The sequence below is a fragment of the Phoca vitulina genome, unplaced genomic scaffold (assembly GCF_004348235.1).
Source record: "Phoca vitulina isolate PV1807 unplaced genomic scaffold, GSC_HSeal_1.0 scaffold102, whole genome shotgun sequence".
NCBI lineage: Eukaryota > Metazoa > Chordata > Mammalia > Carnivora > Phocidae > Phoca > Phoca vitulina.
The window spans coordinates 479,897-615,348 of NW_022589805.1; the positions used below are offsets into that span (position 1 = coordinate 479,897).

The following is a 135,452-nucleotide window of genomic DNA, read 5'->3' on the forward strand; positions in this document are numbered from 1 at the left end:
GGAGGGAAGGATGCCCGCATCAACCTGTAGTGCCCTCATAAGCACCAGGTTCCAGCAGAGAACCACCTAGAAGCTTGATCCCTGTGAGGTGATGAACAAGGACTGGGGGACCACATCTTCACCTCCCTCTGCTGAGTCTACAAGGGGATCCTGTGCTTTGAAGTTGCTGATAAATACTGTAGTCACCAGGAAAGACTTCGTAGGGGAAAAGGCTCTACACCCCAACAGATCTATGGTTTTGCTTCGAACCTGGAGGTGTTGTGAACCTCTGAGATACGCACAAATGGCATGTATGTGTTTTGGGGAAGAGTGACTGTGACTTTAAATGGATTCTGAGATGGGTCTGTGACTTCCCCTGATGTAGACACCCCCAGGAACAGGCTGTGTGGGTGTGTCTTTTCAGAAAACCTACTTCATTTTCTCAGTCAATTCCTTCTCCTAAGATCTTGCAGGAAAAACAATTTAGAAGGCCTAATAAAATAGGGATATCGTTGCAAGCCAAACTTGTCCTATAACCTTTTATTTTTTTTAATTTCCATATAAAAATATTTTTCAGTCGAAATTAACTGTAGCAAATATGTCCATTAAACAAAAAGAAACCACATACATAAATAGGGTTGTTTTGTTGTTTTTGTTTTTTTAGTTGTCTCGTTTTTAAAGTCATGATGTGAAAGAAAAGCAAATCTTCTTATTTTAGCCACAAATCTCAGTGAATAAGGAGTGCCCTGATTTCTGAAGTGTTAACTGATCTTTTCAACGAGGAAATACCAGGCATCAAATATTTAGATTTTAGAATATTTTAATATCCATTTCTTGAGTGGATGCATTCTGAAATAGAGTTAACAATTTAAAAAGAGCAGAGTGAAGGAAAGATGGAAAATGCAAACAGTTGGTTCTTGTTAATTTAATTTCAGGTTCTAGGCATGATGTGATTTTCTGAAACAACCAGCGAAAAAACGCTTACCTCAAAAATCTAGAAATGCAAACGCAGACAGATCTTTGGAAACTACACATTATTACAGTCCACGTAGCGGGAAGCACGCGGCCCTCTGGCTCTCAGTGTCGTGTGCAAATGTGCAGGTGCTGCCTCCAAGAGCGGAGTCAGGGTTAATGGAGTCGCGTGCAGGTGTTGCATAATCGGTGTGACTCTTCAAGCTACTTAAGGGCTTCATAACTGATGCTCTACATTTGTTTGCACTGGATAAAATTAGGTGTGCTTGTTTATATATATATATACACACACATATACATACTGTGTGTGTGTGTGTATATATATATGTATAATTCGATCTGACTTGGGGCCAAGAAGAAAACGGCAATTGCAACTCAAAGCGACTATTTACACACATTCAATTCTGAAGTATTGCTTCCTGACCTAAGTTCATAAGAGGTATTGCCTCTGTGAAGAGCACATCCGTCGTATTGGTAGCACTTGAACCGCTGCTCAGGGGCCTGTCCTCAGTGATTCTCTGTTCAACGCCATCGGAGCTGGATACATGGCGTTTCTGTTGCAGAGATTCTGTGCTCCTGCGTTGAGGTATGCTTCAGGGCAGGGAACTGGGAAGGACCCAAGTCGCCTGGTGGCCCAGAGAGAACATCTGTACTGGTGATTTAGAAAGGCTCGGGGTGTTTTTTTAAAAGACAATTTGAAACTCTGGGTGAGTTTCAAATCATGCCTCTGGGTGAGCCAACCATCAAAGGCTCCAATGCGCACGCTGCTGGACCAGATCGCCAGATGTTAAGACCCTCTCCCTGCGGTCTGCGGCTTCCCAGGGTCAGGAATCACAAACACCTCTGCAGGAGGGGAAGGGAAAAGAGAATGTGCTGGGGAGGAAGCATGTGCAGAGACGAACCTTGTAGGGCATGTTCTGAGTGGAACAGTGGAGACGCAGGCGACCTGTCGGCAAACACCCAGCCCCTTAGCTGCTGCCAGAGTTACAGAGCCTGAGGACAGAAGGCAAAAGGAGAGGACCACACTCAAATACGTGCCTCAACACTGGTGGGAGGAGTCCCTAACATGCCCACAGTCCCTATGGACAAGGACAGTGTCGGGTAGTGTTTTAAAATAAAAATTAAAATTCTGCAGTATCTTGTAAGAATACATTCTTTAGAAGCAAGAGGTATTGTCACACCATCCTTCCTCCAGCATTGGAAGACCAACAAACTGACAGTAAAACCTGAAGGAAGATCTTAGTTACCGAGAATGCTCTCGACTCCCTGGGACGTCAAGATCCTGGCTATGGCTGCATTGCTGGGAGGCCACCCCACGCGTGTCCCCCCTGGGGAGCTGACCCATCAGAATCAGTATTTCCTGATGCCAGAAATGGCAGATTCTCGATGAATTTTGGGAGGGGGGATTGATAATGGGACTTGATGTAGATGTGATAGTCATACAGAGATTTAGCAGCGAAAAGAAAACGCACAGCGAATGCCGATGAAGACCTTAAACAGAGAAGGAGCTAGTCCTCAAACTATCCTGTGAACCGTACGCTAGAGTCACCTTGAAAGTAACTATGCCGATGACAGGGCAACACGAGCCTCAGTTCAACTCTACATACCCTCCAGACTCAACGTGGCAAAACGTCATCACAGGCAGGATCATCAACAAAGGGCCCAGAAGTGATTTTCCTTAGGTTTTCTCTCCTTGCCCTAGCTCAACACCTCGTGTGCATGCGGATGATTCTGTCTCTACACACAGCGTGAGAACTCCATCTAAAGAAGGCTGGGATTCACCGGGTTCAAGCCTGCCACACACAGGCCCTGCACAAGCCAAGAACGGGAAAGGATGAGAAATTTCTCGGATATGTGCAAGCCAAGCCCACTGGCACTGCCTGCCCACCGCTGTGCTCGGCTCAGGCCTCCTGCCTCACGCGGGGCAGGGCTCTGCAGCGGGAGGGCCCCAAGGGCATGGATCTGCAGCCCTCGGGACAGAAGTGGCAGTGCCCATTAGTGGCTGAGAGCATCTCCATCCCAGGGTGCGCTGGCCGGGCCCGGCCAGGTCTTGCTCAGCCCATGTGGGGAGCCCCTGGGTGGCCCAGAGTGGCCAAAGCACTAATGGACATCTTCTCATCCTTCTGTGTGCCCCCTACAGACCCCCTCCCCCCAACCCAGCCTATGTCCCTTCGCCAGAATGACCTGGCCGCCCCTCCACCAAAACACACATTTCCTGATAAATAAATAAATAAATAAATGCAACCCTCAGACGTTTATTTTGAGTTTCCCTCTCAGAGGATTCAGCTTCAAAGACAAACCCCTTCGCTCCCAGCTGGAAGACCCCTTGGTGTCTGGGGCAGAATGAAACACGGCTTTTAAATACCTGAGGCCTGGGTTCACAAGCTCTGCTACTGGTTAGCATCTGCAATCTTGGCCTGCACAGGGAGGAAGCCCTAATGCCCCACGGCCCCTGAGGGCCCGGGTGCTCTGGAAGGTGCAGGTTGGGAGGGCGCGGGCCACCCTGTCTGGGGGCTGCTCGCAACGCCCCCCCACCTCCCCTCACAGTGAGTTACTGGCACTTGATCTCAGATTCATAAATGAAAGTGTGTGCGTGTATGTGTTTACATAGAAAGGTCAGGTCACTGGAAAACACTAGTATGTATACAGAAAAAAAAAAAACCTGCAAAAACATTGTACGAGCAAAAACAAAACAAAAACAAAACAAAAACCCAAAGTGTCTTGTGAGAAAAAGCAGTAAAAATGATATCTTAACCACAGCTTCGTTTAAAAAGTCCAGCAATACCCAATGCCGCGATCTCCACGGGCGGCCTGTGTCCCCAAACGCGAGGCTGGGCCACCCCTGAAGGCACTTGTTCTCCATGCTGCTGACGCTCACACCCAGGGGACAGGGCTCTGGGGGACAAAAAGCAAAGAGACGGATGTGTGTGGCGCACAAAGACGTCAGAGCAATGACCACGCAGCGCCACATCCAGCGATGGAGGCTGTGGTGCTCGGGACGCACAACAGGCAAGTACAAACATGATTGTGTTTCGAGGAGCAGAGCACCGTGGCAGCGACGGGTGCTGCGTCACACGCTCTTGGAAACGTTGAGCCTGGTGAGCTCACTGGCTTCTTCCATGCCCACTTCTTCACAGTCACTTTTCTCTATGGCTTTGCCAAATCGACACCTTTCTTCAGTTTTGACAGGCTCTTTCCACGGCCTCTTCAAGGACAGGTGAGTGTCCTTGGCCTGCACGCTGTTTTCGGAACCCAGAGATGCCCTGTCCGTGTTCTGTACAGAAGGCACCAGGTTGGCGATCTCGTCCGTGGGAGACCGCCCGATGCTGCCGTCCACCTGGACTCGGATGTCCGGGGAGATGGACAGCTGGTGCTGTGGTACGGCCCCGCTGTCCATGCACTTTGGGTACAGGTAGGTCTTCATCTGGCCCTTGCCCTTCACGTTCACTGTCCCCCGGTAGTCGAAGTCGTAGCCCATCTTGCTCAGGACGCGGTAGCTCTCCTCGCTCACCTGGATGCGGCACTCCACCCCTGTGCTGTCCATCCTGCTGGCGATGTTGACGGTGTCGCCCCAGATGTCATACAGCAGCTTGGTGGTGCCGATGACCCCCGCTGTGAGCGGCCCGTGGTTGAAGCCCACCCTGAGCTTAAAGTTGAACCACAGCATGTTGCTGTTGAAGTCGTCCACCACGCGCATCATCTCCTTGGCGAACTCAAACAGGACCTGCAGGTGCTCCTGCGGGTGGCTGCCGTCCTGGCACTGGACGCCGTTCAGCCCCGACGCAGCCATGTACGTGGCCCCGATGGTCTTGATCTTCTCGATGCTGCTGTAGCCTGGCCTGCTCAGGAGCTCGTCGAAGTCCCCGATGAGCTCGTTGAGGACCCGGTAGCACTCCTTGCCCCCCTCGTAGTTCTCCTCGTAGAACTCACTGAAGTTGACGATGCTGGCAAAAATGACGCCTCCGCTGTCGTGGTTCTTGGAGTAGGTCTGGGAGACCTTCAGCTGCTCAGCCACGTGGTAGGGGATGATGTTTCTCAGCAGCCAGTCGGCTTGGTCCCTCATGCTCTGGATCTTGGTGCGGTGAAGGTCCGCCTCCACGTCCCCGTGGTAGTGCAGGCGGTAGCTGACCTCGAATTCTCGATTCAGGAACCAGACCAACAAGAGCAGGAGGAAGAAGACAAGAATCACTTCCTGGCCAATCAGGCTGGCTGTTCCGCCATCACGTGGCAAGGAACTATTGCACGGATTCCCCTCGGAACTGGAGAGTAAAGAGAAGAGAAAGGACGTACCTTCTTAAGTGCATCTTTTAAGAGAGAGGTTGCTGCTCAGGACTTGCGGGTTCTGAAACAGCCCAGCTAACTAGCACTCTGCACCAAGGTCTGTGGAGTTCAACATGTCAATGACCTGCAGCCGAAAAGCTACCTGACCCTGTTTAGCTGGCTGGCTGAAGGGGTGCTGAGATAAAGACTGATTTTTGTAACTGATTTCTGAGTAACTACTTGGCGACTGCTTTGTTCTTCAGGAGTCTTTAGCTCCTTGATTTTAAAAATCTTTTCATTTCCACAAACTTTCTATTTTGAAAATTCTAAACACTATAGGAAAGTTAAGAGACTAATAATACATCTGTACACCCTTCTTCTGGATTCAACAATTGCTGACGTTCTGTGGCTTTGCTCTTTCCCTCTGTCAACACACACACGCGTGCACACAGCTTTCCCGCTGAACATTATGAAGGTAAGTTGCAGACATCATGACCCTTTGATCATGAATATTTCAGTCCCCATCTCCTAAGAATAAGGACATTTCCCTATGTAACCACACTACCATCATCATCCCCAAGAAATTTAACATTCTCTGACATACTCACTTTTTAGATTCCTAATCCAACTTTAGTTCTGATAGATGTATAATTTTACAAACAATGAGTGTAAGTTCTTTATTGCCTACTTGTATAAAAGTCCGCCAATGTACCATTACCCCCTACTGGGTTAGTTCTGTTTTGTCAAAGTCATTTAAGACCGTTAACATTTTTACAAATAATAGGTATACTTTTCTTTTTTTTTTTTTTGAGTAGACTCCATGCCCAGCATGAAGCCCCACACAGGGTTTGAACTCATGACCCTGAGCTCAAGACCTGAGCTGAGATCAAGAGTCAGATGCTTAACCAACTGAGCCAGGTGCCCCAATATGTATACTTTTAAGAGTAGCACCTTGTGAAAAACTCAAACAGCATAAACAGTGGTATAAAATAAGTGTCTTTCCTATGAGAAAGTTGTGGTTTCCTTGTGGTTGCAAGAAATTCGAATACATGCATGTACTGTAACAATCAGGGTCCAATCCTGGGCATTTGGCCTGTGCCCATCCCTTTCTCCCAGGGAATGCTGCCGCCATGCCATCCCCATGCATAGAAGGGAGTCTACAGAAGGGATAAACTACTGGAGTTGGAAATGCTGAGTCACTTCAACTACTGCACGTTTATGATTCCATTAGAAATTTCCACATCACCCTTCTCATTTCTGTTCCCTCCAATAACAGCCTGCTCTTGGGGGGCGGGGGGCTGTTCTGTAGTTGGATGGTGCTGACGAGCAACAGCTGTGACTGAAGATTAACACACACAGTCTCTTTGAAAGCTTCTTTTTTAGAGGTACTTTTTCCACTTAAAAATACTACATTCTCATCAGAAGAAATTTAGGGGAAAACGCAGAAAGAAGAAAAGATTCATCCATTATTGATCATCCAGAGGCCATCAACTGTTAATGAGGGTTGCATTTCCTTCTTGTCTTTCTTCTGTTTGTTTACAAAACTGTGACTGCTCTGTTCATATAAATTCTGGGCCCTGATGTGCTTCTAAAGCACACAGAGTGGGCTTCTAGATTTTATGTGTCAATGGGTCGAGTCACTGTATAAATATAATTATATATAAAATGGATGGGTCCTCAGTTTCGATAGCTCCATGGCACCAAAAACTCAATTCTGTAATCAGAGCGTTTAATAAGTTTTACTGTTACCTGTGACTTCAGAACATTACAAAACATAATGAACTTGACCAATCTGGCCATAATGGTCCCCTACGAAACACAGTCACAAAAGTCCTGGCCTTGGAATAAGAATCCTGGGACTCTGTCCCAGCTGGACCACTGCAGAGTTCTGGAACCCTGGGCAAGATTTCTAGGTCTCAATTTCCTCCCACGTAAACTGAAGCAGAGTATCGCTAAGCCCCTACTGGCCTCAGATTCTGTGCAGAAAGCAGTTAACATAGCAGGCCTGAGGCTGCCATCCATAGAAAGGCACTGGCAAGAGTGCCCAAGGCTGGCATCAGGATCTTGGATTTGGGGAGGTTCCCACCCCTCCTTGATAAGAGGGGCTCACCGTGCCTAGACTGTGCCTTCCTTCTGAGAGTCTGGAATTTTGGTCCCCACAGCAGAGATGCCTATGTGACCAGCCTCTAATACAAACCCAGGGTACAGAGTCTCTGATGGGCTCCCCTGGTGGACAACATTTCATCTGCACTGTCCAAGCTCACCGCTGGAGGAATTCAGAGCGTCCTGGACTATGCCACGGGGACAGGACTCTTGAAAGCTGGCAACTGGTTTCCTCTGGACTCTATCTCATGTACCTTTTCTCACTGCTAATTTTGCTTTATGTCCTTTCACTGTAATAAATCACAGCCACGAGTACGACTATGTGTGGAGTCTTGAATCCTCCTAGCGAATTCCTGTTCTGGGGTGGTCTTGGGGACCCCTGCCATGAGTTCCATGACTTGGCCCCTGTGAGCTAGGAACCAAAAAATGCCTCTATGGTAAGACACAGCACACTTATTCTTCTGTCATTTAATCAAATGGCAATACATATTGTGAATCTCAAGTACTAAACAGTGAATTATTTTAGATGACTGAAACAGATTTGTGTCCAGCCCTGCAAGCCTTCTAACTCGCTTGAGAGTAGGGAGAGAATCTGCAACAGGAGGCAGTAAGTCTTTTCTTGGGTGAGTCCATCTTGTTGGGTTAGGAGGTAACCTTTCTTTCTGTTTCTCCAAAGTGGTAACATTGAGGAACAGCCCCCTTTATGAGTAGACATCACCAAGGCTTAACATCATCTTAATGGTCCAATCAGACTTTGTAGCCCTGTGGCAGAAATGGGTGATGTGTCTGGCTTTCCTCAAGCAGGCTGCTACTCTTGCTTTCCTCGCTGTAGCGCGGCCTGACTCTGGGGAGGGGCCCAGGCCAGACCCTATGGACAGAGGAGGGGAACTGTGGAACACAGAGAGAAAGGGAAACAGACTGTGATGTTTGCTTTCATCTGTTTAAAAGGGGCGTCCTAATACACAGATTTACACTTAGTGCCCAAGGGGCTGCCGTGCAACAGAGATCTGGAACAAGTAGGAAAGACAATCACTTCCCATCGATAACCTGTATTTCTCATTCCACTACACAAGGAACAAAGATTCCCAAATTCAAATAGCAAAGGTCAGTTCCAGAAAGAGGAATTTTATGGGACTAAATGCAAGAGTCAATTTATGACCTAATAGTTGGACATTAAGTCATAATTGGAAGTTAGAGTAAAATATAGTATAATTCATTATCATGGAGAAGAGGGATTAAAACAGAGAGAAAAACAGAAAACAAAGATCACTCATGGTCCTAACCAGCTTACCATGGAATTTGTTAACATTTTGGTGTATTTCAGTGCCATTTAAAATCTATGCCTATGCCTACAGATGCGAGGCTGGGGGTCACCAAGCTGGGACACAGAGGGTGCTTCTGGGGTACTGGTAATGTCCTATTTCTTGGTCCAAGTGGCAGTGAATGGGGTGTGCTCACTTGTGGAAATTCACTGAGCTGTGTTCTTACAATCTGGACACTTTTCTGTGCAATGTTATATATTCGTCAATAAAAAGTTTGCTTTAAAAAAGCTAAGTGTTTGGGGCACCTGGGTGGCTCAGTCGTTAAGCGTCTGCCTTCGGCTCAGGTCATGATCCCAGGGTCCTGGGATCGAGCCCCGCATCAGGCTCCCTGCTCAGCGGGAAGCCTGCTTCTCCCTCTCCCACTCCCCCTGCTTGTGTTCCTGCTCTCTCTATCAAATAAATCAAATCTTTAAAAAAAAAAAGCTAAGTGTTTTATTTTAAATGCTATAGTCGTGATCATCATAGAAACACATCTGCATCCTACCTTTGTTCCATACTTTAAATCTCCTTCCCACTGTCTATGTGTCCACAGAGATTTTTTTAATTGTAGAAACAAAAAAAATCACTCATTACCAGATCATAACTATGACATATTTTACATTTTTTTCATCTATATAATGAAATACCTGGCTGTAGCTACAGACATGCAATTTCACATGGTAGGTGTTTTTCTTACTGCTGCATCTTAACAGCAGCAATATCTGAGCACATGGTCATAATTTAATTCATTTCTTTTTACTGGCAACTGAAGTTGCTGATGGATTTTCAATGTTATCAGCCATTGTGATCAATATTTTTGGGCAGGTGGCCTTTATCATATGCTGAATTATCCCCTCGGTAGATAAGCAAAAACAGAATTATTAGGTTAAAGGCTATGAACACTTCCGTAGATCATCAAAGTACTTTCTAAAACTATGTACCATTCTGAGGAGTAATGAGGCCTGGCAGAAAGAGCATGGCCTGGTAGTGAGGGAGGCCAGGATTTAAACACTGCCGACGACTAGCTGTATGACCACAGACAGGTTCCTTAACTTCTCTGAACTTCAGCTTCCTCATCTGGAAAATGGAGACAAAGTCACCTACTGTGTCAAGTTATTATGAGAAATAAACCATATGTTATAAGTGCCTGGCAGCTTAACAAAATAAACACCCACCCGGGTATGAATGTGGGTATGAATGTACCAGCCCTTGCTTGGGCTGGGTATGCACAATGTAACATCTTGAAGGTACTATGTAAAAGACCAAAAGGATTTTGTAGTTATTTAAATGTGCAATGACTTCAGTAGTAACATAGTTAGCTTCTCCCTACATTTCCTCTTGTAAATTTTTTTGGTTTTTGTCCTTTATTTAAGCAGGTTTTAACTCTTCATATAACGGCCCAGAGATGCTTTTCTCCACCTGCTCTGATTCCCCCGACCCCATCAATGTGCCAATCAGTCTTTTATTTTTGGGCCTGTGTAGTTCTATTTATTATTTGTAAGACTGGAAAGTTACCTCTGTCTTAGAGGCTTGCAAACTAATTCTATTTTTTCTAGATTTTTATATAGTTTTATATAATTTAATGTTTATTTCTGACTCTTCAGTTGATACAGATTTTAGTTTGATGTTTATAGTAAAGCAAGGGTCTAGCATTTATTATTTCAAATTTCTAGTAGTAACTTCAAAATATTTTAGGGAATTAAAATAAGTACTTTCTTAGACTTGAGAGATTTCCTGCATAACATGCTGACATCTTATGTAAAATTAAGCTAAATCTACTATGTTCTTAACAATCATTCGTTTTCTCAATAAGATACTACAACTATGATCTGATATTTCAACAAGTAGGTATTTTCCACTTATTCTTTTAAGAATTACATACAATTCTTTTTCTTCAAGATACGACTGCTTTTTAGGAAGCTGAGAAAGACACAGTACTCATACAGTTACCCTCGTTTGTTCAGACACAGGCACGACGTTAAAAGCTCACCTGAAATTCCGTCCTGCATCAAGGTGTGAAATTACTATGGAACTGAAATTAAAATGCAGAAAAATATTATTATAAAAAGCAAAGAAGGCGTTATATAAAGTGAAACAGAGAAGAGTTTAAAAAACAATTTCCCTTTTTTTAATATGGAGATGAAGTCAGACAATAAGGATAGTTGATTCTTTATTATAATTTGATATCATGTGTGAACTAAAAATCACAGCAGGCAGAGACAGTGACGCAGCTGACAGGCCTTCACATCAGGTAGGGAGGTACCATCGCCAAAGAGCAAAACCAAACAAGAAGTCTCTAAGGCACTCATGTGACATAAGGACTTTTCCACGTGATCCCACAGGCTAGAAACCAGTCATGATCAACAGCGATGCCCACTGACAAAGGACTGATTTAGAAAGGATCTGCTGGAGACGCTGGCTGACCTGAGAGGCCAGACTTTGCTCCTGGTGTGCCCAAAGCAATCGAATCCCCATCCTGGGGCTTGGAAACCACATACAATAAAGAACGCTCTCTCGGTGTCAGGGCAGGACCTGCAATATGTGGTACCCTTTCCACACCCCTCACAGCTTCTTCTGGGGTCCTGTTGCACCCAGCATCCCCCCAGGTCAGTAAATCAGCCTCGTGCCCCCACACTTCCTGGTCCGCTAGATCTGCCTGCCCACTCACTGCAAAGGGGGACCTTACAAAGCTTCTGCAAGCAGCTCCCCATGGGCAGCAGAGGCCAGGGGATGGCTTAGAGTGGCTTTTACCATCACAGGGGGTGTTAGATGACTTCATGGGGAAGGAAAGAAAGCAAGAGCTACAGCACAGACACGTTCTGAGGCCGTATGTCATCTTCTCTCCCTGCCTAGGCACGACTATGACACTGTCCCTCTTCACATGTGCACAGCCCTTTTTATGTCCGTGTCCCCCTGCGAGGCTGGCATGGTTCTCAGAAATCCCCTCCCCTACACAGGGGGCCTGTCTGTATTTGTGTTCACCACTCCCCATGCTTCCTAAACCCCGTGAGGCTCAGTGGTGATGGCCGGGTGGATGCACTCAAAGTATTCTGCAAGTAGGGAGAAGTACTAGGTGAAGGGGAGATTCAGCTGCAGCCCAAGATCTGCTCTTTGAATTCTGGACAAAGCTGATGGAGTTGGTCCCTCATCACTCTGGTCCCTCCAGATCCAAGTGGAAAAGCCCCACACCAGTGAATGAATGATAATGCGAGTGGCTGGGGGGGCGGTATTTATCATGGTTCTTTTAAAAGGTTAAAAGGCAGACTAATGAATCTCATGCTCTTGGGAAAGAGCTTCATAATGACCCTAATTCCAGATGGCCATACCTTCAAAAAGGGAAATGTACGCTTTGTTCTGCTTAAAGTAATTTAACTATTCATTAAAGTTTCCTTTCAAATGCTGAAAGACAGTTCTGCTTAAAATTCCCTTTTGATCTTAATTTGCAGAATACTTGAGTGCCTTTCATGTCATCATATTTTATAAAATCTAACTGAGGAGAAGGATGCTTACTTTGTCCATTACTGACCACTGCTTTGGTAATACCCAAAGATACACTACGGTGGTTTCATATTTGATATTGCAACAAATTGGATCATCTTCTACTTCTGAACTTATTAAAGCAATGGTTCTCAGCAACAGTAATGCCATTCCTAGGGGGCATTTTGGAAGTGTTGGGGCTCCTTCTGGTTGTCATAATAATTTGAGGAGCCAGGAATGTTAGATGTCCTGCAAGGCACAATGAAGGAATGCCCTGTGTAACTCTGAAATATCTTGCTAGCCTAGACCCACGGTAATTATAAAAGAGCAGTTTTTTAATATACGTTAATAGTAAAATGTTTTTATAAGCAGTTACAAAAAGTCCAATATTTAGGAGAAGTTTGTTACAGAAACAGAAGCTTAATGGTTTTAAGACATTATCCTAAACTTTCTGAACCACTCACTGTGAGCATTCTGCTCTCTTATATATCACTGTATTTCCAACTACATATTTAGTTGAAAAAGGCTGATTGCTGCAAAACCAAATGCAAATGTGCAACAATCAATTTGAGACCTGTTTTTAACAGACTAAGAATCAAACATTATTCAATTAGTAGGGCACATGAAAGGGATCTTACTGGATTTCATGAATATAGGATGTCTGATATATAGCACATATCATTGCCATCCTATATATTTTCATTTTTTGTAGCACGACGGTAAGAACCGCTTCTGTCCCCCCAGGTCTTTCCCACAGATCCTTTCTTTTCCCATGCCATCCTATCTATTCCTTGGCATCTACCAGTGATAAGGTTTTGAAGGCCATTTGAATACCACAGACTAAAAGTGTTCTTCATTATGTGGAAGGACTTCAAGATAAAAGATATATTTCCAGTGACTGGTCATCACTCCGTTTCACGTCATGACACACACGTCACAACAGTGAGTCAGTATTTATAAATAAGGCCCAGGCCATTTGCAAGAACACCTTACCTCTTCACTTCCTTTCCTTCAGCAACCTGCAAACTGGGTATATTACCCTTACTCAAATGAGGTTAGAACCAACTTCCTCTTTGCTTTCTTGTGTCTCCCTATACCTCTACTCCTTCACTTTCTTGATCATCTCGTATGAAACGGCTTCTGGTCCTACTTCTCCATCATAAGTAAGTTCAAGCACGTGTCTACCGCTCTACGTCTTCCAGGCAGGGATCACTCGAGGATGTCTATATGCAAATACAGATTATGTCATGAAGAATTATTTTCTTTTTCTTTCTTTTGCATATTAGCGTTTGGACATTTCATTAGGATGTTGACATTGTGTATGTTGGAAGCTACATCATGTTTTGACAGTATCTGATAGAGCAGAGGGAGAGGGCATAAGCATGGATGTGAGAGAAGCGAGGTCAGGAAAGGTGTCCCAGCCGGCGAGGGCACCAGACGCAGAGCACAGTGGTGGACCTACCTGTCAGGGCACAGGGAGACATAGAGCAGCAACAGGGGCCCAGCCCCAGCGATGGTGGCTAAGGAGGACCTCATCCAGGAGCTGAGCTGGCAAAAGTTACAGTAGTGCACGACGGTGATCAGGACGGCTGAGCCCATGAACATGGTGAACTGCAACAAGGGGCCAGCACAGTTAGTGACCCATCACGCCCTCGCTGTGTGGGCCCCTTGCCTCACTTCCAGCTGAGCATGCTGACATCAAAGGATTCACTCACTTATCTTTCTTTTGATATAAAAATAACACAAATATCGCAAAGTATCTGGCAGTTTCAGGGACAGATCATAAATCGTTGGGTTAATCACCCCAAGCTTTAGGCTGCAAGCTCGCACTGGCACTAAAACTCTCCTCCAGATGTGTGGAAACTGCACACATCATTCTGGAGGAAAGGGAAGGTAAGTGACCCGTCTCCACACCGCCACCATGTAGGTGGTTACCTCTACAAAGCCTTCCTTCAGGCATGCTCCCGCATGCCAACGGAAATGTAATTTGGTGTTAAAGTATCAAATGCAGTCAGCCCGCCTGGCAGCTCATGTTACACTTTCACCAAAAATAGAACTTTCCACAAGGGCATTAATTCAGTCTTCATGCGGTTTAACTTGGAAGCTCCTTCCCTGATCGACAGCAGCCAGCCCAGAGGCCAGTCACCTAACTGTGCCAGTTCAACAGGTGAGCACCATATCTTATCTGGAAACGTGGGACAGATGCTGCTTGGTAATATGCATAGGAAAATAACGGATTTGGAGCTCGGTGAGCAGCAGGTGAGGTTGGAGAGGTCACGTGTGAGCTGGGCAGGGCAGCGTCGTACCCATCTCTCCCTGGCCATGGCCAGTGACAGGCTCGAGCATCTAGACAGGCCGCGTGCTGCCCTCCCTGTCTGTTCCTCTGTCCCAGGCAAGTCTTTTAAGAAGAGAAGCTCAAGGTGGTGACAAAGACTTTGTAACTCTTTAGAGGCCTATATTTAAATTGCTGTCCCAAGTCATCAGGCTTACTAAAACAAACAAAAAAGATAAGGGAGTCCCCAAGAGTCCAGAAACAAAGTCACTGGGCCTTTACTTACGTGTATGTTTGTCTCAAATTCAGAGGTGATGTGTGAATAGACTGCAAGAGCAGGGAGTGACACCAGGATGGCCCCAATGAAATGGCGCGGGAGCCAGCCGGCTATCCACTCCAGCAGGCGCTTTGTACAAGCCATCACGTCCTCCAGGAAAAACACCATCCTGGGATGAGGAGGGGAGAAAGGAGAAATGGTGTGTCTGTGGGCGGGTCAGCCTGCTGGGGAAGATGAGGACGGGAGACCCACTGACTCTCACCTATGTGGCTGCCGTGCACATGGGGGCAGGCGGAGCCCCCGCCCCCCTCACTTGCAGTCGGCAGCAAGTAAATTGGACTTGCTCAGCTCATCATACCTTATTTTAAGGTCATCTGTTGCATACTGATAACACGTGCTTGTACAAAGCCAAGCATGAGCTTCTGCGGGTCTCAAAGTAGATGTAAGAATGGGGCACACAAATGTTAACAGGCCCCCTCAGAGGTCACCACTTGCTGTCACAGGCTGCTAGGGCACTTTGGAGGTGTCTGGGAATTTGGCAGGGCCCAAATTCTGAGGGATGTGGCTGGCATCTGGTGGGCAGGAGCCAGGGATGGGGGGCGCATTGAGACACACAGTGTGGCTCTGCCCTGCATCCCACACGACTGCCACATGCCCCCCCAGACACCCAGAGAGAGAGCCCTGCTGACAATGACCTCAGCCCAGAGCCTCATTGTGTCTCTGTGCTGCTAACACATGCTGATCTTCTAGGAATGAACCACTGTGCGAAGTACCCTTTGCTTTGGGTACTTCCCAGCAAGGCTCACTCAGCATTTCAGAAATCATGTTACAGGCGGCAACCCAGTGTTTGTGCCACCCAAGCCCGCACGCTGCTAGTGGTCCGCATTTGGAGCCGTCACATTTGTGTGATCGTGCGCATGAGGACACAGCTGAGGACTCTGTTATGACTTCTCAGGTGGTGGTGTCCTGGGAAGAACGAGGTGAAGCACTACATATTTTCTTTTAAATGGCTCCCTTGCTCTTTCTTTCATATTTGAGTGACAGCATTTCATCGACTCCTTCTGAAACTGTGTGTATAAGTAGGCTGTGTTTCAGATAAGTGATGTGGACATCACAAAATAATTTTCATAAAGAAGGGGGAGCAAGTGTGTGGGGCTGAGAACCGCTGTTCAGAAGGAAGAACAGTCTGGCTAAGTGAGGGGCCCTGGGGCCAGCAGGGGCCAGCACCCTCATGCCAGCAGCAGGAGATGGAAGAAGGGGCACTGGGATTCAGCTTGGCAGGGAGACCCACGCACACAGACCCTCTCTGAAGCCAGGCTGCCAGGGAGGGGAGAAGGGACAGGCACACTCTCCTCACCTCTGGAAGTGCCAGGAAACCCCACTGAGCTTTAACAGCACAAGATCCCCTCAAGGGTCTTTGCCACACACCCAGATGCCTGCACCTTCTGTCCTGGACACCCACCATGCAGCAACCACTGGCTACAAACACATTATCTCCACGAGAAAACCGTGAATCTCAGCCATTTTCCACATGGAGCCAGGCCCTGTCTGACCCTTTTAGGGCCTGGATGGTTCTGGCCTCCTGACACTTGACGGATAATGGAGTCCTGGGAATATTTCCAAGAATAACCACAAATATGCTCAAAGGCAGAATACATAAGCCCCATGAGGAGACAGAGGAAGCCAAGTTCCAACGGGGAGAAGGCAGGACTGGGAGGCCCCCACGAAGGTCCCCAGGACGGCAGAGCTCTGAGGATGAGACCCACCGTTCTCATGCCTGCCTGCGTTCAGCACAAAATGAGGGGAGTGAAGGGATGGGCTGCAAGTCAAGATGCATGAAGGCCTCTGGAGGAGGTGCCAGGCCTGGGGCTGTACCCCGGAGCAGCCGCAGAACCAGCCTCCCTGGGGCTCCCACATACTCTGAAGCACAGATTCCCATAGACCTGGGATCCTAAATACGCCCTCTGTGTGGTGAGAGGAACTCCATCCCATTCCCAGCCCTGCCTCCCAGGCTTTGATGATTTGGGTAAAGTGAACTTTTATAGTCACACCAGTGGTCAATCAGGAGCAGCGGCCACCTCATTTGGAAGGCACTGGCCGAGCATGTGGGTGTGACAGGCCCAGCACACACCTGGGTGCAGCCAGCCTGGCATCTCTGTGGCCTACAGCCCTCTGCAGTCTCCACACCAGGGACAGCCCAGCTTCTGTAGAAGTGGGTCCAAAGGAACAGGAAACAGGGGCGCCTGGGTGGCTCAGTCGTTAAGCGTCTGCCTTCGGCTCAGGTCATGGTCCCAGGGTCCTGGGATCGAGCCCCGTATCGGGCTCCCTGCTCAGCAGGGAGTCTGCTTCTCCCTCTCCCACTCCCCCTGCTTGTGTTCCCTCTCTAGCTCTCTCTCTCTCTCTGTCAAATAAATAAATAAAATCTTTAAAAAAAAACAAAACAAAACAAAGGAACAGGAAACAATGGTGTAAAGGGCTTTTGAAAAAGGAATGGAGACAATGCTAGCCTCTAAGAGAGCTGGAGCCTTATCCAGCTGGAGGCCCTGTGTCAGACCGAAACCTGGACCCAGGGCAGGGAGCATGGGTGTGAGGGGACTCACTGCACATGGGTGCCAGGTTTTCTTTGAAATGTTCTAAAATTATATGGTGATGTTTGCACAACTCTGTAGGTTTACTAGGAATCGCTGAATTGTACACTTACATGAGTGAATTTCTTATATATGAATTATATCACAATAAACCTGTTTTTAAAAAGGAAAAGACAAACTAGGGGCCCGAGGATACCTTGGTTTGGACTCCCCAGAAGCAGAGCTGATTTGAGAGTGGGTCCCAGGCAGCTCAGCAAGGGGTGCAAAGCCAAGACTCGAGGGGCAGGCCCATAGGGAGGGCTGTGTTACAAGGAGTCCCTTGCTATGCACCACGCAGCTCAACCCTGGTGGGGAATTTGGGTAGACAGTGAGGACGTACCCTGCAGTGATCTCAACCTGGAGGAGGCACAGGGGTCAAGTTTGAAGCCCCTAGCAGCCAGAAAAGACCCTCTGCCAAGAGCCACAGGGGTAGAGGCAGGGATGGGGGGATGAGGAAAGGGGGAGTAGGGGGGGGAGGGCAATGCAGCCCATATACTTCAAAGTGGGGTGGTGGGGGGACTAGCGTTCAGAAGCCACAGGGCAGACCCGGGGCTATTGTTTCCTGTCCTGGGGTGTTGGGGAAGGGGGGCAGAAACTCAAGGTCAGGGCCCTTCTTCCCGTTTCTGTTTCACCTCCAGCTTCTGGAGGCAATCACTAGCAAGACTCCTGTTGAGACAGACAGGGCTGGACAGAGGAGGTGGGCACGGTGCCCAGGAGGCAGATGGGGGGGTGTGCATGTGAATGGAGTACCCTATGCATTCACACTTTATCGGAAGTACTCAGAGCGGCTGTAAGTTTCCCCAGGTGATGGGCTGAACCCTGACATCAGGCTGAGTGGATCTTGAGGGCCTACCTTCCCTCAGGGGTCCCTGCTGCCTATTCAGACCTTCCGTCCATTTCTAAATGGGTTGCTTGTCTTTTCATTACTGAGCTTACATTCTAGGTATCAGACCTCACCACAGATGCAGTCTGCATAGACTCTCCTGTCCTGCAGGCTCCCTCTCACTCTGGCATGAGAAGGGATGGGTGCTCTTCAGAACAGAGAAGTTTTACATTTTGATGAGGTCCAACTTATCTCTTCTTTCTCTGGCTGTTCATGCTTTTCATGTCATATCTAAGAAACCACTGCCTGACCCAAGCTCGTGGAAACAGATACCCACAATCCTTCTAAGGGTTTCGAGTCTCGCTCGCACATATACAAGAGGCACCTGCTGACCCGCAGGCGGCCGCCCATTGTGTGCTCCTATATGCTTCTGTTCTGTTTCTCTTCCCTTTCTCATTCCCTCTCTCCCCACTTGTTCTTTTTAAGTCTCGGAGTGGGGAGCTGGCAGCTGAGGGGCTGCAGAGGACACTGACCCTCTGGTAAAGAAGGTGCCCACCTGTGCCAAGGGCTGGGGTCTGTGAGGGAGGATGCTGAGCAGCAGAGCTGGCGGAGGGAAGGAAAGAGGACCAGTCACCCGAAATGAGCTTGCAGAGGCCTCTGGTGTCAGGAGGTGGGCCAGCGGAGCTGCCACCAGACTGTGCAGCCATTAACTGGTGAGCCAGCAGAGGGAGCTAAAGGCTAAAAGCTGGAGCAGAGTTGGGCAGGTGGGCCTTTACCTGATGGAGACCACGAGGGACAGCACCTCCAGCAGCAGGGCGGCGCCGAAGACTGCCAGGGCGGCAGGCGGGGGAGGCGTGGTGGCAGCCCCGTACTTCAGGAAGCAGGTGATGGAGAGAATCAGAAACACTGTTGTTGACAGAAACACATCCAGGAGGGAGCTGAAGGTGGCACTAGCAAAAGTCTTCACAGGAGAATTCTTTATAACCTGTTTGGGGTAGGAGGGGAGGTGGGAGGCATGAGTGGAAACAGGTGGCCACGGAGTAGGATTTCCATGGAAAACACAGCCAACATTTGTTGAGCACTTGCCCACCCTGGAACAAGTGGTAAGTGCTTCAGGTGGGCCATCTCTCCCATCCCATTTAACAGTGAGGAAACTAAGGCACAGAGCAGTTAGGAAACTTGCACAAGGTCACACAGCAAGCTATTACAAACCAGTGAGTTCTCACAAACACATTACATACTGAGCCTGAAATCTGGGTTATGGGCTTTGCATCTGTAAAGGCCGTTGCACAAAAGCCATTTTGTGAAGCTTCCACTGAATGGCTGGGTCCCAGGTTCAGGCTGTGTGACAGCTGGCTTCATGACAGAAGTATCAGGCAGGGATTGAAGCAACAGCAGATGAAAGCATGGGCGGGTCAACAGATAGTAAGAGATGCTCATGCCTTCACTCAAGAGCATGCTCTGGGCCTGGCTCTGTGCAGGGTGCTGGGGGCAGACATGAAACATCGCCCTCTGGGAGCTCACAGCCTAACGGGGGGGACGGACAGGATCCGAAATGTCAGGGTGGTGTGGTAAACGTAACAAAGAGCCATGCACATAGTGTTAGGGAGTCACCGGGAAGGAGGGAGAAAATGAGGACAAGGCCAGCACGGAGCAAAGGGGCCTGGAAATGACATGCCAGTGACACTAGACAAAGGAGCACAGAAAGATTGGGGGTCTTCTCCCCGTGTGGATAAATTCACATGCAGATGCAGTTTGGGGCTTACAGATTGTCGGGAATCAGTACTAGCCTTCATTTTCCTATCACTCAAGGGGGGAAAGAAAAAGCTGCCAAAGCACAAAGCTGGTAGTGAACTATCCGGGGCAAACAACAAATTTCTTCAGTAGAAGTAGAAGGGGAAACACACCTCTTCTTGATAGCTGGTCCTGTAGGATCGCTCTAGCTCCTGATCCAGGAAGTTCAAGCTGAACTGATTGATAGGTGGCTTGAAAAAATAATCTTTCATCAGGCTAGGAGAAATGAAACATGCAGTTGATCAACACGGCACAGAGGCATTGCACTTACTCTATCGGCAGACTGATATCTATCTGTCTATCTATCTATATCGGCAGCTACCCAAACACCACTCGCAAAGCGTGTCACAAAAACCATGTCCAAGAGTCACTACGTGACAGATAATGCTTGACCTCTCCTTTAGAACATACGTCTGGAAAGTGCTTTGTGTTTTCAAAATACATGTTATGCTTCCGCTCCACTAAGCCATGACCATTTGCCATCATTATAGCACACGTCATGAGCACCCTGCTTCTGGAAACATCTTCCAGTGTCCGGAGAAGAAGGCAGCTCTGCCATGCTAGGAAACCACCACTTCTGGAGGACCAGACATGCCTGTACCGAGAGGACTTAGGCTGATTCCAAGGCTTCCGATGAAAACCTAACTCAGAGCTGGCTGTCCTGTTGTTCAGAGCACTAACAGCAATTACCGCCGTCAGAGCTGACAGGTTGTTATCACAAAACTGTTTAGAGTTAGCATAATTGGAGTGCTATTGTCACATATGCAGACTGTGTGTGAAACCTGAAAAATAACACTCAATGATTTTAATAGCAGAGACATGAAAACTGCTTTCTGTGATTCTTTCATTCTTTTATAGTTGCTAGCAAATAGTAATATCCCTTGTATACTGCAGGAAATTTAAGAGAGTGTTAACATGATTTCAGAAGGCAAATACAGCCATGGAGTGTAGTCTCTCTCCCTCACACGGTAACGTCTGTAATTACATCAGATAAATAGATAAACTCGCTCCCATGTGCCTGACATACAGGGTCCCTGCAGCCCAGTGGACTTTCTCTCTGTGACAAGTGTGCCATACCTCACTATGCTCTCAGACTCGGAAGAGAGAAAACTCCAACCCCGGATGCAGACCCGCTTCTTCCCCTCCACCCAGCAAGTGTGGACAGAGGGAAAACCGGCACAGCAGCCATACGGAAGATGTACAGTGGCCACATGTAGCTAGATGCTGTGCTGCTCCTCTGAAATTAATATTAGCAAGTGCCTTTTCTGGGAACAGAGATTAGCTCCTTTTGGGCCAATCCTCTCTCAGATAACGACAATAAACTCTGGACAAGATATAAAAATGACTCCTGGAAGGTAGTGGAGACTGACCAAAGCAGGTGGGAAATGGAGGAGAGTCACACCTGGAAGAATGGAATAGCACCAGCTTAATTTCCCATACTTTACTGTTTTTCTTTTTTGGCTGAAGACAGCCATTCATCAGCACCATGTGCGGGACAGCTAAAACTCAGATGGAAAAGCCACAATCTTGCTGGCTTGGAAATTCAGAAAATAATGTTTGGGGTGCCCACAGTTGGAAAATGAGGTTGAAAATCCCAGAGAAAGGAAAAAAAAAAAAACAAACAAACAAACAGAGAAGGGGCATCCCCAAATTCATCATATGAGCTCTGCTCAGATCTCTGGCTGACCTTTAAAATCTGCATGTGCACAGCAGACTTGAAGCAGCCTAATTAAGGCTTAAAAAAGAGCAGCAGCCACCTACCCCAGGGGAGACAAAGTTTGCTGTCTGAGTTTAGGTAAGTTAACTGCATGCTAAAACAAAGAAACAAAGAAACAAAATATTGACTCTTCAGAGCAATATAACAGAATCCAGTTTCTAAGCACAACACAATCCAAATTTACACAACATACAAAGGAACAGGAAAATATGATTCAACTCAACAGAAGAGCAATCAATGGAGACCAATCTGAGATTACCAAGAGGGTGGTATTAGAGGTCAAGGTCACAATGTATGCAGATGTAACACATGTGAAAACTATAGCATAAGGGGTGGGAAGAGAGTAATGGATCTACACAGCTACAAGATGTCTACATTTCAAGTGAAATAATACAGGTTCGCTTGGCCAGCTCAGTCAGAAGAGCATGTGAATCTTGACCTAGGGGTCATGAGTTCGGGCCCCACGTTGGGTGTAGAGATTACTTACATAAATAAATAAGTAAACTTTAAAAAAAAAAATAAAGTGAAATGATACAATGTTAACCATAAGAAGACTATAAAAAAAATTCAAGGATGCCTATCTGTAAGTCCTGGATCAAGCACCAATAAATAAATAAATAAATAGATAGATAGACAGATAAAATAATAATAATAATGCAAAGAGGTATGGCTAAAATGCCAGTAAATATATTAAAACGGAATTAAATGTCAGAAACTTTTAGAATGATGAAAAAAGCAAGACTCATAAGAGACACACTTCAAATATAAAGATACAGGTTGAAATTTTTTTTTAATGGAAATTGATATACCAGGCAAAGAGTAAGAATAAGAAGGCTAGAGTTACTATATTAGTATCAGATAAAGTGGCTTTTATGACAGAGTATTACCAGGAATAAAGAGGGACACTTCAAAATGACAAAAGGACCAATTCACCAGGAATTTATAACACTCATAAATGTGTATGTACCTAAAAAAAAAGAGCATGAAAATACTTGAAACAAAAACCGTCAGGACTAAAAAGAAACGCAGACAAACCCACAATTACAATGAAAGATTTTTAAATCCCTCTCTTAACACTGATAGAGCAATAGACAAAAAGTAAAGAGACAGATGATCTAATACTCCCAACCGCCTGGACCTAATTGTGTTTATGGATCGCAACATCCTACAAATGTAGAATATTCTTTCCAAGTGCATGTGGTATGTTCATGAAAACAGACACATGTGAGACCATAAAACAAGTATCAATAAATGTAAAAGGACTGAAATCATTTAGAATATGTCTTTGGCTACATGACATTAAGTCAGACATTAACAACGAACATTTCTAAATACCATTCTTCACTAAAAGGCTCTTTGGACAAATGGCTGATGCCTTACTAGGGTTAGGGAGGATATAAGACGAGCCTGGAATATCCTGTTGTGCTAGAACAGGGTGCCAGAAACTATGAAAAACAATTGATGGAGGGGCTCCTGGGTGGCTCAGTCAGTTAAGCGTCCTACTCTTGGTTTTGGCTCATGTTGTGATCTCACATGGTCGTGAGATCGAGCCCCGCGTCGGGCTCCCTGCCCAGCAGGGAGTCTGCTTGAGATTCTCTCTCTCCCTCAGCCCCTCCCCTGCCCTCTCTAAAATAAATAAATCAAATTTTTAAAAAATGATGGAGCCATGTCAATGTGCTCCAACTGCCAATGTGCAGTTGATGCTCAAGTAGGAGAACTGACATTCTGAACCATCATAGTAAAGGCTGTTTTAAGCAAGAACCACGATGGAGAGGAAATTTAGGGAAGTTTGCTGAGGAATGGAATACATGCATGATCTTAAAAGTATTGCTTACTAGTCACAAGGAGAAAATAACCACAGATTGGAGAGGTCAACAACACTTGCCTGGTTGCTCAAAATTACTATCACTGACGGAAGACAAATGGGCACAATGTGCCTCTGGATGGGATACCTGATGCCATTTCTGTGGCCAAAATTTCTAGCCAAACTGGAATATGAACCGTAGATTAGATCAAATATGCATCCATGTTAGATTTCCTGAATTTGGTAACCATGATTATGTAAAAGAACATCTTTGTAATTTAGGAAATAAAGTGTTTAGGGGCAAAGGGCATGATATATCCAACTTACTATTAAGTGGTCCAGAAAAAAAAAAAAAACACATAAATTTCATAAAGAGAGAGAGAGAGAGAATAAAACAAAATAGTAAAATGTTAAAAGTTGGTAAATCAGGCAAAAAAAATGAGAGTTCTTTGTATTATTCATGCAACTTTTCTTTAAGTTTCAAATTACTTCAAAATAAAGTAAAATACTGACAATGGAGGGGCAAACACATGGGGATAGGGTGACTCAGAAAAAGGGAGAGACTCCTACCTGCAAATCTTTACTTTCGTTGGGAATGGTTGACTCTTACCTGTCTTCTTTGATAACATCAACAAAATGGGCATCTGTTTTCTCCCGGATGTTCTTGAATCTCAGCGGAAGGAGAGCTGACTGGTCCAAGCTCACTCCTGCCCACCTTCCCTTTTCCTGTAAGATCTCACACAGGGAGGTCTGACTGTTGGTGAGCTTCTCCTCTTGGGGAGGGCTCAGAAGTCCGTTCTGAGTTTTGGAATTCGGTGCTCCAGGAGCCTGCCTCAAGACAAGGGTAGTGGGGGGCAGACACAGAGGCTGCAGGGCGAGCATGCAACAGTGCTATTCCAGCCCGACCTCTGCCACGCTGGGGCCCCACTGCACGCTTGACCAGCACCTTCACATCTCTGTTCTGACCTGACGCTCAACCTCTCCACCCATTTGCTTCTCCCTATCCCCCTATTTCGTCAGATTGCACCTCCAGGGGCTGAGGCAGCCTGGAAGGTGACATCGTGGGAAGAGCCAGTAAGGAGGTAGAGAGAAGGTCATGGAAGATTGAGGCTCTTGGAGCTTGCTAACCACAGAATCAGCATTGCAGAGGGCCATGTGGGAAGGTTTGGGGGGCGAGGGCGATGGATGTGGTACGAGGATCCATCCAGGGGAAGGTGGCAGGCGACACAAGGATGGAGGATAACAGACATAGGCCTCCCTGGAGACTCAGCCTTTATAAGCATTCTTGGAAGGGCTCTCAGATTTGGTCTTTGTTCTGCTTTCCACTGCAGCCCTGGCTCTGTCTCCAGGTGAGACTTCTCTGGCAGTCCTTGCTGCTGACCCCAACCCCAAGCCTCTCTTTACAATGCAACTTTGCTCCGGCAGAGCCCCCCTTCTCTCTGCACATCCACACTGTACCGCGTGTTCCAGCCCCAGAGATCTCCCCTAGCTACTGCAGTCCACGTGGCTTTAAGCTCTTACTGCCCATGAAGGGAGTCCCATCCAGCTGGGCATGTGATTATTCTATTTCACAAGGGTTAGACCTGACTCTCCATCCTGATCTTCACTGGTCTATTACTGATCTATTCAAAACCCTCAGGATGAGAAGGTGTGGAATGGTGTCACTTAAGGGGAGTTATTCTTGGAACTGAGAAGCTGACAAGACAGGAATGTCACCTCAGGTGGAGGCACCAGGGGAGAAACCGACAGGAACAACAGCCAAGAGCTTGTTACCTTAGTGCTGTTTTTATGTTCCTCTTGACAGCCATTTTGGACCGCTCCTCCTTCTACACCAGCTTCCGATTTGGGGGCCAACATGATGCCGCATGAAGGACAGGTCTACAAGAAAAACATACACCATAGGAACACACCCAGAAAGCACGGCCACAACCCGTAATTCAAGTCTATCATTGCAACTGGCTGTCACGCTGAATGGTGGAAACCAACTGGTAGGGTTCCTGAGCCCCTTGAACAGGAGTCAAAAACAAACTGATGAAGTGAAAACGGAAACATGTCCACACGAAGACCAGTACATGGATACTCAGAGCAGTGCTGTCTGTAACAGCCAGAAAGTAGAAACAACTCGAATGTCCATCAATGGATGAATGGATCAACTAAATGTGGTCTGTCTGCAGAATGGAATATGATTCAGCCGTCAAAAGGAACAAAACACCGACACCTGCTCCAACATGGATGAACCCTGAAAACATTGTCAGGTGACAGAAGCCAGACACAAAGGACCACATGTTATATGACTCCAACTGTAGAAAATGTCCAGAAAAGGCAAACTCATAGAGATGGTAAGGTGATTAGTGGGTGCCGGGGTTGAGGGGACGAAGGAATGGGGAGGGATCTAATGGGTGTCTGGATGGGTGATGAAAATGTTCCAAAACTGACTGTGGTGATGGATGCACAATCTTGCAAATACACTAAAAACCACCAAAATGTATACTTTAAAAGGGTAAATTTTATGGTAACATGAATTGTATCTCAATAAAGCTGTTATTAAGCCAACCAACCATCCGCTAGGCTACATGAGGTTCTCGAGCTCTGTGTGATGGTGAGCTGTTCGGGTAAAACAGGCTGGAAAGTCAAAGGGACATGCTTACAGACCTAGGAGTTCTCAGAAGCCTGAGCAATTAGCTGACCTGGAAAAGAAAAGTCAAGGCTTAATGCCATCAGGTAGAGCAGAAAGGGCCAGGCTTTGCTTCTCACAACCAGGGTGTGGAGATGCCCTGTTCAAATTACTCACCTCTGTCCTTTCACCTATAAAACGACAGTGGTGCCACAGCTCTTGCAGATGTGTGGTAAGAGCTAAGTGAAGACATGTGTAGACAGTCTAGCCTTGCTCCTGGCACTCAGTGCATCCTTAATCAATTCACTCTTACTATCAATGGGATCCAGTAAACTGGCAGCCACCACCAAGACAGCAACTAAGAGCTTCCAATGGAGAAGACGAACGGCAGCAGGACAGATTTAGAGGGATTCTGACAATTTCTAGCATAATAAGCACTGTTACACACTGGAACACATTATAGGAGGCTAGGCACTATTTTAGAAATTTAACGTAAGTATCACTTAGTACCCACGGGCAAGGATATGAGCTATATTACATCCTAAGTTAGATTTCAGGCCTCTGCTGTATTAAATAAAAGAAAGATTCTAAAGAGTTGTGTCATCTGAGAATCTAATGCAACGCGCAAGTTTGAACATTCATATTCATTTGAAAAATGAAAATACGCCAAAGTGGCAGGCCAAATCATTAACTAACATACCTGAGTAAACAGCAATACCAAGGTAAAACATGCCTATAGCTCTTTAAACACTGACATCATTGACAGGGGCAGAATGTTCTAATTGCCAGTAATATAACATATAAATTTATTTTAATGCACCTTGGTAACGACTGAGTTAAACGTCAAAACATGTTGCTAATGGGGCCACTGATCTTCTCAAAAGAAAAAACAAAATCCAACACCCTCGCAGGGAGCGCCCTCAGGAGTCTTGCTGGGCTTGTCACTGGAGCGCAGTGACTTCACCCCTCTGCGGGGGGCGAGGGCTGCGAGAATGACTCTGATGGCGGCGGTGGTGGCAGGTTGCTCCTCTAGGGCAACACTGGCCTCTGCAAGGGCCAGCTGGCAGCCCAGGGAGAGTGGTGGGCACGGGGACAGTCCGAGAGACTCTAACCTGAGTCATACCCTTAGGGTCTGGGGCTTTCCCCAGTCTTGGGCAGACAGGACAAAGTAGTAAGAGTTATTTCTCTGGCCACTTTTGACACCTGAAGACTAGAGAAGTAGTGTGACAAGACCATTCTTTTTTTTTTTTTTAAAGATTTTATTTATTTGACAGAGAGAAAGACAGCCAGAGAGGGAACACAAGCAGGGGGAGTGGGAGAGGGAGAAGCAGGCTTCCCGCCAAGCAAGGAGCCCGATGCGGGGCTCGATCCCAGGACCCTGGGACCATGACCTGAGCCGAAGGCAGACGCTTAACGACTGAGCCACCCAGGCGCCCCATGACAAGACTATTCTAATTAGTTCCCAGAAGCTACCCCTTACTGGTAGTGTAGCACAGAGATCAGAGGTGCTGGTTTCGAAATCAAACTGTCATGGACCAAATCTTGGTTCGAACACTGACTAGGGTAGGGGGATCTCCAAGCCTCAGTTTCCCCTTTCCACAACAGGACTGTGTCTCCCATAAATGATGTTGTGGAAGAGGGGGCAAGGACGAGGATGCCGCATCCTGGCCCAGTGGGAGGACTGTGGCTGACTGGGGATATCTGGCAGGGGGAAAGCTGCACGAGCAGATGCACACATGCATTCACCACCCTGGGCTCTGCCTGAGGTGCTAGTGGGTACTCAACACATGCTGGTCCTTAACAGTGAAACTTCTGGTTATGAAGACCACGCAGCTGTAATATGATGTCCTTATCACAGACAGGACAGCCATCTTTGGTATCTCTCAGTCTCAGTTTGTTCCTAAGTACTTTTCTCTCCTCAAGTACACATACAAGATGTTTTAGGCACTTAGAGCCATAAATACGCAACAGAGACTAACAAACCTCCTGGACACCAGAGGGCACACACCGTCTACGAAGGATTCCCTGCACACACACTTAAGGCACACAACTTCAGCACGGTGCCCTCTCTCCGGAGGTTGACTGTGAAGGCGCTGGGAAGCCCGTGGAGACTGGGAGTGTCCATGGGGACTGGGCTGATCTCCAGGAGCCTATGACTGTGGTCTTCACAACTGGGCAACCCAAGTCCACATCCCTTTGACACAGAGAGGCTATGCGGCCTGTACCTGCTGTGATAAAATGTTCTAATACAGAGGTAAGGTCTGGTAGACTGTCCACAAAAGAACCTCAGGGAGCAAAGGCACAGACATAATTTTCATAAATGGTCTCTGAGACTCTCCTCGGGGAGGTTCAGGTGCTTGTCAGAGTCACATGGGAAGCAGTAGAGAGCAGGCACTGTGGCTGGGACCCCCCCATGGCCTGAACAGTGCTCACTACTCCCTCTGCACCCCTACAGCAGCTTCATCCAGGGAGGGGGGAGGCCAGGGGGGGGGGGGGGGGGGGGGGAGAACCAGCTGTGGATTCCAGACCCGCCTATAGCAAAGCAGCCCCAGGAACTTACAGCACATGGATCCAGAAGATCATTTCACTGTACTTTGAAAATGTGGCTTTTTTCCTTCTATTTCTTCCTCATCTACTTTGCTTTTTGGGGGAAATTTCATTGATTAAATCTTTAAAACAAATGAAACAAAAAATCCTAGAGAAGTCCATCTGCCCGATGGAGACATACTCACATCTCGACATTCCCTTCCGACGTGTGGCGAGCGTCCCTTCTGCACCAGAAAGGTCCCACAGGCAACAGAGGATGGGTCTGTTTCCCCTCTCCACTACCCACAAAAACTTTAACTATTTTCCAGCTTTATTTTAATCAGGGTTAAAACACCTCACAAACTGGTTTTTGCCAAGCACCCAGATACCTCTGGGAGATGTTTCCCTACCCATTAAACAACTGCCTCTCTTCCTGCTGTGAAACCCTCACTAGGAAGAGCACTTTGGACTTTAGGGAACTATCTGGGGTAGGTTACCATCTTGGGAGACATGCCCGATATGCCAGATAAAATCACTCTTACGACGGCAGCTGCTGTGATGGAGAATCACCTGTGTGCTGAGCACATCCTCATGTGTGCAGGGTCTGTGGTCTCATGCGCCTGGCCTCAGTTAATCCTTGTAACACACCACAAGGCCACTTGGAGGACACAAAGGTTCGTCAGCAGCAGGAGTCAGCCTGCAGGCTCCTGGTCCCTGACCACTGTGCAGCCTCTCTCTGTTCTTTTCCTCACATAGGAAGGACCCAGGAATCATCCTGGCACTATGACCTCCTGGGCCTCGTTCCCCTCAAGTAGCCCAAGCAGTTATGACCACCTCCTGGTGCTTCTAAGTGGTACTACTGGCACACTGGCACCAAGGGAAGCTTTATTAAGACCAGCTAAGGTCCCCAAAACAGAGTACTCTACGGGTCAAGGCGTGTGCTGGCTGTTGCCTGGGAAACCCGAGATCCTTGGAGAACACCCAAGAGCAATCTCTGCATTTTCCCAGATGATCTCTGCTCCTTCCCCAACGCAGACATGGGTTTTGGAGGGGAGATGGTAACTTTCTCTAACACACTTGAACACATTTGCATTTGTTTTTAACACATTTCAATACACACACCCTACATTCTGTTCAGAATATATGGCATAAAGCTATAAAATAGGTTTTTCTTCAAGGCTATTTCTCTTCACAAGATAAATCATTTCTAAGCCAACAGCTGTCCTTTTTCATAACTGTCAAGGAAGAAAGCAGGGAAACCTCTTTTCTGAGAAACGAAGAGGAAACATCAGAAAAGCGCTGGCTTTGCCTGTTTAGTCTGCTGAACGTGACTATTTGGTAAGCTGTCCTAGGACCAAGAGAAGCAACACTGGCTCCCAAGCTCAAAACTCAGGCTGAAAGTGGCAGGCAGAAACGTGCAACAGTAACAACAAACAGACCTACTGAGGCCCACCCGAGGTTCTCAGCTCTCTGCCTGCAGTCCTCATAAGCACCCATGAAGCAGACACTATGATTTGCTCCATTCCACACACAGGAAACTGAGGCAGAGAAGAGAAATGACTTGCCCAGAGTCTCACTGTCAGAGAGTGACAGAGGGGAGCTTAAGCCCATGCAGCTGCAGCCTGGACCCCATCTGTGCATGTGACATCTCCCAGGGAGCAGGAATGGGGGGCAGTGCGACATTGTTTAAGCTAGTGGGTTAGCATGAGCATCAACACTTCCAAGTAGATGATTTCTACAACCAAAATACTAGAGAAAAAGAGAAGCAGGAATTGTTACAGAAAAAGAAAGGCATCCCAGAAGCTTTAAGAATAGAAAGTGCACAGTCTGAGAATACGGGAGGCAAAAAATAAATAAATAAAATAAAACAAAAAACCTGTAAAAATCAGACCCAAGATCTCGGAGTCACAGAGTGTGGAGTCATAAAACCCTGCTCAGACTCCCCAGCCCTAGACAACCACCGAGTGTAATAACTAAGACTGATGAGGTGAGAAGATCATTCCTGTGCTGTGGGAATATTCCATCAGCAAGTCAAATAAGAAAATATTGGGTATTTTGGGAAACTTCATTTACATGTAATACTTCACTACCTGATGATACCAGTTAAATGATGCTGGACTTATCTTCTCATGTCAATTCATATGTAATATATAATAGAAATACAACCAATGTTACACACCTAACATTTATATTATATAGAATGATTAAAATAACATAGAGTAAAATAGTTAATACATATATATTAGACATTTAAACCGTGCAACAGCTTAGACTTATGGGGAGCAGGAAAGACAGTTCAGGGAGCTGCCACGTGTCCTTCTCCGGCATTCCCGAACATCAGTGGCTCACGGCAACCACGGCATGGCCATCGAGACTACAGCGTGAGCGCTGGCACAGTACTAACTACGCTCAGATTTCCCCGCTTTTCCCCGAACCGCCTTTTTCTGTACCAGGATCCCACGCTGCATTCAGCGTCTCCTTGTCTCCTTCAGCCTGTGGCAGGTCCTCGGTCTTTTCTCGTCTTCAATGACTTGTCACTGTTGCAGTGCCCTGGTCAGGCGTCAGGTGTTGTGTGATTTGGCAGAAGGACCCCACAGAGGTGACGTGCCCTGGTCAGCACATCACATGGCGGGGGCACATACACGACACTGCAAGTCTTATTAATTGTGATACCGGCCTTCATCGTTCAGTGAGGCAGGGCCTGCCAGGTTTTCCACTGTGGAGTTATTATTCTTCTCTTTGTCATCAGCAAATATCCGGGGGGCGGGGGGCAGTGCTTGGAGGCTGTAGAAATATCCTGTTTCTCCTTAAACTTCTACCCGCTAATTTTAGAATTCACTGAGGGACCCTGCTGGCAGCAAATACTACGGTGGTGTTCTAGTGTTGGTTCTCTCTCCCTCACTCCTTCTACCTCCATCAGCTGGAACTCTTCTGTAAGGTGTTGATTTCCATGGGACAGGCTTTCTCCTAGCTGAAGGAAACACACATGACTGGAAATATAGATAAAACCTGAACGTCTTTTTTTAAAAAAACTTACTTTATGTTCACCTTTCAGAGCGAGCAATCAGACTACTATTTATTTTATAACAGCTTTATCAAGATAGAATTCACATACCATGCAAATGACCCATCTAGAGAATATATAATTCTGTGGCTTTTAGTGTATTCACAGAATTGTGCAACCATCACCACTACCAATTCGACCGCCATTTATAAGAAATACTTATTTAGTGTCTAAACTATAGATAGATAGATATTTACTACCTTTTCCATTTCTGAAATGAACTAAAAGGCCCACTGCCTCCTCACACTGATCCCACGGAGCCTAGTCATAATTATTTTACATACAAATAACAGGGAGATAAAAGAAGTGACCATTTATTTAGAGTCATTAAAAAAGTCATAGGGACTGCCACAGAAGGATGGTCCCTGGGGCTACTGACCTCAAAGGGAAAGTATTACCCTTTTGAAAACAGAACAGATCCTTCCTAAATTGCCCCCATGTGGGTGAATCTACATCATTCGCCTCATTACTAACTGTAAACATGTAGAATTGCCCTATGAGCGCACAGCCCCAGGGTTCTGAATAATAGATTAAGATTAAATTCACAAAGACTAGCTGAGCAGGTGTCTTTCCAATGAGGCCCGTTAGAGATGAACTAAGATGCTTTCACCACTCACAAAGTTCACTGGTTGGGACTGATGTGATTAAAAAAAAAAAACCACCCACATGTTTGGTTTTCATTTCTTTGTTCTTCACGAAGATGCCTGACCAGCTATGTTCCTTGGCACAGGTAGTCTCAATCCGTCCATCACCCACAGTGTTCATGGAGAAGGAGCAGCAGACATCCCCTGGAGAGCTGAGGTCACACTAAACGGGCCAAGTTGCTCATGCTCTGATGTCCCATGTGTGACGTGGTTACATCCCCTACAGCAAAAACTGAAGAACCTCCCTCATATCAGAACAGAGAAGCCAAGACCTTCCTGAGAGAGTCAGTGACTCCTTGTGGGCAAATCAAAGCCTTACCTGTCTCCTCCTGCCCTTCTTCACTCCTACCACAGTCAGTGTCCATTTCTCCATGCGGAGTGAATACACGCGTGTCCAGTGTTAACAGAGCTTCTACTCCAAACCTAATATTCATGGACATTATTTCAGCTGATCTTCACAGCAAACCTGGGAGATAGTCATTACCATCTCACTGTGGCCAAGAGAAACTAAATGACTTGCTCACAGTCCCAAGACCAAGGCTTTGAGAAGCCCTTTCCACAGTAGTACTCCTCTCCCCCCCCATTACACTATCCAGGGTCTTCCTGATGAGAAACTCTCACTGCCAGTCACTGAAGAAGCCAAGGCTTGGGTGTGGGAAGGGGTCCCTCTGACCTATGACCTCAGGGCCAAACCCTTTGACCTTTGACGTCACTACTAGGTCATCACAGTAGTCATACTATTTAATGAAATATTAGGTAAAAATCCTCCAGCTGTGAACTGGGAGACAACTCACATGGGACATGTACACAAGGAGTGGAAAACAAATGCTTCGCTGACGTTACCTGCTTCTATTCAGTTCTGCCTGGGCTTCTGAACTCGGTCCTTCTTGGCCTAGCTCTGCAGAGCTACAGTTCTCTGTGTATCATTCAAGAAAAAAACTTAAACCAAAAGAAAGTTATAGTTATCTACCCCATGCCGGGCTGTACACTTGGGAAAAACGTAAGTTATTTCACACATGGGTTCTACCCGCATTCAAAGAGCTCACAGGAAGCTGCGTAAGAAACAAGTAAAGGTGTACATTACAGCTGAATGGACCGAGGATGTGAAGATGGGGAGACAGCACTGTTAGCTGGAGGAGTCACTGGAAACTCCAATGACACTGAACAGGGCAAGGAAGAGCAGCTCAGAGGGATAGGGACAGTGAGGTGCACTGCAGGTGACAGGAGCGACAGGTCAAGGCACACATGCATTCACCTGAGGAATATTCACTCAACACCTTTCCCTAATTTCTTGGTTCCTGCATGAAACTCCTTCCACTAGACAATCATTCCCCCAAAAGGTGTGGCCTGAAGAAAGAAGTCTGTGGTCACAGAAGCCCAAGAATGCCGCTGCCACATCCCTCTCTGGAGGCCTAACGTGGACAGTAGCAGGTTCAGGGAGCTGCCACGTGTCCTTCTCCGGCATTCCCGGAGATGTCCTGGAGCACAGAGACCCTTTCTACAGCATGTAGCCCAGAACTGTGCAGGTGTCCTTGACCACAGAATGCTTTTTCCATACTTGCCACCTATTTCCAACCTGAGAAACTTCTGCTCAGAGAATGTACATTGAAGGGAAACACTGCCTGACACAGGCCCCCTCCGCGAGCCAGGGCTCCCGCACTGGGCAAGGAGATGCGGGGTTGGTGACAGAAGTCCACAGAGGAACCACCTCTTGCTGGACGAGGGGGCAGCAGCCACAAAGGAAAGAAGCTCGTTCACAGGGAGAGTCAACAGACCCTGGCAAATGATTAGGAGGAACCACTCAGTGCTTCTAGCTAAACGGAAAAACTAACCGTAGTGCAGACATAAGGCAACAAACTAATGACACATGGGACAAGTGCACAGGATAAATCTACACCAAGAACCTATGAGTGAGCAGCCAGTATTTTTTCTGTTGTGTGAGAACTCTTACCCAAAAGAAAGACTTATACGTCAGATTAGAATGTATGTAATCCTTGAAGCGGACCTCAGTTTTCTTTCAGGCTTGACGATAGCTCCTAAAAACTCACTCAGTTACCCAGCGCATACTATTTGCAAGGCACTCACAGAGGCCTGCTCTTACCTGACCCCATGAACTAGAAGCAAAGGGGCCAGACTGCACATGACTTCCCCAGACTGGCAAAGCCTGAAGACCACGCTGTCTACCTCTCTGTGCTCCTTCCACTCCAACCGCGGGGGCGGTCCTCATCTCAGATGTCCTCACATGAAAATATCCCAGAAATTATACTTCAAGATCCAGCTCGTCCTTCCTCCCTGGAAGGGACACAAAGATCTTTTCCCCCCACTAAAATTCTTTTTGGCAGACACAGTTAACTTAATAGATCACAAGATTTTCAGAAAACTTTCAATGACTATTTAAAAATTTATACATGACAACAGAATACGCTAAATAGTTTTTTATCTATCCAGATTTTTAAAATAAAGATAAATACATTTATATCTTTAACTATAACTATATACATTTAACTAGAACAAGAAATGTTCTCTGGGATAAGAGAAAACCTTTTTAGGTCAATTTAGCATCAAATCGCTGTCACTAAAATTGGAAGTTAGGTGCTATGGCTAGAAACACACATACACATAATCTAACATGGCAGGCAAACACAACACATCATTTATTTTTGAATTTGAGCTCTATTTCTCTACTTAAATACAGCTCAGTTTGAAGCCCGGAGGAAATAATTTCTCTCTAAATAATGAAGCTATATTTGGAAAACCACGTTTTCAACTTCTCCCTCTACAATGGTTCCTGCCCACGCTCAGGGACAGCCTGTGAGCCCGAGAGCGGAGAGCTCCTCTTCCTGATTGCTGCAAAACATCGCCCGGAGCAGAGGCTGTCTTGAAAGTGTGCAGGCAGTAAGGAAATTTCAGAGACATTAGCAGTATGCAGAGGACATGGGAAAGGACCGCGTCTAGTACCCTACCTCATGGGTTCTCAACCAGAGGGGATTTTACCCTCCCTCAACCCTCAGGGGTCACTGGGCAGTGTCTGGAGGCATTCTCCATCACCATAATGGGAAGAGTGGGTGCTCCTGGCATCTGGTGGGTGGGAGCCAGGAATGCTGCTCGATATCCCACACTGCACAGGCCAGCCCCCACCACAAACAGTTACCTGGCCCAAAACGTTCCTAGTGCTGACGGTGAAAAACCCTGCACTAAATTAACAAAGCATATGATAAAAATGATACACAAGTACTATTAATAAACCTGAGCATGAGAATTACACAAAGTAACTGGCTGACAGGGACTACGGATTCTGGTGGAGGGAAATGACCTGGATGCCCACGTTATGATCCTGTTGAACTTAAATACCAGCAGAGCTGGCTTTCAAAGCTGTGAATGAATGTGGATAAACAGGAACATACTGGATTAAAGCTGTAACAACAGGCCATCATTTGGACCAACATATCGTTTGATTATTTGAGAGCACAACACAGTGAAGGGGAACTGTTATCTCTCTTTTTCTTTTTTTTTTTCAAATGGAAACAGCAAATATTTCAACAGTAAAAACAAATAAGAGATACCAGTGGGGGAAATGAAATCACATGTGAAAACTGAGGAGCAGCTCATACACTGGCGTGGTTTCCTATACCCATGGCCCGCCATGTTAATCCTGTGGCAGTTGATGATGACAGAAATAGGTATGTGGAGACAGCCACCAGGAGGTCTCTGCCCCAACAATGAAATGCTGTAATGTTCCCGGCAAGCCCACACTCTTTCAGTGAGCTACACCACAAGATTCACCCACACAAACAAAATTTAAAATAATCGTGAGACATTGTATTTCAAGAGACATAGGAGCACTGGGGAAAATGGTCTCTGAAATAAGATACAAACGAGCTCACTAAGCAAGCTGCGAGAAGAATCACCTTTACTATCACTTATCATTAGCTTTCAGAGATCCCCAAAAGACAGCATAGGTCTCAGGAAAAGAAAACAACAGCTCGAGTGAGAAGCAAATTGATGCAGTGTGGAAAGAAAATGGAGGTGCATAATATGTCAAAAAAGCAAAGATGTTAAAAAATGCAAAATGCTGGTTACTTCATACTAAATTTAAAAATCGCAAAAAACCAAAGTGAAGGGCATTCCAAGTCGTCTGCCACAGACCCAAAGGCTGCTTATTATTTCACATGTTCTACTGCAGAATTAATATAAAATTTTAGAAGTAGAAAAAAAAAAACTAACCTTAAGGTTATCAAAGGTTTTGACAGTCTGCGCCAAGTCACTGACACTCCCTGGCGATGCTGTCCCCTGTCCCCTAGGACCCGAGGACACCCGTGAGCCGTCAATGACCTCAAAGCCAGAAAGCAAGGCCTCTGAACAGCTGCAATGAGACTCCTTCGCTCTCTGACCCGCTATCAGGTATGTCTTCAAACCTATGGATAAAAATTACAATCAGCACAGATGGAAACCACCGTTGGTTGAAATGCAGCTCGATCTTGCTTTCTATGCAGGACATGCTCCTGAAAAGTGGAGAGTAAAGTGAAAATATGAATGTCATATTTTACTACTGATTTCTATGATCTTTTCAGAGATGCGCATATTTCAGGGAGAATGTTTGCTTCCGAGACACACCATTTACTTATATCATGTTGTCTTTGAACTTTGGCTGCACATTTTACCTTGGGGGGCTGAAATGAGCATTAAAAAGCTCCTCTATGCAAGGGTCACATGACTGCTTTGTGCCGGTAGCTCAGCAGACAATGATGGTTGACCCTAGACATTCTTGGGCTTATTTTGTTCAGTCAGTCTATATGCGAGGGTGATCTAGAATATGGACCATGTTACCTATGTCAGGATTGCAAAACTGCCACGAAAAGTGAAACCGTAATGTGCACCACAGGAGTAATTAAAACCTCCCTTGATACAGATGATCAAGTATCAGTTTTCTGTTGGATCTAAACATTCATAGCAAGAACATGCAGCTTTTGTCAAGCTGTAGTCTATGATAATTTTATTCTCTCACAAAATCCTCATTAAAAAAGGTGGGGGGGGAGCACCTGGGTGGCTCAGTCGGTTAAGCATCTGATTCTTGGTTTCAGCTCAGGTCATGATCTCAGGGTCCTGAGATCGAGCCCCAAGTTGGGCTCTGCATTCAGATGGGAGTCTGCCCTCCCTCTTACTCTGCTCCTCCCCCCACTCTCTCTCTCTCATAAATAAAAATAAGATCTTTTGGGGGCGCCTGGGTTGCTCGGTCGGTTAAGCGACTGCCTTCGGCTCAGGTCACGATCCTGGAGTCCCGGGATCAAGTCCTGCATCGGGCTCCCTGCTCAGCGGGAAGTCTGCTTCTTCCTCTGCCTGCCGCTCCCACCACTGCTCATACTCTCTCTCTCTCTCTCTGTCAATAAATGAAATCTTTTTTAAAAAAATAAATAAAAATAAGATCTTTTAAAAAAACAGTTAAATGGACAATTAACCAATATCTTTACAATTCTTATTAAAGGCTGAAATAACACACTAAAGTATGCTACACTGTTAGGCAGCTCTAACAGGCAGGTAGGTCCCTGCTCCAGGTCTTCAGAAGAACTATCTGCTGGGAAAATACTAAGCAGCAGCTTTTCCAGGCAGAACTCAAGCAATTTCTGAAAAGGAAGCAAATCTTATTTAAATGAATCCATTGTTAGTCCTTACTGAAAGTTCACCACGCTGCAAATCTGTTGAGGGGAGTGGCAACGTAATTTGTTCAATAAACATTTGTTTTAGGCCTGGGGTCGGCTATAGCTGGAGAATAGAGTCAAGAACAAAAGAAAGTCCCTCTCTTGGAGAGTTTAAGCTTCAGGAGAAAGTGGCAATGAAAAGGCATCACGGGGGGTGCCTTGGTGGCTCAGTGGGGCGCCTGGGTGGCTCGTCCGTCCTTAAGCGGCTGCCTTTGGCTCAGGTCATGATCCCAGAATCCTGGGATCGAGCCCCACATCGGGCTTTCTGCTTGGTAGGAAGCCTGCTTCTCCCCTCTCCCACTCCCCCTGCTTGTGGTTCCTCTCTGGCTATGTCTCTCTCTGTCAAATAAATAAATAAAATCTTAAAAAAAAAAGAAAGAAAGAAAGAAAGAAAAGAAAAGAAAAGCCATCACGGAAACATCTGAGGTGAGGGGTCTACACTCCTAAACCCACATAGGTGCTTATGTTCAGTATAGTTTAATAAATGCTTTAAAAGTAATTACTTGGGGCACCTGGATGGCTCAGTCTTTAAGCGTCTGCCTTCGGCTCAGGTCATGATCCCGGGGTCCTGGGATCGAGCCCCGCATCGGGCTCCCTGCTCTGCAGGAAGCCTGCTTCTCCTTCTCCCACTCCCCCTGCTTGTGTTCCCTCTCTCACTGTGTCTCTCTCTGTCAAATAAATAAATAAAATCTTTAAAAAAAAAAAAAGTAATTACTTAAAAAAGGGAGGGTGCCTGGCTGGCTTAGTCGGTGGAGCATGTGACTCCTGATCTCAGGATCATGAGCTCAAGCCCCATGCTGGGATTAGAGATTACTTAAAAAAATTAATTAAACAACCTAGGGATTACTTAATTATCCTTCATCATGTTATGGTTACACCCCCATTTCTTCGTTCAATCTCTCCTCATCTCCCTTTCTCCTCATAAAAATACTATATGGTGTGTGTTTTTAAGTCACCTAGAGAGATCCTAGAGGACAGCCAAATCATAGATGGGAATCGAAAGACTTAGATAAGTAACTTTGGACATTAACTCACCCCAAAGAAGACCATGAAATACTCACTCTTAACTAAGGTCCAGAACTTCCATATGTCTTTTTTTCCTCCAACAAAAATACACAGTGTACAGGGTCAATCACAGTCACAACTAAATCCATGTATCAACTTGAAATGGAAGCATGAACTGGAATATGACAGAGGAGTAAAAGCACCTTTGTGTGAATTCCTCAGACTCCGTCACAGAAGACACTAAACTCACTTGCCATTTTGCCTTGGGAGAGTCAAAGAATGCAACCTCTGTGGGCTAACCAGAGAAAAGTGCTATTTCTGACCTAACTTGGAGTCTCCATGCTGGTAGGCTTATTTCTGGCTTTGTCAAAGAAGTGCATGGAAAGGCCCGTTCCCTGGAGCTGCTCGAATGGGCTCTCCCGAGAGCACAACGGACGGCCTGTGAGTCTCCCTGCAGTGAGCGGGGAAGGCCCTGGCTGGCACTCCATGCTGATGCAGAGGGCCGCCCAGGGGAGCGGAAGGAGGAAGGAGGAAGGAGGAAGAATGCAGTGTGGAGGAGCTGCTGCTGCAGGAAGAGGTTTTCATTATGTCTGTAGCCGGTCCTGACCCCAGATCAGCGATCCCTACAAGATGCTGGTGGCTCCCCTGCCTGAGGCTTCTGCTCCCTGTGGGTGAGGACTCCCCAGGGAAGGCAAAGCCAGGGCAGCCAGAGAGGCTCTGCTCTTGGAAGTCCTTGCTCAGATAATTGTTTATCCCCTCTCCCCCCACCATGCAGCTCCACACCTGCCAGAGCAAGTGAAGGAGGCCTTTCCTGGAGGTGTGACAACCAAAGCAGAGAACAGGCTGAGCCAGCAGACCAGAAGAGCACAGACTGAGCCCAACAGATACATGCATGGAGCTGAAGCTAGTACTTCAAAACAGAGGCATGCCCTCCACCAGGGGACGTGAGCGAGTGACAGCGGCCCAGCTCTGTAGTCACAAACTCTGATGCTGCCTCGGGGTGCACATCCCTGAGGCCTGTTGTTGCTACTCTCAACAGTGACGACCCAGTCGCTGCTCATTCATCACTCATCAAGTGCCTCCTATTTACCACACACTGTGAGAGGTGTGGAGAGGACAGGTGTGAACATGTCAGCCATGACCCCCACCTGTATGGGGCAGTCGCCGGAGGAGGGATCTAGACAGCGAGCAGGTATGAGTACAGAATCCTAGGACTAGGAAGTGAGGGTGCCCTGGGAAGCACAGGAGGGTGGCCCCTTACAGATCTGGGGGTTAGGGAAGCCTCCTGGATCAAGTGCCCTCCAAGCTAAGGATTGAAAGATGAAGAGAGATCAGCCCAGTGAAAGCCAACAGGGCCAGGGGCTAGAGCAGCTGCTATCAAGCCGTGGGTGTCGCTATAACAGTTCGTGAACAGGCCCCACAGAAAAAGAGCCTTTGGTAGGCATAGTCAAGGGACGGAAGTGAATTTAGTGCGGCTGGAACAGGGAATGCATGTGGGGCAATGGTCAGAGATGAGCAGGGGCCTGTGCAGGGCACCACGTACACCAGCTCTGGGAGTCTTCATGCTGGGAGCAACAGAGGGTGCGGGGGGAGATGGTAAGGAGCAGGCATGAGACTTAGGAAAGGCCAGGGAGCTGTGGAAATGCCAGTCATAGTGGGTGATAAGGAGTTAGGGGACCTGGGAGTCCAGACGTCACGGTGGGAACAGGAACCTGCTCTCCCCCAAACGTGGTGGCAGAAGCAATGCTTCTACAATGAGCCATGCAGAGATGGGTAAGGGCATGGGTTCTGCAGAGGAGCCCTCAGATTCAGGCCCCGCCACGTCTCCACCGGGTGACCTGGAGTAAGATATGTTATCGTAGGACGAGGCTCAGAACAGGATGTGCCCCATGGGGCTGATGCAAAGATGAAATGAGGAAGACGCATGAAGCCTTTATGACAGTGCCCGGCACAGTGAAAACTTCGTAACGTGAGCTATTATTATCAATGTGGGTGTCTGACTTACTTATCACTGGGAGTCTTCTTCGTATTCCACGTACAAAAACATTTGTGGAACTGTTAAATGAACATTGCTCCAAATGTGCTTCTAATGTGAACTGTTCTTTAGGGAGCCCCAGATGACCAACTGATGATGCACTGAGAACACAATGCTGCTAGTGTTCCAAAAGTCAGATGCATGTAGGCGTCCATAGCAAGCAAAATCGGCCAACAAATTAGGTATCCATGCTTATATGTGGAAAGCTAAACCTAAAGTGAAATCTTTTGCCAAAACTGGAGCCCGGTAAAGTAAGGCAGTATGGTGTGAAATTCCCTAGAAATGTATCCTGGCTGGATGACTGAGTTCTGGCCTCGTCAAAGTCTCAAGTCAAAGGAGTTTATAAGAGATAAGGATTTAATGAGTAACCACGACACACCAAGTTCGTAAGAATGACCCTCTTGGAGCAGAAGGTCAAAATAAGGCAACTAAATTATTTATTTTGTTAAGTATAAACAGGAGATTAATAAGATTTCTTACATTCCTTCCTGGTAATTGATTTTAAACCTCACCAGCATTGATGCCTTTTTTCATCAGCTTCATTTTACAGAGGCTACAGAAGGAGGACACGATTCCTACCACGATCCTACCTGGTGGGGGGGTGGGGGGGGGGCTGGTCTGTGGCTGCATGCACCAAGAAGACTGATGTGGTTAACATTCTTAAGCTTTGAGGATGAAAACTGTGGCTTGCACAAGACTGGTGCTTAGTTTTGGTGAACTAAGTGTAATTTGAGTGTATGCCAAAGTCCATTTTGGAAAAGCCAGACTATTCCGGCCTCTTTCTTTATCATGGTCTTTTGCTGCACGGCGCTTGCTTTGGAGTGAGACAGCCTCCATTACCCAGTATCAAGGACCTGAATGTCAGCTTAGCAGAAAGAGGAGAATACTCAGGAAGGAAAGGATGTTTTGAGACACGACCTTGAGAGTTAGCAGCATAACATAACAAATGCCTAGAAGTCTGCATCGCTGATGATTTGAAACAATAAACATAAGAGAGGCAATCAGTTTGGCCTAGTTCATAAACATTCTAAAAAGTTACTCCACTTTGTACTGTATTTTTCTTCATAACTAGGTCTACAATGGCCAAGAAGCATGAGAATTATTTAAACTACAGTGTAGTCAGTTGGGGCACCTGTGTGGTTCAGTCAGTTAAGCATCTAACTCTTGGTTTCAGCTCAGGCTGTGATCTCATGGATCATGAGATCGAGCCCTGTGTTGAGCCCCATGCTCAGCATGGAGTTTGCTTGAGATTTTCTGTCTCTGCCCCTCCCCCTGCTCATGCTTTCTCTTTCACTCCCTCTCAAATAAATAAATAAAATCTTTAAAAATAAATAAATAAAATAAAATGTAGTCAGTCAATAAGGAAAATAGATACTAAAAGATTCATCTATCAAATAACCAGGTTCTACAAAATTATAGATACGATATTTCATAATTATCTGTTGCTTCTGCTTAAGAAGACCAGAAGTTTTGGTGGGGAAAACAAAATAAAACAAAACATTTTGCAGCTTGTTAACATGAAAACACTCTGGATGGGTCTCTGTCCTTTCTGCTCCTACGTAAAACCACTAATCACAAGGACTGATTCATCCTGGTTGTCACAACACTTGACAATAAATCACAAGTTCCAACGGCAAATGGGTGTTGATGAAACTGAACCTCTTTTCAAAAAATGAAGTCCCAAATAATAAAATATGAAACAGCTACTCAAGCAGGTAAAAGAAACAAAGGGTGGGCACCGTGCCTGTTTAACTTGGTTCTGACTAAACCTTTAGCTAACAAAACAAACTTTAGAACACACATGTACATGCTCTACATCCTGCTCCTGGAACAGATGCTTTTCTGCACCTTGCCTCCCTCTCTCTACCCGTAAGAAGTAAATATGCTGCCATCACAGCCAAAGGCCAGTGACCAGGCCCTTAGTGACCATGTTCCCATGTACCGTCTTCTTCACTTTCGTATTTGGCCTTTACTAAATCCTACCCCATTATGTGCTATGGTGCCAAGTATTAACACAAGAGAGCTCAGTGGTGAAAACTTCAGAGACCCACTCCTCCCACCTCTAAAATACTCTTGAATTATGCTTTTATGCCACAGGCCTTCAAAAAGGCCACAGAAACAAGTTCTTTGAAGGAAAACATTTGACACACCCATAAGGAGCCTGCCAGGTACTATCTTATTCATTCATCTGCTCATTCACTCATTTACTTACCCAACAAATTGACTATTGAGTACTTACTGAGGGTGAGGAACTAACTGGGCAGAATGTTGAAGGGAATGAAGAGGAAAAAAAGCATACTCCAGTTTTAGAGACTGAGTGTAGTTGAAAAGTGTGACATAAACACTCAACTCCAGTTCCCTCATCAATAAAATGGAAACACTAGGAACTCAGCAATAACAGCATTTCACAGAGATGTTGTGGGGATTACATGAGTTAATGCACATAAAAAGGGAGAGATGATGCTCTTTCTTAGAGCGTCCTTAGGGGCACTCAGGAGTAACTCAGTAAACCGAGGAAAGGCATGAAGTAATGTTCACAAAACATTAAATTGGGGCGTGGGGGGATGGCAGTGAGTGTGAGGACAGTAGGTAAGTAAGTAATGACACACATCTACAGGAAGAGAGACTTACACGGATTCAGGTCTCTGTGCTGACGGGATGTTCACAAGGGACAAAGGCTTTCTACAGGGAGTTTTAGAAAACAAACCAAAAAAATGAAGGTCTATGGTAACTGCCTTGCAATACAGTAATATAACAGAGTTTAAATCATCACAGGCTGTGAAACAAGAAGGAGAAAAGGAGAGGTGTCAGGAGCCGAAACAGAGCAGCAGCTCATCGATGGTTATTCGCCAGACCGCCATCAGACAGAGGGAGCTAGCAGACGTCTGAAGCAGGTACAAGAGGAGTCACACACTGAATTCTTTCCCCCAGAGAACTGACAAATGACCATTAAAGATTTTAATAGTTAATATTTAAAATAATAGTTTAAAAGTTAATAATTTCAAAATTGCAGATTTAAGTACAGAACAAAGACAATGGAAAAGAGACTCCAGGAAGAAGATAAATGACTCAATTTATCATCTGAGAATAGGCGGCAACTAAATAGCTGACAAAGAAAACCAAACAAAGGGAAAACGCTGAAAACAGACATAAAGCTATGTGATGCTCAGTGAGAGAAGCCGGTCACCAAAGGCCACAGAGCCTATGACCCTGCATCTGTGAAAGGTCCCAACAGGCAAATCCGTAGAGACGGGAAGGAGATGAGTGGTCACCAGGGGCCTGCGGGTGGAGGAACAGGGAGCAGCCACTGGCGGGCACAAGGCTTCTTTCTGGGGGGTTGAAAATCTTATACAGTTAGTGGTGATGGTTGCACAACTCTGTGAATATACGATAAACCGCTGAATTGTGTACATCAGAGGGCTGCATCGTATAGGGTGTGAATCATACTTCAATGAAGCTGTTTAAAAAAAAAAAAAGAAAAGAAAGCAAGGTATGTGAGCTTCAAGATGCAACTGTTCTGAGATTGAGAGGAGACACAGAGCCAGTCATGAATACACCATCCTTGGGAATTCAAGGTAAAGGAGTGGGTGGTGGCAGGTAGAAGGAAAAAAAGAAAAAAGATAGGCTTGGAAGTAGCTAACTTGCTAGAGTTAGGATAGGAAAATATATAAATAAGAAACAAGGCTGGGGCGCCTGGGTGGCTCAGTTGGTTAAGCGACTGCCTTCGGCTCAGGTCATGATCCTGGAGTCCTGGGATCGAGTCCCGCATCAGGCTCCCTGCTCCGCAGGGAGTCTGCTTCTCCCTCTCACCCTCCTCCCTCTCATGCTCTCTGTCTCTCATTCTCTCTCTCTCGCAAATAAATAAAATCTTAAAAAAAAAAAAAAAAATTAAAAAAAAAAAAAAGAAACAAGGCTGAATAACCTTGAAAAACCAAAAAGTCGACATGGCAAGAGCTCAGAGGTCTGGGAGAGATTAAACAAAACAAAACACCAGTGTGACCTTCACAAGCTACCTCCCAGGATTGTCAGATTTGCACCCCTGACCATGGCAGTGTAATCCCAGAGAGCCAGGCCACACCCAGGCTGTCTTCTCCCAACCAATGACTCTACATGGTGCGACACAGCGTGGCTGCCGAGGCACCTCGTCTGCCACTTGCTCACTTGCTCGGCAACAACAGAGCCGAAGGCTCGGGCTTCCATGGCCGCCTTCAACACTGCTAGACTTCATCCAGGGTAGCCTTATTTGCAGAGGCATTTCCTTCTGCCGCAGGGGCAGACTACCCGCAGTGACACTTCCTGTGAGCATCTTCAGCTGGGAAGAAGGGCAACATAGCCGGCCTCACCCTACCCACCCTGGAAACATCCCACCATGCAAAGGAAAACACGCAATGCTTACAATTCCTGACTAGCCTTCCCTGGAAGGGCCACACTGGTGCCTTCGGCACCTGTTCCTCCATGGAAATGTTGATGCAGGCTTCTGGCATGATCCCAAGTCCCGTTTCCAGTACTTCTGTGAGCTTGCTGTGTTTTCCTCACTTTTCAAGCCAGTTTGCAGCTCACATCAAGGTTGAAGGTTTTCTCTCCTTTTAGGAGTGTTTTTTCCATGCTGGCTGGATCACTGACCAAAAGTTTCCCAAACTGCATTTCCTTGTTCCCACAGAGCACATGGCAGACTTGCTCAAGCCATAATAGCTGAGAAACCCAAAACCTCTATTTTCTGATCAAGAAGCTGTATCATCTTTGACATCTCCAATTTCTCATTTCATTCCAGTACTGGAGGCAGTCTTTCCTTTTTAGACCTTCTCCAGAAGACCCATAGTTGTGTTTGTGAGGTCTGTTTTTAATAACCTTAAAAGTGTGGCCAGGGGCACCTGGGTGGCTCAGTCGTTAAGCGTCTGCCTTCGGCTCAGGTCATGATCCCAGGGTCCTGGGATCGAGCCCCGCATCGGGCTCCCTGCTCAGCAGGAAGCCTGCTTCTCCCTCTCCCATTCCCCCTGCTTGTGTTCCCTCTCTCACTGTGTCTCTCTCTGTCAAATAAATAAATAAAATCTTTAAAAAAAAAAAAAAAAAAAAAGTGTGGCCAGGTGTAGGCTGCGAAGCCAGAGTGGGGCCACTCTGCCACTTGGAAGGCCAGGGGCTGGGTGTTCCGCTCTCCCATACCAGCCTCACGCTGCATGACGTGGGACTGCAATCTACGCCTCCAGAAAATCACAATGGTGTTGTGCACTCTTGAAAAAGCAAAACTGAAAGCGAAACCAAGGCAGTGAGCAATGAGCGCCCATATGAGAGAAGAGCATGCAAAACGGGGCACATGGACACGCACAGCTGGGGTGACAACCAACAGCCCCTCGTTCACAAAAGGGGCTGGAGGAGTCTTCAGAAGTCGCCTGTCTGGGGCTGGAAAGTGGAGGTCTGTACAGAACCTGAAGGAAAGACGGGAAGTGGATTCAGACTCCCCGGGAAGGAAGGTTCCAGACGGTTCAGCAAGCAGCTCGCTGCCCAGCAGAGGTGCTGGCCCCAAACCACACAGCTGAGTGCTTGAAGAAGGAAGACAGGAAAAGCAGCAGCTAACATCACAAGGAAGAAAGAAAGAATTATTCTGAACAATACTAGACTAAAAACACAGAAACACAGCCTGAGGACCTAATGTAAAACGTGGTGACTAGAGTCACAACACTGTACAGTCTAACTGAAATGTGCTAAGAGAGTAGAACTTAAATGTTCTTACACACACATACACGACAGGGAGTCATAATACACACTTCAAATATCTTACATTTTTCTATTTGTCAATTATACCTCAATAAAGCTGAAAAAATTAATTAAAAGAAACATGGGGCACCTGGGTGGCTCAGTCGGTTAAGCATCTGCCTTCAGCTCAGATCATGATCTTGGGGTCCTGGGATCGAGCCCCGTGTTGGGCTCCCTGCTCAGCGGGGAGTCTGCTTCTCCCTCTGCCTTTGCCCCTCCCCCGCTCGTACTCTCTCTCCCTCAAATACATAAAATATTTTAAAAGAAAAGAAAAGAAACACACCAAAATAGGCCAAAATATTAATAGGAAAACAGGATTATGGAAAACATTCATTTTGTATATTAGATATTTTTGTTATCTATCTTTAAAATAAGCACGAATTTTTTAAATTATTACACAGTATTTTAGACACAGAAACATGTAAGGATAAATATGCAGAGCACTCAGGGTCTCACCAGTCAAAGAAATCAAAGGTCACTTGCCCTGTTCAGGTGCCCTGTGGACTTTCATCCATGGCAAGTTCTTCTCCCCCAACAAAGCACATAACTATTCTGAGTGCCAGGCTGCTAATATTGTGGAATGCTAAACAATATGCAGCATTAACAGGGTTTTTTTATTTAAATAAATGACATTTTACAAGTATTCTTCTCAAAGCTCCTTTTTCTGGCTCAGCATTATGTTCGAGATTCATCCATATCAATGTGCATGAACTGCACTCATTTATTGTCAATACTATGAAGTTTCCCACTGAATAAATATACCACAATTTATAAAAGGAGAACTGAAAGTATTAAATTAACACCAATTACAAACTATGTTCTATTAAAAATAAGAAAGAAATATGAAAAATAGGTCAAACTTATTTATAACACAAAAATACCACTGAACTTATGGAGACTAGTTTAAAAAAAAATCAGGGGAGGAGCTCAAGGATGAAAGAAAAGTTGCTGGAAAAAAGTCAACCAAATCAAACTCAGGCAAAGTGGCAGGGCTAGGCTCCACAAAATCACACCGAAGTGGAAAAACACAAAAGAGAGAAATAAAATACAAGGAATACAGAGCTCTTCAAACTGTCGAGTTAGGGCGCCTGGGTGGCTCAGTCGGTTAAGCGTCTGCCTTTGGCTCACGTCATGATCCCAGGGTCCTGGGATCGAGTCCTGCATCGGGCTCCCTGCTCTGTGGGGAGCCTGCTTCCCCCTCTCCTCCCCACTTGTGCTCTCTCTCTCACTATTTCTGTCTCTCTCTCTCAAATAAATAAAATCTAAAAAAAAAAAAATTAAAAAGAAAAAACTGTCGAGTTAACGAGACTAAGAGGTAAAAACTCCATTATCCCTGGTCGGGAAAGTCCTCATGACTGCTGCAGATCCAGACCAGTATGCCTTCCACTTACACCAACTAAGAAGGGACCTAGGGTTCCAGGGAACAAACCAGGACCAGGCTGACTTGTGACCAGGTTAGGGGCAGAGAGCAGCCTAACCGGCAATACGGTTTGGCCTGGTACTTCAGCTGTACACAGCTGGGCTTAGAGAAGTATGAGAGGTGGAACTGGAGGAGAAAGTTCCAGATGGTTCCAGAAAACTGAAGAGGCTTTCAACAAACCCTTGAGGGCAACTGTAGGTGATGGGATAATACAGGATGTGGGCTAATGAAGTGTATATGGCATCTAGACCCAGCTGTCCAAAAGAACCGTCCACCATGATGGGAATGTGTGACAGCTGTCAGTGCAGTGGCCACCAGCCACATGTGGCTCCTGAGCATGTGAAACGTGGCTAGTGTGAGTGAACAGATGGATTTCTAATGGTTTTTTTCATTGTGACTTACATTTTCTTTCTTTTTTTTTAAGATTTATTTATTTATTTACTCGACAGAGAGAGAGAGAGAGAGAGAGCACGAGCAGGGGGAGCGGTAGAGGGAGAGGGAGAAGCAGGCCCCCCGCGGAGCAGGAAGCCTGACACAGGGCTCGATCCCAAGACCCTGGGACCACGATCTGAGCCCAAGGTAGACGCTTAACCGACTGAGCCACCCAGGCACCCATGACTTACATTTTCAAGAGCTCCGTGCGGCCAGCTGCTACTGTACTCAACAGTGAAGATCTAGATCCTTCTTTATTGGAGAAAAGGAATGGACTAGCAACAGAAAGCTCTTTCTTAACTTTATTAAAATAGAAAAGAGGTATAAGAACTATGGAAAGAAGAGTAGGTGGGATAAAGAGGACAACTGCATGTGAAACCAGTAAGTATTAACTTTTATTTATTACAGATGACATTTAGTAGCAAATATAAGAGAGAAACTACCCTGTACACTAATAGCAGGGTAGCAACTGGAAATTGAATAGGAAGGGATACTCCATCAAACAAAACGGTAGGATAATTTCTAATATCTCGGCCATAAAAAGAATAAAATCTTGACATTTGCAATGATGTGGATGGAACCAGAGGGTATTATGCTAAGTGACAAATATCATGTGATTTCACTCATTTGTGGAATTTAAGAAACAAAACAGAGGATCATAGGGGAAGGGAAGGAAAAATAAGACGAAAACAGAGAGGGAGGCAAACTGTAAGAGATGCTGAACTCTAGGAAACAAACTGATGGTTGCTGGAGGTGGGGGGAGGGATAATTGGGTGACGGGCACTTGATATAACAACGAGCACTGGGTGTTATATGCAAATGATGAATCATTAAATTCTAACCCTGAAACTAATAATACAGTATATGTAAACTAAATACAATTTAAATAAAGAATTTAAAAAAAAAACAGAGCTTACAAACACTGAATATATTCCAAAGAAGATGAAAATGGGTTGAAAAATTAGTTCAAAAATCTAATTCAGACGCCATCTTTATATATAGCTCAATTGCTTGTATATATTATTCCTTAAAAATGTTTTTAGTGTGAATATTTGTAGTTATGCCACATTTCTGCGTTTTATACACTTTACATTTTACTACATGATTCCTAAAAGCATTTTGTAAAACAAACGCGGGAGCTCTCTGATCTTTCGTACCCATTAAAAGCAACACATGTAGTAAAACACACCACTGAACAAACTGCTATTTCGTTGGGGTTCTCTCTGACTCCATGGGGCCTGAATATTTAACTAGGCATACGGCCACAGTGCTAATAGGATTTGGCACACACCGTTGAGCGAGGCCAGGAGAATGTTGCAGGAGTTACTTACCCTTCTGCTGAGGCTTCAGCCCCAGGCAAATTTGAAAAGCAGATAAACTCTGGTCACCTTGGCCAACCTCCCCTTTCTTTCTGCCTCTCCAGGATCCCACTGCCTCCAGGGTCCTCTCTGTCCAGTCAACCTACAGTGTGAACACCCGCCAAGCAGCCAGAGGACCTCTGCTTCCATAAGCTACAGCGTCACCAGACTGATTTGCACAGTATGCCCTCCTGAACTGAACTCAGGTGACAACATCTAGTGCCTGGTCGTATCCCAGAAATTCTTGTATCACCAACATGCAAAGTTTCGGCAAGGCACCACACGATGGTGCCTCCCATCAAACTGGCAGTTCCCAGCATAAAGCTCTGCTTCACCTGGGATCATCATGAATCATGACATTCCTGTTGGGTTCTTTGAAATACTTTAAATTCCTTGAGGACCCATAATAGCACCTTCTGGAAACCAGACGATGAACCACATGTTCTCAACCCGATCAGACCCAATGGCTCCTTTTTATTACGTTTTTATTACACACTTAATTTGTAATGTCCTCTTTACCATCCTGAATAAAATTAAACTCATGGACAATCTATAACCCTTCATCACTGAGACCATTAAAAAAACACCTCTAACAATTTCCCAAACACCCCACTGTGGAGCCTTTCCTCAAGCTGCCTTAGGGTACAGCAGTAGTGCCTGGCAAAGGCGGGACACCAGCAGAGCCTCCCGTCCTGTGGCTCTCTTCCCAGGCCTCTCCCTGCCAAGACAGAGCCAGCATGAAGGACATTTGAAGGCTAAAAATTCCACAATCCTGTATGTGTGCATCTATTACATGATTGGATATATAATGCATGAGTGTGTGTGTATCTGCCTTATTTAAAAAGGAAAACATTTAACTTATCCTACTCATTCTTTTAACAAATAAAGTGCTCCAGAGATCTGCAAGAATGAGGTTAGTCCTATTACAAAGGCCAATAATACCTTGCACCTGACTGTGCCTCAGCCCCTCCAGCACCTAGCTGAAGGCCTCACACAGAGGGCATTCAGATATGTGAAGAATCGGGTCACCTCTCTAAAGCAGCAGTCCACTTGCAAACAGTGGGAAAATCAAGGAAGGGCAGAATAAAATACTGCAAATACTGTAACTTCTCTGGAGGCTGAATTATAGAGTAACTTTCCTTACACAATGAGGAACAGGAAGCTACTCGTCTGCTGATTCTAGCCCCTCGCCCACTCTATGCCAGCCAAACACTCATGATACAACTGCAAGCATGGTATATATCGTGCCTACTGCCACGGAACCAGCAGCAGGGAGCGTAAGCAAGGGCCCAAGTCACGAGCTGTGACTAAGGACCCTGAAGAAAGTGAAGGGTTCCTGCCACAGAGAACAGCAAGTGAACAGGAGGGCTGGCTGGGAGACAGGAGGCAGGGAGGGTATCTATGAAGAAATGGCACTGAAGTGGAGACACTGATGATGAGAAGGAGCTGGTCACACTGTGGGCCCGGGACAGATGGCGCTGGACGGGGGACTGGTGTGGAAAGATCATCACCTCTTCTCCTCGTTGAAAGAGGACCACAGTTGCTGAAGCCAAGTGAGGGACAAAGTGCATCGTTCCATGAAGCTGGAGGGGCAGGCAGGGCCCTGGAGCCATCAAGAGCCTTCAGAGTCATGTGTTAGGCCTGTGGAAGGCTTCGGCAGAGTTTTAAGCTCGTGAATGCACAATCTGATTTTCTTTCCTTCTATTCTTGCATTTTAATTTTTTAAAACTTTTAAATTTGAACTAATTTATACATACAGAAAAGTTGCAAATATAGTACAAGGAGTTCCTTTATATTCCTTGCCCAACTTGTCCTAATGTTAACATCTTATTGTAATATGTCAAGGAAATTAATGTCTGTACAATGTTACTAACTAGACTATAGATTTTATTCAAATTTCAACAATTTTTGGTCTGATTTCTGTTCTGGGATCCTATCCAGGAGCCCACATGGCTGGCCTGCTTTTTTAAGAAAACCACTCAGCTATAGGTGATGAATGGCTTCGGCAGTATCAAGAGCAGTAGCAAGAAAAATAAAAATTAAAAAGAGTAGTAGCAGGGACTCATTCCCAGGTTGTTGCTATGGCCCAGGTAAAGGTAAGTGTGGCCCAGCTTAGGTGACAGCAGGGTAGAAGCAGACAGACTGACAATATGATATCCAGGCAGGACAGGTAAGACGTTCCAACAGACTGGATGTGAGGGATGAGGAGAGGAAATGAGGAGGACTCCCTGGGTTCTGCCCATAGTAAGTGGATGATGACAACGTACTTCCTGGGGTAAGACTGAGGCAGGTAAAGGTTTTAGGGACAAGATCAGAGGCTCAGTTTTGGACCCCTTAAGTTTAAGATGCCTACGAGGGGCGCCTGGGTAGCTCAGTTGTTAAGCGTCTGCCTTCGGCTCAGGTCATGATCCTGGGGTCCTGGGATCAAGCCCTGGATAGGGCTCCCTGCTTCGCAGGAAGCCTGCTTCTCCCTCTCCCACTCCCCGTTTGTGTTCCCTCTCTCGCTGTGTCTCTCTGTGTCAAATGAATAAAATCTGAAAAAAAAAAAAGATGCCTATGAAATTGCCAAATGAAGATGTCAAGAGGGCAGCCACATCATCCCAATCAGAGGGAAGATCTAGGCTAGAGGGGGGTGTTTCTACTACCACCCTGGAATGACGACAAGAAAGGAAAGGGCCAGGAAGTAAGTCTGGGGAACTTCAATGTCGATAAATGGTGTGGGGTGGGGGATCCAGCAACAAAGTCTGAAGCGGGACAAGTGGGGTTGGAGGACAGTCAGACAAACAGGATTCTAAGAAAGCTAGGAGGGGACAGTGTCTCAAGGAGGAGGAATGGGCAACTACATCGAGTACAATGTGGCTAGAAAAATGATCCTGGCCTTGGTGGTACGAAGACTATTGATACCATGACAGGTAGAGACACAGGTGAGTGGTGGAGGGCACAGGCCAGGCCTGAGATGGGGGGTGACATGTGAGCGTAAGTGGAGAAGTGGAGAAAGCCCACGTGCTCAATCCTTGAGAGAAGTCTGGCCATGAAGTATGGCAGAGAAGTAGGTGACGTGGCATCCTGGGAGGATGTGTGCAGGGCAGAAGTGCTAGAGACTGGTGTGGGCTGATGGAATGGTCCAGTAGAGGGGACAGATTAAAGATGCAGGAAAAGGAAAGGCAGCTAAAGGAGGAAAGTTGCCGAAAAGGGGAGAGAAGATAGAACCATTACCTCAAGTGAAGGGACTGGGCATTACCAGATGGAAGCAAACTTCTACTGTAAAGAAAAGAAAAAAAAAAAAAAGAGAGAGAGACACCTATTGGTAGACATTTGGGGAGGGTGTTGGTGCATTTGGTTTGGTGGGAATGGGGATAGAAAAGTAAGACTCTGACAGGATGTCGCGTCAGGTGATGTGCGGTTCAGACTGGCACAGATGCTCTCGCGGGTAATTATCTTGAATCTTCAAGATGATAGTGCCACCAGCCAGACAAATGATAGTGGCAGCTAGCTCTTTCAGAACAGCACTGAGAAGGCAAAGAAATAGCAAAGACACAACTAAGGCACTTAAATATCTGTTGAATAAACACAAAATGGATGGATAGATGAATGAGTTGATTCACCAAGAAATCAACTCACAAATGAAAGCCTGTTATGAAAGCAGAACAAGAAGAGACAGGAGAGTAAAGTGGGGTGATGTGCTCCAGACACCCAGAGAAGGAGTGTATAAAGAACTCTTCCAACAACAAAATGACACCCCATTTTTTAAAAAGGCAAAGAATCTAAATAGACATTTCCCCAAAGAAGATATGCAAATGGCCAACAAGCACCTGAAAAGCTGCTCAACATCATTAGCCATCAGGGAAACACAAATCAAAACCACAACGAGATGCCGGTTCATACCTACCATGACAGCCACAATGAAAAAGACAGAAGAAAACAGTTGTTGATGGGGATAAACAGAAATTGTCATCTTCATACACTGCTGGTAGGAATGTAAAATGAAAACACTCTGGCAACTCTTCAAAATGCTAAACACAGAGCTTCCATACGTGTTACCAGCGATTCTCCTCCTAGGTATAAAATGGAAACATACGTCCACACACAAACCTGTATGTGAGTGTTTACAGCGGTGTTATTCATAACTGCCAGAAAGTAAAAACCACCCAAAGTTCTATCAACTGAATGGTGTATACATACAATGAAATAGCATTCAGTGGTAAAAAGGAGTGAGGTTTTGATTCATGCTATAACGTGGGTGAACCTGGAAAACATCACACCCTGCATGATTCCATCATTATGAAAGGTCCTGAAGAAAACCCAGGAGGAGACCTGGTCTGCAGGACTCCAACAGCTCTTACAAAGCTCTAGTGGTTAAGGCAGCGGATATCGACATAAGGGCAGACAAACGGATGAAACAACAAAAAGTTGAGAAACAGATTCTCACACATATGGACATAATTTATGACAAAAGAGACACTACAGAGCATGGGAAAAGGACGGCCTTTTCAAATATAGTGCTTGGTTCAGGGTGGATATCTTTTGCTTCCTTTGCAGCCACCCCAAGACCCTGGGCTGGTAAATACATACATGAAAAAAATATTAACATCACTAGCCATTTAGGAAATGCACATTTAAAATAGGAAATAAACATCACCATATGTCTGTTAGTATGACTAAAATGAAAAGTCCTGAGAATATCAAGTACTGATGAGGACGAGGAACAAGAATGCTCATATACTGCTGGCAGCAATACAAAAAAGTATAGCCACTCTGGAAAAATCTGCAGCAGTTACTTATAAAGCTAAATGTACACTGATAATATGCCCCAGCAACTCCAAACCTAGATATTTTACCCTAGAGAAATTAAACATTATGTTCATACATAATGTTGTGCACAAATTTTTATAGCAACTCTATTCATAATTGCCAAAATCTGGAAACAGCGTAAATGTCCTTTGGCGGGTGCATCCACAGGATGGAATACCATTCAGCATTACAAGGAATGAACAGATACATGCAACAACTAGGATGAAGTTCAATCTTTCAATTACACTAAGCGAAGGAAACGAGTCTTAAAAGTTTATACACTCTAGGGGCATCTGGGTGGCTCAGTCGGTTAAGCGTCAAGACTTGATTTCAGCTCAGATCATGATCTTAGGGTCATGGGATAGAGCCCCGCATTGAGCCCCACATCGGGCTACATGCTCAGCAGGGAGTCTGCTTGAGATTCTCTCTCTCTCTGCCTCTGCTCCTCCCCCCACTTGCACGTGCACACACTCTCTCTCTCTCTCTCAAAATAAATAAATAAAATCTTTAAAAAAAAAATTTATATACTCTATGGTTCTATTTTTTTTTTTAAGATTTTTATTTATTTTTTGACAGAGAGAGAGAGACAGCGAGAGAGGGAACACAAGCAGGGGGAGTGGGAGAGGGAGAAGCAGGCTTCCCTGCTGAGCAAGGAGCCCGATGTGGGGCTCGATCCCAGGACCCTGGGATCATGACCTGAGCCGAAGGCAGACGCTAAACAGCTGAGCCACCCAGGTGCCCCTCTATGGTTCTATTTTAATGACCTGCTCCTAAAGGCAAAATTATAGGGACAGATAACAGATTATTTGTTGCTGAGGGGAGAGAGAGGGTTGGAGGTAGGTCTCTAAAGGGTCCACACAAGAAAAAGACTGGGGGTGGAACTGTTCTGTATCCTGATTATACTGGATGCTACAAAATCTATACATGTGTTAAAATTCATAGAACTGTACACCAAAAGAAGAAAGTCAATGCACAATGATTAAAAAAAAAAATTATACAAAAAGGAATTACCATACAACCTTGCAATTCTAATCCAAGTCTCCACTCATGAGAAATTAAGACATCTATCCACATCAAGACTTGTACACAAATGTCTAGAGAAGCTTTACTTACGACAGGCAAGAGGTAGAAATAACCCAAATGTGCATCAGCTGGTGAATGGACAATGGTATGTCCATACAATGAAATTTGACTCATCAGTAAAAAGGAACTAAATACTGATCCACACTACAATATGGATGAACCTCAAACAATATGCTAAGTGAAAGAAGTCAGATGCAAAAGACCACATAGTGCATAATTTCAATTATGTGAAATGTCTAGAAAAGGCAAGTCTATAAGGACAGAAAGTAGATTCCCAGTTGCTGGGTCTGGAAGCACAGTAGGCCTGTGGGTGATGAAAATGTTCTAAAACCAGATCACGGTGATGCTTATACAATTCTGTAAATTTTTTAAAAGTAAGTGAACTATACACTTTCAAGAGGTTATTTTATGGTGTGTAAATTATACCTTAATAAAACTTTAAAAATAGTGCTCAATTAGATATGCATATTTTTAATGAAAACTTGACCTGACCTCATAGAATACACAAAAAATTTAATTCTATGTGGATCATACACATAAATCTGAAAAGATAAACAATAACATATTTAGGCAACAATATAGAAGAGTAATTTCATGACCTCAAGGTAGAGGAAAATTTCCTAAATAGGACACAAAAAGCATTAAGCTAACAAAGGGAAAGACTAGTAAACGTCATACACGGTAGGTAGAGCCACATGAAATTGCCAATATCTGAACATTCTGATCTACACAAATGGCAATTTCATACTCAAAAGGCAAGACCAGGGTGGGGGAAGTTATTTGCCTCACATCCAACTGGGAGAGGACTGGTAACCTGAAAATAAGGAACACCTGACACTCAACAAGAACACAAAACACAAAAGACCACCCAGTGGAAAAAGAACAAACCCAAACGGCCAACGGAAATAAGAAAAGGCACTCAATCGGGGCAAATGCAAATCAAATAAGGGAATCAAAAATTAAAGCTACCAAAAGAAACCACACCCACCAGAGTGGCTGAAACCAGACAGGCTGAAAGGTAAGAATGCCGAGCAACAAGAGCTGGTCAGAGGAGGAACTGCGAACACAGCCTGCAAAGCAGTTTGCTATTATCTATATAAGAGTGGAAGACATTCATACTCTGGGACCCAACAATTCCATCCTTGGACGTTTATTTACCCAACAGAAACGCACGCAAGTGTGCAACAGGGTACAGGACATCCAGATGTGTCTGAATTCTGTTGAAGCCAAGATGGACAAGCCACACATCCGTCAACGGGAGGATGGATAGACAGACTGAGATACACTAACACAGCAATGAAAATGAACCGACTGCCAACTATGGGCAACAGGGATTAATCTCCCAAGTTTAACAGTGAGTAACAGGAGTAGCCCCCAAAGAATACATATCGCAGATTCCACTTATGTGAAATCCAAGCACTGGAAAAACTGATTAATGGGGCCACGATGTGGTTACGTGCAGGAGCTGGTGGTGGATAGTCCTGAGAGGCACAAAGAAGGGCTTCTGAGACCCTGTCTCAGAAGGATTTTTTCATCTAGATGCTGGTTATGTGGCTGGTTATGTGGCTGGTTATATGGTCATTTTGTAATAATTCTTCAAACGTACACTTATAATTAATGCATTTTTATTTACGCATATTATACTTCAATGCAAAAATTTATTTTAAAAAGCAGACTTCCAAACTCTTCAAAAATGTCAGTATCATTAAAGACAAAAAAGGCTGGGAGTAGTTCTAGATCAAAGGCGACGACACAGATGTGTGATAACTAAATGCAATAAATGATCCCTGATTGGATCCTGGATGAAAAAAAAGAAAAGCTCTAAAGGATACTACTGGACAACTGGGGACCATTTGAATATGAACTGTATATTTGATAAGAGTATTTTGTTAACGTTAAATTTCTTGAGTGTGACCATTTGTTTTGTCTACATAGGAGAACATCTTTGTTCTGAAGAGATATACGTTGAAGAATTTAAGCTTGATGCTTGCAACTTACTCTCTAATGGCTCAGGAAAGAGACAGAAAGCACACACGCACACGCACATACAAAGGACATATATATATGCATACATCTATAAAACATTTATGTGTGTATATATATTTATACACACATACATTGAGAGAGAAAGCAAATTTGGCAAAATGCTAACAATTAGTGAATCTAGGTGAAGGGCATATTAGTGTTCATTATACCACGTAACTTTTCTGCAAGTCTGAAATTCTTCAAAACAAAAAGTTGGGAAAGCAGCAAAAGCAAAAGCAAACCCCAAATCTGGCAAAAGCAAACAACCGAAGTCAAGTGTTTAAGGATGCACACTTGGGTAAGAAAACCATAAAGAGAGGGAAGTGACCCCAAGTAAGGGCAAGACCATGGTTGCCTTTGGCAGGGAGGGGACAGGAAGGGACATCTGGGTGGCTGGCAGTGTTCTCTTTTTCAGTCTGGCTAGTTAAGACACAAGGGTGTTCACTTTAGAATAATCAGGCTGTACATTAGCTTTATGCAGTCTCCTGTATCTTCTCACATTTTACTACTTTTATGAAATTGTGGTTTTACTAAGGACGACACTGAGCAAGGCAGAGCTGCGTGTGCCGTGTGTGAGGGGCAGTCACAGTCAGATGCGGAGGACAAGGGCGGCTCAGCCGCTCAGCTCCGGGCTGCCATGGGTCTCGCCAGCCGTGCGGTGTAGCTTCCGGCGCCGTTACACAATCATAACAGCGCGGCTGCCTCTTAGCTGCCAAATGTTCTCACAATTTGGTTGCTAGGAAAACACACCTAACTTATACTGCAGATTGATTTATGAAAGGTGTGGCAAGATGGTCATTTTTTTGTGAAACAAAGTTGTTTTCTAGGAAGTTATTTTCCCACAGATCACATATAAACACTAAACAAAAAATATTTAAAACTCCCATAGTTTTGGTCCTTAATTCTCTTCTCGTGCTATTGCTACAAAGATAACGGAAACAAAATATTTACTATTTACAGCTGCTTGGAATTTGGTTCCAAATGCTTTGGTGTGTAGACTCACTTATGGCAGAACTAAACACGCAAGACTCCACATTGAGGACAAATTCTCTCCGTTTACAGGATGGAGAAACCCTTGACAGTCTCTTGCTGAGGTCATTCTTGACAAGCTGACAGCAGCGTCTGTGCTGTATGTCAGCTCAAGAACTCCAGAACCACTCTGCCTGCACTCAGACCCCAATTCTGCTACATGGAGCCCATGTGACTCATGCAAATCCCTTCCCCTCTTCGTGGCTCTGGTTCTTAATCTGAAAGGACAGGAAAACGTCACCTACAGTACAGGGTTGTCATGAGGACTTCCTGCTGAGCATTCAGCAGGTGCTTAGAACAGTGACTGGCACAAAGTGTGGTATCAATGCTTCTTCAAAGCCAGGATTGAAGTAAATGAAGGAAACACACAGGCTCAACACCATGAGAACCCCCAGAGAATGTGGTTGAAGGGATCACAGGCAGCTTGCAAAGAAGGGGCTTCAGAGAGCAGCACTGCCCTAGAATTTAAGAGCACGGACTCTGGTCTCAAGCGGTCTGGCTTTCGGCAGCAATTTTACTACCTTGAAACCAGCTACTATTTAACCCTCTCTGTGCCCGTTTACTCGTTTGTAAAGCTGGAGCAATGGAAGGTCCCAGTTCACAGGGTTGTTGGGAGAATTAAATAATGATATGAAAAACGCCTGGAACAGTGCCTGGCACACAGTAAGCACTCAATAAGTGTTTGCTGCTGCTATTACACCAGTGCGTTTGTGTTGTACTGCCCTATAAAATAAACAGTGCCATGTATCTGATTCTGGCCAAAAAACTGTACTGTCGATTGGTCAATAGCTTGGATGAAGACACAGGAAAGCTGTTCATCACACATGCAGATGGGAGGGATAAACAAAGGCTCGTGGGTGCTGGAGGAGCTGCAGGCCTCATAGCAGCCCCAAACCCAGCAGGTAAGCCCGTGGGCTCCAGCTGCCTCTGTGCTGACTTTCTGAGTGTGGACAGATGTGGCTGTTGCCTCACTTCTGCTTTCTAGAGCCTGTGAACACTGCCTCCTGTGGCCCAAGCTACCACAGATTTCCACCACACTGACTCAGTATGAATCCACTGCAGTCCACCCCTTGCCAGCCTGGGATCGAGACACACACCTCTTTAACCATACTTCACTTCCAAATAAAGTCAGTGGTAAAATCAGACTTCCACCTCACATAATGCCCTTATCCCTCTCACAGCCAAAAACATGCTAGCCCTCTCTCCAAAAGAGGATCCCAAGTCCCTTATAGTTCATTTCTCTTCTAGAGGAGTCATTGCTGCTCTGATCAATATCCCCTGGGATGAAGAGTGCGATCCTGTTCTGACCCAGGTGAGAGTGCTGGTGGAACCCCGAGGGATAAGAGTGAAGGAACACGGCCAGCCCTGCCAGGCACAGAAGAAAGACGCTTTCACCAGCATACCACCCGCCAGCAAACAGTGGATCTGTTACAGCAAGAAACCACATCTGGCTCAGCAGCTGCAACCAGAGCCACCACCGGGCTGAGCTTATAGTAGCCCACTGCCATTCTCCAAGACCCACCTGCCTTCTGCGCAGGCCAAGCAGGTGGGCTGGAGATGTGGCAGGAATCACCACCCTTACATCTTTCAAGTCCTGATGGTGGCACTAATCTCTGCCAACCCTGCCAGGAATGTGATACTGCTTCTGGTGCACTATTTTGATGGGTAGAGTAGCTCTAGTGGCTTCCACTTGGCCTTTCACACCATAATAGCTCTCACTCCAGGGAACTGATGTCAGAATTCTGCCAATGTACATGTGTATATTTCAGTTAAACATTATAGAACTGGAGGGGAAAAAAAAAAACACAAAATAGGTTGTTATACCTTAATAATTACTTAACATATAATATGCAGTAATGTGTGGGATTAAGGGCGCCTGGGTGGCTCAGTCGGTTAAGCGTCTGCCTTCAGCTCAGGTCATGATCCCGGGGTCCTGGGATGGAGCCCCATGTCAGGCTCCCTGTTCAGTGGGGAGCCTGCTTCTCCCTCTCCCTCTGCTGCTCTCTGTCAAATAAATAAATAAAATCCTTTAAAAAAATATCTCACAGACATGCCACACTCCCTCGCAAGTCCTATGTGTTGTAACTGTACAACCCTGACAGCATGCAGGCTGCACAGCACCATTTGGGTAGGATGAACAGAACCATTGCATCCTAGCCCCACAAACTCGCTTTTCCCCTCTTTCCCTAGGGGTCGCCATTCTCCAGTCATCCCAACCAGAGGGCTCCATGTAACTGTTCTCTTTCTAAGCCCTGTCCAGTCCTCCTGCTGAGCCCACCTTCTCTCCACTCCCTCTGTCTCAACCTCGGGTACCAGCCAACAGCTTCCTAACTGGTGCACCATCTCCCGGTTTCTCCTCTTCCAGTTCATGGCCTACACTGTCACCCAACAGACCGTGCTCTAAAACCTCTGAGAGCTGTCCTCTTATAAAAATAGTAAGAGCAACAACAACTACTATAACACTTAGAGAACAACTTACTGTGTGTCAAACACTGTGCTGAGTGCTTGACATCCATGATTATCACACTGAGCCCACACAGTCCTATGAAGTAGGTGCTGTTACAAATAATGGATAACAGAATAAAGTATAAACGCCAACGTGGCGTGGAAAGCTGTTCACAACCTGGCCCCAGGCTACCATTCCAAGCCCAGCTCCCACGCCCACGGTCTTCACCTCTTCCCTGCACACTTACACGCTACTTGCCAAGCACCCCGTGCTCTGTCACAGTGCCACAGCCCTAGTGTGGGCTCCCCGCTTGCCTTTTTTAGGGGTTCCACTAATGTTCCAATTCTTATCTTTTTAAGTGTTCCAATTACACTTAAAAATTGCTTTGAGGGATGTCTGGCTGGCTTCGTCGGTGGGACATGCAACTCTCTATCTTGGGGTTGTAAATTCAAGCTCCACGTTGGGTATAAAAATTACTTAAAAATAAAATCTTAAAAAATTACTTTGACTGCAAGATTTCACACTTGAAAATGGAAATTCTACTTTTACTAAAAGAATAAAACTGAGCTTACCATGTCTTTTCACACAGATAACTCCAATGATGGCTTTAATCTAGTCTAACATTTTCGCTTCCATGGACATAACATTTTACTAATAATTAGACAGTCACCCTGATGCTCCAGGATAGAAATCAGAATCTAGGTTTTAGGACACAAAGCTATATAAATCAGCTCAAACTACAGTGGTTTTTGTGTCGCTGTTAAGGTTTTTTTCCCCTTTCGTTTTGCATTTGTATTTAATCCAGAAAGCTTCTGTAGGAGCAGGGAAGCTGCAAAGTAATACTCTCTGGAACTCTTCTTCACTTGGTATCACTACTTTCACAACAATTAGTGAAGGAGTTGAGGACTATCGTATCTCCTGGTTTCTTCCTTACTTAAAAAGGGATTGCTCATTAAAATGACACTTAATTAAACAAACATTTATGGAGTGTCTACTAAGTGTAAGATACTGATTCCAGGTTACATAAAATACTACAAGTCTTTTTACCTGTTGACTGAATTGCCTTTGATCATTGTGCTTGTGTGGTACTTTGCATTTCCATTACATCATTCAATTTTCCAGTGAGACCAGTGAAATGAGTCTGCCTCCCATGACAATGGGCACACAAAGTGGCAGGCGCCGGGCTTTACCACAAGGTTCTGGTTTTATGCTGGAGGTAAGTATCCATCCAAAACTTCAGGATGGAAACGATCACACAAGGGACGCCTGGGTGGCTCAGTGGGTTAAGTGTCTGCCTTCAGCTCAGGTCATGATCCTGGGGTCCTGGGATGGAGGCCCGCTGTCAGGCTCCCTGCTCAGTGGGGAACTTGCTTCTCTCTCTCCCTCTGCCCCTCCCCCCGCTTTCTCTCCCTCTGCCACTCCCCCACTCACTCTCTTTCTCAAATGAATAAAAAAAAAAAAGATCACTCAAGATAAAGGCAGAAAAGCAAAGCCCAGAGAGGAAAGTCATATATGGAGCATTAAAGACCAGCAGTGTTGAAAGACTTCCTACAGAACAGTAAGTTCTAGAACAAAGTTAAGTTTGGGTAGGAGCTTACTCTCAGAATGGGAACTGCTCCCCCCTCATAATTCTCTGTTTCTGCCCTTATTTTTTCCTTCTAAAAGGCTAGACTCTTCTAAGTTTTCAGATTTATTGTCAAACTCAAGGAACATTTGATCGCAACAGTGTGCAACTCTGAAATGACAAAGTAGTAGCAAATGCCATCTTTGCTTACTATCATTTTGCTGGTGGGCTAGTACCAAAACAAGAAAATGATGTGTAGGGCGCCTGGGTGGCTCAGTTGGTTAAGCGACTGCCTTCGGCTCAGGTCATGATCCTGGAGTCCCTGGATCGAGTCCCGCATCGGGCTCCCTGCTCGGCAGGGAGTCTGCTTCTCCCTCTGACCCTCCCCCCTCTCATGTACTCGCTCTCTCTCATTCTCTCTCTCTCAAATAAATAAATAAAATCTTTAAAAAAAAAATAAATAAAAAAAAAAAAAAAAAAAAGAAAATGATGTGTAAAGAAAAAGTGAGTGCTGTTCATGAATCTAAAAGTTTTTATTTATCTGAATTCATTTTTTTTTAAGTAGGCTCCACACCCAGAGCAGAGCCCAAAGCTGGGCCTGAACTCACAACCCTGAGATCACAACCTGAGCTGAAACCAAGAGTTGGATGCTTAACCGACTGATGCTTAACTGACTCAGCCACTCAGGCGACCCTGAACTCATTTTTTTAAAAAGGAGAAAAAATATGACTCCCTCCCTCTCTTATTGTTTGATTGGAGTTTATGAACTGAATTCTTAGCATACTTCGCCTATTTATTTCTTTCTTCAAAACCCATTTTTATACCAGCACCTTAATCTGGCTGATTCTGTTTTGATTTAATTTTAGATAAATTCCCAGAGGACCTGCATTGCATTCAACTGTTGTTTGAACTGAATTTTCTAGTTACCAGGATCTGTAAATACTAATTACCTGAAAGAGAGGAGATAAACATACAGTGTTTTTAGAGTATAATACCTGACCTCTCCCCTAAACCTGGAAAAATGGACCAGACCAGTGACGAGACGAGAGCCCACGGCTGCCTGTGATCCCATGCTACAGTAACACCTGCTTCTTCTGGGCTTTCTGGATACAATATAATTTGGGCAAATTGTTTTGGACATATCTAGTTTGGGTCTGATAACTTACAAAGTATCTGACTTCAGCAAGTTACTTAACTTCTCTGGGCTTCATTTCTCCCTTTTGTAAAACAGGATGAAGAAACTGCATCCCACAGGGTTGCTTTGAGAATCACAGAATTTCTTACATATAAACATAAAGCATCATTATAAGAAGAGATGTATACCAATAGAACAAACTCAAAAGAAGATTCCTTTATTTTCTAATAATTTGGAATCTTTCATTCTTTGCTTAGACTCAGTGCATTGCAAGAATGAGCACATTAAGTTCAAATAACAATGTCACTAAATACTTTGTGACCTTGGGCAGGGCATTTCAGTTCCACGGACCACCGTTTCTCCCTTTTTAAAAAATGAGGTAGTTTAACTACAATCATCTAAACTACAAAAGTGCATTTACTAATTCCAAAATGTAGGATTTATAAAATAAAATTCTATGATTTGATGGAGCCATTTTTGTCCAAGACGTTAAGAAATGCCTGGCAAAGGGGATCCAAGAAAGAGTCCCTGAGGAGTTAGACTTACACCTTAGAGACTTGTCTCATCATAAACCTATGGAATCACAGAGTATAAAAAGTAGCCACCGGTAACAGCACAGAGCCACATCAGCAAGCATAACTGCACTGAACCTGCAAACAAAGGGATACAGCTTTGTAAATCAGCTTTGTCTCTGGATATTCATAAATCCCAATTTAGAAGCCTGTTCTATTTTAAGAAAAACACAGCAGGAGAGTATCACTTTTGAACCTTCATACATTTAAATGATGTCTCCAGAGTGAGAGCCTGCATGTAAATCCTACCAATTTTCCAGGACCTAGCTCAGAGGCCACTCTAGCACTCTGGACAGGCGGATGAACTCTCTCCATCCCACTTTTGCTGCCCCCGGAATAATAAATCTTTCCCCAGACAAACATTCCACTTCCCAGCATTACAGTGATTGGCCCCTGGCTCCCCTAGCTGATTATAAATTCTGAGACTGTGCTGGCTCTGCATTTCATGGAGCAAGCATGCAATAAATATTTGTTAAAATAAACTCATAAATTAATATAATCTTCTTAATTTATGAGTTTAAGTACAAATTACAAATGTGTTGTAAGTGACTCTTCAGACAAAGTCTGAATTAAATCCCAGTTCTGTTTTTAGATCCTTTGATGATATTTGAGGGGATCTGAGAACGAAAATAAGACCAAAATAAAGTGGTTCCTGAGGGGAAAAAAAAAAGTGAAACCTAGGTATGAATAAGTAGTTTGAACTGTTTTATTAAGGAAGAGCCAACAATTTTGCTTCCCAATTTTCTTGGTTCATTCAAGAGCATAAAAAAAATCTCAAGGAATAACTAGCTTTGAAAATCTTTATGAATTTACAGTTCATGTTACTGATAAAAGTGAGCCTAAGCTTGAAGTCACTGTTCATGGTCACCTAAGCAGTAAGTGGGCGGGCTTAGCTTGAACAACACGTGCATTTTCTCATATTTGCCAAACTTACATTAATCAATGTACTTTGTGCAGATTCATGTGTGAGCACAGCTACAATTCTTACTAGCTTTGTAAATAAGGAAAAAATTGTATTGGCCAGCAAAGTTTGTTGCTTGTGCGTGTGTGCCCTACGTTGGTGTTTTGAGCACTAATGATATAAGTGAAGAAACCAATAATGTTTCCACTCATCCAGAAGGAATCATTAATTCTAAATGAGGCTAGTAGCTACTTCCAAGGCAAGGCAAATGTGCACACTTTGTGGAAGGGCACAGAGGCTCTTCTACTGTCCTTTCATTGACATCTAGTAGTGTGTCTCTCCAGTAGAGCTCTAAAGAAAACAAGATTCTCCAGAAATTCTAGGCTGGTCATCAATGTATGTCTTCTTAAACCAAGATTTCTGACAGGTCTCCCTTATCAAAGTAACATTTCTCTCCAGGTAAGGACCAGAGGATTTATGTATCTGTTATAAAGTCATTAGGTAAAAAAATTCTGTTCTTGGCAGATGGGCAATTGGATTGACAAAGAAGATTCCTTTGCAACCAATCCCTTTGTGTGTGGAGCCTGCGACATGTACTGGTGTTCATTCCAAATGGAAAGCAACGTGACGTGGAGGCCGAAAATGGGTCTTTAAAACTTTGCCTGCAAGTAGTCAAAAAGCTGCTTTTGGTTGAAGTGTTTCCCTACAACAGTTCTACCCCCTCCAACACACACTTTAAAAAAAAATAGAATTTTGGACACCTTCCATTCCTTGCTTCCAACTCTGCACACACAGCAGGCTCGAGGCCTGGCACAGGTTTTCCTGAACAGTAAGGTGGGAGTTGGGTCCAAGGTTACCCCACATATCTTGCTCACAGTGTCTGAAAACTACAGAGTATATTCTAAGAATACAAGAGAAAAAGATCTTTGTTTTGGGGATGGAACATCCCCTCAAATATTCGCTGCTATTGTTTAAAGTGCAGATACCCTCCTAACCTTTCTTACTCAGGAGCAATGAGGCTTCTTGGGGACACTGGCTCTCAAGCTGCGTTTCTGTTGTCTCTGGGGCCCCACCCTGACCCACTTGGACTTGTAATGCCATCCTCCCCTCAGCCCCACGAAAGGACCCAGGTCTCCAGTGTGCTCATCCTGGACGGAAACAGGTCTGAGGCTGGGAAGGGCGCCAAACAGAGATATTTTCACGGTTTCTATTCCCCGTTATTTTGCAGGGAAAAGGAAATACTCAACAATCAGAAATTGTCAGGCAGATGTGAAAGAGATCTAATTAATCATAAAGATCATTTTAAAGTTGTATTTGCCATTTAAAAGGAGATAACACTAATAACATTGAAATGAAGTCTCTATTAAAAGAAAATGACTACGTGTTGCCCAAATCTCGATTACTTCTTTATTTGTCACTGATAAACCATCCTCAGCTCGTTATACACACAGACTATGAAACAGAGCAGGCTAGTCCTTCGTCACGCTTCTCCCTTCTGTGGTTTATGTAACTTCTCTTTTTTCATCAAATGGCAGCACAAGGTCAAGACGGAGTTTATTATAAAAATGGATCAATTAAAACCTACCCAAGAAGAACACATGTTACAACTCCGCTGTTTTCCAAAGGTCATGGGTGAGGTGGAAAGAAACATGGGCACACCCTCAAGAACCACTTAGACTGGCACCTCATTCTCCCCGCAGAGGGAGACCCACACAGGAAACAGAACATGGCCATGTCCAGCTCCCTACTTTCCTAAGGGCTGCCCATTTCTGCCCATTGTAGATGAAGTGGAAATTCCTTGAAGTTAGGAACATGTGTCATTATTCACCACTCTGTTTTCCACAGAGCTTGACACAGCATCTTGCACCAGGCGAGAGTTCAGTAACGTTGGGAAGTGTTTCATTCCCAGTGTTACTGAGTGGTTCCACTGACGACCCTCTAGCATGGCTGCTCCAGTCCCCAGACCACTCATAACCCTGGGGTTCCCCAGGAGCCACCTGGGCAGGTCCTCACTGGAGAAAACCCAACAACATCCCCATCATATGAAATCTCTGGGCATGCCTGGGTGGCTCAGTCCGTTAAGCATCTGCCTTCAGCTGAAGTCAGATCCCAGGATGCTGGGATCGAGCCCCACACCAGCCTCCTTGCTCAACAGGAGGCCTGCTTCTCCCTCTCCCTCTGCTGCTCTCCCTGCTTGTACTCTCTCTCTCTGTGTCAAATAAATAAAATCTTAAAAAAAAAAAAAAATCTCTGGTCTCCAGATGATGACTTGAACTCCACGCAAGTGTCCAGAAAGACCCTGCAACCATCAGGACTTAAAGTAACCAAGGATCCTGTACCAGTCACGACTCGAATAAGGAAGGAGTAACACCAGATCAGAAAGTTTTTCAATACAGGGAAACAAGGGGCTTCAGAGACCCTCACATGTGCCACCTACCATGTGTCTGCTTCGGAGGCCACAAACAACAGAGCAACGTCTCCCCTGACTCCCACAGTTGAGCAGAACCTAACCTGGGGTCACACAGGGAAGGGGCCAGGGAAATACAGCTCCAGGCTTTCTCTGAGATGAAGGAACACATCGGGGGGAGGCAGCGGCACCCCACTAATGCTGGACACACTCCCCACAGTGTTCCTGACCCCATCAGACCCACGGATATGGGCTAACAAGACACTGGACACTTTCTGCCAAATTGCCCTCAAACTCAGTCACTGAAATGTCAACTTAAATCTCTGCAGTCAACTCTCTAGGCTACTTCTGACCCAATCTGGGTGCACATAGATTTGTCTTCAGACCCTCTGGTGAACTCACCTCACACTTCCAATCCAGCTCTTCCAAAAGTACTTTTGCCTTGACAGGCCCAACACCAACAGAGTCAGCTGATTCTTCCAACTGTCAACACCTTCTGACTTGGCTTGGAAATCAATATTGAGAAGGAAGGCCTTTTTCTCCGCTTATGTTGGATATATTGTTCCCCTGTGAATATTGCTATAAAGAACTACCCCTGGACTAACGGAATGCCTTTTTAAGGCAAACACGGAGATTTAAAAGTACATGTAGTGTTTGCTGGCACAGGCTCAAGGGAGTCTGCCCACCCCTGGAGGCACAGGTAGGGGGAGGGGATGCTCCTGGGGCCAGAGGTAAGCACCAAGGCCTCGAGGGCCTGTGTAGGAGAAGGCTGGTTACGCTCAAGGGGGCTGATCAGATAAAAGAAGATCTCACAGATGACAGAAGCCACCTGTTACTCTCATCGTTGGAGGAAGAGAGGTATGAGCAGGGAAAGGGGAAAAGCTAACGGGAACCAGGGGATCTGAACTGTAATTGGACACGTCACAGCTCTTACAGCTAGGTGGGAGGACAGAGAACGATACATGTATGTGTGCGCCCATGCGTATATGCACATACTTGTGTGTGGAGGGGAGCAAGTACATATAGTTTCCTAACAATGCCCACTGAGAAGGCTTAGTAGCTCTAATGCCCCCAGGGCAGCAGACACATCTAGTGCTCCCATCTGGGTTTCTAAAAACCATTCTTCACTAAAACAAACTGGGACTTATTGAAGAAATGGCTGATTCCAGGGCTGAGACAAGGAAGGTTCAAGATAAAACTGCACGTGTTGGGCCAAAAAGGTAAGCAAGTGCTCAAAGAATGATGCACACGTGTCAAAAGTGCACAAGAGCCAGATTGAAGGGCTCCCACAGGCCAAATATGGGATAATCTGAGCATCAAAGTGGTTAATGATAGTCATGGATTATAACCCAATGAATAAGAGAGGAACCTGTGAGTCTGCAGCTAGGAAAGAAGGGAGGGCGGGACAGGAGGAAGGAGGAAAGAAAGAGGAAAGAAAGCTCTGCCTTGCAGTGGGTTACCAACTAATAAGTGTAAAATAAATGATGCAATCAGTAAACCACCATTTGGCAGCCGTCACGCTAATTGATTCAGGTAGGACTCACCACAGGGTGCTAAAACTAGTGGGTTTAATGAGAGACAGGATGTTTACATAGTCTCAAAATACTGCCCCACAAAATACTTACTTAATAGTTGCAAAATGATCATTCATTAATTTTGCCATGAAGAAACCTGGCAGACACCTATTCAACCCATGATAAAAATTAGCATCTCTGGAAATGGGACAAATCAAAATCGTAAGCCCGCCTGTTAGCTGCACCTAGGACGCAGCCTCACGTTCTTGGCCCTCCTGCCGAAAACATACAAGCAGAATCTAATCGCGGGGGAGCACCAGCACCAGCCGAGTCCAGGTGCAGGACATTCTACAAAGTAACTAGCCTCTTCTCTTCAAAAATGTCAAGGTCATGAAACACAAACACTAAGGAACTGTTCCAGACTGGAGACAATTCATGCACCGCTGGGCTCGTGGACCCATAAAGGACACTACTGGGACAAGTGGCAAAATGTAAAGGGGGCCTATGGATTAGGAGGTGTAGGATGGCAGTGTTCATTTCCCGACAGTAGGCGGCAGCTACCCAAGGAGGCATACACACAAAGTATTTAGGGACATTGTCTGCAATCTATTCTCAAATGGTTCGAAGAAAAAACAAGTGTGAGTAAGTGTGTGAGGGTGGAGAGAGACAAATGTGCCAGGACATTAACAATTGAGGGAACCTGGCTGAAGGGTCGGCACAGAGTTGGCAGCCAGACGCCCCAGCTACACAGCTGTGGTTACGCCCACCAGGCACAGCTCTTCAGACAATGTACTTGGGCTAGACCACTAGACAGAAAAGCGTGTTAGGGGTGGCTTCCTCACTTTCAACGCTAAATGGCGTTGGATCATCAATGCCAAGGCGAGGAATAGGGTGCCACAGACTCCTGAGGGAAAGGCTATGTCATCTGTCTCTGAATCCCACCGCCATGTCATATTTAGTGCCTTATAAATGTTCAAATAGTGAGCGCGCGACAAATACGTGTTGAATGCAAGCTACTTATCATAGGTTGAATAGTGTCTCCCCCAAAATTCCTGTTCACCCAGAACCTCAGAACGTGGCTTTATTTGGAAATAAGGTCTTTACAGATGTAATTAGTTAAGGATCAACATGAAATCGTACTGGATTAGGGTGGGCCCTAAATCCTTTACAAGAGACAGAAGGGGACACACAGAGACACTAAGAAGAGGGTGAAGTAAAAAAGGTAGATGCAGAGATTATAGTGATGAGTCTGTAAGCCGAGAAACGCCAAGGGTTGCCAGCAGCCACCAGAAGCCACGGCAGAGGCAGGGGGCGGATCCCCCCTCAGAGCCTCCAGAAGGAACCATCCCTGCCAACACCTCGATTTTCAACTTCTGGCCTCCGGGACTATGAGAGAATTAATTCCTGTTTGTTTGCAGCCACCCAGTTTGTGGGGCTTTATTACAGCAGCCCTAGGAAATGAATATACTACTCAAAGAACACTTAAAGTGGCTTTTTCAAACTACACTAAAACCTCACTTAACATGTTAACTTCATTAAAGGTAAAATCACTTTAACATATTCATACTTCAGTTAAATGAATCTGACTTACAGCATCTTAAGCCACGCACTGCGGAAGTATAGTTTCTTTATAACATTAAGCTGTTCTTACTCGGCACTGGCCCAGTGGAGAAAGTCAGCGACCAGCAAGAGGGGCACGCTGTATTTTTTTCTTAAGAGACACACTGATTTTTAAATTACTGACAACCTACTATATGAATGGCACAGCTTCAGATGTTCTGACATGTTACAAATAAACTACAGTAAAAATTTCTTGGAATAGAAGCTAAAAATATGGGAATGAACATATTTAAGAGGTACGTATTTCCAGCCATGAATCATACTGCATACACAACACAGTTATACATAAGTCTATCATTTAAAATGGGGCCACAGGAAATTTTGAAATGCAGTGAAGTGGGCAAGATAAATCTCTGATTAACAGTAAGGAGAGAAAAATACATCTGGATCACAATATTGGCAACAGTTAAATTACACGGCACTCTTCTGCAGAAAACACAGTTGTTTTTTTAATTTAGTCAGTGAAACAAAAAATAATATTGATGTCTGAGAAGGGAACAGCAGTTCACATTCATCAAGACAGGACTTGCCCTTCGAACGTTTCAGGTTCAAGCCTCGCGTCTATTTATAACGGTGAGGCCCATGTCACCACAATAGTTGACTGTACTGTGCAGCTGTGAGTGTGCATCACGAAGGGCAGCTGTGGACAGCCTGCACTTTGATGTTTCCCTTTTTTTGAGATTTAAAATAACATTTAAAAAACTGCCAACCAGCAAGGTCACAAAATATTTTTGGATGGCACGGGGAATGATTGCAAAGTTGTGGTTCACTTCAGATGCGGCGGTCTGGGACTCCGCCAACAGGCTCGATTGCACAACATCCTGCCAATGCCAGCTTCAGAAAGCTCACCAACGCCTCCTCCCCTGTAATAAAACCACATTCTATAAGTTTGCAGAGGTTCTCCCTGACAGAGAATACCCAAGAAAACAAGGATTTCCCTGACTGCCTTATTTACAATTATAACCACTGCCACCATGCCTCTTCGCTGCCCTCACCCCATGCCACCCCAAAGCCCCTGCCCTTCCATGAATTTTCTCAAAGCACTTAACACTGACACACTACATATTTTTCTAATATATACGTCGATGGATCTACAGACCTGAGACTCGTGCCTGACACATAATATTTACAGAGTGCATACTTGTGAAATTACCTAATTTAAACAGCAGAGACAATGGCTACAGGAAACACATGGGAACACTGATGAGTAATACTAGACTCCAGAATTCGATGCTGCCCTCTCCCCCTATCATACACATTTGGGTTTTGTTCACACATTTAAGGCATGTAAAATCGGAAATGGACTTTTAAAATACCGGATTTTCTCAAACTGTGGTAGAAGGCAAAGACCAGGACCTCACGGGGCCCAACTGTGAAATAATAATATTCATTCAAACTGTGTCTCTGGAGCTCTTAGATCATAGTGTGTCCATCTGATAAACCTTCTTGCTAGAGATGTTGGACATGCAAGGCCCTGAGTTAATGAAGTGTGGCCTTAATTAAATAAGTATTTAAAGATCATCAAGTCACACAAAAGAATACAGTATCGTGTACAACAACTCTTTGAGGTTTTCGTTTTTTTCAAGGTTTTACATCAGTGTATCATGAAAACCTAACTATCTTAGGTAAATAAAATCCAACAGTACACCCACCACTCAGAAATTCTGGAAGGTCGGAAAGTGGCACAGAGCAGAGCCCCAAGGGAAGGGGGGACACAGGGCGAAGGGGGACAGGAGACCAAGTGGGGACAGGATCAAGGGCTGCCCTGGGAACTCTGCAAAGCCTTTCTTCCACGCCGTAAACAGACGGCCACACTCAGAAAGCTGGTTCTATTCAGCATAATTCACAAGTGAAGAAGCCTTTAGTAATGCTTTTTGAAGGGGAACAATTCACTAGCAGAATAAAGCTGTCGTTTAAGCGTGAGTCACTCCTTATCAAAGATGCCTCAGGAGCGAGAAAGCCCCTGCAGCTACAATGGCCGGGACGTTTACCGAGAACCTCAGGCAAATGGTTTTGAAGCCACCTTCCTGACATCGGCAAGCAGTGTTTGAAAGCACAGTCAGGGGCTCCCAGTCAAGGCTGTGGAATGTGAGAGTCTGCAGCTAAGAGGGAGCAGGTCAAGTTCCACTAGAGACTTTTTTTTTTTTTTTTTTTTTGGCCCTTCAGAGGTTGTCTTCAGAAAGAATCCATGGATTCTGGAAAAATTTCCTCAACATCAGATCTCAAAACATTTACAGAACAACTGCTTCCTGCACAGCTATTTTCCTACCTGCACCAAAGTTCTGTGGCTACAAAGCAAAATTAAAAGGGGTATTAGTCCTGCCAAGAGTCAAAGCCAGCTCTCCCTGTAAAAAGCAGAATTCTGACTTCAAAACTGGTCTGGGAGCACTGAGTGGCTGCATGTGACCTGCAGAGGCAGCCTGACAGACTGCTCACCTCTGCATCAGCAGCACTCAGCACCACGCTCCGTCGTGTATTTGAGGGTGACGAAGGCCAGACGTGGGCAGATTTCTCTGCGTGTGTTTCCAGTAGCAGCTCCTGAGGACAAGTCAGTCACACTCACCATGCCCATTCCCCCCTGCTGCAATGTGTGAAGCTGCCTCACCACAGCACCCACTTCCTGCTTCAGGCCCTGGGATCCGACCAGTGCAAGCCACCGGACTCTCCTCCGAGGGTCCAGCCTGGGGCTGACATGTGGCTATTCCTGCAGAGCTCTACCTAAGCACTCCGTTCTCTCAGGTAACCTGCACTGAGGAAACCCACCTCGATCTTACTCTGCTACTATTTTATGTCTGCAGTGGGTTTGGCAGATAGAATAACAGCCTTTTTTTTTTTTTTTTAAGATTTTATTTATTTATTTGAGAGATAGCGTGAGAGAGAGAGAGAGCACAAGCGGGGGGGGAGGGGCAGAGGGAGAAGCAGGCTCCCCGCTGAGCAGGGAGCCAGACATGGGGCTCAATCCCAGGACCCCGAGATCATGACCTGAGCTGAAGGCAGACACTTAACTGACTGAGCCACCCAGGTGCCCCTATAACATTCTTTTTAAAAAACAAAACGACAAAAACTGATGCTTGCTTTCTCATTTCAAAGACAACACATATTTTTTGCTGGAAATATCTGAAAGAGCCAAAAGTGTAGTATAATGAAAAAATAAAGATGATCAGTACCCCAGCCAGAGAGATCAACTCCTCTTTATTTCCTTTCCACAATTTTTAATGTTAGCTCTATTGAGCTGGATTTCACATACCACACAGTGTACCCACTGAAAATGTACAATTCAGTGATTTTCGGTATATTTAAGGAGTTGTGCAACCACTGGCACAATCGATTTACAAAATTTTTGACATCCTCAAAAGACATTCTGCACCCTTTAGTGGTCACTCCCATATCTTGGCTTGTCTTCTGTGTCTGCCCAGCTGCTGTCCTGTTCTGTTTTCTTCTTAACATCAGACTCTCTTCCCAGCCTACCATCTCCCAGCTAGCACCACCCCCCATGCCCTGTTGGAAAGTCTTGACTCCACTCAGTGGTTTATTAATACCAAAGTTTCTGTGAGCACAGAAGAGGTCCCACTCAAAATTTTCTCTCCTATATGAAATGTCACTGCTAAGGGTAATAATGTTGATGTCATCAAGACAATGAGGACAATGACAACAGAGGAAAGCATTCACTGTGTGCTCCAGAGTACCAAGCACTGTTTTGTACACATTACACAGGGTATCCCATTACATCCTTATTGCAACCCAATACAGCAAGGACAGCTACCAGCCCCACTGTAGAGATGAGAAAACTGAGGCCCACAGAAACCAAGGTCACAAAGGCTTAGGAGAGCTGAAATTTGAACCCCAAGCAATGTGACACCAAGCTCAGGCCCTCTTAACCCTATACTACACTGCCCCTCCCTTGAGAGAACTCTCTAAATGGAGTCGAGTCAGAGTGACATCGTGTGGGAAAATGACTGGTCAGGGACTTGTCTGGAGAGCCTGGGAAAGGATGAACTATCAGTAGGATAAAGGGCAGGGGGATGAGAACACTGTACACAGGAAACTAGATGAGGATGGCCAGAACCAGGTCCACTTCAAGGGTAAGAGTCATACCAGCCTTAGCATTCTATCCCCACCAGGAGAGGGGCCCTGGACTCCTTGCAGTCAAACTAATTATTGCTAATTAAGTTTATCTCCTTGCATCGGGGAGCTAAAAGAAACCTCGGAATTAGAAACTATTGTGGTAAGGGGTAAGGAAATTGTGTGGGGAGAGGATACAACCAAAAATGCAATGATTAAAGTTAAGGCTTTAGTCTAGAAACAATTCACTAACCTATTAGCAGCGGCTATCTTTAAGGGATGGGAGTAGTAAGTACTTTTCATTTCCACTTTATACATTTCATACTGGTAAATTTCTACAACAAGTTTATATTACTTAGAAAGTTGAAAAAATATCTATACAAAAGAAGGACTGGAGGGGAGGGGCAGAACTTCTGGAACAGTGTGAAGCTTGGCAAAAACTTCCCCAAAAAAGCAATGGTAAAACTGGACAAATTTGTCAAAAACAACCATTTCAGGACTAGAAGTCAACCAGAGTCATACAACAGATTGAGGAGTATTTATTCGAGAAGAACTAGAGAGCCTCAAGTTGGAACAGTGGCAGTATGTGGCATTTTAGCCTGGGATGCTCCCACCCCTCAGCCCAGCTTATCACCGTGATAGATCCACCAGGGCATGACAAGCTGTGAAAACTGGTGGATCCTTTGTTGGAGGGGTTGACTTGATGTAAAATAAACAAGCCCAAGGGCATTGTCATAAACAACAGTGGTCGTGGACAATTATAGACCAACATCTCAGCTAGCTTCAGGTTGTCATACTGATTGAGGCAAGCAACAAACCAGCAGACAAGTAAAAAAATTGACAGGCAGATGCAAAGAATAACAGAACCATAGTGATAAGCTGCCACATGTCCCTGGTGTTCTGGAAGGGTACACATATATGGGAGAGACTGAAGACGGCCCTGGTTATCAACTCACCCTAGGTAAAGTGAGGCCTAGTGCATGCACAGAGGAGGCATAAGAAGGTCTGGCAGAAAGTAAGCCAAGACAGAACTGTAAATAACCTGAACTTCTGAATGTGTTTCTCAACCTAAACACAGATCCACTGCAGAACGATGAAGCTTTACTGGCTTAAGGTATTTAAGCAGACCTCTAAACAATCACTGGCTAATCACTAAGCTATACTGGTCCAGGGATGATCCTTAGGATGCTGGGCTTAAATATAAAACAAGGGGGAAAAATGAGCAGGATCATCAGCACCTGCATACTGCTGGGAAGACAGACTCTCCAGAATTAATCCAGACAAGTCATAAACAAAAAGCAACAACAAACCTGGATTTTGCCAAGGGTGGTCAGAATCCACAGTTGCTACAATATATGAACTAAAATATCCAGTTTAAAAAATAAAATGTGAAAAAAAAGTGAAACATGCAAAGAAACAAAGAAAGTATTGGGAACTATACTCAGGAAAAAGAGCCATCAGTACAAACTCTAAGGAGGCCCAGATACTGGACTTAACAAAGAATCAAAGTAGCTATTATAAATATGGTCAAGAACTGAAAGAATCCATGTTTAAAGAGTAAAAGGAAAGTATGATGACAATGACACATCAAATAGAGAATATCGAAAAAGACATAAAAATTATAAAAAGGAATGGAAATTCTGGAGTTCAAAAGTACAATAACTAAAGAAAAATTCACTGTAGGAGATCAACAGCAGATCTGAGATGGCAGAAGAATCAGCAAACTTGAAATTATCCAACCTGATAAAAAAAATAAAAATGAATAAAGAAAAATGCACAGATCTCAGAGATATGAGGGGCACCATCAAGAATATCAATATGACTGTAAAGGAAGTCAAAAGAAGAGAAAAAGCAGAAAAGTATTTGAAAAAAACAATGGCCAAAACTTTCCAAATTTGATTTTAAAAAGCTAACCTTCACATCCAACAAGCCGGAAGTAAGTTCAACAAACTCTAAGGAAGATGAACACAGAGATCCGCTGGACTCAGTATAGTCAAACTGTTCAAAGCCAAACACAAAGAGACAATCTCAAAAGCATCAAGAGAAAAAGGACTCATTTTATAAAGGGGAACCACAAAATTAACAGTTGATTTCACATTTGAAATGACAGGAACCAGAAGGCAGTGACATGATACGTTCAAAGTGCTAAAAGAAAAAAAAACTGTTAACCAAGAAGTCTATATCCAACAAAACTACATTTCAGAAAGTAAGTAGAAATAAAGACATCCCTAGATAAACAGAGACTGAGATAATCTGTGGCTAGCTGAACTGCCTTACTAGGAATACAAAAGGAAGCCCTTCAGGCTAAAGGAGAGGACACTGGGTGGTAATCTGAATTCACCAAAGAAATAAAGAGCACTAGTAACAGTAATTACATAGGAAAATATTTAAAAAAGAGAGTTATAAATATTTTCTTCTCTTTTCTACAGGTAACTGATTTAAAAGCATATAAAACAGTAACTATAGACCTTTATTTTGGGACTCATAACATATTAAGATGTAATTATATGATAATAACACTACAAAGAAGGGAGGGAAAGAGACTTTTTTTTTTTTTGATCTTTGATGCAGTGTTCTTTTTTGGCTCTTCAAAACTCTCTGATCCTGGGAATGCCAGGATGGAGTTCACTTATCTATGGTATCTGTAGAATGGGAAGATTTCTTACATTTGATTGTCTCTCTCTGTATAGGCTACTTATCTAAAAGAAAGAAAGAAATTTTCCAGGCAGGTAAGGAAGATATTTATACAAAATAAATAATGTCTTTTTTTTTTTTTTTTTTTGAAGTCCTAAAGCTGCTAACCTTGACTTCAAAAGAGCATCAGTTATAACTCTTCAGAAGAGATCTGATAGTTGGGAGCTGGCAGAATCAAAACACTGTATACCCAATTTTTGGAAAAGTACACTTTATCGGTTAAAATGTGGTTATAACACAAGATGTTCAAAATGGCATCTTTGTAGTTAATATTACTGTGCACTGAATGAACTGAGAGATGTAGTGGAGAAAAGTTTCTTTGTTTTTTAATGGAGTAAAGTTTCTATATTTTATTGAAAATGGGTCAGTATTAATCTAAAGTAAACCACGATGAGATACTATCATATTGCAATCTCTAACCACTAAAAATATAACTCAAGAAAAAATGTAAAAACTGAACAAATGAACTAAATCTAGTAGAACACTAGAAATTATCTAGTTAAGACGGAAGAAGACAGTGAGGAGCAATGAACCAAAAAAGACATGAATCAGAGAAAACAAATAGCAAAATAGTAGATGTAGTACAACCATATCAATAATTAAATCTGAGTGGATTAAACACTCCAATAAAAGGCAGACTGTCAAAGTGGATAAAAAATAAAAACAATATCCAACGATATGCTGTCTACAAGAAACACAAATAAGAAAAAAATGTACAGGGGCGCCTGGGTGGCTCAGTCGGTTAACCACTTGCCTTCGGCTCAGGTCATGATCCCAGGGTCCTGGGATCAAGTCCTGCATTGGGCTCCTTGCTCAGTGGGGAGCCTGCTTCTCCCTCTCCCTTTGCCTGCCACTCCCCCTGCTTGTGTTCTCCCTCTCGCTCTATCAAATAAATAAAATCTTAAAAAAAAAAAGAAAAAGATGTACTATGTAAACATTAACCATAAGAAAATTACAGTAGCTATACTGATATCAGACAAAATAAACTTTAAGATAAAAAAAGTTACCAGAGAAAAAGAGAAAAGTTTTATAATTATAAAAGTGTCAATTCACCAGGAAGATATGACAATTATATACACATAAGCAGTTAACAACAGAACACCAAAATACATGAAGCAAAACCTGACAGAACTGAAGGGAGAAAATAGGCAACTCAAAACAGTATTTGGAGACTTGAATATCCCCCTCTCAGTAACTGATGTAATAACCAAGGGGAAAATCAGCAAGGATACACAGGCTTGAACAACACTGCCAACCAACTTGACCTGACTGACATCTTGAGAACACTTCCAGCAGCAACAGCAGGATACACATTCTTTTCAAGCACACATGTGACATTCTCCAGGACAGACAATAGGCTAGGCCAAAAAACAAGTGTCAATATATTTAAAATGATTAAACTAATATAAAGCATATTCTCTACCACAATGGAATTAAATTAGAAATCAAGAACACAAAGAAATTTGGGGATCCTCAAATATCTGGAAATTAAAAAACACGTCTAAATAATTTGGGAGTCAAAGAGGAAATCAAAGGGAACTTAGAAACTATTTCAAACTCAATGGAAATAAAAACACAGATCAAAATTACAGAATACAGCTTTGGAAAGTGCTGTGAAGGAAATTTTTTACTTTAAAAGCCTGCTGAAGACAAAAGACTCAAGTCAATAATATGAACTTCCACCTTAAGAAACTAGAAAAAGAAGAGTAAATTAAACCCAAAAAAAGCAGACAGAAGGCAATAATAAATACTAGAGTAGAAACTAATGAATTAGAAAAAAATAAAATCAATGAAACCAAAAGTTCATGCTCTGATCAGGAACAAGGCAAGGACTCTCTGACTCATGTCTTATCACTTCTAGTCAACACTGTAGTGAAGGTCCTAGCCAGTATAATATGGCAGGAAAAGAAAATTTTAAATGTACAGATTGGAAAGGAAGAAGTAAAACTTCCTTACTCACAGAAGACATGACCCTGTAGGGGTGCCTGGGTGGCTCAGTCGTTAAGCATCTGCCTTCGGCTCAGGTCATGAACCCAGGGTCCTGGGATGGAGCCCTGCATCGGGCTCCCTGCTTGGCAGGAAGCCTGCTTCTCCCTCTCCCACTCCCCCTGCTTGTGTTCCCTCTCCCGCTCTGTCAATAAATAAATAAATAAATAAAATCTTAAAAAAAAAGAAGACATGACCCTGTATATAGAAAATCCTAAGGAGTCTACCCCAAAAAAATCTAGCATGATAAGTGAATTACTCAAGTTCACAAGACACAAGATCAATATCCAAAAATCAACTGTATTTCTATATACCAGCAATGAACAATCCAAAATAAAATCAAGAAACAATTCCATTTACAACAGCATCAAAATTAATAGGAATAAATGTAACAGAAGTGTCAAATGATCATACATTGAAAAATATTGTTGAGATATTAAATAATATCTACATAAGTGGAAGGAGATAGATACTGTGTTCTTGGATTGGAGGACTCAGTACTGTTAAGATGGAATTTCTCCCCAAACAGAGCTACAGATTCAACACAATCCAGGAAGTTTTTTATAGAAATTAACAAGAATGGCCATAAGTAGATAACTGTTTGAAGCTGGGTTATGGGCACTTTACAGTTCATTATGATATTCTCTTCATTTTTGTATGTTTGAAATTATCCACAATAAAGTGGGTTGTTTGTTAAAAAAAAAAAGTACTGGAGGAAAGAAAAAATTAACAACTAATGAGAAACAATCAGAATTCCAAGCACTGCCTTAATATTCCTTGCTCTTCATCCTCTGCCTTCATCACTTAGCTACAGGTTCCTCCTTGCTCAGAGTCCACTCTCTGTGCACATGGCTAGTGTATGGGTACGTACGAAGGGAAAACTAAGAGAGCAAACACACAGGCTAACAAAGGGAGCATAAGTGAAAGATCATACGCATTTGCTACAGCCATTCCTGTGGCTTAATCCATCGCCAGGCTTAAATTTTTGGCAGCTAACAGCAACTCCACAACTGCACATGTCAATCTCTAATGATCCACGTGCCAGACTGGAAGCTACCAGCGAACTGTTACAAAATGCTCCTCTATTGTTATGACAATTGCACAGTAATTTACTTGGATCTGAGCTAAGTACAAATTAGTGGTACCCTAAGATCAAAGCATCCAGATCTTCAAAGTTGCCATCTTCACTGCCCTACCCCATCCTGTCTGGAACACCTGCACATTCCTTTCACTTTCTATTCCCAAGTGCACACTATAAAGCCCTGGCCGAGAGGGAAAGCAAAGCCTATTTTAGTTTCCGTCCAAATATTTGGTGCTTTCCAATTTTATTCCTTCCTTCCCTGATGGAATAATACTTCACACTTATAAAGCATCATTCATCTCCTCTTAAGATCCTTACCAAACCACCATGACATACATAGGGCAGGTGTTAAAGCTGAAATAATGGCAGAAGTCCAATGTCACATAGCAGCATCCAGCCTCCCTCCAGTCCATGACTTTAACAAATGGGTTGTGCATTCCACTTCCTGTGCTGCCTCTCAAAGCATGGGGGTCACTTCCCAGCAACAGATGAGGAGGCCCTATTCTAGGAATGAGTAAGAACTTGCCTGAATGGTCTGTGATGGGCAAGTGGAAAGTTCCACCTACACCTCATCATGGAACCCAAAAAATAACTTACAAAAACATATAATCCTCAAGTTTTAAGAAGTATTAAATAGTTCTAACATATAATACTCCATAGCACACTTGGTTTTCTCATTTTGACCTACAACTATAAACGTCCTTCTACTCCTTGACTATGTTTAATTTTCTCTCTCTTCTCCCTAGTCTAGAGCAATAATTTTACTTTTTTTTTTTTTAAAGATTTTATTTATTTATTTGAGAGAGAGAGAATGAGAGACAGAGAGCACGAGAGGGAAGAGGGCAGAGGGAGAAGCAGACCCCCTGCTGAGCAGGGAGCCCAATGTGGGACTTGATCCCGGGACTCCAGGATCATGACCTGAGCCGAAGGCAGTCGCTTAACCAACTGAGCCACCCAGGCGCCCAATAATTTTACTTTTTAATGAGACAGATCATATGTCCAATAACATTTCCATGAGATCCATGAAAAAGGCAAATATCACTCTTTAGAATAATAAATAATTCATATCAAAACACTTAGCTATAAAAGATTCCCACTTGTAAGAGCAATCAGAACTTCAAAAATGCCCAGTGAAACATAATCTTGTCCATCCCAGCTTTCTCATTTACATATAATTAAAAGAAAGGATTTACTTTTCCATAAATTTCAATTTTCTTTAGATGCAGCAAAGATTCTTTATTACATCAAAGCAAATGCAACTTTACTATTCAATTTCCTTATCTTTTATATAATTAAACTGCAAATCATCATCTGAGACAGAATTAGACAACTTGCTGACGCTCAGCTCTTATGAAAAAGAGTTTTAAGAACTGAAATGATGGCTTTAAAACCATTAGAATAATGGATGGCGGAGAAGGGATGAGAAAAAAAAAATGCTTTCCAAGTTAGAAACATGAGCTCCTGCTCAAAGTGCAGGGTTGTTGTTGTTTTTAATGAATTTAAGAAACAGATTGAAATAATATTTATAATCAACATTATTTTACAAGTATAGTAAAATACTAATTTTTAAAATCCTTCTTCTTGTACAACTATGGCTATTTTTGTGTTGGCCAAGCAAGTCACTTCCTCTCTCCAGGATTCTAACAATGAACATATTCTGACAGCATTATACATACCACAACTCCACTACAGACCAAAATGGTTCTGGGTCAAATCCAAGACTTCTGGTTCAAATTAGGATAGTTATCAAATTAAGATAGTTCTGGCTCAACTGAGTCATCCTACACAGGCAGCTGAGTCCATTTCAAGGTTAACTGCCTGCTGTGGGGTAACCCTGAGCATCCCGGATGGCTGCATTTTATGGTCTGCCCTAAACAGAACTGGACCCCCAGAGGAGTTCCAAAATCAACACAGCTTCCAGGTGGCCTTCAAGAGCAGGTTAACTTATAGCTGGAACTGACCAAGAGGACAGGGTCTCTATCACCAGCAGGTGAGATGTCATCTCCCTAGACACACTCCCCCACTGTGAGCTAAGTATGCAAACATTTACTTTGTGAATTTGTATATCATCACTGAGTCAGCAGAATCAAATCTCTGAACCTGATTTTTCTGGTCGCTGAACTAACTCTACAGTTGCACTTTTGGTGAAAAATCGATTCTTTAGTTAAATAGGCTAGAAGGGGGAAAGGTAACAGAAATATTTTTTTCTTCTTTCACTTTTGGGATGTGAGTGTCTTTAAGGGTTTTTCTATTTGTGGGGAAAACAAAGTCTTTCAATATTATGATTTATAATTTAAGCAGCTTAAGGAATTAAAAAAATGCAGGGGCGCCTGGGTGGCTCAATCAGTTAAGCATCCGACTCTTGATATCACCTCAGGTCTTGATCTTAAGGTTTTGAATTTAAGTCCCATATTGGGCTCCATGCTGGGCGTGGAGCCTACTTTGAAAAAAAAAGAGAAAATGTATAGAATGTGATACTCTCACACCAAGACAAGTTCACAGCCAATCTGCACCCAGTACACTGTCAGAGTTAACTTGCATTCACTTTTCCTCACTTTCGTGCTTTTAACACACATTCCCACCAATTAGGATAACTCAGATAATGGCTTCTTTTTAATTAATAGTTTCTTTTTGTTAATAAAAGTAACACCTATATGTTAAAAAAAGTATAAAAGAGGGGCACCTGGGTGGCTCAGTCGGTTAAGCGGCTGCCTTTGGCTCAGGTCATGATCCCAGGGTCCTGGGATTGAGTCCCACATCGGGCTCCCTGCTCAGCGGAGAGCCTGCTTCTCCCTCTCCCTCTGCCTGCCTCTCTGCCTACTTGTACTCTCTATCTCTATGTCAAATAAATAAATAAAATCTTAAAAAAAAAAGTATAAAAGAAAAAACTAGAAGTTCCTCTAATCCCACCTTAACGACAACCACTATTTATATATTTATGTACACCCTTTAATGCATATGCCATCAGCTCTATGTACACAGACTCTTAAAACATATCTTTTGATGGAAAGTGAAATCATGTTTCACCTATAGTACAGTCACTTGTTTTTTTCAATTAACAATTAGTGATGGCTATTTTGCACACATTGATACACACAGATCTACCCCTTCCTTAAAAATATTGGTAAGTATTCCACTACGTGGATAGACTAACTATAATTTACACTTGATAGATATTCAAGTAATTTCCAGTTTCCTGGTATTACAAGTAAGAAGGTAACTAAGATCCTCCTAAATACATCTTTGCACACATTTACAAGTATTTCCATAGGGTAAATTCCTAAAAGTGGAATGGCTTGGTCAAATGGTGTGACATGTAAAATTCTGACAGATATGGCCAAATGCCCTCCAAATAGGTTTTTTAATTTATACTCCCAAACACCAGTAGTATCTCAGACCACCTGGTTTCCCTGCCCCCCCCCACCACCAACTATAACCAATCTTTGTCATCTTTGCAAATGAAAGAGATTAAAACTCATCATGCTCATTTCAATTTGTCCTTTTAATTATTAGGGACGTTGTGCATTTAGCTTTCCATGTTACCAGATCTGTGACCCTGGGAAGGTGTTTAATCTGTCCATGCCTCAGTTTCCTTGTTTTTCAAATGGGGATAAGAGTAATGTCTTCCTCCTGGGGTAACTGTGAAGATCGAATGAGATAAGGCAGCTAGGACACTTAGCACAGAGCCTGACACACAGTAGGAATTGAACAACAAAGATTTGTTGAACAATGGGGCAAATATAATATTCTATCAGGCAGACTTCCCAGAGTGACCTCAGCGATTACCACTGCTGGTAATTCAAGCACTGTTCAATGTTTGCTATTATCAACTGCACTACATTCTTTGAGTAAATCGCTCTTTTGTCTCTTTAGGACCATTTTCTAAGGCTATTCTCCAAGGATTTGAAAAGTGTTACAGTTCTGCCTTCTATTCTTGAGAAAAAATGAACTAGCAACAATATGCCACCTATCAAGTTTTATGAACTGAAAAAACAACTTCTTTTACAAGCAGTAACTGAAAAATTGAGTATTATATATTTATAAATAAACACACATATTTCTTATATGTGACTTTTCTTCTACCAGTAAAAAATAAGATATATAATTGAATAAAAGTTTAAAATATTATCTTATAAATCTCATACACTGTCTGAGCTTAACCAAATTTCTCAAAAATAACCAAGAAGTTATTTTAAGAAAGCTAAAAGAGCACCATCCCATCTTAATAAAAATTAAAGCCAAAAAAAGCTACAAAATCACAACTCTTCCTGAACCCAACAAAGAGCTAAGGCCACAAAGGCAACCAAGTAGACTGAAGTCCTAGATAACTCCCACATTAGGAGAGAAGAGACACATGGACTGTTCCAGTAGTGGTATAGCCCACAAGAAAGACATGCCTACTACACAAATGGGATCTAGTGGAACAGGTGGGCAACATGGATGAAAAGATTTAAAGTTAGAGCAGAGAGACAGAAAAGCTAAGACAGAATCAAATGGAAATGATAGAAATAAAAAACACAGTATCACAGATAGTAAGTACCAGAGACAGATTCACCAAGCTGATGTAAGAATCAACAAAGGTGCAAATAGTTAACAGAATCCCAGAAGAAAGAAAGAATGGGAAGGTAGAAATATCTGAATACATAATGGCCAAGGATTTTTCTTTCTTTTTTTTTTTTTTTTAAGATTTTATTTATTTATTTGAGAGAGAGAGAGAGAATGAGAGCACATGAGAGGGGTTAGGGTCAGAGGGAGAAGCAGATCCCCTGCCGAGCAGGGAGCCCGATGCGGGACTCGATCCAGGGACTCCAGGATCATGACCTGAGCCGAAGGCAGTCGCTTAACCAACTGAGCCACCCAGGCACCCAGCCAAGGATTTTTCAAAGCATAATGAAAGACATCAAGCTACAGACCCAAGGGGTGTAGAGGACCCCAAACAAGATAAATACCAAAATCACATCACATCCAAATTGCTGAAAACTAAAAATAAGGAGAAAACCTCAAAAGCTGCTGGAGTAGAGGCAGGAACCGGGGAGACACGTTACATTACCTTCCTCGCAACAATGAGGGGAATTACAGCAGACACTGCATCAGGAACAATGCGTGTTAGAAGACAATGGTGCAACATCTTTAAAATACTGAAGGAAAAAGATTCAATGCAAAAGTCTATGCCCTGAAAAAACGTCTTTTAAAAATAAGTATGAAATTAAGACTTTTTCAAACAAAAGCTGAGAGGATTCATTCCCAGAAGATCCACACCATAAGAAATATTAAAGGAAGTTGTTCAGTCAAAAGATAGTGTGAGAGGGGTGCCTGGATGGCTCAGTCATTAAGTGTCTGCCTTCGGCTCAGGTCATGATCTCAGGGTCCTGGAATCAAGCCCCACATCGGGCTCCCTGCTCAGCAGGGAGTCTGCTTCTCCCTCTCCCACTCCCCCTGCTTGTGTTCCCTCTCTCGCTGTCTCTCTCTCTGTCAAATAAACAAAAAAAATCTTAAAAAAAAAACAAAAAAGATAATGTGAGAGAGCAGGGGAAGCACCCTGGACGGTGGCAAGGGGGGTCGGGGTGGGGCAGCATATGCCAGGGGCTTTGGACACCCTGGGGTCAAGGTTCAGAGTTTGCAGGTTTGAGACCTGGCCTCAGATGCGGAATCAGAAGCTCAGAGAGGTGAAGTGACCTCCCCGAGGCCACACAGCTAAGTGGCTGCGACTGAACTGGAAAGCTGGAGTGTCCAGTTCCAAATCAGTGCCAGGTGAAGTTCTGAGAAACAAAAGAAGAAGGAAAAGTTAACTGGCCACTGGAGCTACCAAGTGTTCGGAAGTAGAACACTGCAGAAGGGGAAGAGGAAAGTAAGGGCCAGGCCCCGTGGGGCCAACAGACAGCTGAATCCGCACTGTTGCTGAATTTGTTCTGTGTGCTGCTGATGGTGGAGACAGCATCTCCAGGGCCAGGGTCCCATGTACAGGGGCCCACATAAGCCCCCAGTCTTTAGCCTCAGGTGTGACCCAGACCCCCATGGTAGATGTGAGCATCCAGTGTATAGCTCAGGGGCATTAGTCAGTGCAGCTGTCACCACCATGCACCTCAGAATTGTCTTCCTTTTGAAGGCTAAATAATATTTCACTGTATAGGGCACCTGGGTGGCCCCCAAGTAGCACAGTCAGTTAAGCGTCCAACTCTTAATTTCAACTGAGGTCATGATCTCAGGGTCATGAGATCAAGCCCCACGTCAGGTTCCATACTGGGCGTGGAGCCTGCTTAAGATTCTCTCCCTCTGCTCCTCCCCCCAGCTTGTGTGCACATGCACGCTCTTAAAAAAAAAAAAAAAATCCACTGTATGGATATGCCACAACTTGTTTATCCATTTATCCATCAGGGACACTTGCGTTGCTTCCAAACCTTCTGGCTATTGTGAACAATGCTGCTATGACTGTGGGTGTGCAAATATACCTGCCACCTGGCTTTCCATTCTTTTTGGTATATACCCAGACGTGGATTTACTGGATCATATGGTAATTCTATTTCTTTCCAGTTTTACTGAAATAGAATTGACATCCAGCACTGGAAAAGTTTAAGATGTAGAGCACAGTGACTAAACTTACATACCCTGTGAAATGACAACCAAAATAAGCTTAGTTAATACCCATCATCACATACAGATCAAAAAGAAAGAAAGAAAAGATAATGTGAGGAAGAAACCTAGATCTACACAAGAAACTAAGAGGCCCTGAAATGGTTTAAAAAGAAGAAAGTACAAAACAAATTAAAATAAACTTTAAAACTCTGTTCATCAGTTACAACCAGCTACCTTCCAGGTACTCAGTAGTCCCATGTGGCTGGTGGCTACCATGTTGTACCTCACAGATACAAGTATTTCTGAAGCTGCATGAAGTTCAATTGGATAACACCCTCTAAAAGGTAATTTAGTGTCTAAAGCAAAAATAACAACAATGCATTGTGAGGTTTGTAATATGTAAAATACAGTATTATGACAACAATAGCATTAAGCATTCTTACAAGGTTCTTGTACAATAGATTAAGTAGTAGAATATTTGAAAGCAGACTATGATAAATGAAAGATGTATATTGTAAGCTTTGGACAATCCCTGAAATGGGTTAGAAAAGGAGATACAACTAATAAGTTACTAGAGCATACAAAAATGAAATCATAAAAAAAAATACTTGGGGTGCCTGGGTGGTGCAGTTGGTTAAGCGTCTAACTCTTGGTTCCGGCTCAGGTCATGATCTCATGGGTTGTGGATCAAGCCCTATATTGGGCTCCTCACTTAGCAGGGAGACTGCTTCTCTCTCTCCCTCTGTCCCTCCCCCTCATGCTCACTCTCTCTCTTTCTCTAAAATAAATAAATCTTTAAAAAAGAAAGTTAAAAAAATAAAAAATAAAACACTCAATCCAGAAAGAAAAAGAAACAACACATAGGACCAGGCATAACACCTGTTCCCAAGAGCCAAACTATATAGCTAAAAAGGCTGAATTTTAGTGTATGTATGTAAACTATGCCTCACTAAACCAGTTTTATTTTTAATCAGAGGAAAAAAATAACGAAGGAGTCTCTGTCCTGATAAAAGGACACCATTTGGCACGACAACAGAGGTATAAGACTTAATACTTACTTCACTATTGCATATAGAATTATTTTGTATTTGAAAAGTATGGGCTGCCTCGTGGACAGCAAAATTTCCATGAAGTGTGCAAATACAGGTAGCCCTTGCTGGTGATCACAGTTTATAAGCAGTAAACCTAGGATTCAATTTAAGCCCAGATTCGTCTAACCCCAGAGTCCACCCTAAATCCACTCTACTAAATCCAACAGGATTCTGTATTTGATGTTTATGAACTGAGCCACAATTGCACTTCAAGAGTCGGCTCTTGATAAAATAGGGCAGGGGTCTTACATGATTCTTTGCCCTGATACTAGCATTGGGAATGCCTATGTGATTAGCACTTTGCCAAACACAATGCATCTGGTGCACTAGTCATCCTAATGGGGCACCCAGCTGTCAGTTGAACAAACAAGACATGAGATTGGGAACAGACCAGTCAATGTAGGCACACGTGGGTGATTGTCGTCAAACCTTCCCTGGTTGCTGGACAACTCATGTCCCAGACACAGAGGGAGGCACCCTCCCCACCAGGAGTGGGCACTGATCCCCAGCCTCCTGCATCCTCCCTCTTGTCCAACAACATGAGAAGAAAATGTACCAGCAGACTGACTATAAAGAGGGAGGATTAAAAATGACAGAGGAGGGGCACCTGGGTGGCTCAGTCGGTTAAGCATCTGCCTTCAGCTCAGGTCATGATCCCGGAGTCCCAGGATTGAGCCCCACATCGGGCTCCCTGCTCAGCAAAGAGTCTGCTTCTCTCTCTGCCCTTCACCCCACTTGTGCTCTCTCTTGCTCTCGCTCTCTCTCAAATAAATAAAATCTTAAAAAAAAAAAATGACAGAGGAAACAGAAACTAAATATTTCTTTGTATGAAAAATCTAAAAGGTTATTTTGAAACTAACAAAAACTTAAGCAAAACCATTACTTTTAAAAGTCACTTCATGCAGAATATCAACAAACTGAGTCAAAAGACCTCACTTCCAATACTGAGAAGCATGCAACACAGGCACATATTTTTATTATTATTTATGTAGTTTTAAAAAAACAGAAATCGATAATATTTTGGGTATTGTTAATGCTTGAATTTTACCCTGTTCTTTTAATCCCTAAATTAATATTTCAAGGCCCAGAAGATTATGAACTTATGATAGAAGTGATGAAGAAAAGGAAACTGGATGTATTTACAATTCACTTTATTGAAAGCATGAACCTCATGAACCTAAGTACTGAGTACCTATGAAGCACTATTCACTGGGGATACAGCCACGTTGTCAACTGTGTCTCAGGAGCTCACAGTCCAGTTAAGGGAAGAGACAACTCCCAACAACCTGCCAAAGCAACAGGAACTAAATACAGGTTTAGACTTCGTCCTGGGTGAACACAGAGGTGCGAAAACTGCACTCTGTCTGGGGCTTAGGAAACGCTTCACCGAGGAAAAGATATTAGAGCTGGTTCTTAGAAGGTGAGCAGGGGCTCAATGCACATAAATACTTCGCTAATGAGAGAGCCTGCCCTATTGAGAAGGAATACAGACGGGTTTTTAGAGAAAGTGACCAATTCTAGAGTCTGGAAAAGTTGGCTCAGTCCCATCATCCTGAAATGCATTGGTGTTAATTCATTTCAGAGACAGATACCCAGTTAGTGAGGAGAAAAGGACGGCACAAAAGCACTAATTGATGACAAATCAAATGCAGAACAGAATTAGAGTCCAGTCCCTCGGGTTCACACATGGTTGTTCGTCTATGACAGCTCTGCTAGAAAAGCTAATCAGAGCTAAGAAGAGAAATTCAAAAGTCAAACACACGATTTATGGTGGCAAATCTATAAACCTATCAACTTAAAAATTCAACAGGAGATGGAGACTTTGCACCTTTTCTGCCAAAGGACAAGAGCTTCCATTGTTACCTCCCATTCTGTTGGCTGACATCACCTGTCGGGTCACACAGAGGATGAGTGACACCCCTTGCAGATGAGCAGTGCTCCAGCTTTCACCTCCGGGGTCTAAGTGGACATCGTGCTAATCAGCAAGAGATGAGGCACACTGGGGATTTAAGAAGAAAGTACCTGACATGGTTACAAAAAATGAGAAGTGCACTTGATCAGCAGCTACAGCCACCACGGGCCCTCAGTCCATTTGATGGCTATGCGATGCATTGACCAATCAAGGAGACATCTATTCGTAACACCCCAAAGAGATCCAAACGACAGCAATAAATTCAGAATGAGTCTGCTTTCTATATATGCTTTCCATGGCCTGCAAGCAGACAATTGGATTTCAACTGGATTACTGGGTATAAAATGGGACTAAAATTTAGGACTTATTCAGGGGAGTCATAATTTTGTTCAAACTCACTTACATGGGAAATGGCCCAAAATCATGAATGTACAGTGTAGCACAGACTCATTCTATTCTAGAAAAACAGCACCGAGGACAGTACCTGGTGCTACCTGAGTACTGGGGAGAAAACATTCTCAAAGGTAGTTTTTGTTTCTGGTCTGCTTATGAGGTCTTTTGGCTATGGAGACATCAAATGCCCTTCCCCAAACTCCTTTAGGAATTAAATGGCTGGTTTAGCAGCAATGAGCACTTAAGAAATAAGACATCGGGGTGCCTGAGTGGCTCAGTCATTAAGTGTCTGCCTTTGGCTCAGGTCATGATCCCAGGGTCCTGGGATCGAGCCCCACATCGGGCTCCCTGCTCTGCGGGAAGCCTGCTTCTCCCTCTCCCTCTCCCACTCCCTCTGCTTGTGTTCCCTCTCTTGCTGTGTCTCTCTGTGTCAAATAAATAAATAAAATCTTAAAAAAAAAAAAAAGAAGAAGACATCATTTCCTTCTTTATGATTATTTCCTGCACTTTACATCACCCTTTCTTTTCTTAGGGAGAGAAAATGCACACATACACACAAACACACACACACAAGCCACAGTCGTAGGTTACTGTAACTCTAAGCAGAGAAAAGGCCTATTTTTCCCCTTTACATTTCAGTTCAGTGAGAAGAAGTGAGATATAAAGACTGAAAAGGAAAGGATTTAAAATTTATATGATTTTCTACCAAAAAAATCTACGACTATCTGACTTTTAAAAATCAGAACCAAAAAGCATTCAATAAAGTAGCCAGTCACACAGAAAAATAACATTTTCAGCTGTATAGTTTCATATAAAGTTAAACACATACTCACCATACAACCCAGTAATTCAACTCCTATGCATTTAACCAGCAGAAATGAAAATATACGTCCATAAAAGACCTTGTGAATGTTCATAGCAGCTTTATTCATCATAGCCAAGAACTGGAAACAACCCAAACATCCATTCCCTGATGAGAGGATTTTTTTCCCACGGTGAGATATCCACATAAAGGAATACTATTTAGCAATAAAAAGGAATAAGCTACTGATACATGCAACAACATGGATGAATCTCAAAAGCATTATTCTCTCTGGAAGTAACGAATCACCAAAGGCCACAAGCTGTAATAGTCTATTGCTATGGCATTCTGAAAAAGGCAGAACTACAGTGACAGAAAGTGAATCCCTGGTCACCATGAGCTGGGAACAGGGGCAGGACTGCCTGTGCTGGGGGCACAAGGGAACTTCTGGGGTGAAAATAATGCGCCGTCTATCAAGTATGGTAGTGATTACACAACTGTAAATATTTGTAAATTCACTGAGCTGTGCACTTAAAATGGGTGGGGTTTCACTGTTACGCAAATTATAAAAAATGGGCAACTTTCCTATACACCAACAGTAACTGCCTACAAAATACAATGAAAAAAAGATCCCATTCATAATAGCAATGAAAAACAGTAAAATTTAAGAATATATTTAAGAGGGACGCCTGGGTGGCTCAATCAGTTAAGCATCTGCCTTTGGCTCAGGTCATGATCCCGGGGTCCCGGGATTGAGCCCTGTGTCAGGCTCCCTGCTCAGCAGGGGGCCTGCTTCTCCCTCTCCCTCTGCCTCTGCCAGCCGCTCCCCCTGCTTGTGCACTCGTGCACTCGCTCTCTCTCTGATAAACAAATAAATAAAATCTTAAAAAAAATTTTTAATAAATATGTAAGACCTCATGAAAAACTACAAAACTTTACTGAACAACATATGAGGGCCTTGTATAAATGGAGATATACATACCAGCTTGCTGGATGACCCAAAATTGTACAGATGTCAAAATCATCTGTAACCTAAAAGAAACTGAATCAAAATGCCAAAGGGAGTTTGTGAGAAAACAGCAAGTCAAGCTTTGATCTGGAAAAATAAATGTATAAAAACAAAGACAAAATTAGCCTAATTTTTCAAATTAATAAGGAAAAGACAAGAGCCATCCATCGGTTCACAGCCAACTCATAAAAGAAGAAACAATGACAGCAACACACATGAAAAAAGGGTCTGGCCTGTCTAGTAATTCCTGTGAGCAAAGACAATTCCCAAGAAGAACGTGTCACATTGCCATAATCAAACTATATGATGCCACTCAATTTGAGGGATGTCTAGGAAATGTACATCCTAGTATCATCATATACAGTAATATAAAACTGGAAACAGTCTAAATTTCCAACATATACCCCATAACAAAACATTACAATCATTTAAAATGATGATGATATAGAGGTATATACAGATGAACAGTGGAAAGATGTTCATGATCTATTAGGTGAAGAAGGAGCTTATAAAACACTACGTTTAAAAGGACACCACTGTGATTAGAAATCATTATTGATATGTACGTCTGCATTGAAAAAGTCTAACAGCCTTGTATCAAAACGTCCCAGTGGCTATCTCTTGGTGGAAAGAGGTTTTTTTTTGTTTTTGTTTAGTTTTGTTTTGTTTTGTCTTCCTTTTGCTCATCTGTCTTTTCTGAAAGTGAGATCACATATTTCACTTCTGTGATAAAAAATAAAAATAAGGTGCCCATCCACCTTGTCATGTGTTTAAATATAAGTCTTCAAAAGGCACACATTCCTGGAGCACCTGAGTGGCCTCAGTCTGTTAAGTGTCCAACTCTTGATTTCAGCTCAGGTCATGATCTCAGGGTTGTGAGATCGAGCCCGGAGTCGGGCTCTGGGCCAGGCATGGCGTCTGCTTGGGACTCTCTCTCTTCCTCTCCCTCTGTCCCTCCCCCGTCTCAAAGAAGTAAATAAATCTTTTTTTTTAAAAAAAGGCACACAGGGGCACCTGGGTGGCTCAGTCATTAAGCGTCTGCCTTCAGCTCAGGTCATGATCTCAGAGTCCTGGGATCGAGCCCCACATCGGGCTCCCTGCTCGGCAGGAGGCCTGCTTCTCCCTCTCCCACTCCCCTGCTTGTGTTCCCTCTCTCGCTGTCTCTCTGTCAAATAAATAAAATCTTTTAAAAAAAAATAAAAAATAAAAAATAAAAAATATATTAATAATAAAAGGTACACAGTCCTTAAAGGGGCAATATTTACAAGGGGAAAAAATCCTGGAACAATCTAAAAGGTCAGACAGGAAATGGTTAAACAAATGATGGTCATTCATTCCAAGGAATATTACATTCTCCTTATAAATAAAAATATGTGAAATACGGAAATGCACAGAAAATCAACAGAAAACAGAAACAGAAAATGAAAACACAACTTGATTGACATCAATTTCAACCAAGAAAAAATAACTGTCTATCCCTAAGAATATGAAGTTATAATCCTAAAAAGAGAGGTCAATTAAGGCATCAGGTTTCATATAATTATTTGCTTTTACCTTTTCATTACTTATTCATATAAAATTACTTTAACAGAGGCAATAAAAAATACACACTTTACAGAACCACTCAGCATTCTATAGGTCTCTAACATTACTGCCCAAAAACATTCCACGTAGAAACAAATGGCCCATAGTTAGCAATCTGTTCTCCTGTCTTCTCTAAACTCCTGCTTACAAGTTTGTTTTTTCAATAACCTGTTCTAAAAAGAAGAAAATTTCAGGTAGAAATGTCTACACTGCACGGAAATAAAGCAAAAAGTTTCATTCATCTCTTTCTGTGTGTGCTTTTCTCTATTTTCTGGTTAAGGAAAACATTTTTCAAGTGCATAAAAACAAGGAACTAAAATTAGATAGACATGAACTGAACCTTGACTCACAGTAGGGAAAACGTTATTTTTAAACTGAGAAATATTTATAGGCCTGTGCTTTATGGAAAAGGAAGACAGGCGTGCTAATGTATGTCGATGGAACAGCCTAGGGTAGGGATAGGAGACTTGAGAAGAGAAAATACTTTCACTGCATGTTTATATTCCAGGAACTGCGGGCACTTCACATATTTTCTCTCATGGAATATGAATTAGGACCAATAATTACAGAGTATTTGAGGACTCTATTCACTTAACATTAAAGAAAGTGTTGTAAACAGCTCACACCAGACCATGAAACTGTCCCTCCTCCTCCCACTGCCGTCCAGAGAACCGGGGATGCTCCCCAACCCCGCAAGAGTGGCTCTGCTCTAGACACTTCATCATCCCTGCAGGACAGACAGCACTTTTCAGAGCTCCAGACGAAAGTTATAAGGTTTTTTAAAAAGACACAGAAGTGAAATCTAAGACACTTAACAGGTGATATTCAGAAATAAATCCTTAAAACTTGTTAAAACCACATTCATTTTGACATTCATAGCACCACTCAAAAACCTTCAAGAGCGCTTTACCACCCACCGCATCAAGTCTAAATGTCTTCTTTTCATTCACTCACACCCACGAGGTCAACATGGGAGCACCTGCAGTGAGTCCCCAGTCCAGCGGGGGAGGAGGGTGGTTGTGTCTGCAGGGGTGGATAGGTAAGAGCTAATGGGAAAGAGGAAGGGGTGCAACTCATTCCACCCTGGAAGCTGAGTAGAGGGAAGGGCTGCAAAGAAGCACTGCTCTTTGAGCAAACTCAGCTGGTAGATGTGTGGATTCTAGGGGGGGAAGAACCACTATGCAAGGGTGAGGGACGGGGACCATCTCAGAGAACTGGGAAGAGAAATGCAAAGGTTGAATGGGTTGCATGATCCAATTTCACAAGTTTCTCCTAAGAACAAGCACCTAACTCTTCATTTTAAAAACACTGCATGTTTTAACTAAAGTTATAGCTTTAATGCTTTGCCTCCCTAAGGACCATTCCTTCTTCATGCCCATGCCACCACCCCCATCCTTCCTGTATCAGAAGCCTGATTCTCTTTGGGGGATCTTCCTTCCACTTGTTCAGGAAGGAGACCCCCCTGCCCTCTGCCTGGTCACAGTGGATGGAGCTGGATAAGTCCAGGCTGCTGGGGCCTCACTCCCCTTGCCAGTGACGGGTGAGGACATGGCCCATGATACATAAAATAAGACATGCATGAGAGGAAAAGGCACTCTTCTTTGCTAGATGTCATTGTGTCCCCTGGAATGGCTGCAGCACCTTGTGCCATGAGGGAAGGCATCTCCCACACAGCAGGAATGGCAGAGAGCAAAAGCAGAAAGCACCTGGATCCTTGAAAATGTCATCAAAACTCAACCCTGGAACTAACGCACTTCTTGCTATATGAGATAATAAATTTCTTTTTTTTTTTAGCTACTTTTAGTTAAATCTTCATTAACTCTCACACTTAATTTGAAGCCATCTTGGCTTTATTCTTAAGCATTTTTACATATGTTTGCATTCCTTATAAAACAGGGAGTTTTCTGTCTTATGGTGAGGTTTTGTTTGGTATCCTTGTTTGTTCTGTAACAACTAACCTTCTTTAAGGAAGGCACAAGGTAAGAGCTTTGACAGAGCTTCCACAGTTCAGGGAAGGCACTCAATCTGGCGGACATAAGTACTCTGGTCCCTAGTAAGATATACTTGCTATGATTTCCCCATGGCTAAATACAATACCACATTCTTTAAGATCCTTTGCTCGGACACTACACTCCTTAGGCAATCTTGTTACTATTAATTAGGCCCTCCCAGATATCTTGGAGGAAGTGCCCCATGTAGTAGATATGAACATTCTAGACCCTGGAAAAGCACAGCATCTCCCCCAAAGTAAACTAACACACGGACACCTAGTTTATAGTCAGTCCCACGACCAGCATGAATCAGTCCTCCGAAATGTGTACAACTCTGAACACTGAGCTGTAACTCACATACCATACAATCCATCCATGTATAGTATACAGTTCAGGGATTCCTTAGGACATTCAGAGTTGAGCTGTACAACCATCACCCTGGTCCATTTCAGAGCATTTTTATCACCTCAAAAAGAAACCGCAGACCCATTAGCATTCACTCTCCAGGCCCCTCAATGCCCCCAGCCCTAGGCAACCACTAATTTACTTTCTGTTGCTATGAATTTATCTGCTCTGGACACTTGAAACAGAATCATTACATATGTGGCCTTTTGTGACTGGCTTCTTTCACTTCAGTTTGCAAGGTTCACTCGGGTTGTAGCATGAATCAGTACTTCCTTCCTTTTTAAGACTGAACAATATTCCACTGTACAGACAGACCACATTTTGTTTATCTGTTCATCACTGGATGGACATTTGGGTTGTTCCACTATTTGGCTATTATGAGAGATGCTGCTGTGAACATTCACGCACAAGTTTTTGTGCGAACCTATGTTTTCCATTCTTTTGGATGTATGCCTGGAAGTGAAACTGCTGGGTCACTCGAAAACTTTAAGTCTAATGTTTCAAGGAGCCGCCAGGCTTCTTCCCACAGCCTGAAGGTGCTCCACTCTGTATTTCCACCAGCATTTTAGGGACAGTCTCAGAGATTTCTGAGACAAGGACTACAGTTTGCTTGTCCTCATATCCTCCATCTCCAGTAGGTACTCAAAAATCTTGTTCAATAAATGTATGCTAGCAAACATGGCTAAAAGAGAAAGCCAGGGGCACCTGGGTGGCTCAGTCGGTTAAGCGCCTGCCTTCAGCTCAGGGATGGTCCTGGAATAGAGTCTGCTTCTCCCTCTGCCTCTTCCTTCCCCATGCTCATATGCGCGCTTGCTCTCATTCACTCTCTCAAATAAATAAATAAAATCTTAAAAAAGAGAGAGAGAGAGAGAAAGAAAGCCAACAGCAGAGTCACAGCGCACTTTTCAAGGGCCGGTTTCCTCCCTGATGGGCTCCTGACATACACACTGTGCTCCTTCTGTCCCCTAGAGAAGCTACACTGACTTACCCAGAAGTTTTACGTGCCTACCTACAGAATTGAATAACATCCTACTGAAAGGCAAAGGGCACTTGGTGGGACTCCACTGGCCTGAGAGCTGCGTAATAGTTTTGGGGATCATCTACTTGTGGCAATCATAATACAGCTGTCCTATGGGACATCCCAAGCCGCCCCATGAGGGAAATTTTTCAGATGGACCAATCAACGTGATTGGGGAGCATACCAGCCCCCAGAGGGGAGGGCTGAGGTTGGCTCTAAAACAGGCTCCTTGGCACCCATGAACATTTCCCACTCGCCCCACCTCCTCAGCAAACGGCAGGATAGAGTCTGGCTGACCTCCAAACTCACCCATCTAGCCACAGAGGGACCCTGCCTTCCCTTTGCCCTAAAGGAGGAATACTGTTTTTCTGATTAGAAACTCAGTTTTCTCCTCTTCTACCCTAAAAAGCACTGACACTTGGTAACACTGACAAGTTTACATACTCTTCCTTGTTCTAACTGCATAAAAACAAATAAAAATGAACTATGAACTGATGACCATGTTTGGGAGTTGAGCTCTTTCAGTAGCCAATGTTTTTTTAGAAAAATGTTCTATATTAAGGCCGAATTGTGGGAACACTACTGGCTGTGGACAGTATCCCACATCCCCATGTTCTAAGGATAGCTAACAAGCAGAGTGTGTCCCAGACGGGCACAAGAGACCCATGGGCTCACTCAACCCCACAGAAACCAGAGGGGAAGACTAATTTTACCACACTGTATTTAGTTTGAAATTCATTTGAACAAGAAAGTTCCTAGAGCTGTTTTGGGTGGGTTTTTGGGGTTGTTTTTTTTTTTTGATCAATATTTAAATAGTACTTTTTTTTTTTTTTAAGCTTGCCCTAGATACCAACTATTTATCTAACGCACAATTCCAAAGTTGCCAAATCCAATGCCAGCCTGAAGGGGACAGCCAAAATCCATATGTTTATCAGTAAGAAAAGGTCTCTAAACATGTTATATCTACATTATAATTTTATCTTAACCACAATACCATTGCAAGTTACAGTGAACAAAGTCATTATTTCAATCAAGATACATAATTCATAGTATTACCTATTACCAGCTTGACTCTCAACTTGGAAGATGTTTTTGGAAATATCTGACTGCTAGATGTGGCTTTTTACAGGGTTCTTCTTATAATTTTGAGTTTCTCGTTTTAAAAAGTGGTAGAGGTTTGTAAAAAACATACAGTTACCATAAGCCCCAGCAATTCTACTCCTAGGCATATACCCAAGAAAATTAAAAACACGTACTCAAAAAAAAAAAAAAAAGTACATGAATATTCAGAGTAGCACTATTCACAACAGTTGAAAGGTGGTAACAGCCCAAATGTCTATCACCAGAAGAATGGATAAACAAAATGTGGTCTATCCATATAATGGAATATTTTTCAGCTATAAAAAGGAATGAAGTCCCAATATACACTGCAATGTGGATGAACCTTGAAAACATGATGCTAAGTGAAAGAAGCCAGACACACTGTATGATTCATTCATATGAAGTATCTAGCAGAGACAAATGCATAGAGACAGAGAGGAGATTAGTGGTTGTCAGATGCTGGAAGGAGCAAGGGATGGGGAGTGACTGTCAATGGACATAGGGTTTTCTTTTTGGGGTGATGAAAATGTTTTAGAATCAGAGGTGATGGTTGTGCAACACTGTGAATGTACTAAATGCCACTGGATTATTAATTTTATGTTATATAAATTTTATGTCAATTTAAAAAAGTGAACAGAGCATCAGGAAACTGTAGGATAACAGCAAGGGTGGGAGTGGGAGAGAAGTAGCAGAATACGAGGCTTTAGAAAGTTCTAGATATGGCACAAGAAGCCCATCTGTGGACCAGTGTCAGAGAAAGTTTATGAAAGCAATCAAGACAACACCACCAGGCCTGCAGTTTAGACTGGGAGGCAAGGTAGGTTTCGATAAATCCTAAGTCCCCCATCCAAGGATTTTTCAGACAATCTTACAAAGACTGACACAAGAAATGTTGCCCCCCGCCCCCCCGAGTCCAGGCACTGGACAAGCAGCTCATGCTTCCCCACAGAGAAGCCTGAACTAAAGATCTGACATGTGAATATACATTTTTCTTTATCTATAGAAGGCGGGAAGAGGAAATTCAAGTGTTGTATTCATGGTCATTCTGAATCAGCCATAATATTAACTCACAACTATTCAGAGAGATGAATGCACCTTTCACTCACCAGATATAAAGTCACTCGTATCCGTGACGCTGTTCTCATCTGGCTTTATTTTCCTGTGCAGCCCCACCACTCGCAGGACACGGTGTCCGGGTTCTGGTCTACCTATTTTTATACTCTTCCTTACTGGGATCACACTGTGCTTCATACTCACAGCCTGGGGGAGGCAAAGCTCAGGACTCCACGAGGCACACAGAAAGGGCAGGTGAGTACCAGAGATGAGTTCTCTCTGGCTATGAGGGAAGCCTGTGGCTGATGTCCCCCCGGAATCACACTGGTGAGGGGGGGCAGAGCTTCCTGCCGCTAGCACCTGCTGGGCATGAGGTTTTGGCATTACAGGGCTCATGCTCCCACTGTGCCCCCTGAATCTCATAGCTGCTTATGGGGTAACATCTATTACATGGGTTTCAATGCTGATGAAAACAAGTTTGGGAGAGGTGGGGAGTAGGGCAAAAACCAACAACTGCTAAACACCTACCATGTGCCAAGTGCTCTCATGTGCATTATCTCACTTAATCCCAATCAAAACCCTTCAGGTTAGGCAATTTGCTCCCCCAGAGAGAAAACCAATATGCAGACTGCCATTTATTAAGTAATTATATATTAATTACTTTAAAAATTAAGAGCTGACAATCCATACTCCTAAGAATTGAATCTACTTTAATTTTTTTTTTTTAAACATGGGGCTTGAACTCACGACCCTGAGAGCAAGACCTGAGCTGAGATCAAGAGCCGGATGCTTAACCGACTAAGCCACCCAGGCAACCCGAATCTACTTTAATTTTTAATCTAAAAGAACAGCCTTACCAAATGGGTGGGCCAATACTTCAGCAAACTTGGCAAGCACATCTGAGTAACCTGTGGAGTGGGGGGCAGAGCTCAGACCTGGCTGGGCACCCGCTGGGCAGTCCGGCACCCAGCCAGCCCCTTCAGGAAGAACAAACCTCCCCAAAACAAGCAACAACACTTAACTAGCATTGCTGAATGCCAGACTACTAAATTTCTGGGATGAAAGTCCAATGCACCCCTTCAGTTTAAGCCAAAGAAGAAGAAATATGGCCTATTCTTCCTTGGCAGGTGTATCAGAGAACACACAAAATCTCTATACAGTCATTCTTACCAGAGGCTTCTTGGGAAAGTCTGCAAAGTACTTTCCCAAAAGTCTGGTAAATTTCAACATCAATACTTTCCAAATTTAACATTCACATTTTAGCTTTGTAATATAACTAGTTATAGAGTTGTTAATTAATTCTAATTAATTCGTCATCCAATCTGTTATTCCCATTTTCTATTTCCACATAGTCAAAAGAAATCTACTTTGGTCTTGTGGAAAATATGCTCTGTTTATGAAGATACAAATTTGATTCAAATTTCCCTTTCTCCTCCCCTTTAAGAAATATGCTAAAAATAACTGTCATAACATCTTACTCATCCTGAACTCAGTACCTGGCAACTTATTCAGAATATTTGATCGTTTGAAACCAAAAAATTGCCGGAGACCTAATTTTTAGTCCTTTTAATCAAACTATATCTGCGGAGTTAATAAGCTTGGTTTATTTGGGTTTCTTTATGTAATAAAGTAAAAACCAGAAGCAAAGCTATTACAGAAAAGCCTACCAATAGCTATATAAACTGATAGCAAGAAGCAAGTAGGAAAGCTATTTTAAAATGTAAGAACTGGAAAAACAGAGCAACTCAGTTTATCTAAAGTAAAGCAAAAACTCCTAGTCTCATGGGGTAATTGCTATATCAGTAAAAGCTGAGTAACAGGTAATAAAAATAACAGTCATTGAGAAAATTAATTCATTTGACATATTTCATTTTTATGAAGGTAAAAGAGTGTTATATACATTTCAGAAATATAAAACCAAATGTTTAATCAGGTTAAAAGAGGAAAATGTCTGCTTGACTAAAGGGGAAAATCCTCGGCTCTTGGGAAATCCAGAAAGGCTTACGTTAATTGATATTTATATTTAACTAATTGAGGCTGGTTTCATATTCAACCATATGCTTCCCCTACAGCTGCCTTTTAGGGATCTGGATAGAAGAAAAGAAAAGGATCAGAGAATTTAACATTTAATCAACCTGGATCAAGCTTAGAAAAGAGGATAGCTGTTTAAAAAAAAAAAAAAAAAAAATTACGTGAAACATTTATATTAAAGTATAATTCGGTTTCAAATTTCATTTAATCAGGCTTTCTGGGAAAACTTGTAAACATTAGTGAAAACAAAGTAACTAAATTTTAATCAAGGTGTATTATTAAATAATAGATTTTTTTTAATCCTTTCAACTTATTTTCAAACCATCAGCCTGACTGTCGATTTCAAACAAGAGCTTTTCCATCAACTGATGAATGGACAAGTAAAATATGGTCTATCCACACAATAGATTATAGGGCCATAAAAAGGGATGAAGCACTGACTCATACTACAACGTGGACGAACCCAGAAAACAGTATGCTGAGTGAAAGAAGCCAGACCCAAAAGGCTGCATATTGTAGGACTCCATCCGTATGAAATGGACAGAACAGGCCAATCTATAGAGACAGAAAGTAGATTAGTGGTTGCCAGGGGCTGGAGGTTTTAGGGGAAATGGGGAATAACTGCTAATGAGTATAGGGTTTCTTTTTAGGGTGATAAAAATGTTTTAAAATTGCTTGTATTAATGGTTGCACAGATCTGTGAATATACTAAGAATGACCAAATCACATGCTTTAAATGAATGAATTGTATATGTGAATTATATCTCCAAAAAAAAAAAAAAACTGTTATTAAAAAAAAGAAAGAAAAGAAAAGAAAAACTGAAAATCATCCACTGTGAGAAACTTGGTCACATTCCTTATTCAGGAAAGTTCCACACACCATAGCAATGCTGCCGAAAGAAACAGAAACCTTAGTGCAAACTGGAATACCTCCAGGGGAGTATATGGAATTGGAAATTTAATAGCAACTAAATAAAGTAACATCATGACTGGAGCCATGAAACCAAACATTTCCATGTGAATGGTCAGATGGCAGAGGGACAAAGTTGGTATCTGAGAATCATCAGCTCTGAAAGTGTTCAGAATCACGGTTTTCTTTCAGGAGCCAGAAAGAACACAGAGTTAATGAAGTTATTCCAGCTGAGAAATTCACTGTGAAATGTGTGTTAAAGACAAAAAAAAAGAAAAATTTTTGTTTGCATGGTAGTTGTAAGAGTTTTGACCTTCTGCAGTTACTTACACACTGAGTCAGTCACTTCAGTACTGGAAACATGTGACTCCAACAGGCTGTGAATAACACTTTCTCTAAGGGAAGCTACAGTTTCACAAGGTGGGTCTTTGTTGGGGTGAAATTCTCTCTCAGGTCAGATGACACATGTAGCCAATGACAACACTGTCTTTGAGGACAAAGTAGAGTGTTTTTCCTTTCCCACTTTGTTTCACCAGCCATGGACATTACAGCAAATATTATATTACTTTCCCTGAGCTGCTTTGCTGTTCTTAAGACAGGATAAGAAGACCATTCAAAATCTTTTATAAATCCTTTATAATTAAATCCAAGGGTTTCTTTTTATCACTGGTGACCTCTAATTTCTAATTGCAAGGTCTAAGGTAGACATTTTCCAGGTACATTAATTTTTGAACTACAAGAGTCACACTAAATATACAGTAAATATATGGGACCCTGGTACACTAAGTATCCAGTCATCAGGTCCAGGAACTCACCATCCAGAGCAAGCAAGTCTTTTATTAATAGAATAATCAGTAAGAACATTATTAAATCCAGTATTTGCTCTGTTTGGCTAGTGGAAAAATTTGCCAAAACAGTGAAATTAATTGTATTGGCAACTAACCTTCCAATCTCTCTCCAAAATAATGTTCAAACAGGAATTAAAGCATATGTTTAAAAAATTTAAACACTTCACATTTTCTCCAAGCCATTTCAAGAGTGTTCCTCAAACTTTCAAAATCAAGCAGTGTTCCTCTAATGATACTCTGCTTTATGTAACAAATGTGATCCAAAAAAACCACATGTAAATTATACTCCTGTAACTTAATCTTATTCATTTACACATAAAGCAAGTAAAGAATCCTCTATAGAAAGTGAAGAATCCCACACCTGCCCTGCAATGTAGCAGTTCTGTAAATCTGAGTTTCCATATGTTAGATCTGCCTAAATGAGGGCTCACAGTTTAAAGAGATGGATGAAGAAGAAACAATACTTCGTATTAAGAACCCATACTATTTTCCAGTCACGTGTGAAGCTCGGCTGCTCTTAGAGAAGAGTGGGGGGGTCTAGTTCAAACTTTGTTTTACAAATAGGAGGAAACTGAGAACAAAGTATTTCACTAGTTAGTGGAGAAAACATCTTAAGATAAAAAGCTAATTCTCCCAAATTTTAGACAGCTCATTGACAAAACAAAAATTAACATTAATGACCATAAGAAGCATTTTCTCATGGGGAAAAGAACTCATGTATGAAGTTACAGAATACAATGCAATCCACACTTTGAATATTAACACTTAGCAGAGTAAAACTCACTGAACCAATGTGCAATAGACTCTTTTACTTAAAATGTCAAAGCCTTAATGGTTTATTGTATTTTAATATCCCATATACAAGAAAATAAATCACATGCATATGGGTTTTCTTCCTCTCTACAAACTAAATGGCAAAAAGCTGAAGTTAATATTTCCCAAACAATTCAAACATGAATATAAATGATTCAAAAGCTGCTTTCAGTAGCACATTTTTCTGTGGAAGGAAAAAAAATGAATTTAATAGCATTACATAAAAATCCTGGAAATTATGCACAAAGACTATCCTGGAGCTTTGCCAGAAAAAGGATATGCTGGTTTCTCATGTGCATAAATGATAATCAAATAAGAATTATAAGGAGCTATAGTATTATTAAAGATAAATACACTTCTTGAAATCTCCATTTTAAAAAGCTTAAAAATGACTGCCTAAACTAAGCCATTCAAGCCCACATTTCCTGGGCCCTAAATAAACACTTGGGTTTCAGTGACCTCAGTTCCTGCCCTACAGCCCAGCCCCCCGACCTGGTAGCCTTCAATGGCAGCACCCTGGAGCCCTCAGTCCTGAGGCTGCCCGCTCTCCCGCACCCATGCCCTAGGTCACATTCCCAGGCACTATGCGTCGGCAGCTCTCTCTCTGCCTCCTTCCCCAGATCCTTGCAAGACCCTACCTACAGCCTCTATTTAACAAACCACTCAACCATTCCTTAAAAACCAGTCATTGCCTTCCGTGTGCCTCCTGGTTTGTTCTGTGTGGATGTCCGGGGTGTGGTGCCCACAGAGTGCCCACATGCAGAGTGTAAGTAGTTAGAATATTCATTCATTCATTCATTCATTAAAACAAATATTATTGAGCATCTACTATATGCCAGACTATGTTCCCAGCGGTAGGAATACAGAAAATCCCTGCTCTCAAGACACATTCTAGTGGGATGAAGAAAGATCATAAACAAAAATAAGTAAGTCAAATACATGTTATGCAAGATGGAAAGGGGAGTGGTAGGGCAGTCATTCCAGGAAGCACTATTCAGAACAAAGTTCCCATGGACGGAATTCCTGGAGTTGGGCCTTCTGGAACCTTCCACAGCTGTGCTGGGGGATGGAATTTGCTGGGCTGGGGGCACTCTTCAGTTTGCAAACAGTCTACATTTTGGTTTAGGATTCCTTTCATTTTATATTTCTTTGTCTCTACTTATCTACATTCACAGGCACCTGTCCCTGGACAGGCATTAGTGGGAAGACAGAGTTCAAAGAAATGCTGCATTGCTCTATAATTCTCAATTTTAAGAATGCAAATTAAAGCTTCCAAAGAACTTGAAGCAGCATGAACCATTTCTTCTGCAGTGCTGTTTCTTCATATTAACATGGATATACTATTAATTTTCTTTTCAAAAAAGGAGAGGGAGGGATGCCTGTGTGGCTCAGTCGTTAAGCGTCTGCCTTCGGCTCAGGTCATGATCCCAGAGTCCTGGGATCGAGCCCCACATCGGGCTCCCTGCTCCGTGGGAAGCCTGCTTCTCCCTCTCCCACTCCCCCTGCTTGTGTTCCCTCTCTCGCTGTGTCTCCCTCTGTCAAATAAATAAATAAAATCTTAAAAAAAAAAAAAAAGGGAGAGGGAAAACTTTAGCTCAGTCTCTCGGAATAAACCTATGAGACAAACAGAAGTAACGAGATTTTAATAACTATTATTTCTCTACTCCTTAAAAATGTTACTAAATGCATAAGAAAGCTATTAAAGACTTCGGGATTGTATGAAAAGGACTCGGGGGCAACCTGAGGGGGCTTCCATGGGCCCAAGATGGGACAACTTAAGCATCAAAAATTGTGATCTCTGTAATGGAGTAAAATACATCAAATAAGCTGAAATCTAAGAATTTATAAAGATACTTGAAAAAAAAGTCATTGGTCACCTTTGGAAGATGTTAAGAAACCAACTCAGCCTGGAAACCCTATAATGGGGTGGGGGGGCACCTGAGTGGCTGAGTCGGTTAAGCATCTGACTCTTGAGGCCATGATCTCAGGGGTGTACTATCGAGCCCCACATCAGGCTCCACACTGGGTGTGGAGCCTGTTCAAGATTCTCTCTCCCCATCTCCTTCTGACTCCCCCCAAAAAGCAAAAAACTAAACAAAACAAAAAAATCCTATTATGGGAAATAAGCAAACAAATAAAACATAAACTCCTAAACATACACAGTTCCCGTGATCCTAAGACTTCACAATGGTTGAGATAACAATGTGCATGCAAACACTCTGAGAACTGGAAAGAGCCACACAAAGGTATGGTTGTTTTCCTACTGTTGGTGCTAAGAAAATTGTCCCCACTTTCACTAGCTAATGCATCTAATCTCTGTTGAGTGTCACTGGGTGCCAAGTACTTTTCTACGTACTTAACATCATTTTCTCCTTTAATCCTCACTGCAATTCTACCAAGTGGGCACTAGTATTTCCTAATACAGCCCCTTTGGGTCTAAATACCGGCTCTACCACTTAGCAGCTCTTTCTAGCTGTGTGGACACCCCGAGTTACTTAATCTCTCTGTGTTTCAGTCCCGTCACCTATAAAATGGAAATGATAAGTGTCCCTACCTCCCAGCCCCATTTGTAATACGATAAGCAAATCTAGTGTGTATTTGTTCAGGTGATAATTTGATTAATGTCTACTTCCCCTTCTAGGCTGTATGCTCCAAGAGAGCAGAGGGCTCTCTCTCCAGAACCTAGTCCAGGCCTCACAAATAGCAGGAAATCATTTGATATTTATTGAGTAAATAGAGGAGTTTATAGTAGAAAGCGGTAGAGCTGAATAACTGTTCTAGTTCAAACTTCAGCCAGGATCTCCAGAGTCACAAAGCTGAGGATTTCCCCATAATTCCTCAATTATCAAGGGCCACATCATCTTAAGTACCCCTAAGCTCTGGGGACCAGACGCAGCCCAAGAACAATACTGCCTGAACTCCCTGGGGTTTTCAGTTAAGAAGTTGCCAAACTTGGCAGCTACAGTTTAACCAGGGTAAGCTATCAGTCTTTTGTATTTTGGACACTTGCCCTTTTTAATTGGAGAAACTGACACAATCACAGTCCCTGGTGTGTTTTGGGTTTCAGTACCAAATTATACAAGACTGCACCAAACAGAGTGTAGGGAAAAAGAAACACCCTTGAGTACAGGACAAAATGTGACTCACCCAGGCAGAAGAGTTGGTTATTAGCAAGCGAATAAATCAATCATGGGAGAGTCACTACGCTAACAAGTGCTTTCCTTCAATCCTCTCACTCAATTCTCCCAATAACCCTCTGACAGAGCTACTGTCACTCCTGTAAATTGGAGAGTCCCTACATACTTGCCCAAGGCTCCCCAGTTCAGACATTGCACAACTAAGAACTGAATGCAAATGTATCAGAAATCAAAATCCATGCCATCATCCACTAAACTATACTGACAAAGGGTAAGCCCTGCAAAAAAAGTTAAAAAAACAAAGTTGATAGTCTTCATTGTGAACCCACCAACAAAAATTTGGCAGAGGCACAAAGAATTTCTTTGATTTAAAAAAAAAAAAAAAAAGGTATGAACTAAAGTCACTTGGTGCTTCCACAATAAACGCGCTATGTCCATCGCACTTCCAGTCTGAACAGTTTCAGGTACATGAGAATGTGTGTTTGGGTAGTATGTACAAAACCCTCAGGCTTCCTATCTTACAGCTTAGGGAAGCAGTTCCCCACATATTACCGCAGACCCCCAGGGACCCCTGAGACCTCTGCAGAACATCCATCTGTGGGTTCAAAACTATTCTCATCATAACACTAGGACATTATTTGCCTTTTTCTGTGTCGGCATCAGAACTGATGGTGCAAAAGTAATCGTGGGTAAAACCACTAGTAATCAAGGTGGTGGCACCATCCGAATTGTCAGCGTGTTCTTGACTATCACGCACTTGCAGAAGGAAAAAAAAAATAGTTTCACCTAAGGAGGTCCTTTGATGATGCAGTAAAAATGAATAATTGTGTTAAATCAAACCCTGAGTGACTGTGTTAAAATAGGAAGTGCGGCCACAGCATGGCCACTGCACACAGAAGGGCAAGGGTGTTGAGAAAAGCACCCTCGCAGTTGTCTGGGTTGCAAGCTGAACTAGCTGCTTTTCGGATGGAACATCATTTATGCTCGACCTACAAACTGTGGTCACTCAGACTAGCGTATTTGGCAGACTGTTCCTGAAAAATGAACAAAATGAGTCTGTCACTTAAAGGGAAACAACTGACAGTATTTGTCGCCAGTGATAAAATTTAAACTTTCAAGTGAAAACAAGAATGAGAAAACTTCTGCCTCTGTGAAGTCAGCATCTTCCCGGTATTTAAAGACGGCTATGTCAACATTTGGAAGATCTACATAACTCAAGAAGCCAATATTTTCCAAATGACCAATGCATTACGTTACAAAATCACGCCTCGGTAAAGATTCACTCAAAAATAAATGGGGTTTGGGGCGCCTGGGTGGCTCAGTCGGTTAAGTGGCTGCCTTCAGCTCGGGTCATGATCCCAGGGTCCTGGGATCAAGCCCCGTGTCGGGCTCCCTGCTCTGGCTCCCTCTCCCTCTGCCTGCTGCTCTGTCTGCTTGTGCTCTCTCTCTGTCAAATAAATAAATAAAATCTTTAAAAATAAAATAAAAAATAAAATAAAATAAATGGGGTTTGGGGGTACCTGGCTGGCTCAGTCGACAGAGCATGCAACTCTCCGTCTCAGAGTCGTGAGTTCAAGCCCCACATTGGGTGTGGAGCCTACTTAAAAAAGGGGGTGTGGTCTTAATAGCATACCAAAAAATTGACTAATAGGATTTCAGATTCCATTTTTTAACTGGTCTTAAGAAACTACTGGGTATTGGTAGAGCATCAAAGAAAAATATCCACAATTACCTTAAAAAGCTATTAAAATGTTCCTCCATTACCGAACCAGGTAATTCTGTAAAGCCAGACTTTCTACACATTCTTCAACATATTGCAACAGACTGAATGCTAAAGCAGTTAAGAAAATCCAGCTACCACACTTAAAAATAGTTAAATTAATAAATTTTCAATGTGTATTTTAAAAATTTTTTTAAAAATCCAGCAGTTTTTATTTATCTGGACATTAAGGAGAGAATGTAAAGGCAAAAATGTAAAATGGTACCACTCTTCTCACCAAATTTCTTTGACTTTGAAAATACAAATTGTTGAATCACTATACTATACACCTGAAAGTATTATAACACAGTAGGTTAACTACACTGAAATTTAAAATAATTAAAAATTAGTTACATTTTTAACATATAATTATCTGTATAAAAATGTTATTTATGGGGCGCCTGGGTGGCTCAGCCGTTAAGCGTCTGCCTTCGGCTCAGGTCATGGTCCCAGGGTCCTGGGATCGAGCCCCGCATCAGGCTCCCTGCTCCGCGGGAGGCCTGCTTCTCCCTCTCCCACTCCCCCTGCTTGTGTTCCCTCTCTCGCTGTGTCTCTCTCTGTCAAATAAATAAATAAAATCTTTAAAAAAAAAAAAAAAAAAAAAATGTTATTTATATTAACATGCAGTGGGTACAATGGATTTATTATTATTTTGAAATAAATTATAAGGAAACATTCTCTTAAACATCTCAGTTTGTTTCAATTTCTAATATGATAAATATCAATAGATAAGGCACATAAACAAGAGCTCTTTAGTTTCTCCAATAATTTTTAGGGGTGTAGAGGAGTCCTGAAACCAAAAAGTTTAAGAACAGAACCACGGGCTGATGGAAAGCCTCACTGGTTGGTCACAGCTGTTCTTGATCATCCCAGTCCCAGAATCCCACTCCGTCCCAAAGCTGTTCCGGTCCCTCACTCCCGTTCTGGTTCTGCTGCCTGCCACTCCCTCCACCAGTCTCTGGGGGGGCTTGACCTTCCAGACTATTCTAAGGAAATGAGCCTCTCTCCTAACCTCAGCAGAGAATGCATGCCACATGCCAGGCATTTTCCTACAAGTGCAATGCAGCAAATGCTGGGGGAAAACAAAAACCTGATTTACAAGAGCAAGCAAGTTTTACAAAGTACAGTTTCACCAAACCTGACCCAAGGTTGGCCACGGGGTGGCTTGGCCAATACAGTCTACCAGGGCATGAGCAAGACCAATGAATGTCACGGCCTTATCCAGCCTTCCTAGAGGAAGACTACTCCCGCCCTTTGCCCACTGCTCTGTGCCTGGTAGCCCCGGTCAGCCTGTGAGGCACTCAGTTCCCTCACTGCGATCCTGCATTAACGTCTTAGCGTGGACGGTCTAGACCTCACATGGCAGTGCCCTTCCTGTTTCAAAAACTCTCATCTCCTTATAAAATTCCCTCCAAGGATGCTAGTTCCTTCTGGGAAAAAGGTCTTCAGATGTCTCATGTGCAAAGTACAAATGATGCCAAGAGTCACATGAATGAGGAGCCATTCAGCCACTCCTCTGGTGGTCAGCAGCCTCCTATCACCACCAGGAGAGGGGACATGCATTCTAATGATTAATGATCACTGTCTTATAAGAATCCCAACAGAAATACCAATACTGAAATCACCAACCAAAAAGAGGAAAATTTAGGCACATGTACATACGAGAGAAAATTCAATGTTTTCTTTCAAGATTATTACTCCACAGCAAAGTACACAGGTGACGCTGACCAGGAGGCAGAAACACAATCATTATTTGAACCAGGCCGGCTAGTCCCTGAAATTTCGTTACTTATGCTATTTACTTCTTTTTAATTTTTCCCTTTCTTAGTTAATTCTACTTAAAAGATTACCTTCCTTCCTTCTTTATTCCACCTGCCATTCTGCGAACTATATCCTTAACTTTCTTTGCCAAAGGCTAATTCTGCTCAAAAGCTGGTCCTCAGAATTAACCTGTGTGCTTCTTGCTGGAAGGCATGTAATTTGGCCTGAAGAAGCCTGAATACATTGTCACCAAGGGCTGCCTGAGCATCAACTCCACAGCTGTTTGTTGTCTCCAATCTTGGTTGTCAAGCTAAATTCTGCTTCATCTTGTCTCTGCCACTTGCCATCCAAGAGGCTATGTTTCAAAGTGCACGAGACAGCCCGTTCTAGGGTGCAGGTGAGCACAGAATTTCTTGACTGGACTTTAGAGGAAGCACTGAGCTGTCAGCTGTAGGCTAGCACTCCAGTGGGTGGCAAGGGTACATGCTTAGGCGGGGACAAGCTATCCAAGCTTGGGTAGGGCTGTTAGCTGCCAGCTGGCAGGGAACTAGGGGGCCCAGACTGCCAGTTTGGGACAGCAGTTGGTAAAGGCTAAAGCTCAGAGTGCCTCAGGCCACTGTCAATTTGAGGAATGGCCCCAGCAGGGGGCTAGATAGGAACTCTTCTAAGTGCCACCTATTAGCACTTGGGGAAGGTCTTGGTCGCTGTGGCCAGCAGGTGACGATCTGCTCCAATGCACATCAGCAGATCTTTCCCCAGTTGCTCATGAGCCTAAAAGGTTGGCAATAGCTACCAGATATTCCCTTTATAAAGACATGGTTGTTGCGGTCAATTTGGAGTGACTGCGCACCCTGTTTCAGCTTCCTAATGTTTCAGAGGGGAATATAAGACATTTATAGATATCTTCTGACAGTTTCACCTTCTGTCTTTGTGACTCTACCTATGACAGGAAAAAAACAACAGTTCCAGACAATCCTCCTCACCTTTTTGGCTTGTGGCCCAACGCAGAAGAGAACAGCCAGTACCCTTTTGGGCCCAGTAGTTTGTCCCAAATGATGTGAAAGGATGCTTCTTCCCATCACTCATATCACACTATTTCTCCCTATCTTTAATAATAATTGCCTCTTAGTTTTTTGATCATTTCCAAAATCCTAGTCCTGTGCTGAAAATTCCTTCAACCTTCTCTCTCAGTGACTGGCCACCCTATCTAAAATTTCACACACATACACACAGACTGCAAATCCTCCTTTTTGCTTTATGTTTTCTCCTTAAAGCTTAATGCAAAATAAATTTTATATTTCATTTATTTGTTTACTGTCTGACTGCCCTATTAGAACAGAATACCACTGCTGCTCTCCCTTGCAGAGGCAGCCCTGCATGGCTGCTCAGACTGGTGTCTGAGAACTTTCAGTGCATGACAACATACCATGAGGGCAGGAATTTTTGTCTCTTTTGTTCACTACTGTATCCCCAGCACCTAGAACTGTGCCCAGCACAAAATAAATTACTTGCTGAATGAATGAATGAATGAACAAGCCAGGGGTTCCTGGACTGTTTCATATTCTGCAACTCAATCCTGCATTCTCTATTCATACCACAGAAACTTCAAAGGTCTCAGTCATTCCTGACAGCAAACTGTCCCCAACGTCAACTCCAGAAACCTTGAAAGGCCATCTCCCATTCAGACAATCTATCCTCTCACCCCCCAAGCTGTCTGTTTAAATCTGACTCTACTTCTTATCAAGTCTGTCCTGCTACTGCTCATATCTGTCCCACCACCTCCATTGCCACTGTCGTCACCCTGTTTAAGGCTGCCATTACCCTGCCTGGGATTTACTGAAACGACTCCCTAATCTCCCATCTCATACCCTTCCAACCGACACTCCCTAGAATTGAAAAAGTAAGCCCTCTAAACTTGCAAATTAGATCACCTAAGCCTCCTGCCTAATGCCTATCAGTGGCTCCCCATTACCTACAGGATCGAATATAAACTCCTTCCCGTGTGACCCACAGCCTTCCTTGTCCTCATGAAGTACTGTACTTAAAGCCCACCAAGAAAAACAACCCCAAGCCTTTGCTCATGTTCCTCCCACTGCACTGAATGTTCTTTTATCTACCTGGAGAGCCACCGCCCGGTCTCAACATCCACCTCAGTATGTGCACCTCCATACAGTGTTCCTGACTCTCTGCACATGCTATCACCTTTAGAACTGTAAGCTCGCCGAGGTCAGGAACTTTCAGGACTCCATCTGCTCATCCACAGCATGGGGCGCACATAGAAGCACGATGAAGCTTTTCGAGGAGTGAGTGAATGTGCAGAAATAATGAAAGTCCACCCTTCCACAAACCTTTTCAGACAAATTACAGAGCAGTAGCTACTTTTCACGCTGCCAGGCTAGTTCTGGAGTGACCAGTCTACTGATACTCATTTCTACAGAGTCCTCTACTGGGTATTTTTAACCCCGTTGTCAGAAAAGGGGATGAGAGGGGCGCCTGGGTGGCTCAGTTGGTTAAGCGACTGCCTTCGGCTCAGGTCATGATCCTGGAGTCCCTGGATCGAGTCCCACATTGGGCTCCCTGCTCGGCAGGGAGTCTGCTTCTCCCTCTGACCCTCCTCCCTCTCATGCTCTCTCTCTATCATTCTCTCTCTCTCTCAATAAATAAATAAAAATCTTTAAAAAAAAAAAAAAAAAAAGAAAGAAAAGGGGATGAGAGGCAAAGGCTGATGCCCAACATTGTAGAGAGAAAATATCTCCATAAACCCTAAGACAGGCTAAAAGAAATTTATTTTTTATTTACTTATCTTTTTAAAAAAGGAGAGAGTGCAAACTCAGTCCCCCACTACCACAAATTATGCAGTCGAGTTTCCCACATTTGGGGAAATCACAGGGGTCAGCACATCTGGGGTGCAATGGATAAGCATCACCCTGGGAAAACTGCCTTCATGATCATGGTATCCCCTGTGCCAGATAAGTATGGAAATTTTAAATATATAACCTTAACCTCATGTATAAAAAGGATTTTCTACAAACTGTGCTACCTTCTCAATTTAGCAGATTTGTACAATGACAGGAGAACAGAACTGGGCAGCTTCAAAAAGAGGCAGGAAGTTGTATAGACATCCTATATTACTGGAGTCCTGTCCACAAAGGTTTTCAAAATCAGCTGAATAAAGCAAAAATCATGGTCTCAGGGAAACAGTTAAATGAGGGAATACCATATAAAAATATAACCGTTTCAGCTAACCCTTCCATCTTTCTCTACCTCCCATCCAGTAGTAAAACTTTTACCTTAAATATACAACTACACAAATTTAAAGAAAAAGCTAACTTACCAAATTTACACTATTTGAAGTTAAAAAAAAATCAATAAACCCATTCTAGCATATTTTGTCAGTGTCTTTGAGACCCCTGGCTTGAACTGAAATTGAAAATAAAATTACGCATAAATTTAAAAAAATGGGTATTGCCAAAGAGTCAAAGACTTGGTGACTTCCAGACCTACTTTATGTTACATCTGTTTTTATTTTTGATATTCAAGAAATACACTGTTCAAACTACCACTTACAAAACTGCTATCCTTGTCATAATGTCATACAGCACAGCTCAATTCTCTGGAATCTGTCCCACAACCCCTGAGGACTGAGCCTACAACACTCAAATCTTAAAGATGCCAAAGTGTCAAGCAGGGATTACATCTGCCCCACACTCCACTGGCATCTTTAGACTCTGAGGACTCTGAGAGCAAGGGTCACCCTCCTACAGGGAAAGACAATCGCCACGGCAGAATCTCTCAAGTGAACTGCAAAGTGTAGTTTCTGACCTCCTCAATGTAACATTTACAGCTCTCTAGACAGAGGGAAGTATCAGGTGAAAATAGTTTTCTACTACATCCATAAATTCTTCAACTCCTAGCAAAATTAATAAAGAAAAGTCAGGAGAAGGATAAAGTGCTCTCACCGAATAACAAGTAAATGACACGGGGAACTCCAATCACAAGGAGAGAAATGAAGTATCAATTGAGCATATAGAATGATGTCAAGCCTGACAACCTATTCAGGCCCCCACACTCAACCACTTACTGTCTCTGATTTACAGTATTAATTCTCTCATCTCTGACTTAAGCTGTTCCTTCCCCCGACAAACTCTTTTTCCTGGAGCTTTTTACTGTGTAATCATGCAACGTGTGGGCACCACAGAACACAATAAGCTTTACAAACTTTGGCTTTTAAGAATCAATATTATTTTCTCTACATACTTCCAAAATAGATGTCCCCCCTCCAACCCAGAAGATTTTAGTAAAACATAAGGACTGTTTTTAAAAAGGGGATAGGATGGGTGTTAGGTATTTAGAATCCTTACTTTGGGTCCCACTTGCTTATACATCACTTTCCAGGCCTCAAAAATTTTTGTCCTATGTGAAAATAAGAAAAACCAAAGAAGCCCACTGAAAATATCAAGAACAGCAGTAATTGCTTAAGACCAAGATAAGAGACAAGATACAAATCCAAGGGGTTGGGAATAGGGGGTCTAAATACTGCTCCGGGTGTATTTCAGGTGTATTTCTAAAACGCTGCAGTCTATAAGACAAATATCACGATAAAAATGAAACTTGAAAGCTGAAAATACATTTTAAAAAAAGAGACCTAGGCAAAGGCAGTGTGTACTTGGGAGTATACAATTCCATCTAATTCTCAAGAGTCCTGCAGGGTTAAGCCAACTTCCTTATTCCAGCAAAGTGAGGCCTCAAGGCGAGAAAGGTTTTATTCTTCACAGTTCTGGAAAAAGGCATAGAGAAATGTTTTGATGGGATTTAGGGGCAACCAAAGACAATCTGTTAAAGTACTTCAAAGTTCTGCCTGCTAACAGGCTCCGACTCCCCATACATTCATCGGACCTGCCCCCAGGATTTCAGAAACAGTAACAGCTGACTGGCAGGATACGCATTTCCAAGGTTCTCCTTCCTCCTAAAGGTCTCATCTAGGTCAGCATTGTCACAGTGTGAACAGATCTGTGATACTTGACTCACCAGAGGAAAAGTCTCACCAGCCCTGAGATGCCCCCATGGTGAGGTGTCCTGAGACAACTGATCTGCCTCCAGATACTGACACTAGAAAAAAACTGTTTGGTTTTTATTTTCCTCAACACAAACAGGACTGGGGAGGGAGATGACGAGGCAAAGAAATGCACATACCTTTCAACTGATCAGCAACAACGCTCTGGCCAAGGCGTTCAGTAACTTTCCCATCTTCCATTTCGTACCGATCGTCTAGGTATTTTGCTGTGGCCTCGGAAATGTGAACTTTGCCCGCCACTCCCAGCTGCTCCATGAGATTGGCCAAGTTCACATCATTGGACCACACATCGAATTTGAACCTCCTCATGCCCAAGATGCCACAGAGGACAGTCCCCGTGTGAACCCCGACACGCATGTTCACCATCTCTTTCTTCTCCTGGCAGAACTGCTCGATAGCTCTGATCATGCCCAAGCCCATCTCAATGCAGCAGTAGGCATGGTCAGCCCGGGGCTCTGGACACCCCGCCACACAATAGTAGCAGTCTCCCAGGGTACTGATTTTCTCACACTTGGTCTCTTCACACAACTGGTCGAAGCGACCAAACAGATCATTGAGGAGACCCACCAATGCGTGAGCAGACTTATTGGCACTCATCTTGGTGAAGCCCACGATATCTGCAAATAAAATACTGACTTCTTCGATCTGCTGCATTTTGAAAGGGCGGAATGCTATAGGGGCTTTCTGTATGGAAGACTTTTTCTTCCTGTTCTTGGGGCTCGAGGTGGCATGTCTTTTGACTGAATTCTCGCTCTCCTCATCCCCCTGTTTCATCAGGTCATCAGCTATGATTCTTGGCATCACAGAATGAATCATCCTCTCTTTCAGGGCTTTTTCCACTTCCAGATCCTTTCCGTGCATAATTGACTGTCCCACCTTGAGAAAGGTGCTCCTAGATCTCACCTGGGACATGATAAATAGGTGGATCCCAATGGCGTGGATGCAGACATGGAGCAGGGCTCGGCTCAGCAGCTCCCAGTGTGGCACCCCTGCTCCAGGTGGGGGAAAGCAGTCTTTGTCTCGGAAATGATAGCCAAACGTCTCAAAGAGAACAGAATAGACCACTCCCAGAAACAAGCTCAAGTACAAAGGTAAGTGCATGACGGTGTAGAGCAAAAAGAGCACTTCGATGCACATGGAAAAGCTCCCCACTTGAGATAAGCAAGTGTCTGTGGGCTTGGCTGCGAGGGTATGATTGGAGCTGTCAACACGTCCTGAGAGAGGCGTCAAAACCTGAAACTGGGCGGCCAGGGTCAGGGCGAACACCAGGAGGGTGAGAGCCAGAGAGGTCCACACGTAATGCCGGGCATACAGCTTGGTGAAGGTAAACAGAAAAAAGCCCACACACACTACGAGGATGCACAGAGCTGGGGCTACCATGACAATCAGTCTGGACCGCATGTGGACCCCAAAATAGATGCTCCACAGAAGGCAGGCGAAGCCGATGTAGAAGAGCGCATACCGGAAGCGGCGCTGGGTCTGCGGGAAGCAGCGCTCCATGCAAGCCTCCTCCAGGTTCACCGAGTCGAACTTGGGGTCCCACCACCGGCTAGAGGCCCTCTCGAACAGCTGGGGCAGCTTCTTCTGCCTGCGCAGGCGGCCTCCAGCGCCCACTCTCCGGGGGACGCCCCCTGAGTCCCCAGAGCTGCTACAGCTGGAGGAGATGCTGTACTTGCAGTGCTTGGGGTGGCTGTTGGAGGACAGCTGCTTGGGGTTGATTTTGACCCTCACGCTGTTGCTGTCTCCGCTGGAGTCACAACTCACCTCGGTGCTGTGGTGCTGCAGCAGCTGCTGGTGGGGCGGGGAAGCCATGTTGCCGAGCGCTCAGAACCTTCCCGGCCGGGGTCACTGGTACCTACCGGCGAAGACAACCAGAGTTACACTGGCACTGATTCCTACACAGGTACACACACCTGAAGGCCACGAGCTCCACCGGTTTGCTCGGCGGTGGCCCCGGCGGTCTACTTGGAGAGGCACCACATGCTCCCGAAAGCTGCGGCTAACGTCTAACCGGGGCTTCCACCGTCCCGCCCCGAGGCCGCCCGGGGCCGGTGAGGCGGCGGCGCCCCTCGGCCCCCCGCGCCGCCGGACCCGCGCACTCGCCTGCTCCGGCCGCCGCGGCCGTGGAGGCAAGTCCAGCCGAGCCCTCTCACGCCGCCAGCAGCTCTCGCCGGCACAGCTCTCCCGCCGACGGCGGCGGGCCCCTCATGCCGCGCCGAGCGGCGCCTCCCCTGCGTCAAAGGCCGGCGGCCCCGCGGGAGGCTGCGGACCGGCTGTGAGGGGCGGCAGCGAGGCCCCGGCGCCGGCGCGAGTCTGAGGAGCCCGCGGCGCTGCGGCCACCCCCGTCGGCGCGGCCCGTCTAGCGGGGCCTGCTCCCAGCCTCCGGGGCCGACCCAGCGGGGCGGGGATGCCCAGCGCCCCGGGAGACGCCGGGCAACGAGCGCAGGGCGCGGCGGGCGCGGGCCCCTCAGCCGGCCGCCCTGCGCGGCGCTGCCGCAGAGCCCGCTCCCGCGACGCCGACCCGGGACGCCCGCCCGCCCACGCCCGGGGCGGCCTCCCGAGCTAGCGACGCCGCCGCGGCCGCGGCCGCCGCCGTGCCTCCCGCTGCCGCTGCCTCATGTCGGAAGAGCCGCCACAGCCGCCGCCGCCGCCGCCACCATCTCCGGCCCCGTCCCCCTCCCCCTCCCGCTGTCACTGACAGACTCGCCCGCGCCTCCCCTCGCCCCGCCGCAGCGCGCACGCGCGGCCCGCGCACGCCGCCGCCGGACCCCGGGCACGCGCACGGTGCGCGCGCCGGGCTGGCGCGGCCGCAGGGCGGGGGCGGGGCGGGCCAGCTGCAGCTCCGCCCTCAGTCCTCCGCCCGCCGCCCCCGGCGGCGCGGTGCCCCGACCACCACTGCATGCACTGTTGGGCTGAGGGACGTGCGGGGGCTGCGGGGCTGCGGGGACTGCGGAGGTGACGGGGTTCTGCGAGACCCGTTTTCCTCCCGCCTCAGGCCCCCAGACCCGCTCGAGGAAAACCAGTGGTTACTGCTAGTTAAGGAGCAGCCCGGGTGCGACGTTTAGGAAACGAAAATGTTTGCCTGTCAGCACACCTTTTTTTAATACATGCAAGTTTGCAACTATTGCATTTGCCGAAAGGGAGGCACCGCTTCCTCTCTAAGCAATGAGCACGGGCCCCGGGGGCACAAGCCCTTCCCTGAGCGTGCTCGCCGCAACCACCGCAGTCGGAGCCCCAGCCTCTGGTGCCTCGGCCCCCACAGGCCTGCTCTTCCAGCCCCAGAGACTTGCCTTTCCCGTGCCTGGGCCATCTGCTACAACTGCTTTTACCTGCCCACAAATGAAACTTTCACAGGAGTCTGCTATCCATAGGGCAGCCCCACGGGGGCCTCCCTGAGTGTTGTCTGCAATGTGTCGTACAGTCCCCATACATACTCTCCACTCCCCCGTGCACCAATCCTGGCCCTTCCCCTCATACTTAATACCTCCTGCCAGTCACAAGGGTCTCCTTCCTCCTCCCCTCACTTTCCAGGCCCAGCCCTGGGGCCCACGCCAGGCTTCACAGTTGATTTAGAAAATAAAATAAAATGTCGCCTGTCCACATAATGGAATATTATTCAGCCATAAAAAGGAATGAAGTACTAATCCATGAAGGAACGGGGATGAAACTTGAAAACATGATACTAAGTGAAAAAGAGCCAGTCAGGAAAGACCACATATTGTATGATTTCATTTCCATGAAATGTCCAGAATAGGCACATCCATAGACAGAAAGCAGACAGGTGATTTTCAGGGGCTGGGGGCGCTGGGAATGGGGATTGCGGCTGTTGGGAAGGCGTTGCTTTTGGGGGTGATGGAACTAGATGGACGTGGTGGGTGCACAACACTGTGAATGTACTAAATGCCACTGAATTGTACACTTTAAAATAGTTTAAAGTGGTAAGTTGCATGTTATGTGTATTTTACCGTGATAAAGATAAAAGAAAAACAAAACAAAAGTAACACAACATCATGACTGGTATTCCTGCCAAAAGTACATAACCTTGATCTAATCACCAGAAAACATCAGGCGAACCCAAATTGAGAAATATCTCTTCCAAGTAATTGGCCAGTACTGGTCAAAAGTGTCAAGGTCGTGAAAGACAAAAAGCGAGGAACTGTCAAAAATTGGACTAAACAGAACACGGGATCCTGGTATGGAAACTGGGACAGGAAAGAGCATTTGGGAGAATTCGAAGAGGTCTGCACTTTAGTGAATGGCATTGCCTCTTGCCGGTGTAAATTTCCTGGATTCATCAATGGACTATGATTACAGACAATGTTAACATTAGGGGAAGCCTGCTGTAGAGTGAAGGAGAACGCTTTAGTATTTTTGCAACTTCAAGTCTAAAATTGTTTCCAAACAAAAAGTCAGAAAAAGTTATAAATAAAACCTTTACTGATCATCAACTATGTGCCAAACAACTCTGATGTATTCTGTTTTTTACAGACAAAGAAACGGAGATGCAGTGGTGTACATTGCACAAGCCAGTAAGAGAGATAATAATAGTAAACTTACACTGACTGAACGTGTCGTAAGTGCCAGAAACCACTGGACGCTTTCACTTGTGACCTATTTGGTTCTTACCGCAACCCTCTGAGGTACATGTGATTTTCCCTATTTTAGAGATGTGAAACTGGGGACTGATAAGCAACGTGTCCCAAGTCACACAAAGTCTAGGAACTGAGCTCAGATTCAAAACCAGGTCTGACCCCAGAGGCCATGGTGCCCTGATAAGCCTTGGCACCACCCTCTCTAAGCCTCATGGTAGCCCCTCACGTACCCCAGCATCTCACATGCCAACCCACCGCCTGGGACCTGAAGCCCTTGGAGAAGGTGCTGACAATTTACATTCCCCCCAAAATTTAATGCAACCCTTCACTCCCCACTTGCTGGTTTCCTTCAGTAATCGGAAAGATCTATCTGTGCTTTTCCTCTCCTCCTGTAATCATTTTAGTCCACCCACCACTTGTGGTGACTTTGGCATTTGTAAATTAATTAGTTATGTCAGATTTTTAGACACGAGCATGATTTTAGATCATGCCGACCTCCCTCCTTCTCTCCCGTATGTCTCCTGGAAGCAGTTGGACAACATTCCCTGTTGATGAAGCCTGTAACCTGCCAAAGCCTCCTCAATTTCCAGGTTAGGGTGTAAGTCATTCCATAAACCCTTGGAATTGGGGATAATGTGCCCGGCGCTGTGCATTAAGCCCTGGGTGTCCAATGATGCACCATCTGTGTCTTCAAGGGGCTTCTAGCTGGGAAAGATACTGGGGAAGGCGATGGGTTAAGAAAATGGAATCATCATACGTGAGGAAGAATGCTACCAAAAAAGGTTAACTGCGTTCTCCTAATGCCAAGACCTGGAGGGGAGTCGCTGGTAGGCCCTGGGTCCCTTCTCCTTGACTCCCAGAAAGCATACTACTGCCTAATACTCAACAGATACGGGAAAGAGGCAACTGCTTTCTCCAACCATCCAAACAGGTTGCCTCCAGGTCTGTAAGGTTTTCTCTCCATCTGTGATGTGCGCAGAACTTCCACCCCAACACAGCGTGCATCAGATAGTGTCCACACAAACTTTACCGAAGTTTTCTGCAGGTGTTGCCAGCTTCATCATATCACCCTCGCCCTCCCTCACATGCGCGTTCACCTGACCTGTGAGGGCCTTGGCTCCAAACTATTAGAAGTCGCACAGGGTAACAACATGACTGGCTTCAAGATAAAGAACACATGGATGGAGCTCTGGCCATTCTCGTCACGTTGGTCCTTGAGGTCTCAGCAGTGCCCATGTTATTTCTGGTGGTCAGGTGGGCAATCATTTTGGAGAACCACCCACTGGAAGGGGGAATTCCCTGTTCTCATCCAATCAAGCTGCAGTTAACAAGCTTTGAGTCCTTCTTCTCTTGCCTGGTAAGGGTGAGTTTGTAGGAATAGACCCACATGTTTTCCCCTCCATCAGTGGATGGTCACAGGTCTCAGGCAGCTGCCTCCACACTGGCAGAGGATCAGGTACTGAGGCAAAGTAAAAGAAGGCTGATTAGGGAAGATCATCAAAATCCCTGGCAGGCTCCACAACAACCCAGGAGTCTTTGATCTAGCCAACTATATATATTCCAAATCCTGCTGTGCCTGGTGCATAGCTCAATAATGCCTATTGAATGAATGCATAATGGAATTATAAGAGACAAGATGTGTGTGAAATAGTTAAGCTCTTGGTTGCTTTTAATAAGCAGAATAAGTAATATTCAATGTAATGCTTATGAGTTTACAGCTCTTTCCACCTACATATATAGTAGAGGTTCTAGTTTGAACCTAAAGCTAAAATATGTGATGGGCATATTTATGACCCCAGGGGGGCCAGGGAGGACCAGTCCAGGGGCAATCACATTTTGAAGCAAGGAGGAGCTGGTTGGTTGACCCAGCAAGTTTAACTGAGACAGAGGGTGAAGATTCTGAGTAAAGCATGGTGACTGTCCCTCAGATTTGCAACCTGGCCCAGCTCCTGCTGAACTGTTACTCCCGTCCCATTCCCTAATTGGGAATCCATAATAGGGTCTTAGCAGATGTAATTACTGAAGATGAGGTCATTCTGGATTCAGATGGGCCCTACATCCAGTGACTGATGTCCTTCAAGACAATGGGGGACACAGAGACACACAGGGAGGAGAAGGCCATGGGGAAGATGGGGGCAGAGATTGGAGTGATGTGTCCACAAGGCAGAGAACGCCAAGTGTTGCCGGGAGAAGCTGAAAGAGGCAGGGAAGACCCTCCCCCCAGTGCCTTCAGAGGGAGCAAGGCCTCGCTGACACCTTCATTTCTGACTTCTGGCCTCCGGAAATGTGAGCAAATACATTTCTGTTGTGTGAAACCACCAAGTTTGGGGTCATTGTTATGGCAGCCCCAGGAAACGCCCACAAACTGTTTCATCACAAACCGCAAGCGAAGGTACAATTAGCACTCCACGTGACCCCTCCAACCGTGCAGACATGAAAGACAAAAGGCAGGAGGGGCTCTCTCTGCTTCACAGCGGACTAGAGCAAACCTTCAGCATCTTGAGAGCTGCAGGAGACCCCAAGGACACACAGCGGGGTGGAGGTCAGCCCTGACCAGTGCAGGTGAGAAAGAGGAGGAATTGGGTCACTTCTGTTTAAAAAGCCTCTAGAGACGCCTGCAGAAACTTGGCTTACACGACACCATGCCCATTTTACAGACCAGGAGCGTGAGCCGAGAGAGCACGTTGCCAAGCATCCTGTGGCTTCCAGTGTTGTGATGAGAGCTCAGATACCTTCTGACTCTTGATCCTAAGTATGAAACCTGGTTTCTCTCTGGAAGTTTCCCCGTAGCTCCAAAACGTCACCATGCTGGATCGTAGCGTGGGTCTGTGTTCATCCATTGTGTTAGGCCTTGGCTGGCCCCTCGCAATCGGAAGACTCATGTTCGTCATTTCTGGGAACTTTTATGAAATTGTGTCTTTGATGATTTCTCTCTTCTGTTTTCCCTGTTCTCTTTCTGCAATGCTTATTGTTGGAATGCTGGACCTCCTGTCTGTTCCTCTTATTTTCTTATCTTTTCCATCTCTGTGACTTTCCTTTTTCTCCCTTTGACTTTTTTGCTCAATGTTCTGGGAGATTTCCTTAACTTTACCTTTTAATCTTTTATAGAGATTTTTCTTTCTATCCTTTTTTCCTTTTCTCTTCAAAAACTTTGCACAATAATAATTCTACTGTCATGTTTTAATATCCAAGGGCTTTTCTGTCTTCTGATTTTTTTTTTTTAAGATTTTATTTATTTGAGAGAGAGAGAACAGGAGCGGGGGTGGGGGGGAGGGTGTGAAAGGGGCAGAGGGAGGAGCAGACTCCCTGCTGAGCAGGGAGCCTGCACACGGTGCTCGATCCCAGGACCCTGGGATCATGACTTGGGCTGAAGGCAAACGCTTAACCAACTGAGCCACCTAGGCGCCCTGTCTTCTGAATTTTTAAAATCTCATCCTTTTCTCATTTCACCAGTGGAATAACTTCTCATCTCTCTGAAGATACTGAAAATAGATTTAAAAAAAAAAATTTTTTTTTTCCATAGTCTTCACCTTTTCTCATTGTTTTGGCCTTCTTCAAGTTAGAGGCTTTTCTTACATGTCTGGTCAGCTTTGGCTGTCCATTCACAGTTTAGAGGAGTCACTAAAAAGCTGATTAGAAACTCAGAGCAGGTGGTGGGACATGCCAACCATAGGCTTCCCTTTACACAGTGCTTCTCAGCCCGGCCACATGCCACAACTATCTGGGATGCTTGTGGACACTAATGATCTGACCCCAACCTCAGAAATTCTGATAGGGAGGAGCCTGGGTGGCTCAGATGGTTAAGTGTCTGACTCTTGATTTCAGCTCAGGTCATGATCTCAGGGTCCTGGGATCAAACCCCGCATCCGTCAGGCTCCCCGCTCAGGGGGGAGTCGGCTCAAGGAGTCTCCCTCTCCCCTGCCCCTCTCCCTGCTTGTGTTACTTCTCTCTTTCTCTCTCTCAAATAAATAGATAAATCTTAAAAAAAAAAGAAAAGAAAGAAATTCTGATGTGACCATTTGGGTACAGGAGAGCATTTCAAATCTCCCCAGGTGATTCTTATGATCATTTGCTGCTTTAGAATGTTCTGGTCAGGTCATTTTGTAGGAGACCCTCTCCCGTGTCAGTACTTCCAAGTGTTTTTCCCTGCATTCGTCAGGTTTTCCAAAGAAGGCTCTTCCAGGCTGGCTGCCACTCATCTGAGAAGCAAAAATGGCTGGAAAGCTGAGCATTCAGTATCTATCTAAACCTTCGCTTAGGAAAACACTATCCAGACGGTTCTGATCCTGGTGGACTGCTGCTGGCTTTTACCCAGGAGCCCTCCTAGGACAGTCCCTTGCACAATGAACCTGCAAATTGTTAGCCGCATCCATCGGTATCCACCATGGTAGAACCCCATATACTTGTTAGGATGATGAGGGTATATTTAGGCACACGATCATATCAAATTACCATTAACACTACTCAGAAAGAAAGTCAGTGAACTAGACAAGTATTACCACAATGCCAATAAATACATTTTTTTTCAAATATAGAAACATTCCAGGAGGAAGTATCCAGTACCATCTACAATACTCAATATCTGAGAAGCTCCACACTGTTGAGTCCAGGCTGTATACGACCAGCACAGTTTTTTCTGGATTTCTCTGTTCTCATTTATGCTTCATGTTTCAATGCTTCATGACGAGATCCTCACACGAGTCATGATAAAACCCACCATGCCACAGTGTGCTGGGACTGTTTGCAAGAGACAAGCCTTTCTTGTGTGCAGGGCCTATAGAACACTCTACAAGAGGGGCGCCCAGGTGGCTCAATCAGTTAAGTGTCCGACTCTTGATTTTGGCTCAGGTCATGATCTCAGGCCCATGAGATCAAGCCCCGAGTCAGGCTCGGTGGTCAGCCGGGAGTCTGCTTCTCTCCCTCTTCATCGCCCTCTGCCCATCCCCCCCACCACATGCCTGCTTTCTCTAAATAAGTAAATAAATTTGAAGACTCTACAATATTTCCAAAGAGTGCTCTTAACTAACTGCAACTCGTTACCTACATAAGATGTCTTTGGTTCTAAGAGTCCCATTTGCCCACAGTTTCCAGGAATAGTGTTATAATTTGGGGCAACATCCATATCCTCTCTTAGACAGAACGGTGAGGTGGGGAGCCTGGAAGGAGGAGCCAGTGGGCCCGCAGGCTGGTTCCTCTCTGGCCCTCCTACTGTGTGGCAGTTAGGTGTGACGGGCAGTTTACAGTGAGTTACAGGCTAAATCGTGCCAACCCCCTCCCCGCCAAATCCATATGTTGAAGTCCAAACCCCCAATACCTTAGAATGTGACTGCATTGGAAATAAGTTATTGGAAGAGGTGATTAAGTTAAAATGAGGTCATGAGGGTAGGCCCTAAACCAGGATGACTGGCATCCTCAAAAGAAGAGGAAATTAGGACACTTACACGTACAGAGAAAGATGATGTGAAGAAGCACAAGAAGACAGCCATCCACAAGCCCAGGAGGGGGGTTTCAGAAGAAACCAATCCTGCCAACACCTTGATCTCGGGCTCCCGGCCTCCAGAACCAGGAGAAAACAAATTTTTGTTGTTCAAGCTGCCTGGTCTTCAGTACTCTGTTATGGCAGCTCTAGCCAACTAATACAGACGGTACCTTTTTTAGATGTATTCCACCACAATTAATAATAATAATAATAATAATAACAGTTCATAAGCCTATGAATATGCAAGTAGAATAAAAAAACAATGAATCTATTTTAAATTTTCCACTTCCTCTGCCCAGTCGTTTCTGTGACTTTATCCCCTCCACACATACCCTGTGCAATGACCCCTTTTGTACCTCTCCAGCCAAGGATATTTAGGGACAGGAATACTGAGTTCTTGAAATGGGATTCACCGCAGGAATGGCCCCAAGGAAAGCGTTGACCTTTTGCCCCTTTCCCCAAAACTAAGAAGTTGACCCTCTGTGTGCTTCCCTAGCAATTTGGACCTGCTTGTATTATCAACCACACCACAACTTAAAATCAGATGTGTGGATCGCTCTTCGAAGGCTCTCCACTCCTGGGAGGAGGAAATGGGGTGCAGGAAGGGCTGGTACCCAGGCTGCAGGGTCTGGAGTCCCCCCTGTCTAAACTGTCTCCTTCTCTCTGCACCTGCCTCCAGAAGCCAGTCAGTAATCACAGGAGGACAGACAGGAAGCCATGCAAAGCAATAACCCAGCTGCAAAATCGCAGGCCATGAACAGGGAACGTGTGTTCACAGTTTAATTTCAGCCTGTGTGGGAGCCAAGTGTAAGCACGTTTCAAAGCCTGGCAACATTAAGAGCTAGGAAACCGCCTTTTCCCCCATCTTGAGTTACTCAAAGGCACATTCAAAGACACGAGGGTATACGCACACTGGGACACTGTGTACATCATAATACAAACATCTTGGGTTTATGAAATACTTTACAGTTTGCAGGAGGCTTGCCTCTGTACTCCTTCCTTTGATCCTCAGAACAGTGCTGGGAGGTCAGCGGACAAGACAAACAGCCCCGGGACAGAGGCAGGCACTGAGGCTGGGGTTGGTGGTCCTGGAGGTCACAGAGCCATTCCTTGACAGAAGTGGATCTAGCTCACTATTCTCTCTGCCCCAGCCTGATAGCAATAATTACCACTATGCTCGCTTGCTCTGTGTCTGGCATGTCCACTTACTGTCTCATTCCATCCTCAACCACCCTTTGACGAAACCAAGGTTTAGCCAACAAATACCGGGGAGGGGGTGGGATTTGAACTCAGGAGTGTCCCCGAATGCCACCTTCTAACTCCGCTGCATTCAATGTCCTCCCATTCATCTGGTTCCTTTGTACTGGGTTTCTGGTTCATACAAGGCTGGTTTAGGTCTGCAGTATCACCCCATTCTTCAGTGGGGATGGGGGTGTGGTGGTAGCTGCCCCTGCCACAACCTTAGGACAGGCAGACCTCAGACAAGCAGGCGGTGGGGCCCATCACCCGAGAACTGGGGGCAGGTTCAGTGTGCTGGTTCCCGGAGCAGCATCGAGTGAGCACAGCCCAGGGCCAGGCAGGGCGGAATCAGCGCTTCTGAGATTCAGGGAGACTGGGGAAAGAAAATCCTCAAGAGCCAGGGTAGCGTTGCCAGGACAGCCTAAAACCGCATTCCTGGGCTGCTTCGGTACCCCCAAGAAGATGGAGGTTGTGTTAATCGTCTCTGCTACAGCCAGGCCACAGTGCCCCACGAGGGCGGCGGGTAGCAGGCTAACTCCATATGACAACTCAGCCCAGAGCTGGGCTTCCTCCTGATTCCTTCTCAGCTGAGGCTGTGGTCACAGTACCATCTGCAGGAGATGTGGCCCCACCCGTGCCCAGCCAGGAACAGTGGCGATGCAGCAGTGCCCGGCTGCCAAGACAGGGACATGCAGGGAGCCGGCAGGTCTCCTTCCTCACTGGCTCAAAGTGGAAGTCCAAGATGCAACCGGTCACATGCAGTTCTGGACTTTAGTTATGTTCAACACACCCACTGTCTGCTCCTGGCAAGCAGGGAAAGGGTATCAGACATGGGTGGGGAGAGAAAATGCCTTGAAGACCTGCTGGTCCCAGGAGGGCTCATGGAGGGCTGGAGTGTCTGGGGGATTCTGGAGGAGGGGGCTGTGCTGGGGGAGATGAGCAGGCCAGCTGGGCTGCAGGGCACAGGGGATATGAGCCAAGTAAGCAGCATGGGCAGGGTGGGACCATGTGGAGAAGAGGCTCAGAAGCCTCTGGGAGATCCGTGAGGCACAGTGTGGGTACCTGGGCTGCCCTTACAGGACAGGCCCTGCACAGAGCCCATCAGCAGACCCTCCCAGCTGTATCTGCTTACGAAGGTGGAACCGGGACAGTTGTAGAAACGTGCTTGGGGTGAGGAAGAAACCTACCTCCCATCCAGGATCAATGATGTCACGCACAAACGCAGACACATCCCTGCCTGGTGGCACCACGGCTCCAAATCAGGAGGCGGAAACACCTGAGGGGCTGGGGGAGGCGTGCGGGGAAGGTGGGTCTGCTGAGGCTCTCGCGAAGAATCTGGGAGCGGCCGCCCCACGCGGGGACTCGGAATGTGCCAGGCTGCAAGGTGAATTCCTGGTGCATTTGTGAGACTCAGGTGATTCTGAAGGTAGAGGCTGTTCTGGAAAAACAGCATCCTGCAGACACGGGCTCTGAAAGACGGGCACTGGGAGCTGGTTTCACCCCGGAGCCCGGCCCACAGCCCAGTGCCAAACAGATGTCATCCCCACTGGCAGCTCTAAAAGTGGACCTTGGTTTGTAAGCCTGGAGCACGCGGGGCAGCTGAGCAGACTTCACCTGCCAGTTCACGTGAGGAAAAGGTCTGGGGACAAGGGTCAGCCATGCTGTTCCAGGGGCTCCTCTTCTTTATCAACAGGCTTCCTACTGGGAGGAGAAGTTATGTCTGCTCCTTTAATGACTGGTTCCTGGGGCACCTGGCCGGCTCAGTCTGTAGTGCATGCAACGCTTGATTTCGGGGTTGTGCGTTCAAGCCCCACGCTGGGTGTAGAGATTACTTAAAAAATAAAAAAATAAAAATCTCTAATAGCTAGATACTATAATATTATATATTTGCACCCATTCTTCCAGTTATGGAAATGCCAAGAAAGGAGAAGTACAGAGCAGAAGTCATTAAGCTAGAAGCTTTAGGATGTCAGGGCCAGTGTTCCATTTCTAGCAACGGGGAGGCCTGAGTGGTATTGGCACATCCCCTGCTCCACGATACTTAAGAAGAAAAAAAATTATTCTGACAAAATACATACGACATACACTTTACCATTTTAACCATTTTTAAGCGTATAGTTCAGTGGCAGTAAGTACATTTGTACTGCTGTGCAACCATCACCACCATCCGTTACATCCAAAACATTACCTCTTCCCAAATTGAGCCTCTGTCCCCGTTAAACACTCACTCCTCGTTTCCTCTCTGCCGCCTGGCCCCCGTGACCTCTATTCTACCCTCTGTCTCTACGAATCTGACCATTCTAGCATCTCGTAGGAGAAGAATCATGCAATATTTGTCCTTTTGTGTCCGGCTTATTTCACTCAGCATAACGTTCTCAAGGTCCATCAGTGTTGTAGTAGGTGTCAGAATTTCATTCCTTTTTCAGGCTGAAGAAGATTCCATTGTATGTCTATACCACATTCATTCATCAATGGACATCTGGATTGGTTCCACCTTTTTGCTTTTGTGAATAATGCTGCTAACATCAGAGGACAAGGGTCTGTTTCAAGTCTTTGCTTTTTCTTGACTTAGTGATTTTTTTTTCTAGAAATGTATGCTTTTTTTTCCTGAACATGAAAATTATTGGTAGGTTTTTCATAATCTTTTATTATTCTTGTCATCTCTGCTGCATTTATGATTATGTCCCCTTCTAAAATCTTCATATTATTTATTTGTGTCTTCTTTGTTCTGGATCTTGTAAGAGACTTACCAACTGCTATTCTTTCAAATAGCTAATCATATTAGACTTGGGTTCAGGGTTAGAGAAAACCTCCAAATAACAGCTTAACCCTTCTCACTGTGATACGTCCTGAAGGCTCAGTCTGGGGCTGGTCTGGCAATCCACGGTGTTGGAGAACCAGACTCCTTAGATCCTGTTGCCCTTTCATTGTCCAACAAAGGAAAAGTCACTGTCCTATATCTAAAGGTCCCCCCCTTCTGTGTAGGATAGTTTCTGGAGCTCCAGACAGGAAGGAGGAGGAGGGAGAATAAACGCATGCACACAGCACTTTTGTTCGTATCTCCCTGGCCAGAACAGTCATACAGCCACCCGACTAGCTAAAGAGTTTTTTGAAAAATAATTTCACTAGATACAGAATTCTAGATGATTGCTTTTTCTTCCACTGCTTTGAAGATGTTTTGATGTCTTCTGGCTTACATCATTTATGACAAGAAATCTGGAGTAATTCTAACCTTTGTTCTATATTTAATGTATCTTTGTCTCTGAAATTTAAGATTTTTTTCATTATCACTGGTTTTCAGCAATTTGGTTATCATGTGTCTTGGTTTGGTTTTATGTTTATTCTGTTTGGGATTCTTTGAGTGTCTTAGATCTGTCTATAACTATCTTTACAGCTTTCATTAAATGTGGAAAAAACTTTGGCCATTAGCTCTTCAAATCTATTTCTTTTTTTTAAAGATTTTATTTATTTATTTGAGAGAGAAAGCACTGAGGGAGAGGGGGGAGAGTCAGAGGGAGAAGCAGACTCCCTGCTTAGCAGGAAGCCCGATGCGGGACTCGATCCTGGGATTCTGGAATCATGACCTGAGCTGAAGGCAAATGCTTAACCGAATGAGCCACCAGGTGCCCTCTTCAAATCTATTTCTTTCTTGACCTTCTTCTTCCTGGGACTTCCATTACACACAATCACACATACACATGCTGCTCAACATTGTCCCACAGGTCAGAGAGGATCTGGTGGGGTTTTTTTTTTTCTCTGTGCATTAGTGTGAATAGTATCCATTCCTATGTTTATGAGTTCACTGATGTGTTCTTCTGCAGAACCCCATCTGGTGAAGTTTTCATTTCATATACTGAAATTTTCAGTGCCACAAGGACCATTTGGGTTTTTTAAAATATCTTACACTTTTCTCCACATTACATGATTTCCTTTAAGTCTTTGAGGATATTTACAATAGATGATTTAAAGTCCTTGTCTGTGAGTCATTTCATCTCTGTCATTTCTGACTGTTTCTATTGACTGATATTGCTCCAGATTATGGATCACATTTGATCACCTCTTCTCATGTCAAGTAATTTTTTGTTGGATGCTGGACATTGTGAATTGTGCATTGTTGAGTGCTAGAGTTTGTTGCCTTCTTTTCAAGAGTATCAGACTTTGTTCTAACAGGAAGTTAGGTTATTTGCTGATTAGGTTAATTCTCTCAAAGCATGTTTTTAAGCTTTGTTTGGACATATCTTTAATAGCCTTTCCTGTAGAAATACTTCAGCTTAACTAGTGACACTGACCCTTCTGGGGTCTCTATGAATGTCCATGTGTTCAGTGATGACTCTCCACTCTAGCTGTTTAGAACTCCAGTATCACCCACGTATTGTTCAGTTTATAGTTCTCCAGTTGTCCTTTGACCAGCTTCATGGAGTTTCCCCCTGTGTATTTGTGGCTTGGTATTCAGTAACAGTCTCCAGATTTTTAGAACTCTTTCTTTGCCTAGGATCCTCCTCTCTGGGACTCTGCTCTGCAAATTCCAACTGCTTCAGCCTCTTCAAATGCCTATATCTGTCTCCTCAACTCAACAAGATTGCCATACTCTGCTTGCGTTCCCCCTATTGGGCCACTTGGATATTCCAGAAATACAGGACTGGTTTAATATTGGAAAATATATTAATACAATTAACCACATTGCCATATTAAAGGAGGCATGATGATCTCAGTAGGCAGAGGTAAAAAATCAATGAAATCAATGAAATTCAATAACTATCCATTTTTTAAACTTTCAGCAAACTAGGAATAGAAACTTCCTTAACCTAATAAAAAAAATACCTATCCCCCCCCAAAAAAACTATAGCAAACCTAATAGTTTTAAATACATAGCTGCAGTTTTAAACAGGGTGATGAGGTCTCACTGAGGAGGACACATTTGGGCAGAGATTTGGAGAATGTGAGAGAAGGGACCATGTGGATATCTGGGGAACAATGTCACAGGCAGAGGGATCGAGGTAGCAAGAACTGCGTGGAGACAGGAGCCCACCTAATGTGCTCCAGGAACAGGAAGGAGGCCCATGTGGCCCAAGCACAGAAAGCAGAGAGAGTGGCAGATCAATTCAGAGAAGCCATGGGGGTGATAAGCCACTGGAAGGACTTGAGGTTTTACTCCAAGCAGGATGAGGATCTGGAGAATTCAGAGAAGAATGGAGAAGAGTTACATGATTGGTCTTAAGCCTGTAGAAAGGATCCCTCTGCCCACTGTGTTGAACATCACGTGTAAGAAGGCAGGGCAGAAGCAGGAAAACCAGCGAGGCGGCTGCTTTGGGAGCCCAGGTGTGAAAGGACTGTAGCTTGGTCTAGCACAGTATCAGTGAAGGCAGTTAACAGTGGTGACCCAACGCATATGTTCTCAAAGCAAGGCCAGTGGGTTTGCTCACAGATCCGACGAGGAACCTGAGAGAAACAGGAGTTAAGACGACTCCAAGGTCATCAGCCTGAGCAGCTGGAAGGACAGGAGGATGGAGAAGACACACCCAAAGAAGGGCTCTATCCTGGCTGCTTCTTCTGTGCTTGTAAGAAAGAGCAGCTAGGAACACTTAAAAACCCTCCATTCGCATCCAGCAGTGGACCGCCAGCACAGCACATCATTGTGTCTGTGTGGTTAGCTCCTGGGCAGCCCCTCGATTTGCATTGATCCCAAGCCGACTGGGACCCAGCAGGCAGCCTGCTTGCTTGTGTTAGCCGCTAATGCTGCTCACATTTCAGACCACTAGCAAGAGCAGGGAAGAAATGATTACCCCGTGAGGTTTCCTCGGTGAAAGCGGATTTAAGTTTGGGCTTTTGCCCTCTAATTCGCAACACCAATTTGATAATGGCTTATTTTAGAGATCATTTGGAGTCACGGAATAACCACAGAATACACAGGCTACTTTAAAATTGTTTATCTGATTGTGGTGTCAAAAGTCCAGTGATCAATTCATTAAGTTGGCTTGACTCCCAGACGTATTCAGTGAATATTTTATTGAGTACCTACTATGTGCCTCCATATTGAGAACCAAGTTAAGGCCTCATCATAATACCAATCTGCTCCCTGTGATTACCAACATTTTCTTACTTAACACAACATCAAAATATCATACTTCTATTTTAAAATGGATATCTTTTTATCCAAATGCTGCAACCCATCATGTTCATCTATTCACTGTAGTTGGAGCCTTCATGTCTGCTCTTCTATAAATCATTTACAGATTTTTCTCAAAGACCCATGACCCAAGCACTGAGGTCAGAGCTCAGAGCCACATTCGTCATGATACACACAGGCTTTAAAAAAAAGTGGATTACTGGGGGTTTTATTTAATTAATTAATTTAATTCTATCAAGGCCAACAGGAAATTCACTTGGAATCAGTTTTCTTCTTTCCTTTTACCATGTAATCAGACTGGGTTTTCAAGAAATATCCCCTCCTCTGTGACCTGTGTTCAAGAAGAGAAAAATAATACTTAAGATAGAGTCTGACTTTTCGGTCTAGGAAACTCCCCTTCCTGCAGCAGGTACCTGTCTGCAGTAAAATTGGAAAGCACACGCACTAAAAGAGTGGAACCCATGGGTGGAGAAGGGCAACGCAGACCCCTCTGTGCACAGGGTCTCTTCTAAAACAAAGTGGTGTGCATCACTGCGTAGTCCCAGACTCACCCTCCCAGCAGGGACAGGAAACACATGAAGAGATACTCCACATCACTCATTAGGGAAACGCAAATCAAAACCACAGTGAGATGTCATCCCACACCAGTCAGAACGGCTATCATCAAAAAGATAAGAGAGAACAAGTGTTGCGAGCATGTGGGGGAAAAGAGAACCCTTGCGCACGGTTGGTGGGATTGTAAATTGGCACAGCCACTGTGGAAAATAGCATGGAGGTTCCTCAAAAAAATTGAAAATAAGAGCTACCCTACAACCCAGTAATTCACTTCCGGGTATTTACCCAAAGAAAATGAAGCATTCATTCAAGAAGATGTATGTACCCCTATGTTTACTGCAGCATTATTTACAATAGTCAAGATATGGAAACAACCTAAGTATCCATCAGTAGATGAACAGATAAGAAGATATGATATACATACACACACACACATACATACACACGATGGAATATAACTCAGCCATAAAAAAATGAGATCTTGCCATTCACAACAATGTGGATGGACCTCAAGGGTATTCTGCTAAGTGAAATAAGTCAGACAGAAAACGACTAATACCATATGATTTTGCTTATATGTGGAATCCAAATAAAACAAGACAAAACAAAACAAAGCAGATGAACAAACAAAACGGAAGTGGACTCCTAAGTACCGAGAAGAAACTAGTGGTTGCCAGAGGGGACGGGGGCGGGAGGGATGGGTGACATAGGCAAAGGGGATGAAGAGGTACAAACTTCCAGTTAGAAAATAAAATACGTCAGAGGGATGAAAACTATAGGGAAAAAAAGGAGGGGGAGAATCGGCAGAAAACCCCCAGAAGCTGAGCCTGTGCAAACTTAAATGTTTGCACCTTTTCCTTCTGTGTGTCCATGTCCCTCAAGGAATCCAGAGCTCCTCAACCGCACACAGACCGCGGGGTCCAGAAGACAGGACACGAGACCGGAGATTAAACCCAGTTCAATGAAAGTTGCCGGCTGGGTGCCTTGGGCAAGTCATCATTTACTTCCTCTTCTGTGACATGAGGCTATTCTAATACCTGCCTTGCCCATCTCCACGAGGTTCAGGAGACCCAAATGAAAAAAACCGAACAAGGAATTGCTTTGTATGCAATGATGAAATGCAGGCTGGAAAAACATAGTGTGTTATCACGGTTAATCTTAGTTCTGCCACTGACGGTGTGACCTTGGGAAAGTTACTAAGTTCTCTAAGCTTCCACATCTGTAAAGCAGGGGAAATATGACCTACCTCAGATGTTTAAAATAGGCATTAAATAAGATAGTTAATATAAACCAGACACTTGGCTTTCCCAAGCCCAGGGGAGGCCTTCTCCACC

At 44.3% G+C, this 135,452-nt stretch overlaps 1 protein-coding gene and 1 non-coding gene across 3 annotated transcripts; both read right to left on the reverse strand.

Moving 5' to 3' along the window:
- Positions 1-651: 651 nt before the first annotated feature.
- On the reverse strand, positions 652-118,443 carry ADCY9 (adenylate cyclase 9). 2 transcript variants are annotated; one of them, XM_032397753.1, is made up of 11 exons: positions 118,230-118,443; positions 116,246-117,981; positions 36,479-36,669; positions 25,180-25,284; positions 24,017-24,234; positions 19,999-20,101; positions 18,868-19,076; positions 14,651-14,810; positions 13,555-13,703; positions 10,606-10,647; positions 652-5,210 (listed from the first exon to the last, which is right to left on the reverse strand). In XM_032397753.1, exons 2-11 carry the CDS (start codon positions 117,936-117,938, stop codon positions 4,022-4,024), a joined length of 4,059 nt encoding a protein of 1,352 aa, XP_032253644.1. In that variant the 5' UTR covers positions 117,939-117,981; positions 118,230-118,443; the 3' UTR covers positions 652-4,021. The 2 variants fall into 2 exon arrangements, with proteins under 2 accessions (XP_032253644.1, XP_032253643.1); XM_032397752.1 differs by lacking the exon at positions 118,230-118,443 and having other exon boundaries at positions 116,246-118,216.
- Positions 113,866-114,029, reverse strand: LOC116627827. The gene has a single exon (XR_004298544.1). It is a non-coding gene; the product is annotated as a U1 spliceosomal RNA (small nuclear RNA).
- Positions 118,444-135,452: the final 17,009 nt, after the last annotated feature.

What these genes read in the sequence shown, in the direction of transcription:
- ADCY9 (XM_032397753.1), bottom strand. Translation starts at nt 117,938, where the DNA reads ATGGCTTCCCCGCCCCACCAGCAGCTGCTGCAGCACCACAGCACCGAG. An exon ending in AACATAAAAACAGCACTAAG is followed by an intron (nt 24,235 to 25,179) that starts GTAACAAGCTCT and finishes GTCTTGAGGCAG; the next exon opens with GCTCCTGGAGCACCGAATTC. An exon ending in AATTTGAGACAAACATACAC is followed by an intron (nt 13,704 to 14,650) that starts GTAAGTAAAGGC and finishes CCCTTGTTGCAG; the next exon opens with TTCACCATGTTCATGGGCTC.